Source organism: Dryas octopetala, chromosome 4 (assembly GCF_963921425.1).
Source record: "Dryas octopetala chromosome 4, drDryOcto1.1, whole genome shotgun sequence".
Taxonomy (NCBI): domain Eukaryota; kingdom Viridiplantae; phylum Streptophyta; class Magnoliopsida; order Rosales; family Rosaceae; genus Dryas; species Dryas octopetala.
In genome coordinates this window covers 343244-475929 of record NC_141369.1, presented here as the reverse complement: position 1 = coordinate 475929, position 132686 = coordinate 343244, and the positions used below count along the sequence as shown (strand labels likewise).

At 37.5% G+C, this 132686-nt stretch overlaps 6 protein-coding genes, 1 non-coding gene and 2 pseudogenes across 12 annotated transcripts; 8 read left to right on the top strand and 1 right to left on the bottom strand.

Annotated features, from left to right (window-relative positions):
- Positions 1 to 12528: 12528 nt before the first annotated feature.
- On the top strand, positions 12529 to 20960 carry LOC147285930 (O-fucosyltransferase family protein). 4 transcript variants are annotated; one of them, XM_086239683.1, is made up of 12 exons: positions 12529 to 12602; positions 13125 to 13404; positions 14341 to 14419; positions 14929 to 14996; positions 16028 to 16116; positions 16233 to 16410; positions 17016 to 17144; positions 17464 to 17600; positions 18893 to 19106; positions 19207 to 19391; positions 20027 to 20122; positions 20630 to 20960. In XM_086239683.1, the coding sequence occupies exons 2-12, from the start codon at positions 13198 to 13200 to the stop codon at positions 20760 to 20762; spliced, it is 1515 nt and encodes a 504-aa protein (XP_086095809.1). In that variant the 5' UTR covers positions 12529 to 12602; positions 13125 to 13197; the 3' UTR covers positions 20763 to 20960. The 4 variants fall into 4 exon arrangements, with proteins under 4 accessions (XP_086095809.1, XP_086095805.1, XP_086095806.1 ...); XM_086239679.1 differs by having other exon boundaries at positions 20627 to 20960; XM_086239680.1 differs by having other exon boundaries at positions 20024 to 20122.
- A 9536-nt stretch (positions 20961 to 30496) lies between these two features.
- Positions 30497 to 30601, bottom strand: LOC147285929 (small nucleolar RNA R71). Its single transcript, XR_015122152.1, has one exon. It is a non-coding gene; the product is annotated as a small nucleolar RNA R71 (small nucleolar RNA).
- Positions 30602 to 30806: 205 nt separating this feature from the next.
- Positions 30807 to 44276, top strand: LOC147285926 (uncharacterized; annotated as a pseudogene).
- LOC147285928 (uncharacterized) lies at positions 33780 to 35315 on the top strand (annotated as a pseudogene).
- Positions 35339 to 35936, top strand: LOC147285927 (uncharacterized). Its single transcript, XM_086242486.1, has one exon. It carries the CDS (start codon positions 35364 to 35366, stop codon positions 35934 to 35936), a length of 573 nt encoding a protein of 190 aa, XP_086098612.1. The 5' UTR covers positions 35339 to 35363.
- A 31405-nt stretch (positions 44277 to 75681) lies between the features above and the next one.
- On the top strand, positions 75682 to 104696 carry LOC147285925 (phosphatidylinositol 4-kinase beta 1-like). 3 transcript variants are annotated; one of them, XM_086239986.1, is made up of 16 exons: positions 75682 to 77679; positions 81581 to 81772; positions 82781 to 82829; positions 83849 to 83981; positions 84177 to 84645; positions 85438 to 85518; positions 85607 to 85726; positions 88335 to 88404; positions 91606 to 91703; positions 91791 to 91895; positions 100733 to 100786; positions 102093 to 102236; positions 102381 to 102434; positions 102539 to 102613; positions 103664 to 103747; positions 103842 to 104696. In XM_086239986.1, the coding sequence occupies exons 1-16, from the start codon at positions 76246 to 76248 to the stop codon at positions 103941 to 103943; spliced, it is 3264 nt and encodes a 1087-aa protein (XP_086096112.1). In that variant the 5' UTR covers positions 75682 to 76245; the 3' UTR covers positions 103944 to 104696. The 3 variants fall into 3 exon arrangements, 2 of the variants coding, with proteins under 2 accessions (XP_086096112.1, XP_086096113.1); XR_015121738.1 differs by lacking the exons at positions 100733 to 100786; positions 102093 to 102236; positions 102381 to 102434; ... (1 more) ...; positions 103664 to 103747; positions 103842 to 104696 and adding an exon at positions 89906 to 90031 and having other exon boundaries at positions 91791 to 91814; XM_086239987.1 differs by lacking the exons at positions 91606 to 91703; positions 91791 to 91895; positions 100733 to 100786; ... (3 more) ...; positions 103664 to 103747; positions 103842 to 104696 and adding an exon at positions 90351 to 90481.
- A 2289-nt stretch (positions 104697 to 106985) lies between these two features.
- Positions 106986 to 111879, top strand: LOC147285924 (PRLI-interacting factor). Its single transcript, XM_086242679.1, has 2 exons — positions 106986 to 107785; positions 110712 to 111879. The coding sequence occupies exons 1-2, from the start codon at positions 107087 to 107089 to the stop codon at positions 111645 to 111647; spliced, it is 1635 nt and encodes a 544-aa protein (XP_086098805.1). The 5' UTR covers positions 106986 to 107086; the 3' UTR covers positions 111648 to 111879.
- Positions 111880 to 113669: 1790 nt separating this feature from the next.
- On the top strand, positions 113670 to 117596 carry LOC147285923 (callose synthase 5-like). Its single transcript, XM_086239250.1, has 10 exons — positions 113670 to 113853; positions 113969 to 114069; positions 116036 to 116157; positions 116248 to 116335; positions 116420 to 116530; positions 116622 to 116750; positions 116839 to 116931; positions 117019 to 117057; positions 117218 to 117309; positions 117443 to 117596. The coding sequence occupies exons 1-10, from the start codon at positions 113670 to 113672 to the stop codon at positions 117594 to 117596; spliced, it is 1113 nt and encodes a 370-aa protein (XP_086095376.1).
- A 649-nt stretch (positions 117597 to 118245) lies between these two features.
- Positions 118246 to 129650, top strand: CALS5 (callose synthase 5). Its single transcript, XM_086239655.1, has 30 exons — positions 118246 to 118387; positions 118499 to 118613; positions 118808 to 119142; positions 119735 to 119787; positions 119912 to 119972; positions 120075 to 120156; positions 120237 to 120286; positions 120413 to 120499; positions 121065 to 121190; positions 121272 to 121367; positions 121462 to 121545; positions 121618 to 121778; positions 122336 to 122459; positions 122550 to 122644; positions 122765 to 122882; positions 123010 to 123161; positions 123648 to 123757; positions 123852 to 123977; positions 124055 to 124123; positions 124462 to 124651; positions 124745 to 124856; positions 124938 to 125057; positions 125145 to 125260; positions 125360 to 125443; positions 125920 to 126032; positions 126169 to 126398; positions 127258 to 128055; positions 128571 to 128621; positions 128716 to 128901; positions 129151 to 129650. Exons 2-30 carry the CDS (start codon positions 118502 to 118504, stop codon positions 129379 to 129381), a joined length of 4272 nt encoding a protein of 1423 aa, XP_086095781.1. The 5' UTR covers positions 118246 to 118387; positions 118499 to 118501; the 3' UTR covers positions 129382 to 129650.
- Positions 129651 to 132686: the final 3036 nt, after the last annotated feature.

Here is a 132686-nt window from a genome sequence, read left to right as displayed (position 1 = left end):
GGTGGTATGTCCTTTCTCCCCATTGTTGGCTGGCTGTAGGAATGGCAACGGGGCGGGTTTGCCAATACCATACCCGCCCTGCCGGGTAATCAGGGGTATTCGGGGCCCCTATTATTTTTTTAAAAAATAATTTTTTTTATTAATAACATACCAAACTAACATAAATATATAATATAATAGATGAAATATATTAAAATTCATCATATTATATTACAATAACATTAAATCATACAGTGAATACTATTAAATTTTAAAGACATGCAACAAAAATTAAGATAATAAATTAAAATATAATTATATATGTTGATGCCCAAAAATGGTAGAGCAGTCAACGTCGAGTCGAACCACGTAGGCCCGTTGACCCACCACTGAGCGGATGACACGTCGAAGTGGGGCAGGAACGGGTAGCTGGTCCGACTGGTGAGTAATGAGAGAGAATGATATCCAAAGCACCCTGCGCAAGTACACAAAAGTGAGCGGGAAGGGCACCGGTGTGGTGCCGGCCAAAGCTCCTCCGACGCTCAAGTCAGTGTTCAGAGAGATCTGAGAGCAGAGTGAGTGAATAGTATAATATTGATTTCAGTTGTCCTTTTGTGACAAGAAGGTACCTCTTTTATAGTACCTTTGGAAGAGTGTCAACCAATCCGGTGACGACACGTGTCCTTTGTGGTGATTTGCACTGTACGAGCGCCACGTGTCACCGGTCTCGAGGATCCGAGTGAGTTGACACGGGTCGGGGGCCCGGGAGGCTTGAGCTTGGGAGGCCGGAGCCTAAGAGGCCGGGGCCCAGGGGGCCGGAGCCTATGAGGCCGGAGCCTAGAAGGTCGTGGCCTAGGAGGCCGGAGCCTAGTAGATCATGGGCTAGGAGCCCAGGAAGGGCTTAGTCTTTTGGGTCTAGGCCCAAACAGCATGGTGTTAGGCCTTGTGTGACTTGTCGTTATGCCCAGACGATTAATCATACGAACAGAAGTCCCCCAAGTTTCCGAGCAAAAGATACTTCTTGGTTGGGAACTTTGTACACAAAAAGAGTCCGAGCAGAACGACAAGTAACCACACACTTGTTCCTGCTTAAGCTACTATCTAGAAGTCCCCCAAGTTCCTGAGCAAGAAAAGCTGTACTGTAGGAAAGCTTGGGGGTTACATATGGAAGATCCTTTTTTTTTTTTTTTTTTTTTTTGAATTTCTGATCACCCTGTATTCCGAGCAGTAGACGCTTCGTGTAATCCCAGTGAATCTCGTCCGATTTTAATGGTGGGATGTCGCCCTTCGTAAATGAAAATCTTGAATTAAATGGTAGAGCCCAAATATAAAGATTCCGCACCCACATCTTCCCTTCTCCTTTTTTTTTTTTTTTTTTTTTTTTTTGTTGTCTTTTGGATTTTTGTGACCATTGGAGGAGAGAGAGAGCTGACCCCCCCCCCCCCTTTTTTTTTTTTTTTTTGTGCGTGACTATCTTGGAGAGAGAAGGAGGGCAGCCTTGTTTTTCTTTAAAGAACGCAATATAGAGCTCCCCCCCCCCTTTTTGTTATTGATAACTGAATATAGGGGCTGCCCCTTTTTTTTTTTTTTTTTTTAAACAGGAGAGAGACCAAATATCAAGCTCGGCTGTGTTTGGGAACAGCGATGAAGCAAAGGGGCTCGGGTCGGGGGGAGAGCTGCTCGGGTCGGCGACGCGGAGCAGAGGTGGCCGGACTTGCGCGGGGCGGGTAGCGCTGATCGGGTCGGAAGAGAAGAGGCGAGCTCGGGCGAGTGTTGGGCTCGGGTGGGTTGTTCGTTGCGCGGGTTGCTTGGTTCTGTGCCGAGGTCGCAGGGGCGGGCCGGAGCAGGAGGAGGCTCGGGTCGCGCAGGTCTTGGGTGCTCGGGTCGCGCGGGGGTTGTGCGCAGGGGGTCTTCTCGTCGGGCTCGGGTCGGATAAAGGAGAGCACGAATCGTGCTCGGGTCGGCGCCGTGGTGTGCGCCTGGGTTCCTGCTCGGGACGGAGGAGGATAGAGCTCGGGGCGGAGGAGGATAGAGCTCGGCGTGAGTGCTCGGCTTGGATCTGCAGGGCTCGGGTCGGAACGCGGGCTGGAGGCGTGCAGCTGAGGCGCTGCTCGGGTCGGAGGCGAAGCCCGGAATTTTTGTCGCGGAGGCGTTGTGCAGGGGAGGCTCGGGCCGGATTTTGTTGGCAGCGCGGGCCTGCTCGAGGTGGTCGTGGGTCTGCTCGGAAGTCACGCTGCGGGGGGGGGGTGCTGCTGCTCAGCTCGGGCCGAGGCTGTGAGGGGGCTCGGCGCTTCACGCCTGTGCGTGATTTTTTCAGTGGGCTCGGGCTCGGGGTAGGCGAAGTGCTCTGCTCGCCTTGTCGTGCGTGGGAGGGGCCAGAGGGGGCTGCTCGGCTCAGAGCAGTGGGCTGCTCGGCTCGGAGCACTTGGTGCAGCGCCGTGGGCTCGGGTTGGGTCAATTTTCACACTTTGAGGTAATTCAAATAAGAATTTTTCCACCCACTTGATATATTGATTTTTCCTTTGAAAATTGAGAACTTTGGGAAGTTGTGGTCGTCCAGCCTGAGGCGGACCTTGGAATTCTGTTTGGGAAGTTTGTGGATAATGTGAGTAGAGGCAGGGGGAGGGGCAGGTGGGTATGAACCTTGCCGAGCACTGGGTAGGCCACACGCCTACATTTTGGACTTTGTAATTTATTGGGTATTGTTGTGTTTTTTTGCCAGGTACATAGGAAACAAGATTAGTGGGTCGGAACCCGTCTGAGCTGTTGAAGCCGCGGAAGACTGGTAAGGCATGGGTTGTCATGGCTCTTCCCCTTGAATTGATTTTTTGAATATTGGCTTTGATAAATGGTTGGTGGCTGAGCATGTGAAAAGTGATAGGGTGAATATTGTAAATTTGGGGGTGGAAGAGCACATATGAGGGGTGGGAAACCAGTAGCGATCTTGATATGTCCCTGGTGTTGTCTTGGTATTCCGAGTACTTCCCATCTTGATTTTTGGTTGTTTTTTTTTTTTTGATGGGCAGGTGTGCGGGGCGGAAGCCTGGGCTCGGGCCGGGGCTGGTGGTGCACTGGGCGGAAGCTCGGAGAGAGCTGGCGTCAGGGACGCGGAAACCTGGGTGGGTGCGCGGCGAGGAAGCCTGAGTGGGTGCGCGGGGCGGAAGCCTGGGCTCGGGCCGGGGCTGGCGGTGCACGGGGCGAAAGCTCGGAGGAAGCTGGTGTCAGCAGCGCGGAAGCCTGGGTGGGTGCGCGGCGCGGAAGCCTGGGTGGTGAGCAGGGCGGAAGCCTGGGCTCGAGCCGGGGCAGGAAGCCTAATCAATGCATTGCAGGCCGAGCTACTGCAGGCCAGGAAGGAGGCAGACCAGGCTAGGCAAGAGTTGGAGCAGTGCGAGGAGGAGCTGAGCCAAGCCAAGCAGGTGGTCTATTAGGGGCTGGCAGTAATGATGGACATGCCAACGTTCCAGAGGGAGGTGCCCAGGGGCGAAGAGCCCGAGGATTGAGCATCCACAGGTGGGGAGCATGACATGGGAGAGGATCCCAAATAAATGTTTGAAGCAAACATGGCCCGGGGGCAGGGGTGGGCGGACCATCGCCCTATTTTTGTTTGAGTTATATGGCGGGTCGGATGTAGCCCGTACCAAATTACAAACTATTTTGATTATTAAGTTTGTTCTTTATGATATTTGGATGAGTTGGAGGGTGTCCAACCCGTTTATGGGGTAGGATGCCCTTCCCTTTAATACATGGTATGGTGGGATTTTCTCGAATGCATGGTACTTAGTTTCCCTTGAATGCATGATACTGATTTTCCCTTGAATGCATGGTACTGTGGTTCCCTTGAATGCATTTGCCATAGCCGCGCCCTGAATGCATGGTACTTAGCTTCCCTTGAATGCATGGGGCGGATATGGGTAGGGGCGGATGCCGGATGGCCCGGGGGCCCATACAGACAATTAACACTTTGAATGAAAATGAAGAAAAATGTGTCCGTGGTAGGACTCTCATTTATGAAAGCGATAACATAGATGAAATTGAAAAAAGTCCCCGGGGGGTACAACATGTGTCTACTTGTAAAAGTAGCGGAGGTGCTCGGCGCGCCAAGGGCGGCCGAGTTCCTTGCCGGTTGTGGCGCGGAGCCTGTATGTGCCTGGGCGGACGACCTCAATGGTTTTGTAGGGCGTCTGGGGTAGGGCAGGTGTTGGAGACACAAACAGCCATAGAGGGCTTGACCTCTTTTTTCTTCTTGACTGAAGTTATATAGCAGGACCTGGCTGACACTTGATTGCCTTTGACTACCCCCGTTCCACATGGGGTCGGGAACTTGATCAAAAGTAAGTGAGTGGAGATCATAACCCTCAATGGGTTAAGGGCCGGTCGTCCCAGGATGACGTTGTAAGCTGTGGGGCAGTCGACCACCAAAAACTGAGTAGTTGTGGTAGCGGACGAAGGATACCTTCCAAGGGTGAGTGGAAGGTAGATCCCACCAAGAGGGGTGACCATGTCGCCCGAAAAGCTGAGCAAAGGAGCGACCGACCGGTCAAGCCTCTCCTGGTCGATTCCAAGAGCGGTGAAGGCTGGAGCGAAGAGGATGTTGACGGAGCTACCACAGTCGACAAGGATCCGAGCCACATCAAAATTAGCTATGGTGGCTTCGATGACCAAGGGGTCATCGTGTGGGAAGATCAAATCACGTTCCTCTTCCTCAGCAAAGGAAATGGGCGACCACCCGAGCTTAGGAGTCTTTCTACTACGGTGGAAGTCTACAGCCATAACGCCGGAGCATGGTTGAGCACTTCGGGCGTATTCCTTCCTAGCTCTGTTGGAGTTGCCAGCGAGGGTCGGGCCCCCACAGATGGTATTGACCCGCCCCCGGCGTTGTCCGTCGGTTTTGGCCTTCTCGGTGGCCTCCTTGTCTATGAAACCATCCAACTTTCCTTCCTGTACCAAAGTTTCTATTGCCTCCTTAAAAGCTCTGCATGCTTCGGTGTCATGGCCATGGTCGTCATGGTAAAGGCAAAAGAAATTCTTGTTAGCCCGGTATCGTGTTTGTGGTGGGCGGGGTGGGAGCTTAGGAAGCATGTCCTTGATCTGGAGATACAACTCTGTATAAGTAACAGTGAGAATTGTATAGACTTTGAACCTGGAGGCATAGGATGTCTGATAGGTTTCCTCCCTTCGTTGTCCTCCACCTCTACCATCACCAAATTGTTTATTGGTGAACTTATTGAACTTTTTCCCGGACCCCCCATGCTGGTTACCCGAGTAGGGCTTGGGCTGGGGTGGCACTATGATGGCCTGGTCGGTACTTGGGCGATCCATGGTAGGTGGCTTCTTCCCATATGTTTTGAATTCAGCCGTGGCATAGGCAATGGCCTCATGCATGAGTTCCTTGTAGGTGTGCGGATTGCGGCGGTTGATTTCAAACAGGAAGTCCCCCTCTAGGAGACCACCCTTGAAAGCAGCGAAGGCTACCTTCTCATCACAATCGCGACACCGAGATCGTTCTAGCTGAAATCGAGTGATGTATTCCCGGAGGGATTCCCTGCTGCCCTGGCGGACCCGCGTCAGGTCATCCGTGGTGTAAATTCTATCGGTTTGGATGATATACTGGCCCAGGAAGAGCTCTCGAAGCTCGCTGAAACAATCAACTGAGCCTGGAGGGAGTTGGTAGAACCAGTCCCTTGCACTGCCAGAGAGGGTAGAAGGGAAGATTCGACACTTCGTAATGTCATCAGCACCCTTAGATTCCAGAGCGGATCGGAAACTCATGAGGTGGTCATATGGGTCTTCCTTCCCTGTGTATGGAGTGATTTTGGGAGGTCGGACGTCGCCAACCGGAGGAGTAGATAGGATGCGAGCTGTGAAAGGTCCAGGCAGCTCCCTTGTTTCTAAAGATGGGTGCCCACCCCGACTTCCTCCTTCCACTCTTTTCAGGCGCTCACTGATGTCCATGAGAAGTTGCTGGAGCTGGTCTGGTGGAAGAGAGCCGCTGTTACCGGAGTCAGCGACTTGTTCACTTACGTAAGTGTTACCTTCTGAGCGGCGCCCAGCCGAGAGGACCTGCTCTTCTCCCCGTCGTCGCTTGGGACGGGGAGCCTGTTCCTCTTCCAAGTCTCGGGGGCGCGGGTTGGATCGCCCCTGCTCCTCCTCCAAATCTCGGGGACGCGGGTTGGATTCGCCCCGGTTCGTCCGCTGCTCTTCTCGCCGAGAGCGGTTGTCGTCGAGCAGATGACGACAGTCCCGGTAAATGTGGAACTCCTCAGAGCGGGTAGGATGCTCGCCAGATCGAGCCCGGCTGACCGGGTGGATAAGTCTCTTTTGGAAACCTGGGGGTGGGCGGCTACCTTCCCCCGCGTCCAGCTGACGCGAAACATTTTGGTCCCCTCGGGGGGGGGTTATTCCTCTCACCACTCCGGAGAGTGGTGTGTTCGTCCCTGTCATGGGGGTTCCTCCTCTCACCACTCCGGGGGGTGGTATGTTCTTCCCTGTCGCGGAGGAGTCGCTCATACAGCTGTGTTGCACCTTTTTGGAGGTCGAGCTGTTCCTGGGTTCGTTGGAGCTGAGCCTCCAATTGCTGGATGTACTCCTCCTGATCAGATTCGGCAGTCTTCTTGCCTCGCTTGTCAACCAGCGGGGTGTTGTCGACTTGGTCGAGGATAGGACCTCCGTCAGACATTGTGAGGGTCGGTAGCTCGGAAGCTAGGGAGCTCGGAAGCTCGGGAGCTCGGAAGCTCGGAAGGTTATTGCACCTCAACTGAGGGTAGAGAATTCAATGGGGAAAAGTTATAACTTTCCCACAGACGGCGCCAAACTGTTGATGCCCAAAAATGGTAGAGCAGTCAACGTCGAGTCGAACCACGTAGGCCCGTTGACCCACCACTGAGCGGATGACACGTCGAAGTGGGGCAGGAACGGGTAGCTGGTCCGACTGGTGAGTAATGAGAGAGAATGATATCCAAAGCACCCTGCGCAAGTACACAAAAGTGAGCGGGAAGGGCACCGGTGTGGTGCCGGCCAAAGCTCCTCCGACGCTCAAGTCAGTGTTCAGAGAGATCTGAGAGCAGAGTGAGTGAATAGTATAATATTGATTTCAGTTGTCCTTTTGTGACAAGAAGGTACCTCTTTTATAGTACCTTTGGAAGAGTGTCAACCAATCCGGTGACGACACGTGTCCTTTGTGGTGATTTGCACTGTACGAGCGCCACGTGTCACCGGTCTCGAGGATCCGAGTGAGTTGACACGGGTCGGGGGCCCGGGAGGCTTGAGCTTGGGAGGCCGGAGCCTAAGAGGCCGGGGCCCAGGGGGCCGGAGCCTATGAGGCCGGAGCCTAGAAGGTCGTGGCCTAGGAGGCCGGAGCCTAGTAGATCATGGGCTAGGAGCCCAGGAAGGGCTTAGTCTTTTGGGTCTAGGCCCAAACAGCATGGTGTTAGGCCTTGTGTGACTTGTCGTTATGCCCAGACGATTAATCATACGAACAATATAATATAATATTTTTATTAAACGGGTATACGGGGCAGGGCGGGGACGGTATTACCATACTCGCTTAATCGGGGCGGATCCCCACTGAGATTTTCGGGGGCGGGGAATTTTGCCATCCCTAGCTGGCTAGGTCGGAGCAACTCCAAAGGCAAAATTATGGGGTTCAGAAGCTTCCCAGGAATTGATATCCTCCCAGATGGCAGCATGCTTCGGTGCCACAGCCTTAGCATAACTTCTGAAATGCTCAAAGCCCTTCTCGAAGCATTCCTCTTTCTCTGCCATGGTAACATGACGATGGTTGGAAAGGGCCAGTTCCAGGTCATCCTTCAACAGATTGAATCAAGCACGAAGGACCCTGAACTTGCTCATCCACGACATGCATCGGGTGCGAAGGCAAGTGGTGGTATGGCGAGCCTCATAGGGTTGCCTTTGGGTTTCCAAATGATCTCCTTGTAGACGATTCACCATGTTCGTCTAGTTTCTCAAACAATGGAGGAAAGATTTGAGAGTGGCTACATTTTCCGCAGCCAGCCATCCGAGGAAATCCTCCTCATTCGAATCGAACTCGCCAACCCTTTGAGTGGGAGGAAGAGCTTCTGGCCGAGGAAGAACGTCACCTCCTGAAAAGGATGGGAAGGAAGAAATACTATTGGAAGGGAGGAAGCCATTAGCAGGGCCTACCATTTCTCTCTTGCAGTAAGTTTAAAACTTCAAATAATTCGATACTGTAAAATGTGCTTAAGAAATTAAATGGTTTATTTATAAAGGAGAAGGCGCAGGTATATCGAAGAATGAACAGGTGCAATAAATGGAACCACTCCCCCTCTCGCTGAACGTGCAGAGTGAGGAGTCTTTTTCTCTTCCAAAAAGATACGTTTGTTACAATTATCTCCTTTTTGACGGTTGAGATGTCTAATTAACTACCTTTGGAATATGAAGGTTCATAAACTAATTCCCTAGAGGAAGATGAAAGTCCAAATAAGAGGCTGAAGCCATTGGCCTAAATTCAAATGAACTTCGATTTTAAAGTCAGATGGTGCGCCCACTTTGATGGGGCTCGAGAGCCAAATTGTGTTTTAACAACGAAACACAAAAATAAAGATTCAATTGTGCACAAAGAAAATCGAAAGGAAGTTACCAATTTCCTTAAAACAGCATGAAGTTACAAATTTCCTCAAAACAGAGGCAACTTATAAGTTTCCTTAGAACAACTTAAAGTTTTAATTACAAAACAAAATGAAATTTCATTTCATTTTTTAAAAAGAGAGTTACGCCTAAAAACCAACTACTTAGGCCCCTCATCATCCTTATCAAGGACAATGTCATCAAAGCCCCCAAGGTCAGGAAACATTTCCTTGACCTTCTCCTTGCAGTCAGCAAAATCTTCTAAAAAGCAGGTATTTATGAGAACAACAAACTCGAGGGTTCCCTTTTCATAAGAATCAGCCAACTTCAATTGCAGCTGAGAGATCTCTTCTTGAGCCTTTATCAAAGTGGCATCTTTTTCTTCAGCACGAGCTCTAAGTACAAACAGTTGGGAAGTGCTCTCCTCCGGTTCTGACTTTAACTTTGCATTTTGAGATGAATTTTCGACTAAATTTCTTTCCAAACCCTCAAGGGAAATCTGTTTTTTCTCTAGAAGTAATTTAAAACTTGACAGCTCAGAATTGCACTTCTCCAAAGAAGAATTCATAGCAGATAAATCACCCTTTAGGCTTTGGATTGACCCCTGATGCTGCTGGTTTTCAGAAACTAAAGTTGCTTGAATTTGTTGCAGCTCGGCCCAAGAAGCTTGCAAAGCATGATCAACACTCTCCTTGACTTGGGAAATACATGCTTTCATCGATGCTTTGCCTAGTAGAGACTAGGAAGAAAAAAATGGATTTCAATTATTTCGTACAAGCAAGATGCCAAAATCATGATAAGTACTAGTGATGCAGATCTGTTTTACCTGGGTCAAGGCAGTAATTCCCATAATACAGGTTTCTTCGACAAAAAGTTACTTGATCGATTTCTCCAGGGAAGTCATGGGCACTACTTGACCCTCCAGAAGTCGATGCAAAGTTGACCCAAGGTCAGTGGGAGAATCAGCAATCTTCTTAGGACCAACGTTCTTTGAAGCAGAGGATTGGGGTAACAAAAGATTGGGCAATTTTGAAACTTCACCCCCCGACAAAGATTCTTTAACCCTTGAAGTCGCCTCTGCAGACAGCTTGTTCTTCTTTGGAAGGTTCTTTAATTTCTTCAGAGGAATTTGAAGAGATAAGTCCTCATCTAGATCCCTCATTCTTTCTATCATAGAAGCAAGGACCATAACCTTTTTCCTAACACCTAAAAAGGGATGGGGCTAATCTCTTTTTCCTTCAACTTCTTAACTTTAAGAAGTTTGGTCGCAGTAATCTTAACAGATGGACCTTGGTCTTTTTCAGGAGGTGTTGGGTTCTCACCACCCATTTCAGTACCAATATCAGCAATGATACTGGGACCAGTACGGGCAATCACTATTCTTAAGTCATCTTGAACAATGACACTTTCCTTTAAACCCAAAAGGAGGGTAACCTTAACTTTGTTTTGGATAGAATGGGACAAGCTCTTTTAGCTTCTAAGATTCCTTCAAAGTCCCACCTTCGCGGGATGAGAAAATCTTCAGGCTTGTTCTTCCTAAATTCCCACTCACCACTAATATGGACGAAGTACTCCTTCCAATCATGGTTCAAGAAAGGGTTATCAATGATTGTTGACTGACCCTTCATCAGGCTCAAATACCAAAAACTTCCTGCCACTTTCTCTGTAGGGACAAGGGTATAGCAATACATAATATCCCTAAGTGTGACATCGGGACCATTTCTATGGTCAAAGCCTCTCGAGTGGTAAAGATTCCACCGGGTTAAGATTTAAAAGATCGTCCTATATGTGTTTGGAACAACTTGGGTAGGGGGAAGCTCGAAATAGCTCAAAAATTCATAATTAAAGGATGTAGGGGCATCTTAAACTAAATTCAAAAGGTTGGAGATGAAAACATACCACACCATCATAATAATACAGGCATTTGGCCTTGAGACTTGGAATGTTGAACTTAATGTTGTAAGGTCGATGAACGCATTCGAGCATTATACAGTCCTCTTCCTTGTTATGACTACAGATGTTTTCTGCAACAGTTTGGGGATATCTTTGAGGGCGAATTCGGTCTGCAACGACCAGGACTTCTACCTCACTTTCAAATGGAGGGTTTTAATAGAACATCATCAGGGATCTCCGAAGTACTCATGGTAAAAGATTGAAGATGGTAAGAGTGAAAGTTAGGGATTTGAGATTCTCTGTTCTTCTACTCGAAGTAAGTAAAGAAGATATTTTACTTTTTCCTATGAGTTCAAAACAACTTAAAAGGAAAAACGGGGATAACTGATGGGCCTATTATTTGGACCTTATTTCTAGTATTTATTTTTGAAATTTTAAAAGCCCAAAACCTTTCAATAAAGGCTCAATTAATAAAGCCTAGTTCGAAATTAAAGACAGTTATTTAAAGTTAAAGTCAAGAGAAACTGCCTCGGCAGTTATCCGGAGAACCAACTTCGTAAATCCATGAATTAACTTCCTAAAGAGCAAGGATATAAGGGCAACAAGATCAACATATTGAGATATGAATCGAATGACAAACATCTTGAAAACTTTAAGATCATAAATGACTGACTTAAGTATCGGAAATCCATTGGAGAGAAATCTCCATCTGGATCATTAGAGCTTTGGTTTCATTTCGTAAGAAAATAAGAATATTTATTCCAAGTCATAAAGAATTCGAGGAGCTCTGCTAACGTGTGCATAATAGAATTCGAGGCTCATCACGACCCAAACTCAATTCAACTAGGATCAAATACAATGTTATTTTTGAGAGAGTTACCTGAGATAGAGGTCTCTTAGAAATTAGGTGACAAGGCAAAAATTTGGGTTCATGGTAGGTTTCGTCAAGAATTCTTCATAGCCCCTTTCATGTGGTCTAAAGGATTTCCTTTAGGTTGGTGGCGACAATTAATTTGATTTTGAAGATAACAATCCGTACAAATATATTCTTCAAAGCTCAAAATCTGAAAGGAAACAATGAAACATAAAAGTTAAACTCCTAAATAATCTTCCTCTAAAAAAAATTCCCAAATCCACATATTATTTTAATTTTCAAAATTCCCAAACCCTAGAAGACAATTTCATAATTTGAGAGAGGAAAAAGAGAGAATTTTTGTTTACCTACTCGTGTGTGGCCTCTAAGTTGCATCTATGGAGTATGCATGATAAAAGATTTGAGAGATGGTGGTGAGAAAGGGGTTGGCGTAAGCTCCATAATGAAGAGAGAATGAGCCACATCACAGTACTTAAAGCGCTGAGACAATGCAGAAGAGATAAACGGCGCACTGGATCTTGAAAATATCTATTGAAGTTGTTTTTTTAAGAAAGTGAATTAATGTTTGTTTGAGTATAATGCCATTAAAGACGTTTAAAATATTAAAATATTATTTTATTATATAGAATATAGGACATAAACTAACTGACTCTCCTAACAATTAATTCATATGGACGGTTAAATTGATGCATGTCCTAATATGTAAGCATATTTGGTTTCTAGACACATAATTGAAAAATAGTCTTTTTGGTCATGACTCATGCGTCCTCTATTAGATAATTTGTAGTAGTGACAACCATCTTGCTTTGGTAGGAATGACAAAAACACCCTGCGGAGACCCGATCCAATTAAAACATAAATGAGGATGCTAAACGAGACAGGTTTGGATTCAGAAATTTATGCGGGGACCCATGTCGGGGGTGGGGCGGAGTGAGTATGGTATTGGTTTCCTTGACCCCGAACCCGCCCCAATTATATATATTTGTATTATTTTAATTGTTAATATTAAATATATTATTTTATATTAATTAATTACATTAAAATTTGTGAAATACCTTACATTTATTGAACCAAAAAAAAAAAAAGGATTTACATTTATTGACCTCTGATCTCGACAGATATAGAAGAAGCCTAACTCAGCAAGCAGAACTCCTCTCCTCCCCTGAACTTCGCCACCAGCCACCTCCCACCGCCCACCGCCTCATCCTTCTCTTGTCATCTTCGACGTCGGCGTCGCCGCCTACAAACTTAGGTAAGTCTCCTTCTCCTCCTCTCTCTGACTCAAACTCTCTCTTTCTTCTTTTTCTGTGTTTTCCGTTCTTTCTTCCTATGAATCCTATCACTTTCTCTTTTTCCCCTTCTGTCTTCCTATTAGTTTTAGTAAATGAACAAAAGGTATAAAAGAAATATTATTTTCATTAGATTTATCATTTACATGAACAAAAGGTATAAAATTAATGTTTGGCGTATTAGATTTAGATTTTGGTCCTTTAACTAGGTATATATTTGTAGGTAATATATACATTAATTTTCATTAGTAGTTTTTCAACTTCAAGTTGAATCAAGTAAACTCCACCTAATTAAGACAAACAGTTTACCTGCAAAATTAAGGACAAAAGTTAGTAACATGTCATCACATCAAATAGTAATATTAGCCATATATTAATAGGCATAGGAGCCATATGTTAATCATATATAGAGGTCCATATAGAGGTCAATATCTATATTATGTGAAATTAGTTTGATATATCCTTGTTATTCTTTCTTTTTCCAGAACAAAAGTGATGTTGCACGTGCATATGCATGCGTGACTGTGTGAGCAAGGAAGAGATCTGGAGCTAAAAGAGATGGTGATGCACAGAAGCTCTTCCCACTACCGACCCTCTTTAACCGTTAGATTTCTCTCAAGAAGACCATCTCCCTTTGCCATTGCAGTTCACATAATCCTTATATTTGCATTTTTCATCTTCATATTCATCTTCTGCACAAGGCATGCCCTGGATGATGTGCAGAAACAACCAACTTTTTACCATAAAGAATCTCAGTCTGAGCAGGTATGCTGTTTTTCATCGTCTCGGTTCTTTTCTTTGGGTGGTGTTTTTGTTGGTGGCCATTTAATTCTTTGTTCAGCAAATGATGATTTTTCGCTTTGATTTTGCATTTTTTTTTTATTAGGGCTTGTGCTCTTGATGTTGTAATCCTTGTAGACTGATATTGTTAGAATTTTGGAAGTGGGTCATTGTTTTATATGCTGGTTGGGTCCGTAGTAACGAGAATTGTTTTATATGGAAAAAAGTTTTCCTCAACTAAATTTTTTCTTCTTTAATTTCGACAGAAAACCTTAATTGAATTTTAGCAACTACTAGCGTAACAAACAAATAATTGGTTCATCCTTTTGGGTAAACCCTTGCAAAGCATGGATATGTGAGAGTGGTATTTGTGATTTACTGGCGTTTATGGCAGCCAAGATCTGTTGGCCCGATTTGTGTTTTAAACTAGTATGCTTATGCATTTTGTAGGTAAATTGAATATGTTCCATTTCATTTGGCTGTGTCGATATGTCAACAACTCTAATGTTAATGGGTGAATCTTAGCTGAAGTTATTTGGAAATGACTACAAATTTACATGGTCCAGAAACTCTTATAGGCACACATATACAAGAATATACATAGACGTCAATAAGAACAGGTTCTGTTTTGCATCAATGAGGCATGGACATCATTAAAGCAATATGCTAAACCAATTTAAGTGCTGCTCTGGGATTTGGAAATCCTTGTATTATTTTTTTCCTTCACTGACTTGTATGTTAGTATTTTCTCACAACCTAATCTGTTTTGTTATTCAAAAATATGGGGGCAATTCCTTTTTATTTATTTTTTTGTGCTTTCCCTTCTTTTTCTGCGCGACCCAGAAACTGTGTTATATAGAAATCTTTCATTGTGAAGTGGTTATGTGCTAATAAATCAGGCTTTTTGGCCCAATTTTGCAGATGCCAGATGCAGAACTCTGGGATTCTCTTTTTAGCTATGGTTTACATCCATGTGTCAAGCCGACTTCTAGATATAAAGGTTAGAACCATATATATTTTTGGTATATGTTATGATTGGTGCTCTGAGATATGGCTCATTTCCCATTGACAAATGTTGGGAAAAATTCAATCCAACTTTGTGTGGTTTTGGAGTGTTATTTTTGTGTATTCTATTAGAGCATCCATTTTCTCCCCTCCTATGTCATTCTTTATTTGGTGCCCTGTCCTAATCGTCATCGTAACTTCCTCCCCCCGACCCCCCAAACTTATTGATTAGAGTGACCTAGTTTGCTAGTTTAGTAATGCAGTAATTTATTTCTAGGTTAATTAATCCTAAGTGGCAATTAATCTCTGATTCTTGCTCGCGCACACACACACACACGCTCGCGCACACACACACGCTCGCGCACACACACACACACATGCATGCACCATGTGCATTTAAGTGTGCATCAATTGAGTCTTGTATTTTCCCTTACACTCATAGGCTAACCGATCAATTGAGTCTTTCTTTCTTTATCTTATTTAAATACCATATTACAATTTCAGCTCCCATAGGGTGGGACCACTACATGACTGTGAAAAGTAATGGAGGACTAAATCAGATGCGCACTGGTGTAAGTTATTGAGATCCATATGTTTCTACTATTTTTGTTTGAGTTCTGGATTTCATACTTGTCTCTACTCTCATGCAGAATCATGTTTCAATGAACTTTAGCATATGTGCGCGAGCACACACACGTATTGTTCATAACATACAAATTTTAGGTTTGATTTTCGATGCATTTGACAGACCATGTCCTTGTATCAGAGGACATTTCCAAACTTTAGGTGAAACTAAAAAACTCAAATTATCGAAGGGTAAAGAAGTATCTGTTCATTTAAACTACATGTGTTAGCATTTGGAAAACAAATATTTTTTTTTTCTAAAGTATTATTATTTTTTTTATAAAAAAACCACTAGCATTGTAAAAGGAAAGCGAACATTCAAGTATAACTCACTGTGACAGTTATCAATTTAGGTATATGCTTTTATTTTCAAACATTTTTTTATAAAGAAAAGATTTTTTCAATTACTTTTTCATCATTTCTTTTCATTTCAACTGGTAGCTCCTATATTATCCATGGTAAGATTATAAAAATTAATTTGTTTATTGAAATACTATGTAAGCTACAGCCAAACACTGACCAGAAGTCTGCTGGATTTTTAAGATGCATAGCGGAAGAAAAAATTAGATAAATAGACTCACATTGAGGAGTAACACAAACACTATTCCATCCGTTACCTCCTAGGCCAGTACTAAAGGATATACCATGAATACCAATAGACACTCATGAATCTAACCAAAGCCTCTCATACATTTCACCCATGTGTACATTAACTTTATTTCTAAAATTGTTTTTTTTTTTTCAACCAAGTTTTGCTTTGTGGAACCGAAAAATTAATTTCTTTGTTAGATTTTTTTCTTGCGTGTTACTGCTTCTGAGTTCTGAGCCTCTCTCTCTCTCTCTCTCTCTCTCTCCCTCTCCCTCTCTCCCTCTGACTCCCTCTCTTCTGCGACAATGGGTTTCTGTTTGTACTAAATTTTTTGTTTTCTTCAGTCTAATACTTTTTGGGTGAAGTTCAGTAATGAGACTATTTTCGTAGATTGCGGACATGGTGGCTGTGGCACACATTATGAATGCCACCTTGGTCATCCCTCAATTGGATAAACGTTCATTCTGGCATGACTCAAGGTCGTCTTTACTGCTCTTTCCTTCTCAACAGTTTGTAGAGCTTTAGTTTCTTATTTTAACATATTAGTATTTTATTTCTTTTGGCTAAACCTACTTATTATGAACCCAATGCACAGTACATTTTCAGATATATTTGATGAACTTCATTTCATTGAAACTTTACGCGGAGATGTCAAGATTGTCAAGGAGCTCCCTCAAGAATTGGAAAATGTTCCTCGGGCCAGGAAGCATTTCACTTCCTGGTCTGGCACCAATTACTATGAAGAGATGAGACATCTATGGAAGGACTATCGGGTAACTGATGTTATGGTGCTTAGCATCCTGGTTTAAATAGAAGACTGTGGTTCTAGATTAATCACCATCCTAGACCTTAGCTTTGTATGACTGATGTTATATAGTTGTCTATTAAACCCCTAAAAATATGATTTTTATCATTTTTATATTTGCAATATATTATTAATATGAGCATATGCGACCAAATGGGTAAAGAAAAAAGACACTCAAGAAGGAATTTCATGCTAAAACAATAATAAGATAGAAATTTGTAATAGCTTTACAAACATAATGCGATCTGATGCATTTGACTCAGTAAGTCCAGCTTTAGGTAAAGGCCATAAACTAAATGTTAAATACAATCAATTAAATATAATGTAAGACAAAGTTGACTTTTTGACTTGGTCTTTGCAAAGCAGTTCTGACTTTCATAAAGTCTTCAATAGCTTGCTAAAGGGTTTATTTCATTGTAGTCTATGTCACTGGGCATTCTAATGTTAATTGAATATATTAGAAATGAAATTGATACCTGTATGAATTCTGATTTTAAGTTCTTGGATGTTGTTCAATAATGTAAATATTTCAACTTTCAACTCTATGATTGCTTATTGATTTAATTGCTGCAGGTGATTCATGTTGCAAAATCAGATTCTCGACTTGCAAACAATGATCTTCCTCTTGATATCCAGAGGTTGAGATGCCGTGCTTTATATCACGCACTCCACTTCTCTCCCCCAATTGAGAGCTTAGGAAAGGTTTGAAATTTGAATTGCTTCCTCTTTTGTATCATTCCCTGCCAATTTAATCCAGGTTTGACTGTTGAATTTTTAAGCTGTTGAGTAACAAGCTTAAGGGTGAGATGTCATATTTTGGAACAGTGCAATTATAATGTGGCTATCAGAATTCTTATTGCATAGGAATTGCAAGCCTTAAAATGTATACCAGATATCCAACAGAAAGCAATGGATATCATCCAATATATATGTTTTCTTTTAGTATTAGTGCATTTAAGAGGTCTCCTATGGGGCTTCCTGTTATATTAGGTTCTGAGCATGCATGACGGTGACACCGCAGAAGCTGGTGGAGCGGCTTAGAGCACGTGGGGGAAGATATATTGCTCTTCATTTGAGATATGAGAAAGACATGCTGTCTTTTACTGGTTGTTCTTTTGGTTTGAGTCATGTGGAATCTGAGGAGCTAAGAATAATGAGGTAATAAACGTTTTACACTTGCATGTATGTTCATGTGTGATTGAGAGACTAACTAACCCTCTAAAGTCTACATGGTGAAGTTTGGAGGGAAGCCTTGTGTCAATTCTAGGTCCCATAATGGCAAGTCTTGATTCACTTGTACGTTTTATATCTTATCAGAATGTCATCAAAATATTGGAATATATTTATTAATACATTCATTTTATTTCTCAGAAAATACATTTTTTAAGGAAAATATTTTTGCTGTAAAATTTTCTACAGAAAGTCTTTTGGTAAAGATTAAGTTTGGTTCTTGATTGTGCTTGGGTTGAAGCCTCAAATTAACAAAAGAGCTGGAAAATATTTACTGCCCGTTTTTCTTAAAAAACATTTCCTGCTGAAAACAAGTAAATCCTTGTGTGTCATGGAAAGGTTTTGATAAAAAGAAATTTTCCTTATGAAACAAGTAAATCCTCAAGTCAAATTGATTTCAAGAACTGATTTTTTGGTCAAAACAAACAGATCCTAAATGACTGAATCTATCTGAAAACATTAAAGTTTTTGAACTTTGGGGATGTAGGGTGTAGACATTATCAATATGGTTTAATGTTATTGTTAACTTAGTGGTTAGAACCATTTACCCAGCCTTTGCAATTACAGAATTACCCTTTACTGGTTAGAACCATTTACCCAGCCTCTGCAATTACCCTTTAGTTGGCATTGCTTCATCGGCTCTTCTCCAGCAGTCCTTTGTCGGCAGTTCATGATTTGCAGTTGAGAGAATAAAGTTAGAAATTGGAGTTGTCGGTGTTGTGTTATTTAGGAATGTGTGCCATTGTGTGGGTTTTACCTTATGTGCTTTGTCCTATTAGCTTTAAGTATGTGGTTCAACTAAAGCAACGTGGTATCCTACTAACAAATAACTAAATTTTTTATACTCCATCTATTATTTTATATATGTATATACTTATATATGCTATTATATAATTATATAGGTTTATATATTTTTAATTATAATAATTCATGTCCAAAAGGCTTACGCCTCAACCCCTCAATGCTTACATCTCGCCTTGCAGGACACAAAATGCCTCGCTTCTATGCCTTTCTTTTTAAAACATTGTTGTCAAGAGAAACTCCATAGCTGTGATAGTTGATAGGATTTCCATCCTGGGGTTCTGTGACTTGGTCCAATTCCTCAATTTTTTTTTTCCTGAAGAGAAACATTAGGAAACATATCTTTCTGGTGATAATTTTCTGCATATCATTGTTGTCATTTTGTAGGTCTACTTAACTTTTTCTTATGCCATTTCTAGGGAGAACACAAATCACTGGAAAGTTAAAAAGATAAACTCAACCGAGCAGAGACTAGGAGGCTTTTGTCCACTAACTCCAAAGGAGATCGGTATATTTCTTCAAGCTCTTGGTTATCCACCATCAACATCAATATATATTGCAGCTGGGGAAATCTATGGTGGTAATGCTCACCTTTTGGAGCTCACATCCCGTTTTCCAAATATAGTTTTCAAGGTTTGTCAATTATTTTGTAGTTTATTGTTTATTGATAAAGTAGTTTGATGCCAGCAAGTTCTACGTAAGGTGCAATGAACTGTTCTTGGATGGATGACAGGAAACACTTGCGACCCAGGAGGAACTCAGAGCCTTTACTAATCATGCATCTCAAACTGCTGCTCTTGATTATATTATCTCTATTGAAAGTGATGTGTTCGTTCCATCATATTCTGGTAACATGGCAAGAGCTGTTGAGGGGCACCGCAGATTCTTAGGTCACCGCAAGACGATCACTCCGGACAGGTAAATCATTAAACAAATGAACACGTCTTTCCCATTTCTTGCTTCCTCTAGTATGTGAATCCCATGCGAAATATTGGTATGAGATCCAAATCCAATATGAAAGTACTTCAAGCCTCAATTTTCTACTTTGCTTTTCAGGATGTGTGTGCAACATGCCTTTTTTTTGGTGAAATTTGGAGATCCCTAGATTATCATAAAGAGTACTTTAGTCAAATCAGATCATTTTCTTATTCAGACCATTAATACACTAATTTTGCATTGAGAGTTTTGTTTGTGTGGAGAATTTCTTGGACATGGCTTTGTTTCTTTAGAAATTCTTTGGAGGAAACTGATCTTTGATTGAAATCTTGAGACAATGATGTTTTCTTCTTTGGCTTTTTTTTTTTTTTCTTAAGTTTGTTTTTTCTCTTACTCTTACTGACAAGCACTATAATTGGTTCAATTGAGTCTGTTTCCTTATATTGTCAGCTTTGTGTCGGTCTTTATGATATAGTTAATGATGTTGCTTTTTACTACTTAATCAAGTATGATGGGAATTGTAGTCTCTGATGCCTTTGCTGCATTATGTCTCTCTTTCTTTGTGTAATTCTCTATTCTCTAGGAAGATTATCATTTCCTATATTCTTTATTAGCAGGAAAAGACTTGTTGAAGTTTTTGATATGCTGGAAGATGGACAACTAATAGAAGCATCTTCATTGTCATATCTTGTGCAGCAGATGCACAAAAATAGGTAATTTTACTGCAAACTATTTGTTATTTATTTAAGGGAATAGAAAAAAGAAAGAGTTTTAAGAATTAACAGGCCCATTGGAAAACCCATTGTATGGTGCATTCTTGATTGGTATCAGCAAAAATTTAGTGCACGCAAATAGGGAGCTTAGGCTAGACAGAATCATTCAACTGCAAAAAGTAATAACATTTGATGCAACACAAAATAAAATTAAAAACAGAACAGAAAAGAAACTTATACCTAATATTTATGAGATATTTCCTTTTTGTTTGTTTGTTTGTTTTTTTTTTTTTTGCATTTAATCATTTTTATTAGCTTTCTTGTTCTGAAGACTTGAGTAAAGATAACCATATAATAATGTTGAATATGTTCTCTCACCTGCATGTGCATGTTCAGGACGCACACCATGTTCACATGATAAAGAACATATTCTCCCAATAATTATAAATTGTCTAAATAACCTTATTTAAATAAGTTCTTAAGGAACAAGATATTCCACATTAGCAGGAAAGGAGCTCCAAGGAAAAGAAGAGGTTCACTGCCAGAAGTTAAAGGTCGAGCACGATTCAGAACTGAAGAATCCTTCTATGAAAATCCATACCCTGAGTGTATATGTACTTCAAAAAAGCACTTCGGTTGATTTAAATATACAATATTTTCATGTAGATACAATGCAGAATATTCAATTTTGTTTTTGGTCTAAAAATGGTACAATAGTAGTTTTTGTGCGGAGTTATATGCAAAATCTTGTTGAGTCAAACTGAGCCTATGGGAAAGAGGTGTGTCTCCCAAGGACAAGTTCCAGGTATATATCATGGTTGATACTTGACCAAGCCTACTTGATATTCTCTTGTGTGCACAGTCAAGGTTGTTTGCTGAATGTTCGGATGAAGAAGCTTCATTATCATCTAATTAATAGAACTTGTTTTGTTTGAGAATGATTTTCTCTCGCAGGCTAAAGTCGGTGCATTAATACTTTCACCATGGACAAAAGATATCATATATTTTATTGGGAAAGATCGGCAACCCTTTTTTTTTTTTTTTTTAATTTACACAGTATTATATATCTTTTGGATAAAACAGGCAGCCTCCCCCACCAGGTGTAGTGAAATTGGATACAGATGGTGCGTGTGACAGTGTAAGACGTGGGCATGTCTATTGCAATTGGTGGTAAGATGCTCGTCTTCAGTGGCGACTGAGCTGCTCTTATTGTAGGTTAAGATAGGCTCTGGATACTGGCTTTAGGCATGTTCAATTGGAGTGCAACGCTCTCAATGTGGTTTCAGCAGTTAACATAGTTTAGGAGAATTTTGGTTTTGATGGTGCCTTGGTTGAGGAAGGTAAATCGTTACAGACTTTGATGTTTTTCTTTTCCATTATTAGCCTAAGAGTTGTAATAAGGTGTCCCAGAGGTTGGAGGGACTCGCAAGATAAATGTATTTGTTTCTTTTGTGTTGACTGATATATAGTCCGGTAGGATTGCCAAAAAATAATCAAAGATTCTTTTTCTTTTTGGCCAGGGAAAAAAAATCAAAGATTCAAACAAACAGGAGTGGGGATTTTGGGGTAGTGCGTGCTACCAAAATTGCCCTTTGACATTATTTTCAAATCTTTTTAATGTAAATTAAAGCTCTGAGTTTTTATTATCCCATAAGTGTAATGTCACACCCAGAACCCCGATATGCGACAGAGGCATCTTTCTTGAGTATCCCGAGAGATCAATACCAACAAACCAGCGTTAATCTCCCAAGACGCTCAGGAAAAGTTGAACCTTTTTAATTAAAATCATCATATTAGATCAGAGTACTCATTACATAACATGATATTTTAAAGAAATACATTGATATATAAAAAAACCAACCCGTTGAGGTGAAATAGTTAAATCAACACTCCAGAAAGAAAGAGAATTATTAAAGTATAAGCAAAACTCATATCAGTTTACAAAATGAGTAAAACAAAATATCATTGTTCAAAATAGGTTTCCAATGAAAAACACCCATGTGAAAGCAAGAATCGCTGCAAAGCAATAGACATGATTGTTGGACTCAATTTATATATATATATTCTATATCCTTAAAATCATATATTTTTGTCTATGTTTTTTAGCATTTTTAGTGTTTTACTTCTTATTTTTATAATTTAGTTAATTAGTGGGTTTTATTAGTTTTTGTCATATTCCTTAGAATTTAGTAGATTGCATTTATTTTATTTAGACTAGATTTAAATTTAAGAATTTTATGTGTTTTATTTGTGTTTTGTAGGTTTGTAATTAAAAAAAAGCCCAAAAATAGCATAAAAGAGTTTAGAAGAATGAAGCCCAAAAGAAGAATGAGATAAATGTTTCAGCCCAGACCGAGAGAAAGGAAAGAAAGAAAAGAAAGAAAAAGAAGCCCACTTGCGCAAGCCCAGCCCGCCTCCTGAAAATCGAACGGTCATTGAGCCAGGGAGAAGCCCAGCTGTTGGCCTTCCACGGTGCGACACGTGGCGCAGCTGTAGTTTTTCTCTCACTTCCGCAACCCATGTGAGCCATCGAGCCGAAGCCAAGCGCCAAGCCGCATGCAGCTTCCTCTTTTTTCTCTCACTTCCGCAACCCACGTGAGTCACCAAGCCGCAAGCCAAGCTCCAAGCCACCAGCCACCTCTCTTTCATTTCCACCTCTTTTCTCTCTTGATTAATCTTTCCTCCACTCAATCAATGGTTGACACGGAGCAGATTTCCAGGCTGTTCCCAGCCTTGCTCCAGCCTTCCATTCCGTGTCTATCCTTTCATTTTGTCACACTTTCTCTTGTTGACACATGTCCAAACCTTCAAATATTTTGTTCACTCACTACCCTAGTCTTTGCCTATTTAAAGGAGCCTTCAGCTCTTCTTTTACATTTTTTTTCTTTACATTTTAATTTTCTAGTATTCTCCTAGGATTTCTCTTTCAAGCCTTTTGGCTATGATGTATGAGAGAGAATAGAAATGTAATTTTCTTGCATTTTTATTTAATGAAACTTTAATTCATGTCTCTCTTCTCTCTTCTCTCTTCTTCTAATCTTTTATTTACTTTATGTCTTTTATTTTATGTAGTTCTTTACTTTATGGTTAGTAGTGTTATTTATTTTCTTATTCTTTAAATTACATGCTTGTTTATTTCTTCTTTATTTTTATTTAAGTTCTAAGCTCATGGATGGTCACAAACCCTTTACAAAGGTAAGGGGGAAGCACCACCATGAATATTATCAAGTGAGGCTCTTATGTTAATTTTTCTCTTGTTTAGATCCTACAAGCTCTAGATCTTGATATTAAAATGAGAAAGAGACCATCTTTCACCCATAATGTCATATATTATGGGTAGTTAGATCCTCTTTCCACATTTTATCTTTATGGTTAGTCTTGTAAACACAAACCTTTTTGAACTCTAGTTGTTCCTTAGTTTTTAGTTCACTTGAGTTGCTTAAAGTTTGTATTTTCTAAGCAAAATCAAAGTCTACCATATAAATCTTCAATTTTTGTGCTCAAATCATATTTATCTTTGTAAGAGGGCATCAAGTGACTCTTGGGTGCCCTCCTTTTTGGGAAAATTTTAAAAAATCTCACTTGATGTGTTCATAGTGGTGTGGAACCCTAACCTTGGTTCTTATACCATTGTTTAACTTCCAAAACAAAAAAGTTGTTATTTTCATCTCTAGATTTAATATTTAAATTCTTGCCCCTTTTATTTACTTTTTTCTTCTTTCATCTACTTTATTTGCTTTATATTTTAGTTGCATTTACTTTTAAGTTACCTCACAAACCAACAAAATTTTCAAACTAGGTTAGTTTTAAATTAACTTAAGTTTAAGTTTAATGTATCGTTTTGCATCACTCCTTGAGGTTCAACCTCGTTAGTATACTACATGGCTCGTATATTTGCGAGTAAATAAAATTTTACAACAAGTTTTTGGCACCGTTGCTGGAGAATGTTTTGATGCACTAGGTTAAGCTTTTTGTTAGTTTAAATCTTCTACTAGTTTTCATTTATTTTGCTTTTCTAAACAAAAAGAGAAAAAAAAATTAAAAAATTCAAATTTTCCTTTAATTAGTATTTTCTTTAGTTTCCTTGTTCTTTTTCCCACTTTTATAAGTGCCGAAAAAAAAAAATAATAAAAAAATTTTTCCTTTACACTTTCTTGCATCTCTTCTCTTGTAGGCCGAAATTTTCGTTTTTTTGAGGTGCCGAAATTTTATTCCATATCCGTTATTTTTCGTAATTATTTCAGCGAAATTTCGAACACACAACACTCACATTTTTGTAAAATTTCGCTGTGACTCCAGTCCCATTTACTATTTTCTCATATCTCTCTCTTTTCTCTCTGTAATTTCAGTGGGCTTCGGCGGTGGCAAGGGGCGATGGCAGGGGGAGAGAGATGAGGTTGGGGACGGGAGAGAGAGAGATATGAGAGTGAAGACTTTAACATAGTAGGCTCCAAATTCAATGAGATTCTTGGCGAGTGAGACTTGAGAATGAGAAATTGAGAATCACTTTTAGCAATATACTCATATCTTACACTCAAAATCAAAACTTATCTTCTGAAACTTTCTCTTTTACCAATGACCCCTATTAAAATAATAAAGTTAAAAAATAAAATGAAAAATAACCAAACCTCATTTGCCCCTGACACAATCTTAGACCTAGACAATGTTTTATTGCACTCTCCTAAAACAGTCCTTGGATTTATTGCACACTGCGGCACTGCCATGCCAAAAAAGAATTAAGTAGCTTTTAAATTTTGTATCGTTTGGTTTTTTAATTAGTAAAACATTTGATTCATCAAAATAAACAATCCAATATCAGAAAAAAGGTATATATATTTCGGGAAATGAATTTGGCTTAAATTTTGTGCCTTAAGTTAGTGTCTCATCTCATGAGACAAATTTAAATAATACAGATTATTATTTATTACCAAATCACATTATTACTTGTTAAATAATTTTTAGTTAAATACCTATTTACCTTTAGAATACACTTCCAAATGGAAAATATTTGAGTCTTCAATTTTGACTTTTGAGACTCTCGTGTTCTTAATTTTGATATGGCCCAATAATTAACAAAGTAAAGAAGTCACAGGATGAAAAAGGAATGAAAGAAAAGAAAAAAGAAAAGAAAAAAAAAGAAAAAAAAGAAAAAAGGGATTTGGGGCCTTTGGGCAATTAAAAAGAAAAAGAAAAAGTTTGGGATTTGGTTTGGCTCTTTTAGGGTTTCATTTAGTTGTTTTTAAATTCTAAACCCTAATACATCTTATTGAATACTTATTTAATTCATGATTTAACATTGTAATATAAATAAATTTGAAGTGTTATTTATATAATTATTAATTAGTGACCTATTTTTTAAATAGTATTTGCCTCTACCACACATTATATTCACCTTATATTACATGAAATCTACTATATAATTTAGTTTTTTCAATGTTTTTTATTAATATAGTAGATAATATGTTAAATAAACATATGGTCAAGTTTTATTCAAAATTTTCGTATTTTGATAGCAATTTTCATCGTTTTTATCTAATTTTATCGAAATCGAAATTTTAATCGAAATTTCCTTGAAAATTTCTGTTGAAATTTCCATCGAAAATTTCCTCGAAACCAAAATTTTACTCCTTGCTTGTAGGTGAAACGCCCCGAACCTCGGGCCCATGAAAATACTGAACATCAAACTGTTAAATCTATTTTCTCTTACTTTTGAGCCATGCACAACAACATAAGTAAATATAATTCTGTCAAAAACATTTTTAATAAATCTCTCTGGGTCCCACCGCCTCGTCTTCTTCTCACTGCTTCCTCAGCCTGTGCAACCTGCAAAACACAAATCCTACACCACATCCATGGTATACGAGGTTATACGACAAACCTGGTAAGCACACTAGAGATCGTATAAGTGAAGTGACATAGTAATTGTCCTCAATAATTTTCTCAATCCCCAAACTCAAAAAAATAATCCACAAAATATTCATAATTACTTAATTACAAAACATTCCACCACTAATCATCCAAGCATCAAGATAATCAAAAACTCCTCAATGCACATCAAATCTCATCAATAATAATAATAAAACATTCTGCCATTCAAATGCCTAAACGTCAACTATTAACCTCAATCTCAAATCGTTCACTTCCTAACTCATAACCTCAATGCATAATTCATTCATCAATGTCCATCCTCAAGATTCAAGCCTACACTTCACCAAGTCCTAGCCAAACCAAATCCTAGCAAACAAATGCACACAAGCACACAAAGCAACGAAATAGACTATCTAATTTCACTCACATCGCTCTTTGAAATCCTCCAGCCTTCAAACTACTTTCAAAATCTCTTCCTTCAGATCCATTTTTCAATCCCCTCAAAATTGTAAATCGACCTCTGAAGAACAATTTATACTCCACAACCAAAACCTCACTCCACAAACTGTAAATCGCTCGCCACTTCCCATGCAGAGCGAATCGATGCACGGGCAGGCAGGTATGCTCGCCACTTCTAGTGCAGAGCGAATCTATACACGAGCAGGCAGGAATGCTCGCCACTTCTCGTGCAGAGCGAATCAATGCACGAGCAGGCAGGATGCTCGCCACATCTCGTGCAGAGCGAATCAATGCACGAGCAGGCAGGATGCTCGCCACATCTCGTGCAGAGCGTATCAATGCACGAGCAGGCAGGATGCTCGCCACATCTCGTGCAGAGAGAATCGATGCACGAGCAGGCAGGTATTCTCACACAACCTCAATCACAACATCCTCAAAACTATCTTTGTTTCACAATGTATAAATGCCCCTTGTATTTCTCCTCAAATTCATCTCTACAAATGCATCACCATCAACACTTGCTGTCAGAAAATTTATTTCTTAAACATTTACTCTCCACCCACAAAACCATTCGACATGAGAAGTCAACCACTTAATTATTACTCAAAGTTTATTCCGAGCTATGCCGAATCCCTTCCGAAATTGATTCTTGCTCATGACTCCTCACTTGTTTACCACTCAAACCATACCAACACTTCCTCACTAATTAATTTGATCGTTTTGCATAATAACTGCCTAATCATCAATTCCTTGATCCTCGAAAATAGACGTTTCTCATCTAATCAGTAATTAATCCCCAGGGCAACCCTATAATTCCCAATTTATTTCTTAGCCTCAAATCCTCGTAAATTCCTTCTCATGATCTAAATCCTATACTTAGCCTTCTTTAACAAAAAGCAACAAATTAAACAAGACAGACAATTCATCTACGGTACTCAACAGAATAACCAAATAAGTTTCACTCACAATTTAACTACGTAAAAGACCGAAATATCCTTCACGATGCCATTGCTCAGATACCAAATCCGGCAGCATAACGGCATCGTGAATGAGATTTCCCGGGCCCATGTACCTGTTAAGACCAGACAACCAACTTAAATATATACATAATTGACAATTGGTCGTTTAATCGTCCAAAACGGGCGGCCGCCACCGCACACGGTGGCTGCCCGGCTTATACAACACAGAAATTTCACAGAAACTCACTAAACAATCTCCAAGGATCTCCTAGAAGTTCAAAGTGGGCAAAAAGAGACAAACAGCCACTGTCCCGCCGTCACAAGTGGCGGAGGCAGTGGTGGCTGCGGCGGCACAATCTAAGAAAATGGTTTTTCAACTAAAAATCAACCCAAATTTAACCTAGGACCTTCAATTGGATGAAAAACAACTCAGAAATCATTCAAGTAGGCTCAATTCAAGGCAAACCCGAAATGGGTACAAGCCCTAAAGTTCCAAATTTTTAGATTCTCAAAATTGGCACGCGGTAACAAGGGGAAAAGAAGGCCCATACCTCGAGGATCATTTTTGACAACTGGACCGACGGCCAAATCTCGCCGGAAATGGCCGAAATCGGCGGCGGAAGCTGGCGGCCGACTTGGCTTCCCAAGCTCATTGTTCCGTCGTGGAGCATCATCGGAGCAGGAGGACACCACGGCTGAACTCGCCGTGGTGAGGCGAACAAGACCCAGTGGGTCCGGCCACCCAAATCTCGCCGGAACGGTCAGATCGACGGCGAGGCTCAAATCGGGTCTAGGCTGGTTTCGGGTTTTCGGGGCTTTTCTGGGTTGGACGGAGGCCAGGGGTAGAGAGAGGAGAGGGCGGCGATGCTGGTGGGCCGAAAACCTAGCCCATCCGCCACCGGACGCGCCGCCACGCGCCGGTGGTAGATCGGCGAGAGTGAGAGAGGGAGAGACACGCGGGAGAGGGAGAGGATCGGGTAGAGAGGAGAGAGAATGTCCAGAAATTTCTGGATTTTGGGTATTTAAAACCCACTCCTACAAAATTACAAAATTGCCCTTTCCTTCAAATGCTCGTATCTTTCAAATCGTAGCTCCGATTGACGCGTGCCGCGTGTCTACGAACTCGTGGACTCGAGTCCTTTCCAACGTGCCCAAAGTCAAAAACGAAAGTCCATTATTTTTAAAAGTCAACTTTGGGTCGGGTCGTTACAGTAGGTGCCAAGAAAAGAAAGAAGAAAAAAATATATATATATTTATAGTTTACCATTTTTAGTTCATTATTTATTTTAGTGGTTTTCTTTATTTTGTGCTTGAGATAGTTATAATTTATTGCTTTTATATAGCATATTTCTAGTTCCTCTTTCATTATAGCTTCCATAACTAGTATTTAGCATCATCTTTTATTTCCTTACCATTAGTTTTGTCTACTTTGCCATCTAAAAAAAAAAAATTATATATATATATTAGCATATTTATTTCTTTGTTGTTTTTAGGTTGTTGCATCTAGTTTCAATTGTTGAATTTTTCTTCTTGTTTTTATTATAAAAAAAAAATCATATATTTTTGTCATTTAGTATAATTTGTTTAGATCTTATTTATTGTTGTCTTGTGCATCTTATTCATTGCAACATTAGATAAGGTAATTTATATTTCCTCTTATTTCATCTCTCCTTTCCTATTTCCATCTCTTGTTTATTTTTATTTTAGTTTTATTTTTCTTTCTCCTTTTGTTGTAGTTTTAGTATTTATTATAGTATTTTTTTTTTAGTGTTTGCATTGGGGAGAAGTTTGCAAATGTGTGGTCATCAAGAATGGGGAATTGCTAGCAAAAGTTTAGTTGCCTTCTTCTAGTGTGTTGTGGCCAATGTCACCACACTAGTGGTATACTCTAAACTTTTTCTTTTTAAAGCTTTCTTGAGTGGTGTTTGCCTTACTTGTGCAATTTCAATTTCCATATATCTTTTGCCTTGTTGGTTGTTGCATTTTGTTTTCATTAGCATTCTTGCAATAATCAACTAGTAAGGGCATTCACCCCCAACAAGATAAGGATTGGATTTAATCACCAAGTCCTTGCCCACATAGGCTAACCATCTCTTGCTTTTGTTAATCCCAAACTCAATTTAATTAAAATCAAGTAGACATTGGCCAAAGGGTTCACGAAGCTCATAGGACCCTCTTGGAAGGAGCCAATTAGTGGATACTCCAATGAGTGTTTTTGAAAGTACAATGTCTAGAAAGGTTCTTTAAGGTTGCAATCATCTTGATGCTTAAAGGAGACTGGTTTTTAAGAGAGACCATCTGTGACTCCTCCACCCTCTCTGGAACCGGCCTGGTTGTATTTTTGGGAACCTTATACCGGTACGCCACTAATTTGCTTTGAAAGAGAGGAGGACTTTGCCTAGTGCTTAATCAAGATTAGGATTGTCTAAAAGACACCTCCCAATGCTAAATCAAACATAATTAAATTGATTGTTTGGATTAACTCTTTGTTTTCTTTGTTTGTTAGTTAGTTTGTCCATATTTTCGTCTAAAAATGGTAGTTAATTAAAAAAATAAAAATAAAAATTTTGAAAAAGTTTTTGAAAAATTCTTTTCTTGAAGCTGTCTAGTGTATGCTTGGTCGCCGTTCATTGAATCACGATTTAGCACATTTTGACCTTGAAATTGAGAGAACACTTAGACATTTAAGAAAAAGAATTGAACCGATAATTGAAATGGGTGAAAACATTGAAATTCGTCCGTGAAGAGAGTATTTTGCTCTCGTCATCATTGACACCCCTTCTTGCATAGTTTTACCCCACACTATCACAACCCATTTTGAGATTAAACTCCACATCATTCAATTGTTGCCCTCCTACCACGGATTGGATCGAGAGGACCCGTACACACATGTTAAAGAATTCATTGAAATTTGCTCAACCTCTAGATACCAAAATTTTCCCATGAGTCTGTGCGTCTCCGTTTATTCCCATTTTCGGTTAAGGACAAAGTGAAAGCTTGGTTGAACTCCCAACCCCCCGGTTCCATCACTTCATGGGATCAACTTGTTAAAAAATTTTATCCAAAATTTTCCCAATGTCGAACTTATGCGCTTAGGACAGACATTTCAGAGTTTAGACAAAAAGACGATGGGCAGTTTTATGAGTTGGGAGCGATTCAAGGATTTAATTTTGAGATGTCCTCACCATGGTTTCGAGACGTGGCGTTTAGTGCAATACTTTTACAACGGTTTAACTCAAATAAATCGAAATATGGTAGAGTCCATGAATGAGGGTGCGTTTTTAAATCTTGGGGAAGAGCAAGCTTATGATTTCTTTAAAAAATTGTCTGAAAATTCTCAACAATGAGATTTTTCCAACCCACATGATAGAAAAGCCAAAGAACCAAAGCATGGGGGGATGTATAAAGTGAGAGGCGATGTAGATTTAGGGTCTAAGATTGAAAGCCTAACGAGAAAGGTGGAGGCATTGGTCTTGAGTCAAACCATGAGTGCCGTTAATCATGTCCAAAATGAGTTTTGTTCTCATTGTGCTAGCCCGATGCATAATGTCCAAGCGTGTCCTTCTTTGTATACTTTTTCCGAGAGTAATGTTGAGCATGCAAATGCCCTTAACAATTTTAGGAAGCCGTTTGTGAACCAATTTTCCGAGACCTACAATCTTAATTGGAAGAATCATCCAAATCTTTCTTGGAGACAAGGCCAACCCCAAACACATTTAGGAGGAAATTCAATGCCAAAGAATTCATTCCGCCATCCTAATCCCTCATATTCCCATGTTTCCCATGTTCCTCATCTCACTCTACAAAGTGTTGCTCTACAACAAAATCCATCATCACCTTTAGAGGACACACTCCAAAAGTTCATGCAATTGACCGGTCAAGCCTTTGTTGAGGTTAAAGCTTCACCCACCAAAATACACAAGCCATTGTGAAGCTAGAACATCAAATTGGTCAATTAGCTAACATTGTGGGAGAGAGAGAGAACGGAAAATTTCCTGGTCAACCCATTCCTAATCCAAAGGGTCAATTTCATGTTAATGGATCTAGTTCATTCAATACTCATGAGCATTTCAAGTTCATCACAACCCTTAAGTCGGGTAGGCAATTGATAATAAGGTTCAAATGCCCAATTTGAAAAAAGAAAATGATGAAAATGATGAAAATGAAAAAAATGAAACAAATGGATTAGGTGGTCTAGAGCCTAATGTTGATCACATTGTCAAGTCAAAGAAAAAAGAGTCTTTAATTGTTGATCATTCTCCAACTCTTGTCCCCAAAGCCCTATTTCCTCATAGGTTGGCTAAGACAAAGAAAAATGCACAATTTAATGACATCCTAGAAGTATTCAAGCAAGTCCATATCAATATCTCATTCTTAGATGCCATCAAACAAGTGCCTTCTTATGCCAAATTCTTAAAAGACCTTTGCACCATAAAAAAGAGAACCAACGTTCCAAAGCAAGCCTTTATCACCGAACAAGTTAGTTCAATTATCGAGCATCGAATTCCGGTTAAGTACAAAGATCCTAGTTGTCCTACCATTGCATGCACGATAAGAACTCATCATATAGGAATAGCATTATTAGATTTAGAAGCAAGCGTGAACCTTTTACCATACTCCGTTTATGTGCAACTTGGCTTAGGAGAGATGAAACCAACTTTGGTGACTCTCTCTTTAGCGGATAGGTCGGTAACAATTCCTAGGGGAGTGGTAGAGGATGTCTTGGTCAAAGTGAAAGAGTTTTATTTTCGCGTGCATTTCATTGCTAGACACTCAACCCGTGACCAATTGATATATTCATAAAATGCATAATTATTATACCACTTTTACCTTTTATTTTGTAATGTTTTTGTGTGAAATTGGTTGTTTGATGTGTTTTGTGAGTTGATTTAGGAAATACAACCCAAGAACGAAATTGAAGGAAAATGATGGAATTTTGGAGCTTTAAAATGTCAAAGAGGAGAAAAAAGCAAAAAGGGATATTTTTGGAGTAGAAATTACTGTGCAAATCAGTCAACTTCACGGAATAAACTGCATCTCCTCGGAATAAACTAGATGTCGTGCCTTATACCGTTGGAAAGATACGGATGTTAGCTTTCCGATGAATTTTACATTTCGTGATTTGCATTTTTCTAGGAGAAGTTATGGCTATTTTAGTAAAGGCAGTTCAGGCAAAAGATTTTGTGCGAAAATGCAAAGTAATTCTTTTTAGATTTCTTTCTTGGAGCCCAATTGATGCTATGTGTATTTGGGAAGTATCTAGAGGGATCCAGGTTTATTTTTTAAGGTCTAAATCCTATTTTTGTTGGATTTTGGATGCCAAATCATCAATGACAACTCATCATAAGAATAATCCAAATCCAACAAGGAAAGTCTTTACCAAATAAAAAAAGGATTTGTTTCTTATTTAAAGGGAGGAGATCGATCATCATCTAAGGGGGAGAACTTACAATTGAAAGAGGAGAGAATTCTTAGCAACGTTGCAGCTAGGGGTTTTCATCGTTTTCTGGATTTAATCAAGATCATTGTCCGAGTTTACTCTATGACAAAACTCAATCTCTTTGTTTTTGTAGTTATTGTTATGGATAGCTAAACTTCTTTACTAGGGCTAGGATGTAGCCTGATTATGAATATTCAATTTCAATGGTTGTATTATTTTCTCTTTATTATTCCATGTTGAGTTTATGTTACTGTTCTTAATGCTTTGAATGTCTGGCCAACATTTAATTGATATGATGACTAAATTGAGACCTAATAAGTGATATTTTGTGTTGCTTCTGGTAATATAAACCATGATTTGAATGAGTGATGTAGCAGGACTAACATGAATCATGCAATTTCTCCAAGGTTTTCCCATTAACTCAATGGGTTTCTGGTTTTCTAAATTTGTTGCTCTAATAAAGAATGAGTTGTTAATCGGAAATACTTTTGGTTGAGCCTTAGTAAGGGATATCAAATAACTTAGGGAAATCCAGTTGTCAATATGGATAGTAATTAGGGATTAATATGCTAAAGGAATTGGGTAGGATTAATCAGGTGAATCTGATGCTCTAGTGTTCATAATCTTGATCGTTCTTTGTGTCTGTTTGTTTATTTGCTTAGTTTTAGTAATTTGGTTTATTAAAGTTAAACAATTGGTTGATCAAATAGAGTGTAACTTAATTATTTGGTAATTAGTATATTAAATAATCTCCATCGGAACGATATCTTACTTATCACTATTATTACTTGGAATGATTTTGTATGCTTGTAAATATTTTATCAAGTTTTTGGCGCCGTTGCCGGGGATTATTTTTTAATTTACTAATATCAAAATAAATTAACAGTGATTCTAATTTGAATTTGAATTTTTTATTTTTTTTTAAGGTTGCATGAGTTCTGGGAGACGATCACTTAATTACGAATTGATTCCAATTGATCCGAAAATCGAGCGTTCGTTTCTCACAAATCGCCGTGTAACCTCCGCACCCGCTCTCATTGTTCCTACTGCTGCTTTCGTTCCAAATTCACCTGCACTAATGGCTGAAGAGGAAAAGAGTTTGAAGGAGTACGCTACTCCTACGCCCAATCCATCACCCATTCGACGCCCCACAATTGCGGCTAATAATTTTGAGATTAAGTCTGCAATCATCACCATGATCCAAAACACGATGCAATTTGGTGGACTCTCCCATGAGGATCCAAACTGACATCTCAAAAATTTCTCAGAGATTTGTGATACATTTCGGTATAATGGGGTGACTGAAGAAGCTGTTCGCTTGAGGCTCTTTCCATTTACACTGAGGGATCAAGCTAAAGATTGGCTAGCGAGTCAACCGTCAAATTCCATCACTACTTGGGATGATTTAGTTGGTAAATTCTTGGCTAAATTCTTTCCCCCTGCTAAATTGCAAGATTTCGCCAAGAGATCCTATCCTTTGTTCAATTTGACAAGGAAACTCTATCTGAGGCATAGGAAAGATACAAAGAATTGCTGAGAAAGTGCCCACACTATGAATTGCCTAATTGGATGCAAGTTCATACTTTCTACAATGGTTTGAGCAACAACAATAGAACATTGGTGGATACAGCATCTGGAGGAGCATTAATGGTGAAACTGCCATTTGAAGCATTGTAGCTCTTAGAAACCATGGCATCCAACAGTTTCCAATGGCCACGAGAAAGATTAAATCCAAAATCTGCAGGAGTTTTGGAAATTGATTCTGCATCTCTGCTAGCCACACAAATTTCTAACTTAACTAAACAACTTTCAGTTTTAGGTTTTAATGCTGTGAACACAAATAATAATGTTGTTTGTGAATCTTGTGTAGGTCCCCATCATGCTTCGGCATGTACTCCTCAGGACCAAGCCGCCTTTGCAGAACAGGTCAATCAAGTTGGAAATTTCAATCAACAGAGGAATAACCCATATTCTAGCACATACAACCCATCATGGAGGAACCACCCGAATTTTTCCTGGAGCAACAACCAGAATGTACAAACGCCTCCACCTGGGTTCCAAAATCAAGAAAAGAAAACAAATTTGGAGGAAGCTCTTGCTCAATTGACTACGGTGTCAACTCAATTCATGGTGGAGACAAGGACTACCCTTCAAAACCAGCAGGCATCCATTAGAACTTTGGAGGTTCAAATAGGACATATTGCCCATGCCATAAGTGGGAGAGCCGTAGGAGTGTTGCCTAGTCAAACCGTAGTTAATCCGAAGGACCAAGAGCAAGCTAAGGCGATCACTCTAAGGAGAGGCAAATTGGTAAAAACAGCTACTGATTTGGAGCAAAATATGCTAGAAAAATCTGTAGAAAACATCTCGCAAGAGCCATCGTTCGCCGCCGCAGAAGCTGCTGGAAAATCTCCATATGCTGCCACTGTTTCAACTCCTGATTCTAAGCTGCCCGCACCTGTTGTGAGGCCGTTCGTGTCTCCCATTCCTTTTCCTCAGCGTTTGAAAAAGCAAAATGACGATGACAAGTTTGCAAAATTTTTGTCGTTGTTTAAAAAGTTGTAACATACCTTTTGCAGATGCTCTGGAACAAATGCCCAGCTATGCCAAGTTCCTAAAGGATTTTCTATCAAAGAAGAGAAAATTTGCAGAGCATGAGAAGATCCAAATGAACGAACAATGCAGTGCCATTCTCCAAAGGAAGCTTCCACCAAAGCTTAAAGATAGAGGGAGTTTTAAAATGCCTTGCATAATTGGTTCTAATTTATTTGAAAAATGCTTATGTGATTTGGGATCCAGTATCAATTTAATACCTCTATCTGTAGCTAAAAGTATTGGTTTCGGTGAAATTAAACCAACTACGGTTTCTTTGCAGATGGCAGACAGGTCTATTGTATACCCTGAAGGAATTGTTGAAGATGTGTTGGTCAAAGTTAATAATCTGATTTTTCTAGCAGATTTCTTGGTTTTGGATATGGATGAGGATCATGACACTCAGCTGATATTGGGCAGGCCATTTCTGATGACTTCAAGAACTTTGATTGATGTGGCTGAAGGACTTTTAACTGTGAGAATTGGGGATGAGTAAGCTACTTTCAAAGTCTTTGATTCTATAAAATATTCAAGTGATGAAGAGGACTGTTTTCGCATTGATCTAATTGAGCAGTTGGTTTCAGAAAAGTTTAGGAAGGAGAATTCGAATGATTCCCTAGAGGCTTCCATAATTCATGCCGCCACTACCAAAGATGACAATCCGAAAATTGCTGAATGTATTCAGTATTTGGAGGCCTCTAAGTCGTACCATACTGGAAAAGGACATCAATTCGAGTCGTTGGGAACTGCACCATCGAAACCACTCCCAAGCAAGATTTCTGCACCTACTTTAACTCTTAAACCCCTTCCGTCCCACTTGAGGTATTCTTATTTGAGAAATTATTATTTGAGCATCAACGTCGTCTAAATTCGAATATGAAAGAAGTTGTTCGAGCAGAGGTTTTAAAATTATTAGATGCATGGATAATTTATCCAATTTCTGATAGAAGCTGGGTTAGTCCAACTCAAGTTGTATCAAAGAAAGGAGGCATGACAGTGGTAAAGAATGAGAGGAATTAGTTCCTACAAGAACTGTGACTGGATGGCACGTGTGCATTGATTATAGGAAACTAAATTTGGCAACTCGAAAAGATCACTTCCCTCTACCCTTCATTGATCAAATGTTGGAAAGATTAGCTGGGCATGCTTTTTATTGCTTTTTGGATGGATATTCTGGGTATAATCAAATTTCAATTGTACCTGAGGATCAAGAAAAGACTACCTTCACATGTCCATTCAGGACCTTCGCATACAGGCGTATGCCCTTTGGATTGTGCAATGCACTTGCTACTTTCCAAAGGTGCATGATGAGCATTTTTTCCGACATGGTGGAGCGATTTATTGAAGTGTTTATAGACGATTTTTCTGTATTTGGCTCTTCCTTTAACACTTGCTTGGATAACTTGGCATTAGTTTTGGAAAGATGTGAAGAAACGAATTTGGTGTTAAATTGGGAGAAGTGTCACTTCATGGTTAAAGAAGGAATCGTTTTGGGTCATAAGATTTCTGCAAGAGGAATAGAAGTCGACAAAGCAAAGATCGAGATCATATCAAAGTTGCCGCCACCCACCTGTGTGAAGGGAGTCCGTAGTTTCTTGGGTCACGCAGGTTTTTATCGTCGATTCATTCAGGATTTTTCCAAAATCACCAAGCCATTATGTAACCTACTCCTCAAGGACGCTAATTTTCTCTTTGATAAAAACTGTTTGGAGGCGTTCGAGTTACTCAAGGAGAAACTTACTAGTGCGCCTATCATGGTTGTTCCAGATTGAGATTTGCCTTTTGAAATCATGTGTGACGCCATCGATTATGCTGTTAGGGCTGTTTTGAGTCAAAGAAAAGGTAAGTCACTCCATGTCATTTACTATGCTAGCCGTACTTTGAATGATGCTCAATTGAATTATGATATTACGGAAAAGGAATTGCTTGCTGTAGTCTTTGCCTTGGACAAATTTCGTTCATATTTGCTTGGGTCCAAGATCATTGTATTCACAGACCACTCTGCTCTCAAGTATCTACTCTCAAAAAAGGATGCAAAGCCAAGATTGATTAGATGGGTTTTGTTGCTACAAGAATTCGATTTGGAGGTTCTAGATAAAAAGGGCACAGAAAACGTGGTTGCAGACCATTTCTCGCGGCTGGTCCAAGATGAAACAGCTTATGCCCTCCTCATTATGGATGATTTTCTCGATGAGCAACTTTTTTCCATTCATTCTACACCAGTCCCATGGTATGCTGACTATGTGAACTATTTGGTTAGCGATATTATCCCTCCTGACATGAGTTTTTTCTAAGAAAAAGAAGTTCTTCTCTTTAGTTAAGCACTTTTACTGGGACGAACCTTATTTATGGAAGCATTGCCCCGACCAAACAATAAGGAGATGTGTACTCGATGAAGAGATGGTAAATATATTGAAGCATTGTCATATGCTAGCTTGTGGAGGCCATTTTGGAGCTACCAAAACAGCAGCAAAGGTGTTACAATGTGGTTTATGGTGGCCGACTCTCTTTAAGGATGCACATTCATTCGTCTCTGCATGTAATCGTTGTCAACGTACTGGTAACATCTCGAGTAGAAACCAAATGCCATTGAATAACATCAGTGAGGTAGAATTATTTGATGTTTGGGGAATCGATTTCATGGAACCATTTTCGTCATCTTATGGGCACCAGTACATCTTAGTGGCTGTGGATTATGTTTCAAAATGGGTGGAGGCTATTGCACTTCCCACTAATGACGCCAAGGTGGTAACCAATTTTCTTTGGAAGCATATTTTCACTCGTTTTGGTACACCACGTGCCATTATAAGTGATGGAAGTACGTATTTCTGTAATCGTCTATTCCATTCTCTCTTGGCTAAATATGGAATTTCCCACAAAATTTCTACTCCTTATCACCCACAAACTAGTGGGCAAGTAGAGGTTTCCAATAGTGAAATCAAAAGAATTTTAGAAAAGACAGTGAATATTTCCAGGAAAGATTAGAGCCTGAAGCTAGATGATGCATTGTGGATTTATAGAATAGCATTTAAGACTCCAATAGGCATGTCCCCATACAGACTTGTGTTCGGAAAGACATGTCATTTACCTGTGGAATTGGAGCATAGGGCATATTGGGCGGTTAAGCATTTAAATTATGACATGCACTACAAGAAAATACCCCATTAAATATCAGTGGAAAACCGATGTCTATTAAGTTTTCGACTGATAAGGGCAGACGTGATATCTATGTACCCTATTTTAGATATCAGTTTTCCATTGATATCTATAACAAAGAAGACATCCTATTTCTTGAATTTCTGATATAATTAATAAACAATATATATGGATTTTTAAAATAACTGATATCTAAAAGAACGGATTACGATATATAATATACTTTAAATATCAATTTCGTTTTATTTTTCGATATTGTAAACTCATCAAAAACTATATTTGGTAGGTTGTTACATCGGTTTTTTTATTAAACCGATATGTAAGATTTATAACACATCATATTTTTAACTAAATCCGATATAAATGTACACATTAGATATCGGTTTTATTTGTTATTTCGATGTATATACATGTATAAATATCAAATTTAAAAGATTAAAGATATCAGTGTTTAACTGATATTGTAAATATTTTTGAATTAAAAAAAAAACTAATATGAAATGGGTAGGGATAACCCTAATCCATATATAACCCCATAAGCAACTTTAAAAATCTGCACAAAAGTAATCATCCAAGTTCAATTCTTCCATTCATATAAATTCCAACATCCAAAAATAATCAATAAGTTCACAAAAATATTAGAATGGCAGTGCAATGATGCTTATATTCTGCCTATACAAAAGATTGAAATGTCAACTAGTATCTTCATATCCACAAAATGCTCAAAACATGTACCAGATTTATACCAACATGCATGTCAGTCTAAATATTATTGAGGGTAACAAACTTTCCCTATTCAACTCGAATTTCATCAAATTTTTCTTATGTGTAACCGCCCCGCTTGTACTTCGAGCTACTCCACTGAAAACATTATAAAAAAGTGCATTAATATTTACATATTGGCAGCCAACACATGCAAAAGCTCAAACCTATACTCAAATCAGATCTGTTATCCAAATTATCACTCATGCATGTAAATTTCACCAAATCAAAACCAACAAAACCTGTCGAATGCTACAAACTAGCTCCATAGTACCAAATCATTCAAACATAGCTTCAATCCATAAGATTTTTGATTTAAAACACTCTTGAACATGTCTAGTACTTGTTCCATAAGTATCAGGTCAAAAGCACTACTCAAAATCACAATGGTGCAACCAAACTCGTAATAATGCACTGTGTAGTAAAACTGTCATTTTCTAGCAAAACAGAATCAGTTTTAGAAAATCATAGAAAATATATCTCAAATCGGATTTCAGTGATTCAGAGCTTGAAATTATTGTTGAGATGTCAGTTTAAATGGTCCAAAAACCAAATTCAAAAGCATTGTCAAACAGTTCAGAATTTCAGAAATGTGACACAATGTCAAAACTGTGCAATGTAGGCAGATTGTGTAGTTTCCATGAAAATCAAAGCCTTTCTGTCAAAAAGCTTGGCCTTTTCACACAACAACACACAATTACAACCAAATAAGAGCATAATACAAGCTAGGGTTAGGATTCCTTACCTCCAAGCTCTCGGTTTACAAATATTGAAATGGCAGCAACACTTGGTCTAAATATAATCATATGCTACTACAACATTAGGATGCAAAAATCTTTTACTAAATGAACAAATTACAATTAAACAAGTAATTTGTTGTTAAAAAAATAAATAAACAATATATTACTAAAGCTTGGCTGATGGTACAAGTCACTGCAATCACCTTAGCTAAGGTCACACTGCAATCACCCTAGCCAACAACAGAGTACCTGTGCCCAAGCAACAAACAAAAATTAAACATAAGACAACTTTAAGTACTTTAAAAAAAAAAAAAAAAAAAAACATCAGTGAAAATCATGCAACCTAAGACAACTGACACCAACAAACCATATAACCAACAAAAAGAAATACATATAGCTAGAAGACAAAAGTTGTAAAACTTTGGAAAAACCTTGAGAGTCTAGACTGTGCAATTTACTTGGTCACGTATGTAGACAACCCTACTTAGACAATCATCAAGATACAACTAAGTTAAGAAACATACCAAAAAAACAAAATTTTAAATACACAGTCATAAAAATTGGACCTCCAAAGACAGATTTTTTTACCTACAAAAACAGAAGACTTGTTCAATGGAAACCAAAATATAAGAATGGAAGACTTGTCTCATCCCCAGTTTTAAATTCATAAATTTAGATAGTAAAAAATAAAAAGAACCACTCTTGAGAATTGATAATAGGTACTTGCAAACCTACATACCATTTGAACGACATAGCAACAAGTTAAAGAAAGAACTCAAAAAAGATATAGGGAAGGAAATTAATGATGTAAGACTTACCTTGTTTGCTGCATGCCTTGTTTCCAAGACCAATCATGTTAGTAAGAATAACTGCTCCTCTATTAAGCTCTTTGTAGTAGCTAGTGCATGTCATAACTTAGCTAAATCAAATTGCAAAACAACATATAACGTATGTATGTAAACAATGCAATTAGATATTAAAAGAACATTATTATATATATATGCTAATTATCAGTCATGTATGTCATTCAGTACGAAGTTGTGGGGTTAAAGGGTGAGTTAAAGTGTTAAACTAACCATATGCCCAAGCCCCTTTTTGCTCCAACTACATTGTCATCCTCTTGGAGGACATCCACAAGAGGCACTTTAAAATCTCTCCCCTTGTGTTGATAGCAAGCACCAACTTCTTCATCCTGCACCACCAAAACCTTCAATAACTAACTAAAAGTTTCATAATAATGTAATTCCCTCGTATCAAATTTAAAGAACTGTAATACTCAACTGCTAAGAGTTGAAAATCATAGCCTTGTATGCTTGCAAATATTTTATTGCTTGTGATCAAATTTCGGTAATTTTAGGACGTCCATTCCTTGCCACCACAAATGCCCAAATTAATTGTAGGAATGGAGTCATGAATTTGTCGTTTGGGAACTTAACTATGAATCTTAATATTTTTAACATAAGTCATCAACCACAAGAGGGTGAGGATAGCATTTGTGAGGTTAATTTAATCGAACAAATAATGGTAGACTCTTTCCTTAGGGATAATGTTGAGGACCCACTAGAAGCATGCATAGCCCACTTTGGTTGTGACTTTGATTTTAATGAAGCCATAGAAGAAGTCAATGCACTTTTGGACTTCACACCTATCATGAACACCACCAATTGGAAACCAAGGGTAGAACCTCTTCCTCTTTCCAAAAATCCTCCACTTACTTCCACTGTTGAGCCACCCAAGTTAGATCTCAAACCATTACCTGATAACCTCAAGTATGTGTTTTTAGGATCTTCCGATACCTTGCCCGTGATCATAGCCTCCGATTTAAATGATGAGCAAGAATGCAAGCTTGTGGAAATTTTGAGGGAACATAAGGGAGCCATATGTTGGTTGATTGCTGACATCAAAGGCATTTCTCCATCCATTGTCATGCATAGGATCCATTTAGAGGATAACACTAAGACTTCATGTGAGCGCCAAAGACGTTTAAATCCTGCCATGAAGGAAGTAGTGAGGAGTGAGGTTTTGAATTGTTAGATGTTGGTGTCATTTACCACATTTTTTATAATCATTGGGTGAGCCCTGTCCAAGTTGTTCCAAAGAAATCTAGCATCACCGTTGTGAACAATGATGACAATGAATTGATTCTTACACGAGTGCAAATCGGTTGGCGTGTGTGCATAGATTATAGGAAATTGAATGCCGTCACTAGGAAAGACCACTTCTCTCTTCCTTTCATTGACCAAATGCTTGAGAGGTTAGCCGGTCATGCCTATTATTGCTTCCTTGATGGTTATTCTGGGTATAACCAAATTCTCATTGCACCCGAGGACCAAGAAAAGACCACCTTCACTTGCCCATTTGGTACTTTCGCTTACCGTCGCATGCCTTTTGGGTTATGTAATGCACCCGCCACCTTTCAAAGGTGCATGATTTCTATTTTCTCCGACATGGTAGAGCGGTTCCTTGAGGTTTTTATGGATGATTTTTCCGTCTTTGGGTCTTATTTTAATGAATGTTTGCATCATCTTTCATTGGTTTTAATTCGATAGAAGGAGAAAAATCTTGTTTTAAATTGGAAAAAATGCCACTTCATGGTCAAAAAGGGTATTGTATTAGGACATATCATTTCTTATAAGGAAATTGAGGTTGATAAAGCAAAAGTTGATCTAATTTCTAATCTTCCACCTCCAAGTACTGTTAAGGAAATTAGATCTTTCTTAGGACACGCCGGTTTTTATCAAAGATTCATCAAAGATTTTAGCAAAATTTCACGTCCATTGTGCAATTTACTTGCCAAGGATTCCTCATTTGTCTTTGATGATGATTGTATCTGTGCCTTTGATACACTTAAGTCATTGTTGACCTCTGCTCCCATCCTTAGACCTCCTGTGTGGAGTGAACCCTTTGAGATTATGTGTGATGCATCCGATTACGCCATAAGTGCCGTTTTGGGACAACGAGTTGGTAGGTTGCCCCATGTCATTTGCTATGCAAGCAAAACCCTCACTGATGCCCAACTCAACTATTCCACCACTGAAAAAGTACTTTTGGCGGTTGTCTTTGCGTTAGACAAGTTTAGGTCTTACCTTTTAGGCACTAAGGTTATTGTTTATTCCAATCATACAGCTTTAAAATACCTTTTGTCTAAAAAAGATGCTAAACCCAGCCTAATCCATTGGATCCTTTTGCTCCAAGAATTTGACATTGAAATTCGTGACAAAAAGGAATCGAAAATGTGGTTGCCGATCATCTTTCTAGATTGATAGTTGAGTCATGTGAGGAGTCTATTCCCATCACTGAGACATTTCTTGATGAACAACTTATGTTTGTTTCTCAAACACCATGATATGCGGATATTGTGAATTTCCTTGTCACTAATGAGATGCCTTCCCATTGGACCAAGCAAGATAGATCTAAGTTTCTAGCTAGGGTCAAGCATTATTTTTGGGATGATCCTTACTTGTAGAAATATTGCCCTGATCAAATCATTATGAGATGTGTCCCAAATAGTGAGCAATCCAATATCATTTCTTTTTTCCATGACCATACGTGTGGAAGGCCACTTTAGTGCTAAGAAAACTGTCGCCAAGATCCTTCAATGTGGTTTCTATTGACATTCCATTTTCCGTGATGCCCATGTGTATTGCCAATCTTATGAGAGATGCCAAAAGTTAGGGAGTCTCACTAAGAGAAACATGATGCCTTTAAACCCAATCCTTATTGTAGAAATCTTCGATGTTTGGGGCATTGATTTTATGGAACCTTTTTCTAATTCTTTTGGCAATTTGTACATACTTGTGGGTATGGATTATATGTCCAAGTGGGTAGAGGAAATTGAATGTAAAACCAATGACCATAGGGTAGTGCTTCGTTTCTTGAAGGAAAACATTTTCAGTCGATTTGGGACCCCATGCGCTATCATTAATGATGGTGGGAAGCATTTATGTAATAAGTCATTTGAACATTTAATGAAAAATTATGGCGTCACTTATCGAGTTGCCATCCTTTACCATCCCCAAATAAGTGGTCAAGTTGAGATTTCTAATAGGGAGATTAAACATATCTTGGAGAAAACCGTTAACCCGTCCTAAAAAGATTGGTCTTTGCGACTCATTGATGCGTTGTGGGCTTACCGAACCGCTTTTAAAACCCCTATTGGAATGTCTCCTTATCACTAGTTTTTGGGAAAGCATGTCATCTACTTGTTGAATTGGAACATAGAGTATTTTGGGCCATAAAACAATTTAATTTTGCTATAGACAAAGCAGGAACCCATAGGAAGCTCCAGTTAAATCAGCTTGAGGAACTAAGCAAGGATGCATATGATTGTGCTAAAACTTACAAGAACCGTATGAAGGTGTTCTACGATAAACACATTTTGAGGAAAACTTTTTCACTTAATCAAAAAGTCCTTTTGTATAATTCTCATTTGCATCTTTTTCCTAGAAAATTGAAGTCTTGTTGGACTGGTCCTTTCCTTGTTCGCATTATTTTTCCTCATTGGGCGGTTGAAGTTGAAAATCCTAAAAATGGTGATGTGTTTAAAATCAATGGTCAACGATTGAAACCATTTCTTGAGTTCCAAAATTCTGAAGTTGAAGAGGTCTTACTTTGTGATCCGTTTTATCATGATTGATGTTCTTTGTTTAGTTAATTAATTTAGAATTTTTTTTTCTTTTTTTTTCTTTTCTTTTTCTTTCTTTTAATGTGTATATTCTTTTCATATCTTTGAGAATTATCAATCCTTATTTGTTGAGCTTCATTGTTGGTAATTTCAAAAACATGAGAGTATCCTCTTTCAGGTAATTTCTTTTCACCATCTTCTTTCTTATTTCTTGTCATTGTCATGTTTTTCTTTTCCAATCATTGAGGACAATGTTTGATTTAGATTTTGGAGTAGAGTTTTGAAATTTTACTTGAATTTTCTAGTACTTTTCCAGTTAAAAAAAAAAGTTTTAGTTTTGTTTTTATGTTGATTGCTTCACCATGATGAGATTGATTTTCTTGCATTCAATGCTTAGCTTTAGGAAATACATGATTCTCTACTTTAATATTTTTGCATGGAAAATATGAATATCTCTCATTAGATTTCCTATTATTTTCGTGATAGAATCATTTTTTTTTTTCTGAACTTGAAATATATTTGCACTTAAGCCAATAATTGCATTTTGAAATTGAAGAGTGAAATTTGAAATGAATTACCTAAGGAAAAATAATGGAGACTTGACCCTAGTGAGCTTAGAGCCATTCTATTTTTGTGAGTGTTATACATTTATCTCTAAATTTTTATTGGCTCCACATTATGTCGTTGATGATCTCATTATTCTTTTTTGTTTGGTCAAATTACTTGAAAATGACATTGAATTTTGAATCATGGCACTTGAAGTTCCTTTAGTTCAATTGAAGTATCATAATCATTTCTCAACCTAGGAAATGATTTTAGGCCATTTTTTATTAAGTTTGAGCCTTTCTTGCTATCATTTTTCATTAAATAAAACTTTACCACTAGTATTCCTTTTGAGCCTTAATTTTTAGTCTTTTTCGTTTGTTAAATACTATCACCCATTTTCTGAGAATTGTTAGAAAAAGTAAAAATTGGCATTATGTCATTAGTATCTCTCTTGATGTTATTATTTTCTTCAATAAAAAGAAATGTAAAAAAAAAAAGGAAAAATGAGAGAAAATGAAATGTTTTAGTATCATTTTATTTTCAAATAATTTTTCTCAGAAGTCTCTTACATTTTCCACCTTAGTCTTACATTACAAGCCAATAAAAGTCCTATTTGATCTTAAAAAGAGTTTGGTTAGAATGTGGAGAGAGAATGAGTAGGAATTTAAATGCTTGATTCAAACATTTTCATGTATTTGATTTCCTTTCATAAGATCTTGTCTTTCTTTATGTTTTTGTTCTTCATGCTACTTATATGTAAGTTATCTTTGAAAATTGTTCACATTTACTCATACTCACATATAACTTGAGAGAAAATAAATCAACCCATCTCCGAATGCATTATTTGTGAGTGATTTATCTTGTGAGATGTGAAGTCAAAGCAAAATTTCCAAAGGTGATTCAATTTTCATTTCACCTTGAGATTGAATTTTGCATTCTTTGTTGGCTTTGTGCATTTACATTTTGAGTTTATAGTATTTAAAGATGATTTTACCACTTTGAATAATATTTAATCTTTTGTTCATATTCTTGAAAGCATGTTTAAGTGTTAGGGTAGTTAAATTTTGTTTCCGAAGTTTATGCATTTGAATGATAGAATTTCTCTAAGAAAATTTGAAGTAATCAATTTTTTTTTTTTATCTTAATTTTGCTCGAGTACTAACAAAATGTAAGTTTGGGGGTATTTGTTGGGCTCAATTTCTATATATTCTATATCCTTAAAAATCATACATTTTTGTCTATATTTTTTAGCATTTTTAGTGTTTTACTTCTTATTTTTATAATTTAGTTAATTAGTGGGTTTTATTAGTTTTGGTCATATTCCTTAGAATTTAGTAGGTTGGTATTTTATTTAGACTAGATTTAAATTTAAGAATTTTATGTGTTTTATTTGTGTTTTGTAGGTTTGTAATTTTAAAAAAGCCCAAAAATAGCATAAAAGAGTTTAGAAGAATGAAGCCCAAAAGAAGAATGAGATAAATGTTTTAGCCCAGCCCAAGAGAAAGGAAAGAAAGAAGAAGAAGCCCACTTGTGCAAGCCCAGCCCGGCTCCTGAAAGTCGAACGGTCACTGAGCCAGGGAGAAGCCCAGCCCGCTTCCTCTATTTCCTTTTGCCCAGCAACCATTTGTTTGATTAATCAAACATTTGGCCTTCCACGGTGCGACACGTGGCGCAATTGTAGTCTTTCTCTCACTTCTGCAACCCACGTGAGCCACCGAGCCGCAAGCCAAGCGCCAAGCCGCCAGCAGCTTCCTCCTCTTTCTCTCACTTCTGCAACCCACATGAGCCACTGAGCCGCAAGCCAAGCTCCAAGCCGCCAGCTGCCTCTCTTTCATTTCCGCCGATCTTCTCTCTTGATTAATCTTCCCTCCACTCAATCAATGGTTGACACGTAGCAGATTTCTAGGCGGTTCCCAGCCTTGCTCCAGCCTTCCATTCCATGTCTATCCTTTCATTTTGTCACTCTCTCTCTTGTTGACACATGTCCAAACCTTCAAATATTTTGTTCACTCACTACCCTAGTCTTTGCCTATTTAAAGGAGTCTTTAGCTCTTCCTTTACATCTTTTTCTATACATTTTAATTTTTTGCCTCTTTCCAGTATTCTCTTAGGATTTCTCTTTCAAGCCTTTTGGTTATGATGTATGAAAGAGAATAAGAATGTAATTTTCTTGCATTTTTATATAATGAAACTTTAATATATGTCTCTCTTCTCCAAATCTTTTATTTACTTTATGTCTTTTATTTTATGTAGTTCTTTACTTTATGGTTAGTAGTGTTATTTATTTTCTTGTTCTTTAAATTACATGCTTGTTTATTTCTTCTTTATTTTTATCTAAGTTCTAAGTTCATGAGTGGTCACTAAACCCCCTTACCAAGGTAAGGGGGAAGCACCACCATAAATATTATCAAGTAAGGCTTTTATGTTAATTTTTCCTTTGTTTAGATCCTAAAAGCTCTAGATCGATCTTGATATTAAAATTAGAAAGAGACCATCTTTCATCCATAATGTCATATATTATGGGTAGTTAGATCCTCTTTCCACATTTTAGTTTTATGGTTAATCTTTTAAACACAAACCTTTTTGAACTCTAATTGTTCCTTAGTTTTTGGTTCACTTGAATTGCTTAAAGTTTGAATTTTTAAAGAAAAATCAAGGTTTACCGTACAAATCTTCTATTTTTGTGCTCAAATCATATTTCTTTTTGTAAGAAGGTATCAAGTGATGACAGGACCCCCCCGGATTTTACCTTAAAACTCGGAGAGGTCCTGTGGGAATCCAAAATCAAGGAAAATCCTACCGAAAATTTGGCAGAACCTCCCCTGAAAATGGATTAACCCAAAATTTTCAAAACCTGTTAAAGCACTTCTAAAACATGAACCACCTCTACCACAACCAAAAAGGGTCTCAAACCCAACAATTTCACAGAGAAACCAACTTAAAATTTAAGAGTGGTTATTTGAGCCACTATTCTACTACAAGGAAATTTCTACAAAAATTAAATGGCGCCTACAAGGTTCGAGTAAGAAGATGGATGTAAATGCCTCGACGTAATTGGCTCGACCTCCACCAAAGCTACTACCTGGGGGGGGGGACAATTTAAGACAAAACAAGGTAAATCGTGAGATAAACTCAGTGAGTGGACAGGTTTATGGAAACGAAAACAAGACAAATCTTCCTGTTCATAAAATCCTTCAAAAACACATTTAGCTCTAAAACCTCACATCACTCTTTGAAATCCCCCAGCTTTCAAAATACTTTTAAAATCTCTTCTTTCAAATCCATTTTAAATCACCTCGAACTGTAAATCAAACTTTGAAAAACAATTAATACTCTCAAGCTGTAAAACTGTTAAAATATCTGAAACAATACGCAATGTCTTACTGAAACTGTCATTTAAAACATTTACTGGTGTAATATAATTCTTTAAAATACCTCACAACTGAAAACTCACGCCACACTAGTACCCGGGGAAACTACTGGTCATACACTGCCGAGTCATCTCTAGGCAAGTGCAGAGCAAATCTATACCTGCTGTGATGCTGGTCATACACCGCCGACTAGGCAAGTGCAGCGCAAATGCTGGTCGTACACCGCCAACTAGGCAAGTGCAGAGCGAGTGCTGGTCACACACCGCCGAGTCATCTCTAGGCGAGTGAAGGGCAAATCTATACCTGCTGAAGGGGGTACTAATATAGCGGTTTAAAACTGCTCATTTAACTTCATAAAACTCAAATCAAATCCATGTCAAACGATACTTAAACCATTGAAATTTACCACATATGTTCATAAGGAAAATGTCTAACTCTCAAATCAATATTTCTAATTCAAAACTCATGATAACCAAATAATAAAATCATAATTTAAGAAAACACTTCCAAATCAAAGATCCAATTCAACTTCTATTATCTCTCAAACAAATTCAATAACCAAATGAATAAATCATGAATTTAGAAAAGTATTTGCAAAATAAAGTCCACTCACAGAGATAGCCCTAGCTTCGATCCTCCGCTGGATCGTCACGAGTCATGGTCGTCTCGCCTATAGAATAAACAATCAACGAAATACAATTAGTTCCGACTCAAGACACTTAAACGTAGATGTGTGCTTAACTTAACATCACGCCCGACACTCGTTCTAACTCGACGGTTTACGACGTTCAAAATTAAACTTGCAAACAACTTCGGCTTCTCCAATCACACTCACGTAGCCATGCTCAACAACCCACTCCACAAATGCCCAAAATAGTCCTTAATTCACGAATGGAAGTGGGGGTTCGGAATTACTGTGGGTGCTACCCAAGGTGGCTGCCCCAACTCCAAATTCAACCAAGAAATGCCTAATTCCTCAAACCCACTCAATCCTTCAACCTTAAACCACAATTGGGGTTCCTAGGAATAGAATTTATTATTCAAAACAACAAAAATAACCCTCTAGTCCGATAATTAAAGAACAACCCGAAATGGCTCCAAAAATCCAGAAATTTCAAATTCCCATATACTCGAAATTAATCAACATCAGTTTAGGAAAATGAAAGCCCAAAGGAAGAGGAAGAAATCTCACCAACAATAGAGATGAAAGGGGCTGGGATTTGCCCGGAATCCAGCGAGGTAGAGGCAGCGGAAATTTGGCGTTTCTGGATGATTTTCTTGTGCGCGTGGTGGCAGGTCGGTGATGGTGGCAGCTTGGAACTGTTGACCGGCTAGTGGGGTTCACGTCGATGGGTTGTGGTGGCCGGCGAAGGCCAGTGGTGGTGGCTGGGTTGGTCGCGCACAGAGAAAAAAGGGAGAGAGAAAATGAAGAGAGAGAGAGTAGGCTTGGGGGGAGTGGTCGGCGCCTGGGGGTCACGTCGGTGAGGCCGGCGAGGCCAATGGTGGTCGACGACAGGCTAGGTGGTGATGGTGGTCGGTTGGTGCAGGGGTGGCTGCGGGGGAGGAGAAAAACAGGGAGAGAGAAATAAAAAGGGGAGAGAGAATGTTCTAGAGAGAGAGAGAGATCCCTAAAAGAAATCTGATTTTGAAATTTTTAAAACCCAATTTGTCAATTTTACAAAATTGCCCTTCACTTCACATGTCCGTATCTTTCAAACCGTAACTCGGATCGACGCGTGCTACGTGTCTATGAAATTGTGGGCTCGAGACCTATCTAATGGACCCAAAGTCAAAATCAAAAGCTCATTTATTTTAAAAGTCAACTTTGGGTCAAGCTCCAAATTAAAACAAAAATAAATCAAAATTTAAATCAAAACCCTTTTTATTTTCTAAATAAATCTCAAAATCTTTAAAATACAATTCAATCATCCTTTATAAACCTCTTAAAACCATAGTTAAATAAAAATTTAAATTTATAGTGAAAATTTGGGTCGGGTCGTTACAACCTTCCCCCCTTACAAAAATTTCGTCCTCGAAATTTAGTAGAAATCTTTAATTTAAGTGAATTGTAGTTGCAAACTTCTTATCGCCCATTCAAATTTCTGATTCGTGATATAAATATATAATTTACGTACAAGACTAAACTTGATCCTTTGACTCAAAAAAAATTTTTGGACAGAAATCCAAATTGTAGTAAAACCTATAAACCAAAACTCTTTTCAACAATCACAAGTTAAAAATATGCATGAATTTTGGCATTTCCTTTCGTTCGAGAAAACCAAGGATATTTAAACTAAGGAGATCACTCAACAACGAACCTAAATAAATTAAGTAAGCCTCAAAAATAAAAACTTGAAAATGCGATAAGACCATTACGAAGTAAATTAATTTAAAACCTTTAAATCATTTGAAAACCACTCTAACCTACAAATCAAGAAAGTTTATCTCTTATCGACAATCAAAACAAGAATACGTGACACGCAAGAGTGTGTGTGTGTCCCAAAGTCTATCAAAAATATTGCATTATGCCCAAAGATGGATAACGTACCCATGATGACATCCGGTGAAGCCAAAGCATCCTGCTGCGTCATGGCGAAGACTCTGTCCTAGGTCCTAGGGCGTCCTGGTTGGCCCTTCTGCTGTCCTCCACCTCTACTGATATGGCTAGACTGGGCTCCACTATTAGACGTAGCACCCGCAGTCTGTACTGCTCTTTACCCCTGACTCTAGGCCCCAGAAGTCTATCCTAGAGGGAGGGCTAAACCTGAAACTCCACTATCCCTCTGGTGTAAGTTCGGACAATCCTTCATGAAATGCCCTGCTTGTCCACAATGAAAACAACCCGTGCTTCCTCTTCGACACACCCCATCATGGTATTTTTCACAAAGATTACATCGTGGACGATTTGTCCTAAGGGTTCGACTACCCTGGGACCCACTGAACTCTCCTGAATTTCTCGTCGAACTTCTCACAGACTGATGACTAGAGCTCTGTCGATGCCCAAATCCTCTACTACCATCTGATTCACGTATGAAACCTCTGAATCCACCACTCCCTGAAGAGCTGGATCTGAAGCTGCTCCTCTTGGATGGTCCCTGACTAGGGCCACCCATTGTAGCACTCTGATAAGGGCGACGTCTCTCATCGCCGATGCTGCTCCGTTTAGCTAAAGATCTCTCAACCCTCATGGCAGCATCTCTCAGTGAAGGGAAGGTGGAGTGGTTAGCCGCAGTAACCGCCGTGCGAATGGAGTCTCTCAAACCCTCCTCAAATCTAGAGCATCGATCTGCTTCGTCTGCCACAAATGCTGGGCAAAACCTGGAAAGCTCAGTAAACTTTCTCTCATACCCTGCTACTGACATAGATCCATGTCTAAGCCTCAGGAACTCAGCCCTCTTCTCATCACAATATCCCCGCGGATAGTACTTCTCATAAAAGACTCTCCTAAATCTGTCCCAAGTGATGTTGTCTGCCGTGAGTCCCAAACGCTCGAAGTCCCACCAATGATAAGCATCACCCACTAGTAGGAAAGTAGCCAAGACCAATTTTCGGTCATCGGGGCATCCCATAACCTCAAAGATCTTTTCAAGTTGTGTTATCCACTCATTGGCTTCACTAGGGTCAGTAGTGCCCGGAAAATTTGAGGCCCCAAGTCTACGGGCACGCTCAATACTGTATTCGCCGTCAGGAAAGGCTCTAGTACGCATAGCAATAGTAACCGCTTCGACTAATCTATTAATTGACTACTCAAAACCTTCTTCTGTCTCATATGTACCTTCAGCGACTCTACGGTGCGTCCCCGGCTGTCGGCCACGTCGAAGAGGCATAATACCTATATGAAAACCAAACTCTTATCAATAATGGGGATGCACATTTAGTGCAGAATTGAGGAATCTAAAACCTAATGCCCTTATACTAAGTTGACAAGACCGCCCCCAGATTTCACCTTGAAACTCGGAGAGGTCCTGTGGGAATCCAAAATCAAGGAAAATTCTACCGAAAATTCGGCAGAACCTCCCCTGAAAATGGACTAACCCAAAATTTTCAAAACCTGTTAAAGCACTTCTAAAACAGCAACCACCTCTACCACAACCAAAAAGGGTCTCAGACCCAACAATTTCACAAAGAAACCAACTTAAAATTTAAGAGTGGTTATCAGAGCCACTATTCTATTACAAGGAAATTTCTACAAAAATTAAATGGCGCCTATAGGGTTCGAGTAAGAAGATGGATGTAAATGTCTCGACGTAATTAGCTCGACCTCCACCAAAGCTACTACCTGGGGGGACAATTTAAGACAAAACAAGGTAAATCGTGAGATAAACTCAGTGAGTGGACATGTTTATGGAAACGAAAACAAGACAAATCTTCATGTTCATAAAACCCTTCAAAAACACATTTAGCTCTAAAACCTCACATCATTCTTTGAAATCCCCCAGCTTTCAAAATACTTTTAAAATCTCTTCTTTCAAATCCATTTTAAATCACCTCGAAATGTAAATCAAACTTTGAAAAAAAATTAATACTCTCAAGCTGTAAAACTGTTAAAATATCTGAAACAATACGCAATGCCTTACTGAAACTGTCATTTAAAACATTTACTGGTGTAATATAATTCTTTAAAATACCCCACAACTGAAAACTCACGCCACACTAGTACCCGGGGAAACTGCTGGTCATATACTGCCGAGTCATCTCTAGGCAAGTGCAGAGCAAATCTATACTTGCTGTGATGCTGGTCATACATGGCTGGGTTGGTCGCGCACAAAGAAAAAGGGGAGAGAGAAAATGAAGAGAGAGAGAGAGTAGGCTTGGGGGGAGTGGTCGGCGCCTGGGGGTCACGTCGGTGAGGCCAGCGAGGCCAGTGGTGGTCGACGTCAGGCTAGGTGGTGATGGTGGTCGGTTGGTGCAGGGGTGGCTGCGGGGGAGGAGAAAAACAGGGAGAGAGAGAGTGCGGGGAGAGAGAAATAAAAAGGGGAGAGAGAATGTTCTAGAGAGAGAGAGAGATCCCTAAAAAAAATCTGATTTTGAAATTTTTAAAACCCAATTTGTCAATTTTACAAAATTGCCCTTCACTTCACATGTCTGTATCTTTCAAACCGTAACTCAGATCGACGCGTGCTTCGTGTCTATGAAATCGTGGGCTCGAGACCTATCTAACGGACCCAAAGTCAAAATCAAAAGCCCATTTATTTTAAAAGTCAACTTTGGGTCAAGCTCCAAATTAAAACAAAAATAAATAAAAATTTAAATCAAAACCCTTTTTATTTTCTAAATAAATCTCAAAATCTTTAAAATACAATTCAATCATCCTTTATAAACCTCTTAAAACCATAGTTAAATAAAAATTTAAATTTCTAGTGGATATTTGGGTCGGGTCGTTACAAGTGACTCTTGGGTGCCCTCCTTTTTGGGAAAATTACTAAAAATCTCACTTGATGTGTTCATAGTGGTGTGAAACCCTAGCCTTGGTTCTTATACCATTGTTTAACTTTCAAAACCAAAAAGTTGTTATTTTCCTCTCTAGATTTAAAATTTAAATTTTTGCCTCTTTTATTAACTTTATTCTCCTTGTATCTACTTTATTTGCTTTATATTTTAGTTGCATTTACTTTTAAGTTGCCTCACAAACCAACAAAATTTCCAAATTAGGTTAGTTTTAAATTAACTTGAGTTTAAGCTTAGTGTATCGTTTTGCATCATTCCTTGAGGTTCGACCTTGTTAGTATACTACATGGCTCCTATATTTGCGAGTAAATAAAATTTTACAACAATGACAACAGAGACCTTGAGACACTCGACAAGAGAATTTAAGCTGCCCACCCCTCAATCAAGATCTGCTCCAAGAGGCAAATTTACATAAGCAATAGAGAAGAAACAAAACAAAGAAAGTAGGGGATAAGCATCACATACGATCATAGATTCCCTAAGGGGACCCTGCTAGGTTTGAAAACCTTTAAAAACATTTCCCTGTGAAAGATTGATTTCCAAAATCCCAAAACATTTCCACAAAATCGATTTAACACCTCAACTGTAGTAGTATATGGTAAACATGCATAAAAACTCATAAATAATAATAATAATAATAATAATAATAATAATAATAATAATAGTAATCCAGATGGTCGATACACATTAGGTACAATTATAATATCAACTGCAAAAGACAGCTACCATAGCGAGAGTGCCCTGGTAAATAGAGATAGGAACTCGCAATTGAAAAACGTTATCAACTGTCACCGGATCAGTTATGAGCTTTGACTTCACACAAATATACGTCATACGTGATAACTTAGCTAAGCACCCCATAACGTAAATGATCAATTCTTCTAGAAGGTTTAGGAACTTGAACCCAAGGTCACCGACGAGGCTACCCTTACTCTCAGATCGAACACAATAAGCATAATAGCATATTTTATAAAAGTTTAAAAACTACACATACACACACAGAGTCCATAGTCAGGAATGTAGGATAAATCCTTATACCTGGAATCCAATGTTCTTCAAGTATTCTCTTCCACAAGCCTTCCACGTTCGCGCATGTTCTTATCCTCTGTAACTAGACAATACAGCAACCTTAACCTCGTAACAACTCGGCAACTGGGTAACTAGGTAATCCGATAGAAACAAAATCGACAAAAGAAAACAAATTCTAAGTTAGGGACGATTATCAATGGGGGAAGACGGTATGACTTTTCCTTTAGTCACACGTCGCTAGTTTCTAGTCCTAAGTGAACTAAAGTCTACTCTTTATTGTTTATTTAAGGGTTCACAAGTTTCAAGTTTTATCTTAATTTCAAACCAATTGACTATTTGTTTTTGCTCAAAGTAAATTAGATTAATCCAACTTAATCTCTACAATTGAAACTTGCTAATCGTAGCATGCTAATAACATTTAATTAAACAAATAAGTCTCCAAAAATAAGGCTAGACATGCTTAATTAATAAATAAATCTTACTTAATTAATCTAAGCATGCATCCTAAAATTAAAGCCTAAAAAAATAAATAAATAAATAAAGCAGAAATAATAAAATATTTACCCAGTTGTAGACCTCCAAAGCTAAACTCCACTTCTAGGGACTCTTCCTTGCACTCCCAAAACTTTAAACTATACGAAGTTTATTCCCTTTTGGTATGTCTTTTCTTAGAGAGACTCTCAAAGAACCATGAAGTGAATAACTCTAACTTCACTTGGTGGTGCAAGTGAAAATGAGGAATAAGGGTCTCTATTTATAGGCACTAGAGAGTTGGAAGAAGTTGTAAGTCTCCAATATAAGACAAATTGTACTAAAATGCACAAAGGAGGCTTAAAATCCAAAGTGGGTCAAGAATTAATACCCATCGAACAACCTGTTTACACTCACAAAATATTCGCGGGTCAACCCACATGCAAACACGCGAGTCAGCTTGACTCGGTGCACAGTGACCGGCTTCCCCTCACGGATCAACAGCCCAGATCGAGTTCATTTAATGAACTCGTGCGGTCCATATTAAAACACGAGTCCGGCTCCAGTGTGACGCGCGTAGGATGGCTCCCGTGAGCTCGCCCACGCAGTGCTAGCTGACGCCTTGTCAACGCTCCGTCGCACGCGCTGGGCCAGCTGTAGCGCGCCATGTGGCGTGCTGTCGACCCAGTCAGCGTCTCTTTTAATTTTCTTTCTTTTCCTATTTTTTCTATTTTCTCAAAACTTCATAAATTCACCAAAAATAGCTCGGGACTCTAAATAATTCCCTAAAATTTCCTACGGACTTGTAGTAATTAATCTTAATTTCCTGTAACCTCAAAACAACAAATTGTTCTCCAGAAAAATTATGAAAAATTCAACTTCAAAGAATTTAATTCTAAAAACTTAATTCCAACTTGATAATCACCAAAATCACACTCAACAGTACTAGAGCTCAACTCTAAACCTCTAATGGTACAAGTTAGTTACTCAAAAGACAAAGAAAACTTCATTTTCTTTAAGAAATCTTAAACTTCTAAATACAAAAGAAATTCGAAAACACGTATCGACATACGATAGGATTGAAAAATACAGGGTGTTACATGTGATGTCTCGAAAAATTTTCTGGATATAATTTGAGGTTATTTGAAAATTTATAGAATTTTCTCTAATTATTGGGAATTTTTTGAAAATTATTAGAAATTACTCTCATGTGTTTTCGAGATCTACTAGTCAAAAGTGGGACCATAGTTGAAAAGTACTTGTCGATAAGAATCCAAGGAGACTTAGAATGTGTCGATTGGAGTTTGAGAGAAAAAGTTATAATTTTTCAAAGTTGGATGAACATTATTTTGATTTTTCGGGAATAAATTTTGAGGAGTTGGAAATTTTTAAAAAATTGTGGAAGTCAAAATATTATTTTGAAGTCCTAGATAATAGTACTCAGTAAGACATTATTGGTGAATTTTTTAAGTTTGAGAAATTAGAAAAAATAGGATTCGCTGTCGTGGCAACTGATTGGGCTTTCAAGCGCCACGTGGCGCAAGGTGGTTCGCCCAGCATGCAAATGCAGGGCCTATGCGGCACTGACGCACGTCAGCAAATTGCAGCCGTCATTTCACGCTGATGGACACGCGGCGTCCATCTAGTTGCAGGTAGACGAGCTTATGGTAAACTGGATTGCACTTGATCGGTAACGATTTAATTGTGACTGTTTTGCATCATTAATCACGAACGCATCTTGGTTGTCCACTTGATAACCAGAAGAAAAAACAAAATGGCTAGCGCCAACCTAATTGGCCTAGTCGAGTCAGCCCACCTGTTTTCTATTTGAAAACAAATCCTCCCACAAGTTCCCACCAACCTAATTCAAATTTTAACTACTTTTGCCTCTCTCTTTTTTTGTTGATTTTTGCTTCTAGAAGCCTTTTTTTTTAATCATAACTCTCCATTTTATTTAAGGCTTATTTGCACCAATACTCCTTAAAAATATGATTTTTTCAATTTGCCTCTTAAAACTTAAAATTTATCACTTTACCACCCGAACTTCACAATTTGTTGCAAAATACCATATTCTGTCATGTTTGTTTGTTCAACCGTTAACATTGCTTATGTGGTGCCTACATGTTCAATAACTAGGACTAACAACCCACCATATGGACAAAAAATTATTATAAAATTGTAATATGTGAAAAAAATTTAAAATAAAATTATAAAATTGAATTAAGAAAAAAAAAATCAACCACCCTTCTTCCTTCTTCACTGTCAGCGTCAGCGTCCCCTACCACCGCCGACCACTTCTCTTCATTTCTCTCTCTTCCCTTCTCCTTCTCTCTCTTTATTTCTCCATCTCCTCCTTTCGTCTTTCTCTCTCTGATTCAACATAATAAGATATGCGTTTTGAGGGAAACTTTGAGAAAGGAAAACTATACCAATCTCCGGACCAACCAAGTTGCTCTAATCATGATAAATCAAATTCAAATAGAATAAAAATTTAATTTCTTTCTCACCAAAGCATGCAATTAAAAAAGAGAGAAATAGTATATTAATGGTTAAGCACCCAAATGAGATCTAATAAAGGGGGAGGAAGAGAGGGAGAGAGAGGGGAGGCAGGGCTCGTCAGCCAGTGAGGATGGTGCATAGGAAAAACACACAAAACCAATTTTTTAAATTACCAAGTTAATTAATTATGCAGCAGATTAAAATCAATCAAACTTAAATGAGCAAACAATCAAACAACCACACAAAGAACACAGAGATTTGTTGAAGCGAAAAACCCTCAACTGGGAAAAACCGCAAGATCTAATCCAGAGATAAAAAAAAAAAAACCACCATGATATCTAAAAAGTTACAACCAGTGACTCGATCCAAACCTAATCTAGACTCATTCTAGAAAGATAAATTGACCTCTCGCCAATTATTGCTCTTCAATCACAAGAATTGTATGGAGACCTTCTTACCAACACCCTGAAGACAAGAGCTCATGAACCCGGCTTCGATCTTGATGCTCGAGTTCAACCGATGATGGCGAATGAATGAATGAAGATGATAGCTTGAGTAGATTCACAAGGAACAATCTATTCAAACTATATATGTTTATGCACGATGAATTATCCTATATGATTAGTGTTTATGCAACAAGGATGTTCATATAATTAAGGGCAAACTACAATTTAGTATCTCAAGTGTGCCTCAAATTGCAAGTTAATTGCAAGTTGGTACTCCCAGTTCAATTTTCAACGATCTCATACCTTATATATATCTTCATTTTTTTTGCAATTACATACCTCCGTTAAATCCTTTGTCCAAAACTCTGTTAAATGATGACATGGCGATGACGAAGTGCACACGTGGGGCATAAGTGGAATTAAAAATAGCCACATGCCAAATAAATAATAAAATATTTTTAAATAAAAATATATTATAAAAAAAAAACATTTTTTTCTTCTTCTTCTATTTATTGTCTGCAACTCTCGCCTCCTCTTTTTTTCTATTTTTTTCTTCCTTTTTTTTTTCCTTTGTTCTTCTTGATCCTTTTTTTTTCTTTCTTCTCCTTCTTCGTGTCTACAACTCATAATTTCCTCCTTGTTTTTTTTTTTTTGCAACTCTCCCATCAACAACACCAACCCCACCTCCTCCTCTGCAGATTACCCCTACCCCACCCCTACCTATTCTGCAAATTACCCCAACTCTCTCATTGATGAGTGTGCATTTTGCATCACTTTATGATACTAATTCCTTAACCCAGAGTGTTAGAACTCGATATTTTGTGTTTGTTATCTTGTTTTTGTCTTTTTAGGTCAAATGAAGCATAAATAGGAAAAAGAAGCAAATTAAGCCGTTTTGGGACATTTTCTGGTCAAACTAGGAAAATGGGCCAATTCCTGTTCCAGGAAAAGAGCTGAAATCCTAGTCAAATGAGAATTCCTACTCACAAGAAGAAACATCAAGCCCAGAACCATTATTGTCGAGCCAGAAATGAGAAATCCTAATTGGAGCAAGAATTCTTGGTTGAACTAGGAAACCTAACTCTACTAGGGAAATGAGTCTTAATGAGACTAGGAGACTCCAGGGGCAATATGGTCATTACGAGAAGTCAAAATGGACAAGGAATCTTTCATCTATAAGAAATCCTAGTTGGACTAGGAAAGGTTGGTCAAAGTCAACTCTATCAAGTCAAGGTTCCAGAAGCTTCTAGAAGGTGGTGGACATCCATGGAAACAAATGGAGGAAAGAAATGAATTCGAATCTAAGGGGAAATGAGGGGCGAAATTGGAAGTCAAACTCAATGGTCAAGGGTCAACTATGACATGTCATCAAGTCAAATGGGTCATGGGCCTATGGAGTGCCGAAATCATGAGGTGGCAACCATGCATGCATGCGCCAACCCTAGCAGCCCAAGAAGCTCATCACGCCAAGACCATGTGGCAGCCCATGCGCACATGTGTGACTGAAACCCTAGGGCCATGCATGAGTCACTTAAGCCCAAGAAGCCAAGCTCATGCCGCACACCCTAGGTTTCCTAACCCTAGCTTACTACACACCTTCATAAGCCTTGCCACACAAGGATTTCTCCCTCACCTCTATATATACATCATATTCTCTCATAATTTAGGGTTCCCATATTTTTACACTTTCAGAATTTCAGAGAAAGAGAGAGAGGCCGAAAGCTAGAGAGAGAGGCCGATTGGCGTGGAAGCTAGAGAGAGAAGGAGTCCAGCCTTGTGCCGCAAGCCCTAGCTCACCTTGTCGTGGGTTCCTCCAGCTTGCTAGGTGTCTCCTTCGTCTCTTCTTCTTGCCGCAGCCACCCTAGTGATGTTTCCTTTGGTTTTCAATTTTCTTTTCGTCAAGAATTCCTATTTTCTTTTAGTTGTTTCTGATTTGATTATAATTATGGATTGTGATTTTATTTATGTATTTCAGATTTCCTTTCATATGTTAATATGTAGTTTATTATTCTATCTTGCATGTTAGTTGTAGGCTGATTATTAGATATGTCATGCTTTAACAAATCGTTTATCTGTCTCTTAATGAATTAATTTGATGTTTGCATGTATCAAATTCTCATTATCTAATTGAATCCGTCACTATTTGTTTGCATCCTTTGACTGACCACCTTAGGATAATTGCATCTAGTTTATTTGTTAGGTTTAGTTGTGAAATAGTCAAAGACACTAAATCATAAGTAACAAGGGAATAAGGGATTATTCTTGGTAGTGGTTTCGTAGGACCTCTACAAGGAAATAGTCAAAGCTTGTATGTTGTGTGTGTTTGACGTTCTCATAAATCTTAATTGACTCTTGCATGGATAACAATTGCCTTAAGTCCGCTTAAGGAACATGTAAGTTAACTGGTTAGGGGAGGCCTAAGAAGCTCTTAATTTATGTCTTAGGAGAACAATTGCGAGAAAGTAATTAGCCAAACCTTTTTAGTAGTCAAACTTTGATATATTGTGTTTGAGTTGATTTGTCATTAGCCTTGGATGGTTAGAGTATGCATATCTGATTTGATGGCTGAATACTTAACATTGCAAGATAGGATAATGGGTGTGTGCGTGTGGTGTGGTGTGCATGAGTTCCATCCTTCCCAAAACCCCCATGTTTAGTTATTCTATTGATTAATTGAATTGATTTGTTGTGTATTAACCATTCCCTGTGGATCGACCTCGTGCTTGCATGCTTTGCTACTGATACGATTCGTGCACTTGCGAGTATACTTATAATGAGATATGATTTTATTTTGTTCTAAGAAAATAATCAACACCTATCAACTCTTTCCTCCTTTTTTTTTTTTTCTTTTTTCCACCTATTCTGAAGATTACCCCAGCCCTACCGGCCTCCTCCTCTTCATCCTCCTACTTCTTCTTCTTAAACAATCCAATAAAAAAAACATCATTGTAAACCCCCAAAATAAATTAAAAAACACACCCAAAAAACAAATTAATTTCACATTGCAATCGATAATGTTGGGATCCAATATTCTCAAAATTTGCAAATAAAATTTCAAATTTATAAAAATAAAATCAATTCACAAAATCCAAATTTGAAAAAACAAACAAAACCAATGTAAAAATAGTGTATCAATGGGTTTTTACTAGGGCTAAGAGAGGCACAGAGAGAGAAGAAAAAAACCCTCTGCATATTGCCTCCCACCTCCATCGTTGCTTGCCATCATGACGTAGCTAGACACGCGACAACACCAAAACCATCGAATTCGAAGCCGATCGATCTACAAACCCATGGCCCGATCTTCAAAACCCATGGATCGATCTTCAAAACCCAAGCGACATAGCAGATCTTCAAAACCCCAATGACGCCGATCTTCGTGTTATAGTTTTTGTCGCTGAGAGATGAGAAAGATATATGGAGAAAAAAGAGAGAGAAAAGGGCAATTATAGGTGGAAGAAGAAAGGAAAGAAGATAAAAGAAAGGAAAGAAAAAGAAGAAGAAAGGGGGAGAGGGGTTATGCGATCTGGGTTTGCTTTGATTTTGATTATTTTGCAAGTTTTTTCTTATTTCCTTGGTTAGTTTTTTGTTTTTTAATTTTAATTTTATTTATTACTTTTAATTTTTTTGTAGTTTTGTAATTTTATTTATTACTTTTAACTAAGGAATAAAATTTCGTTTTTTAGAGGTATGAAAATTTTAGCAGGTATTCGTCAAGATTTCGAGAAGATTTCACCGAAATTTGCCGAAATTTCGCTTCCTTAATTGCACAAACCCAGCAATTTTTCCTTTCTCACCGCTTCTCTCTCTGTCTTCTCCTTCTTTGTCCAAAGTCCAAGCCCAGCAAATTAAACTGTAAAGCCAGTTCAAACCCAGCCAACGGGGAGGGAGGGAGAAGAGATCGGGGAGGAGAGAAGGATCTCAAAGCCCAGCAAATTAAAATGTAAAAATAATTCAAACCCAACCAACGGGAGGGAGGGAGAAGAGATCGGGGATGAGATGAGAAAGTGTAACGACCCGACCCAAATTTTCACTAGAAATTTAAATTTTTATTTAACTATGTTTTTAAGAGATTTTTTTTTAGATGTGAAATTGTATTTTAAAGATTTTGAGATTTATTTGGAAAATAAAAAGAGTTTTGATTTAAAGTTTTGATTTATTTAATTTTGTTTTAATTTAAGCTTGACCAAAAGTTGACTTTTAAAAAGAATGGGAATTCGATTTTGACTTCGGGTCTGTTAGATAGGTTTCGATTCCACGATTTCATAGACACGTAGCACGCGTCATTTCGAGTTACGGTTTGAAAGATACGGACACGTGAAGTGAGGGGCAATTTTGTAAATTTGTATAAGTGGGTTTTTAAAATACCCAAAATCAGAAATTTTTTTCTGATTTCTCTCTCTCTCCAGAAAATTCTACACTCTTCTCTCTCCCCCTTTATCTCTCTCTCTTTCCCCCCCCCCCGCACCCTCTCACTTCTCCCTCTCTCCCCGAGCTCACTCACCTCCCCCTCTCTTCTCTCACCGGCGCGGCCAGCTCCGGCGACCAGAGGCCGACGACCAGCAACCCCACTGACCCAGTTTTCTCTCTCCCCCTTCTCGGCGCGCGACACCACCAGGCCGGACCGTCCTCTCCGGCGAGTTTCCCGACCAGCCCAGGCCACCGGCGAGCCTTCCCGACGCCGACCACCTCTCCCGACCATTCCTCCAGCCAGCCAGCCCCCCTGCACGCTGGTTTTGCTCGAAAAAGTCACACAGACCCGCCGGCCTTTCCCTCCATTTTTAGTCGGATTTTCATCGCAATCAACTCGAATTTAGGTGGGTTTTCTTCCCTTCTTAGTAGGCTCTCATTCTCTTGTGGCTTGATTGTCTGAATTTGAGAAATTGTTGAAGATTGAATTTGGGAAATTTATGTCAATTCGGAATTTCTGTGGGTTTTGGATTGGGGGGGCTATTGTGATGTTGTTTTGGATAAATTTTGTCTCTAGGAAATCCAATGGCTGTGTAGGATTGAAATTTGGAGGAAATTGGGAGAAATTTGTGAAGTCTAGTTTTGGTACATTAGTGGCTGCCACTTTAAGCGGCGAAAGCGGCGGTTCTGATTAACCAGCCGCCAATTTCTTTTGATACTTGAATTTAAAACTCTTTTGGAGTTGGTTATTAATTGTGTTTAGATGGAAATTTTCCGGAGTTTACGAAACCCCAATTTGGATTGATATTGGATACGTTTTCTATATTGAAAACGATTCCCGAGTGAACCTAGGTCAAGGCATAACACACGTAAGGTTTATTTGGGTATTAATGGATTAAATGTTTGGATACTTTTCTGATATCGAACTTACTCTCAGACGGTGTGCTCGATTGAGGTGGGCTATGTAGATTTATTCTCGAGATTTAAAATTTGATTTTAGAAGTGTGGTTGATGCGGGTGTGAGCCGGGAAGTTTCGAGATGGTTAGGAATAGGTTAGAGAGCGTATAGTTTTGAGGAAGATGATTTATAACCATTACTCGAGCGTGAGTTTAGCGAGACTAATTTCATATTTTATCGTTGTGTTATAGGCGATACGATCGGGGTTCGCGACGATCCGGCGGAGGATCGACATTAGATTTTCTCACTGTGAGTGGACTTTATTTTGCAAATGCTTTTTTTTAAATTCATGATTTATTTATGTGGTTATTGAATTTGTTTGAGAGATATTAGAGGTTGAATTGGATCTGTGATTTGGAAGTGTTTTCTTAAATTATGATTTTATTATTTGGTTATCATGAGTCTTGAATTGGAAATATTGATTTGAGTTACGAATTTTATGAAGATAAATGAGCAGTTTAAAACCGTCATATTAGTACCCCCTACAGCAGGTAAATATTGCTCTGCACTAGCCTAGAGATGACTCGGCGGTGTATGACCAGCACAGGTGTATAATTGCTCTGCACTTGCCTAGAGATGACTCGGCGGTGTATGACCAGCACAGGTACATAATTGCTCTGCACTCGCCTAGAGATGACTCGGCGGTGTATGACCAGTACAGGTGTATAATTGCTCTGCACTTGCCTAGAGATGACTCGGCGGTGTATGACCAGCACAGGTGTATAATTGCTCTGCACTCGCCTAGAGATGACTCGGCGGTGTATGACCAGCACAGGTGTATATTTGCTCTGCACTTGCCTAGAGGTGACTCGGCAGTGTATGACCAGCAGTTTTCCGGGTACTAGTGTGGCGTGAGTTTTCAGTTGTGAAGTGTTTTGAGAAAATATATTTCACCAGTAAACGTTTTAAACGACAGTTTCATTAAGGCATTTTATTTTATTTCAGGTATTTTAATAATTTTACAGCTTGAGAGTATTAATTTTTTTTCATGAGTTTTATAACATTTTTAAGACTTGTGAAATTGTTTTAAAACTGGGGGATTTCAAAGAGTAACGAGAGGTTTTAGAGTTAACGTGGTTTTTTTTTTAGGATTATCTGAAACAGAAATTTTACTTATGTTTCTCGTTAAACTGTCCACTCATTGAGTTCGTCTCACGGTTTGTTTGTTTTGTCTTAAATTGTCCCCCAGGTAGTAGATTTGGTGGAGGTCGAGCCAAACACGTCGAGGCAGTTGCAATCATCTCCTTAGTCGGACCCTGTAGGCGCCATTTAATTTTTGTAAAAATTCCATGTAATAGAATAGCAGCTCTGATAACCACCCTACAAATTTTAAGTTGGATTTCTGTGAGATTGTTGGGTCTGAGACCCTATTTGGTTGTGGTAGAGGTGGTTGCTGTATAGAAGTGCTTTTTAACAGGTTTGAATTTCTGGGTTAGTCTATTTTCAGGGGAGGTTCTGCCGAATTTTCGGTAGGATTTTCCTTGAATTTGGATTCCCGCAGGACCTCTCCGGGTTTCAGGGTGGAATTCGGGGGCGGTCCTGTCAGAAAGAGAGGGAGATCGGGGAAGGAGAGAGAAATGAGAGGGAAGAAGTCACGGAAGGAAAAAGAAGGAAAGAAAAAGAAAAGATAAAAGAAAAAAGAAAAGAAAAGAAAAGAAAAGAGAAAAAAAAAAAAAAAAAAAAAAAAAAAAAAAGGTTAAAGGTTAAAGGTTGATTGGAGTTTGGGGCATTTGGGCAATTTGAAAGAAAAAAAAGGTTTAGGGTTTCGTTTGGTTGTTTTTAAACCTTAAACTCTAATATATTTGATATTTCTATATAAAAAATAATTAAAAATACCTTAAATGACCTAAACCCTAATATCTTATACCATATCATAAACAATATAAAATATAGATTATAGAGTATATAGGGTTTAGTATATAGATTATAGAGTATAAAGAGTATTAGGGTATATAAAGTATAAAAAGTATTAGGGTATATAGAGTATATAGGATTTAGTGTATAGATTATATAGTATAAAGAATATACTAATTCCATTTATTCATTATACTAATTTTATTTAACAGTATTTGTCTCAAGCGCGCATTATATTCATCTTATATAACATGAAACATACTATATAATTACGTTTTTTCAATTATTTTTTATCAATGTAGTAGATAATATGCTAAATAAATATATAGTAAAGTTTCATTCAAAATTTCCGTATTTTGATAGCAATTTCTATTATTTCTATCTAATTTTTGTCGAAATTTCAAATTTCTCAAAATTTCCATCGAAATTTCTGCAAATCCAAAATTGTACTCCTTGTTTTTAACCAAATTTTTGTAATTTTTTATTATTTATTTGTTTATGTGGCATCATAAATCTATATGTCTATTTTTAAGAACCCAACTTAACGCCATCAGTGCGCCACGTGTGCACTTCGTCATCGCCACGTCATCAATTAACAGAGTTTTGGACGGAAGATCAAACAGAGGTATGTAATTGCTAAAGAAATGAAAATGGAGTATGAGATCGTTGAAAATTGAACTGAGAGTACCAACTTGCAATTCGAGGCAAACTTGAAGTACAAAATTGCAATTTGCCCTATAATTAAAGCTCACACTAAACCCTAGAATGCACAATCTCTCAAAAGTTTATAATGTATAAGCAAATAAAACTTATTATAAAACAAGCTATTTATAAGAATCAAAACCTTAATAACCTAAGAAACAAGTCACAAACCATATAGGAAAAGATTAGCATTGAATTAGGACTTTAAAAGCTTTAAAAACTAGGATTAGAAACTTTAGAAAACATTTAAAAATGTGTAAGATCGATCCTATACGGATCAGGAGAAAGCAACGTCTCAGTAGGATCGATCATACCTCTCGTATGATCGATCCTATAGAAGCTTCACAGGAGAGACCTTACTGGAGGATCGATCCTCCAAACCAGAGGAATGATCCTCTGGAACAAAACTTTCAAAAGCACGCGTATAGGATTGATCCTCCCAAGGGTAGGATATATCGATCCTCTGGGACCAAAACACATTTTTCAATTTTTTCAAACATCTTTTTCACACCCGAAGACATTTAAACACATTTAAATGAATATGAATATATTTCTAATCACCTAGAATGCATGTATGGTCTCTAAGTCACATTACCTTAATCCTAAGAGAAATTGAAAATAGAGACCTTTAGGAACTGCTTCGGATATGAGACTTAAGAATCAACCTTTGCTTCAAACCAACTATCATGTCCAAACTTAACTTACTTAAACATATATACTTAAGCTAAAGCTTACAAGTTGATGATTTTTGTCTTTAGGAAATTTTCAATTACAAAGTTTACACTTACATTTAGTTCCTTGTTGAGTCATGTCATAAAAGTCTTCGTTGAAGCCTGCCATTTTCTTTCAACTCTGTCAACAAGATGCCACCCATATGCGTCAACTGTAATGTTAATAATGTCTGTAACAATGACAATATTCAGTTTGATCCACAACAAAAGGTAGAGTTTATGCATACTTATTTCGCGAATCAAGTCGGACGACAGCTTATGCCGAAAGAAAAAGAGGAGAAACGCCACCAAAGCTATTTCTTAGATAAGTGGATCCGGCACAACTTCACCCACCGCCGGATTATCCGAAAAATAGCAAGGAACCGCCGCGAGTTCAAAGCCCTCGATCTGCCGTCTACAGTGGTCAACTGGGTGAAGGAAAGGCTGAACTTGAGGAGAGGAAGAAGATGGATGTTGTGGAGGATCGCGATACTGCCGAAGCACAGAGATTGCCGACGGTCACCGTCGGCTTTCTCTCCTTTGAATCGCCACCTACAGCGGTTGGTTGGGGAAGGGAATCACACCAACACGTTCAGAATGATGAGAGGAAGAGGACCGAGGTGGTCCAGCTTCACGACACTGCCTGGAAAGGTAAATCGCCCCCGTGACAACCGATCAGTTTATGCTGCGATTTGGGTTGTTTAATCGGGTTTTTGGGTGAGTGGAAGGTAGAGGGAGGAAGAGGAGAAAAAGACGAAGTTGACACCATCGAGATCGCCATCAATGGCCATCGGATGACGGTGCACGCGCCGACGACAATGACACGACGAAGAGGGAGAAAAGAGAGAGGTGGTGGGGCTGGGTTTAGATTTTCTGAAAAATGAGGGGGTTTCTGAAATATTTTTCTATTTATACATCGAACCCAAATTTTTTGAAATTGCAACAAATGTCCCAAAGTACAATGGCCATAACTTTTAAACCGTAACTCTGATTCACGAACTGTTCGCGTATACTCACTCGTAGAGCCGATCACTACCCAACCATGCCAAAATCAAAGTAAAAATCCAAATATTTAAATTCGGTCAAAATCGGGTCAAACTTTAAAAGAATTTATAAAATAGACCAATTATTTGTAAAACAAATAATCATATAAAATTCCCGGAAAAAGTTTGAAATAAAACAACAATAATGTGAAAAATATCTAAAATACTTTTATCCTCAAACAAATTCCCAAAATCTTAAAATAAAATCTCAAATAAAATTTAAGAAATTTACATGGTCTCACACTTTGCGTGGGTCCCAAGTGCGATCATGGGCTGGTACTGAGTCATGTCAAGAGCAACTCACCTCTCGGGGAATCCCCCTGGAATAGGCCTCTGAGGTCCCTATTGTTAGAAATCATAGCTAGGGATTGATCATAAAAACGATTATTATAGAAAACGCAGCGAAAAGAATAAATAAAAATTTTCCTTATCAAACCCAATTTTTTTTATTATGAAATTCAAATAACGAACAATAATAAAAATATACCTTCTTTTGTTCATCGACAGAGCTATTCTTGTCCATGGTGGCTTCTTCTACTCTTTTGATTCACCAAAGCACCACAAGTGTCATGCCCCAATTCGGGATTAAGAGTTAATCTCGGATTAAGGTGTGAATCACACTCTAATTATAGAATCAACTTCTATAACCCGAATGTGATAATGGAAAATAAAATAAATTGGGATAAACTTCATACTATTATTGTACCACAAACTGGATTCAAGCTTAATATACAAAATAAGTCGTACTTCGAACTGTACATTACATCATTCTCAGTTTCAAAATCATTACCAACTCCAACTTGGTTCACGTCTACTCACAATAACTACTCCCAGTCGGTTTCGCACTAACTCCCTCACTATAGTACCTGCAAAGTCTATGAGGGGGTGAGCTCAAACCAACGGCTCAGTAGGGACATTCAACTTTATTATACAAAATTAATTATACTGAAGCTCATTAAAATATACAACATGGAGCAGATAATATATTATATAATAATCTTATTAATGCATGAATGTTGTACTGCACTTCCTCGATTTAAGTCTCATAATATGGATAAAGAGTTCATCCATATAATAGAACAAACAGGCTTGCACGTCCTATACTATGCATTTTACTTATGTGGCCCCAAGTGCTCTATTATATGAATTAACACTCGATGCATATTGAAATATAAATTGCAATGCACATCTTCACTTTAATCCACAATTAAAGTGCAAGATATCATAACTTCGACCGCAATGAAGGCCCCAATGCGCCTTGGGATTTAGATCGTTTTATCCGTACGCAACGGAAGGGGCTTCACTCCCCACGCACACTATAAAATTTAAATAACATAATTTTAATCATCAATTCCTTCCCACCACTGTAACTTCAATTCTCAATAAATGCTTTACATTCAAATAAATGCATGTAATTATATATAATAATTAACTAACTCATATCATGCTCAAATAATTTAGATAATTCATATAAGTCACGTATTAGCACATATATCGCATTTTTCAACAAAGATTCAATACAATCAAATTTGCAGTCAAAGGTTCCCCAGATCCCCTTATCGGAATTTTAGAGCTTAGCTTGATCCCACATGTGATTAATCTAAAATCCTTTAGCTAGAGTTGTTAAAGGTCAAACTTAGCGAGAAACCGATAACACAGGTTTTAGTCATAACAATTGAAATAACCGAAATGACCTTGGACAACAACACGCTCAGATTCCCAATCTGGCAGCCTAACGGCATCGGAAATAGAATTCCCGAGTCAGGTACCTATTAAGACCAGACAACCAACAATTTGAATTCAGATTTCACAAACTGACCGTTAAACAGCCGAAACGAACGGCCAACCACCACATATGGTGGCTGCCCGGCCACAAACAACACAAAACACCACCAAAACTCACCGATTGGACTTATAAAGGTTCCTGAGATTTCAATTGGGCAGAAACGGAACAAATAACCATCAACCCGCCACCACAAGTGGCCGAGACAGCTGTGGCAGCGGCGGTATGACCTGGAAAACACCCAAATTCAACTCCAATTAATCCTAATTGCACAAAGAAACCTTCAACTACACAAAACAACTTAAATTCAAGTCCAATTTAAGAAATTCGAAATATGCATAAACCCTAAAATCGAATTTCCAATTTCCCAAAATTGGACGACCAAACCTTAGGGGAAAAATAACCCATAAGTAGAGGATCATTTTTCACAACTGGGTCGACGACCAATTATCGTCGGAAACAGTCGTCGATTCGTCGTCGTGTGAACTCCGATGGACAATCAAAAGGTACCATCGTGACGGTTCGACGAGAGGATAAATTCTGGGCCGCGAAACCGCCGGAAATGTCGCGTCACCGCCGGACTGGGTCTCGAGTTTGGGGGAGTTTCTGGGCTGAACGAAGGCCAGGGGAAGGAAGAGGGAGGGACGGCGAGGTTATCTGGGCCGATCCTGTCGCCAGCCACGGCCGGACACGCCGCCATGCGCCGATGGTAGACGCGGCGAAGGTGAGGGGGCGAGAGAGACATAGATGAGAGGAGAGAGTGAGAACATCGGGGGGAGAAAGAGAAATGAGGAGAGAGAAAGAGAAATGAGATATAAATTCTGGTTTTTTGTTTTAAAACTCTTCCACACGAAATTACAAAAATGCCCCTAAGTTCACACGTTCGTAACTCTTAATCCGTAACTTCAATTTACGCGTGCTTCGTGTCTACGCTCTCATGGGCTCGAGACCTATTTAAGGAATTCAAATTCAAAACCAAAAGCCCACTAATTTTAAAAGTCAACTTTCGAGTCAAGCCCAAATTAAAACAAATTAAAAATTTACCCAAAACCTTTTATTTCTCAAATCAATTTCCAAAATCTTTAAAATAACTTCTCAAAATAAAATTTGGAAAATACGGGGTCTGACAAAAAGTGTTGTGCCTCTAAGAAATAGTCCACAAAGAAGTGATCAAGTAAGATAGATGAGAGAGATGATCGGGAGTGCTAGCTTCCTTCAACTCTCTTTTCTCTCTATAGTGGCTGACTGCCCTATGTTGGTTCTCTCTATGTTTTCTGCTCCTTCACAAACACATAACAAGTGAAAGAACAACTCTCAAAGTCTGAACCTTACGTGGACTCTCACTTATTTTAACTGATGATAAATAACCTTTTATTTATACTGTTAGTAGGAAACTAATTTTTCCTAAAATTCATAAGGGTGGCCGGCCATGTAGGTAGGAGTTGGTGGTTTGGATATTTGTATTTATTTTACATTTTATCCAAAATAGATTATCAAGTCAAACTTGGTTGATCAGACTTAGGTTGATGGTTTTATCCAAACTATTTACTAAGTCAAATATCCATAATATATATATATATATATACATATATATATTTATAATTAATATATTCATAATATAAATATCTCATATTTATTATTATGGGCTTTGCTTGAATCCAACTCACTTGGGCTTTGGGCATTGTTTATGTCCGACCCAAATATCAATTATAACTATAAGCCCAAATCCAATTTGAACTTTAATTAATTATTCCCAATAATTAATTTTCAACCCAATAATTAATTACTCTCGCTAATTAATTTCAGTTTCCATCTACCATTCTATTGCTTGGTCATCAACCTTATATAGAGTGTGATCTATTAGGTTCTAATTCTTCTGGCAGTGAAATTTATCGTTTTTCATTAGAAACATTTCTAAAATAAGAATAATTAATAAATGGTATTTATTAATTAATTCTTTATTCCACAAGTCATGAGTGACGCCTAGTAGAATATCATGACAACCCAGAACAATCAAAAAGTTGGTGAACCTATTTAATTATTATCGGATCGTAATATATCCTTCTGTCATACAATAACCCGAACATAAACAATAGGGCATGGATAACTCTTTGTCAATCCCCTGTAAATGTTCTTATGTCTAGACATCTTCTAACATATGTTGTCCAATCTATATAATTTGAGAATACTCATTTCTCAATTTATAATGCAATGCTCTAGCCAGAGTCTCCAAGATAACTATCATAGAATGTCACATAGGTTATTCGTCTTCTTTACGGAAGGTGACAAATTCCTTGTTGTACGATTATAATCCTTCGTATATGAATCACTAGACCCAATCCATACGCACTCCAAGTCCCCTTAGTCGAGTATAGGTACATTGTATAGTCAAAGTCTAGCCACGCATGCACAAGGTGACCCATAGTGTCTTAGTCAAAGAATTCTTTATGACGTTATAATTAAAGATTTTTGTTTGACATGTCGTAAAACTTCATACAAGAAATACTTTTAACGGTCACGTTTAGTGAACTTAATCCTCGATTAAGCACCCACTTGTTTATCATAGTGTCAACCTATATAAATGATTTGAGACTCATCATCCACCCAAAAGGTGCTGATATAAAATCACATGTGTCCGATGTATGATCCGTTAGTCAGGAACATCTTCAGGAAATAAGAACTAAAGAGTAAAGGTCTCACTTATTCTAATCACAAGAATACCCTCTCTTTATCTTAATATGCATAGACATTTTATGTATTGGTTCAGTATATCACATACACTGATATATGATACATAAAATAGACTTTGCCCTTTTGTATATTTATTTAATTAATTCCTAAAATTTCAATTATAAATTGGCTTTTAAGGCATACATCTAACACCCATAACAAAGCCCTAAGCCCGAATCCTTGGGCCTAGGGCTTTTATTGGCCCCGAGGCTATCCTTAGCCTCGCACTTTTCAAGGATCGAGGTCCACTTTAGCCTCGTATCTCTATAGTATCAAGCTATCACTTAGGCTCATACCCATGAGTGCCCAACCCATGATCTTCCACAGGCTATCACCCGTGTCCAAACCAAGGCTAACCTAGCCTTGCCTCTCTTGGTCACCAAGCCTCCCCGACCTTGGCCCATTAGTCGCCAAGCTCACAGTTGGGCCTTAGTCCTTTGGGTTACGAGTCCACGTTTGGCCTCACCTCATCCACTAGACCTTTCGGGCTTATGGATATATATGTTTCTAGTCTTTTGGGCCTTTCTTAGCCTATGTCCATGCAAACCATGACTTGAGTGTCATCCAAGTCTCGTCGTTTCCATTTCTACGACTCATAATCCCTGCTAAGTCAAAATGAGTATCAATACCATCAAAATTAAGTGTAATATGAGAATTACATATTGAGAACAAATCATGTGAGGGTGGGTATAGCCTTGTGTTGTAACATCTTATATTATTAAATAAAATAAAGTGTTTTATAGAAAAAGGTGAGAGTCGGTGGAGTAAAAATTAGGATTTGGTTAGGTCTAGGGTTTGATCCTGATGTAGCGCGTAGTGGGTAGGTGCAAAGGATTCTCAAAACCCGACATTCCTCTAATATGATCATTCTCAAGAATGAGAATAGTAAGAGAAAAGGGTTTCTATTGCCTTGTTGATTCTTAAGAATACCAAGAGAATAGGAAAATATTGAGAAAATATTCTCAACTTTTATTAATAATAAAAAAAACTAAAACTATTACAATCAAGAGCTTGGAACATTTCATCTTCTTCTTCATCTTCTGGTTCTATGTTCTGCACCATCTTTCTTTCTTGATTCGGGTCATTGTCACCCATTCTTCTTTTCAATCTCTTGGAAGCTCTGAAATTAAATTGACTGCAATGAAGAGGGGGATTAAAGATAAAGATTAAAGTCTGAGTTGGGGTATTGTTTGAGAGAATGCCGATGTCTGCGTGGAGAGCATCAACGGGGGAGAGAAATTAATTGCTACTGTTTGGTAATAACAATTATTGTTATTATAAGATAATAACTATTTAAATTGCAAAAATACTTTATTAATTGCCACTATTCCACAGTTGCAATCATTGCCGGCGGCATGGTCGGACAATGCCACAGTAGCAATTGTTTAGTTTTCAAAAAAAAAAAAATCATGGAAAAAAACATAACATGGACTTATTTGTACAAAGTGTGGACTTTATTTGTACGAAGTGAACTTATTTATCATTTCAACTTTTTAGATGAGTTTTTTTTTTTTTTGGTACAAAGAGCTCTAAAATGGATTTTTTTAGTAATTTACCTTTTTTTTTTAATAATTATTTTAGTTTTCTTTTTTATAATTATTTTTTAGCTGAAATGACGATTTTAGCGTTAAACATTGGTCACATGCTTTGCACGTGACCAATTTTTAACGGAATTATGACATACTTGACGAAAATCCTTGATTGAAACAAATCGTTAATAATAATTCTTAATTGAATTAAAGTGAAAACGAGATCCTCAATTGAAACTAGGGGTATAGTTGGAGTCATTTTGCTAAAATTTTCCCTTAATAAAATTGCCCTTGAAATTATGGGGCTCGACTTAAGTAGTGTTATTTTGTATTTGCATTACATGTTTTTTTTAATTGTTTTTTCTTGGTATGAATATGCATTTTGAAGGATAAGGCTCATTACGTCCTCCCTGACTAGGTATATATTTTGTTGTTTATTAATAAAATTCACTCTTGTTGTCGAGTTTTGTTTAATAGTAAATAATAGAAGTGCTTTAACAGGTTGTGTAAATTTGAGAAATGTCATAAAAACAATTAAGATAATCTTGTACTATACCCTACAAATAAAAACATGTCATTTAATAATACCCTTACAAGTTAGATAGGTTACATCACGTGACGATATATTGGTTATACCTAATAATTTTTCTAAGTTTTGGATCTCGGGTTTCAAGTTTTCAAGTTTAGGTTCATATCATGATACAAATAAGTATTGAAAAAAAATAATGTGTTCAAGAAAATCAACCAAACAAGTATTATAATTTTTAAAATTTATAAACTTTTTCAAATCTCATATCGAACATGTTTTCAGATTTTTAAGATTCAAATTTTCAGAAAAAATCCTAATTTATTGAATTTATTTATTTTTAAATAGAATACCAAATGAGCCTTAATGATTTACCATTTACGCTAAGGACATTTATCAAAATCGCAATTTCGATAATGCCAGCGCATAATCGGAACCGTTTACTTTTTAAATCACCTATTATAAATCATTTTTGCAAAAAATCAACTCAATCAGAAATTGTTTAGTTATATAACTATTGTCGATTAAATAAAAAAATTTAACAATTTGGTCAAAAAATCACTCTTTAATCAGAAATTATTGATTTTGTCTACTTAATTGATAATAGTTATATAATCAAATAATTTCTGATTAATTTAATTTTTTACAGAGATAATCTTTAATAAGTTATCTAAAAAATGAATGATTTCGATTATACACTAAAATTGTTTAAATCAAAATTTAATCAAAATTTAGAAGGTGGGAGTGACCTAAGTACTGTCTGCAATAGGCCATGCCAACAAATGAATGCGCACCTAAGCCCTAGCCCCTAACTAAATATTTAATATTCATTATTTTCGGCAATAATAATAGTAATAAATTAATAATAATAATAATAATATTGTTAATTACCTCAGCTTCTTCTCTCTCTAACACCAAGGACAACGTCGACGACTATTACCACCACCAGCATCGCCAGTAAAACGACGTCGTGGTTCCGAGAAACTAAAGAAGATCCTCCATCACCTTCGTCTTCGTCTTCGCGTGTGTATGTATGTACATGTATAGATTCATTCCGTATGTTTCATAATTAAGGACAATTTGATCTCTCATTTTCTTTTATAGAATCCTATTCCTAACTTTCTCGCATTTTCTCGAGAAAATACCCGATTCACTCTGCAACCCCCTTCCCTCTTCACTCTTCATTTTCTCGAGGAACAGAAAGAAAGTCTTCTCTCTGGTTGGGATTAGGGTTTCCGGTCGTGAACAGCGATGTCGAGGGCTTCCCAATGAGCATTTTGGGATTGGATTAATAAGGAACTGAAACTTCATTTTATGCTCAAATTAGGGTTTTCGATGAAGGTTTTAGGGATATCTAGGGTTCTGAGGTTGATGATTCGGTTGTGATTATACTGAGTTTGGATTGCGAGAAAATTAGGGTTTCTCCGGTTTCGTTCCAGAGGTGGCTGGGGTTGATAATGGTAGAGTGAGAATGGTGAGGATTCTGGGACTGACTCGCGGAGAGACGGATGAGTTACCTCGAGAGATCACCTCGCGGACCAACCGGCCTAGTGACTCGGGTGAGAATGGGTGGCTCATTCGCTTCTTTGACTCGGCATTTTTCTGCGAGTGGATCGCTGTTAGCTACCTGTACAAGCATGATCACTCGGGGGTACGTGACTACCTCTGTAATCGAATGTACACTCTTCCCTTAGCGGGTATCGAGAGCTACTTGTTTCAGATATGTTACATGTCAGTGCACAAGCCCAGCCCCTCGTTGGATAAGTTTGTGATTGATATGTGCTCTAAGTCGCTTAAGATAGCTCTGAAGGTGCATTGGTTTTTATTGGCGGAGCTCGAAGACTCTGATGATAATGAAGGGATAAGTAGGATTCAAGAGAAATGTCAGATTGCGGCCACTTTGATGGGTGAGTGGCCGCCTTTGGTTCGTCCTCAAAGTGAGTCAACCAGCCCCGGGAGCAAGAATCAGGTCTTGAATAGAATCTTGTCATCAAAACAGAAGTTGTTGTCTCTGACGTCTTCTCCGCCTGCCCAGAGGTCTTTTTCTTTCTCACCTTCATCGGGAAACAATCCGCAAGAGGATGGTAGTCAGTTATCTCCCGATGAGAACAAAATTTTTAAGAAGTTCATTCCGGGTCCAAAGGTTCGAGATGCATTGCTCTTTAGGAAGTCAGCGGACAAAGATGACGATGAATCTGAAAAAGATGGGTTCTTTAAGAGGCTTTTAAGGGACAGTAGAGGTGATGATGAGACGGGTTCAAAGATTAGAGATTCTTTGCTATTTAGGAAGTCATCAGAGAAGTATGATGATGATGCAGAAAAGGATGGGTTCTTTAAGAGGCTATTAAGGGATAGTAGAGGGGATGATGAGGAAATGACATCAAGCTCAGAGGGATTTTTTAAGAGATTGTTTCGTGATAGTAAGAGTGATTCCGAGGATAAATCAGTTTCTAAATCGCTTGAAGATGAAGAAAAAGAAGGGTTCTTTCGGAAGTTTTTCAAAGATAAATTTGAGGACAAAAAGGATCGGATTGATAGGAATGAAGATGAGGATATGGCATTCTCTGAAGAAAAATGTTCTAGATCAGCTGAAGATGATGAAAAAGAGGGGTTCTTCCGAAAATTCTTTAGGGATAAGTTTGAGGACAAGAAAGATGGGAATGATAAAACTGAGGAAGGGAGTGCCAATGGAGAGGAAGAAGAGCCTTCTGACTTTTCATTGTTCCGAAGATTGTTCCGCGTGCACCCTGAAGATGCTAAAAGTAATGCTGCTAATGAAAGCATCAATGGTGGTGGCCAGTCAGAAAGTAGTCCAGGGACTGAGAATTTTTTCCGCAAATTGTTTAAAGATCGTGACCGTTCAGTTGAAGACTCAGAGCTATTTGGTTCAAAGAAACACAAAGAGGTAAGTTTACATCTAGTTATCTATCTGTTGCTTCGCTGGTACTGGAATTATGGCCTTAACTCTGCAGTGCTTTCTCTTTTCCCAATGATGTAATGAAATTTGTTTAATTAAATTATCAATGAGGTTATAGATGTCTCTGTTCAGTTTTAATAGATTTTGTGTATAATGAGTTAAATATTTGATAATTAACCCTTTTCTTATATAAACTGTGAGACATTTGCTCAACTAGCATATTGCTGAATTACACTCATAATATCTTCTTTTATGTGTTAATTGGTGTATGTAATCCCGCATGATCTAGTAAAAAATCTGTTAAATCTAGTCTGTGCCTTTTAACTTATAGTAATTCATTCTCTGGAAAGTTACTAAACATTGGAATACAAGTTCCAATCAGCTGGAAATGTAGTTCTAAAAGGCCACACAAATGCTGTGTTCGAGTGTATAAGTTGATAGTTTGAGGGCATGGCTACTTGTAGTTGAACACAATTGGTGTTCTTTACATATTGGGTATGGATAAAAAAGTAAGTATGAAAAAGTAGGCTGAGATGGCAGATTGAAATACAAAATCCTTACGAGTGATGAAGTTTGGAAACACTGATTTGTGGGGTCCCTACTCTGGCTTTAATATATATGCTCATATGTGGTGTAGCTTTGATATGTACATATGTGCAAATACACAGATTTTCTTAGTCTATTCTTTTTCTTATCATTGATTTCTTCAAAATTGTGGCTTAAGGTCTTAATATAATCCTGTGTGGGATGATAATGAACTAAATTCATTGAATATATCTTGCTATCGTAACAAGATCTGCAAAGCTTTCTACTAATTTCATCACTTATTAGCCCTTCTCAATATAGTTATCTGTTCCAAGGTAATAAAGTTCAGACCTTAATCCCAATCTTTGCTATGAATTTCTGTCATGAACCACTTGATTGTTGTTGGGAGACATGCGTTTATGTAGATAAAGATACTAGGTGTAGAGGGTTGCAGGTTATGTGGCTGTAGGGACTGAAGTTATGTTGGTATTCTTCTGTTATATAACCTCACAATAACATATACATGTATCCTTTTGAAAAAAATATATATATACATGTATCAAAAAAAGAGTGATGACTATCTTATCTCAAGGGTGGATCAAGTGGGTGGTAGATTTTTTTTCTTACTCCGAAGTAGAATGGTAAAAATACAGAGGTAAAAAGGCAATTTCAGATGAGAGATGAAAATAATATAGGATAAAAATGTAGCATAGAACGGGAGTGGGTGCATGATTCCAAAAAGTAGATGGTGGGACTAGACAGTGAAAATTATTGTTTCAAAGATGAGATGGAAAGGAAAGTGATCTTGGAAGAGGGTAATATTATGTTGAATATGGTGGGTGATTGTGTTAGATAAGGAGCAGAGAGGATGATGGAGCATAGGAATGGAAAGGACTCTTAAAGTGACATTCTTGTGAAATGATAATATTCAAATGCCTTAATGTGGATTCCTTGTCACATTTGTTATTTTTTAAAAAATATAATTTTCAAATGACATGGAAAATGACTGAACCTAGGAATAAAAATAGGGCTTGAATGATTCAGATTTGTGGGAGAGGAAGCTTAGGAAGTTTGTTTGACTTAAAGCTTTTTGATGATCTCCATATTGCATTCAAGTTTAAATTTACTTTCTAAGAAATTCATAGAATTTGATATTTTCTATTTCCAAAAATGTTTTTATAGGTATAATCTTAGTTTGTCTTTTTTTTTTTAAACCAAAAAATAAAATCTTTGTTTGTCTTTTGACAATTTGGTGTAGCTGATATTGCACCAACTCGACTCTATGAATCAATAGCAGCAATGTTGTCGAAATCCAAAAAATGTTCAATTAACTGGACATTGCTAAGCTGGATCTCTGTGGCATCTGTCATTCATGGTAGAACTCTAGAAGCCACCTTGTTGCTATCATTAACTAAAGCTTTTGTGTAGCAACTTCCATTGTTGACTTGGTGACTCCCACCAAAGCCACTTGTCTAGCAATGTCCAGTTCATGGATTGGAGAGGATTTTTTAATTTTTAATTTTGGATAAGAAACATACTTTCTTAAATAAAACTAATGGAGTACATATAGACAATCCATGTGTATTGATTTTTTTTTTTTTTTTTTGAGAAGAATCCATGCATATTGGTTAAGGAGTACTTTAATTAAAGGCCTTGAGAAGATGTATCCCAAGGCCCTGATACTAATTTGGTAGGTATATTGATTTACTTATGAACATGACAATACATGCACATGTACAGTTAAAAATAATTATACAAACTTTTATCTTGTCCTTGGGGATTTTAAAGCCAATTTTGCTTTTCTTTACTTAGCATTAAGCAGATAGAGACTATATAGCTTTCAAGCTAAAATTTCAGAGTTCTTGGCACATTGTCATTACTTCCCTTTCCCCCACTTTTAAGCATCATTTGAATTGAGATAAACATGTCTGTTTAAGCGTGGTTAAGTTCAATAAGGTTAATAATAATATGTTGGTATTTGGCCTTCTGGATGACACATGTTTATTATTTATTTTTTAATTGTAATCATTGAAGCTGATTATGCTGTTGTGATAAGTTGATTTGGTCGTGATTTAATGGGCAGGGTTACTTGGTGGTACAGTGATACCTTTTACCTTCCCTTTTCTTATGGCTTGCTATATCTTTTTTCCTAACTCAACACAACAAACTAAACAAAGCATTAATTCTAAATAGCTGTTGGCCGCATGTTCTTCCCCTTCTGCCTCCTACGCTGCATGGAACCATTAAGTATAAAGCATTGATTTTAACATGCTTACCGAAATAGAAGGCACACATGGTATATACCTAAAAACTATGTTAGATTCTAAAGATCTCCCATTTATGAAACGATAAAAAAGAAAAAGCTTTTCAAAGTTATGATAGAACAGGAACAACAACCAATACATTGTCATTGGGACACAAGCACTAGAGATTTTCTCTTTACGCACCTTTTTATTTTACTAGCATGTTTTTTCATAAAACTGTTCGGTGTAGTGGAGTACTACCAAGGAAACTTTGTGTAGAAATGATAAACTTATTTCCCTTTATTAAATAAAATTTAAATAATTTATATTGATTTGTGCCCCCACTTTCTTTGAACAATTGCATCTAAATTTTGAATGTATTAAATCATGCATATGGATATAATGAATGGACCGTAGAGATGTTCAAATCTGAAGTTCGACAGGGGTAGGGGTCATTTGGATTTTTTTCTAGAGTTTGACTGGTTGGAAGAAAAGTTGTGACCCCAACTTCATTAGTGGGAGAGCTATAGCTGTTAATTCAACATTTTTATTTTATTTTTAAATTCTGATATTTTGGTGGTGCATCAACATAATCATAACTCTAATCCTACCAACATAGCATGGCATGGTTTGAGCTCTTAGTCTCCTAGACTACACTCATTTGCAAGATGAAGAGATTATAGGCTATAGAGGAATAGAAGAATATTTGAGGGGGTGAGAGGGGAGGATTTGGACAACCTGAGGGAGAGGGCTTTGTTTTTGGGCATTATTATGGGCTTCAGCTTCTTCAAAGTTTAGGGATATCTCTTTTTCTGCTTTACTTAAAGATTAGGATGTGGCTTTTTATTAGTTCTATTGTTCTCTGTAATTACTGATTTTGATATGTATCAGTTATTTTTTCGTAAGTGGATATCTTATCCACTGTATTGTATCATTCTTTTTTCTTTCAATAAAAGTTTGTTTCCTATATATAGAAAAGAAGAGATTATAGGCTATAGTTCATCTATTGTATTTTCACTGGTTGAAGTTATTTTTGAAGAGCTTTATACCTTATTATAATGCACTTATTAAAAAAATATTGTAATTCACTAAACTTACTCACCGTTCTTTTGATTTGACAGAAACGTCCTGGCTCGCCAAAACAACAAAATGAAAAGTCGAGTGCAAAACCGCCACTTCCAAATAATACAGCATCCCAATACCGTAAAGGGGCTTATCATGAGTCGTTGGACTTTGTGCAGTCACTATGTGAGACGTCATATGGTTTAGTGGATATATTTCCAATTGAAGATCGCAAAAGTGCTCTTCGTGAGGTTTATGCTTATCTTAGTTAGGCTTACTCTACACACACACATACATACATATAAGGGGCTGGACAATTGACACCAGTATAAAAGTAGCAAGTTTACAGTTTAATAACTTATTTGTAGGGTTTCTTTTTTCATCAATTCTACCATTGATTATGCGCTATTCATGCACCCCATGTGTATATAATTTTAAGTCATCCTGATATCTCTGACCATTTCATCTAGATTGTATTGGAACTAGTATTTTCCTTACACGTTTTGTACTAGAAGTAGAAATTCATGATGCAATGGTTATGTCATATCAGCTTGAAATTTGATAAACATATTGTGCATCGTTAAGGCAGTAAATCTAGCTTTTTGATTGACAAAAAAGAACTGTTATAAAAAGTTATTAAGCGGTCTCAAACTTGCTAGTTTTACACTGATGTCAGTTTAGCATGCCCGTATGTATTTATGTCTGTATACAGACATAGATACAATTATTTATGTTTATAATTTTTAGTGAGATTAAATATCAAAATTTACTACTTGATAAATCTTGTATAATAGATCATATTCACAAGAATTCATTAAAAAATAAGCACTATAATGTATGATTTAATCAAGTTTTGATGAATGGTTTTAAACTTATTAGTAATTATGAGAAAACTAAGGCTCAGCTTGTCTAGATGGTGGACCTCTTGTCTGTGGCTGGACTCCATTTTGTAGACTTTTTTCCTCAAAAAGCGTAGCCTTATACTTTTTATTAATAAAATCTTTGTTTCTTCTGAAAAAAGTCATTTTCTTATTATAGATTTTAAATTCTAATCAACATATGTTTGATGATAAGTCTTTACCGTCAATCTTAATGCTAAAAAACTGAAATTTTAAATTGAACCTAACACCTAATACAATGATTTTTTTTTATTTTGCCCAAAACCTAGTACAAGGAACATAACTGAAGTATTTTGCATATATTAAATATATATGCACAAATATTTTTCTGACATGTGTTTCTTATTCTTGTTTTTGTAGTCACTTGCAGAAATCAATGTGCACATTGCTGAGGCTCAAACTAGTGGAGGTATTTCTTTAGTCAATATTCATTTTAGGTATTTGTGTTTGTCTAACTTTATAAACTGAAGATAATGCTTTTAGGGCTTTCAGGGCTCTTTCTGTTATGTTTACCAAACTATGCTTCGGGAATTTATTTTCAAAAAAGATATGCTTTGGAAATTGAGAAGATTTAAAAAAATTTAGGTTCTAAAATGTGACAAAATTTTTGTCAGCTTCTGTGCACTCGATTTTTGATCCCTTTGGAAACTTTAATGTATATCTACATAATAGAAGAGAGGTTCTCGATAATATGAGTTTTAAGATATTGGAAGTGGTTTGCGGAATGGCATATTTGGAAGGAAATTTTTTGGTATATTGAGATATATTTTGGTATTTGTATTTGTAAATGTGTTCTGTATATTAGTTTGCAGAATGCGGCAATGCATGCTTTATCTGAGAATTATGCGGTATATACTAGCTCTTGTTGAGTCATTTGTTCTTTTATTTCTTTCCTTTTTTTATCCTAAAATTAGGACTTCCAGAGTGAGTCCGGATCTATTTTCTCTTCCTTTATCTTATTATTGTCCTACATCAGGGGTTTTGCATGGTTTGTTCTGTTAGTTTAGATTATTGTGGAGTACTTGTCCACTGAGCTTTGTAATGTTTTTTAGTAATAAAATTTGTTTCTTATAAAAAATAAAAAAACGTAGAAAGGAGTTACTAACAAGGTCAAGGTTGCATATTTTCCCCCTTTAAGAATAGGTCAAAGCCTGAAGGTTCAAATTTCTTATTGAACCTTGCTAATTAAGATTTGGCCCCTTATAAACTAAATCTTAGATTTCTTGTAGTCTTCTCAAGGTTTGAAATTTGATAACACGGATAGTGGATAAAATAAATGGAGGGAATTTGTCACATACTGTTCTGAATTGTATTTTACCCTTTTAGTTAGTGACACTCTGCAGTTTTCTAGTTTATAACTTTATGTTATTGCTTATATTAACATTTAACTCCATACTTTTAATTGGATATTGCTGATTATTTTTGTAGGGGTTTGCTTTCCAATGGGAAAGGGGATGTATCGCGTGGTCTATATACCTGAAGACGAAGCTGTTCTTTTGAATTCTAGGGAAAAGGCACCATACCTCATCTGTGTTGAAGTCTTGAAAAGTGAAATTCCAAGGTGTGCTTGCTGTTGCCTAACTTATGTGTTTGATTATGACCTAGTTTTACCCTTTTTGAAACAAGTTTCATTGTCATGCAATTGAAACAAGTTTCATTGTCATGCAATTGAAACAAGTTTCATTGTGAATTGTTTGAAACTGAGGCTTATTTCATTTCGTTTGTTTTTATTACTTTTTGTGAAAACCTGTTTTAGCAATCCGAAGGACACATCTGGTTCTCAAAAGCTTTCTCGAGGAGGAATTCCTTTAGCAAATGGAGATGCACTTCTGCCTAGACCACCTCCCTGGGCATATCCTTTGTGGACTGTCCAGGAGGTCTATCGTAATAGTAATGATAGGATGTCGAGTTCTACTGCTCAAGCAATTGACCAGGCAATGTCTCATATGTCAGAAGCAAAAGTAAAATTTGTTTCTGTGAAAATATCTGTGGAGAAGCAATTGCATAGCCAGACAGAGAAAGCAGAGAATATATCAAATAGCTGTCAAGGTAGAGAGGCTGTAAATCGTGCATCCAAAGCAGCACAAGGGAGTGATTTGGAGTGGGTGAGGGTGGTGCTTACAGCAGATCCTGGTGTTAGAATGGAAGACATTCAGGATCCAGGACCACATCGACGGAAGGAACATCGTCGTGTTCCAAGTACAGTGGCTATAGAGGAAGTAAAGGTGGGCTTTATTTGATCGTAGGTACTAATTGATGTTAATTTGGCATGTATTGTTTTCTGAATGAAAATAAGTTATTTGTTCTTGTTGCTTTACATATCAGAATATTTTGGTGTCCTTGATTTCATCTTGAATTCCCATGATCTTGAAACTTGTCTTGGCGATATTTGTTTTAGTTTCTTCATTCCTCGTTAACAATAGGTTGATAACAATACACACACACACACAGAGTTGGGTAACATAATATGCTAGGCTGTTTCAACATTACCATTTCGTTGCCATTAGATCATATATGGATTATTGAGATGCATTGAGATGAATCTTGCCCATGGTGTATTTCACCATCTATATTTGATCTATCAGATGAGAAACTTGTCCTTATTTAAGGATTTTATTAGACAATAACTCCTAGAAACTTAATTCTCAGAATGAATCATTTAAAAAAAAAAAGATGATGGAAAGATTGGGTCCTTTTTCTTTTCCAACTTTTGAGACAAATCTCATTCCCCTCCATCCTGCATGCTTCATGCATCATAAATTGACATTGCAGTTGCATGAAAGTTCTATTACTTGCAATCAGTTATATGCTAGTCCCAATCTAGATGCTTATATATGAGAATCTGTGCACTAATTAATATGGTATTGAAGCACCAAGTTAAACGAAGGACATATTGATGCTTTCTGAAGTAGTTTCTTTATTTTCATATATTTTTATGGCGATTAGATGTTTCTATGTTATTGTTAAATTTATATTCTAATTTTCTCTCTTTGTTCATAACATTTAACTTTCTGCAGGCTGCTGCAGCGAAAGGAGAAGCGCCTCCTGGACTCCCTCTGAAAGGGGCTGGTCAGGATTCATCAGATGCACAGCCAACGGTGAAAATTCGTGAAAATTGAAATTGTGTTAGTAATCTCATGGAGATGCTGAATTCTATTTTCTGACAACATTGACATTTTTCAACAGGCTAATGGCGGTACTCCCAAGGCCAGTGATGCCTTGTCTGGTGAACTTTGGGAGGTAAAGAAGGAGAGAATACGCAAAGCTTCAGTTTATGGAAAATTATCTGGTTGGGACTTGCGCTCTGTAAGTTCTACAGACCTTCTCTCTCTCTCTCTCTCTCTCTCTCTCTCTCTCTCTCTCTCTCTCTCTCTCTCTCTCTCTCGTTTATTTTGAATCCCACAGAACCACCTGGAACTTATTTTGTCCTACTTTACTACCCATAAGTAACTTCGGTGTCCCATTTTACCCTTTTCCGTCAATTCCGTCAGCCAATCCATCAAAATTGGTGACGTGGAAAGGGCATTTTTGTCTTTTTCGTCTAATTTTGTCCACTTTGACAAAATAATTAATTGAAAATTTAATATTTACAAAATTTTAATTCAATTAAAAAAATTGAAACAAAACAAAACCCCAAAAGCAGTCCCTTGTTCCTCCTCCTCCCCGCCTGACCCCACCCCACCCCACCACCCTTCCCTCTGCAGCTTCAGCTACCACTTTCTCAGAGGCACCAACCCCTGCTACCTCTTCTAATTTGACTGCTATATTTCTCACTGATCCTCCAAAGATAAATAAAAATAAATAAAAAATAAAAAGCAGAAGAAACCAAGGTGCCCCAATTTCTTCATTCCCAGGTCTCGGATCGAGGCTCTCAAGTTTCAATTGACAAGTGACTCTAAAACTATTGACCATAAGATTTAAAGTGTTTGAATTTATTAATTAAACAAGCATAGACCTTATAACACTTCCAAACGATGACTTGACCAACACCACCATCTTCCACCTACCTTGCTTTCTCAATCACCCAATGCCTTTACTGGCAGTGATGTTAATAAGAATAGTGAACAGAGCCTGAGGCGGCTCACGTGCCAGATGAAGCTTCGACCTCAGCAACCAGGACCTTGATTTCTACTTCCCTGAGAAATCTCAGCACCCGGCGGCGACCAAAACTCACGGTCGCCGCCGGGTGCTGCTGAGTCCAACCACGGAAGGACAAGCGGTGTACATAAAATCCAAGTTTTTTTATTTTTTATTTTGGTCAAAATCCAAGTTTTTTTTATTGAACCCATATATAAGCCATGCTTGTGGGCCCTCAGCATGATTCGCGGCACCCCACTGTCCACATGCCTGAGTTATGGTCCAAATGGATGAAAGTGAATGAAAAGACGAAAGTATCCCTGCCACGTCATCAGTTTGACGGATTAGATGACGGAATGGACGGAAAAGGGTAAAGTGGGATGCGGGAGTTATTTAGGGTTGGTAAAGTAGGACAAATTAAGTTTCAGGTGGTAATGTGAGATTCGAATTAAAATTTGGGTGGTAAAACATATATTAAGCCTTATATGCTGTTTATATGCTTTCAAGCACCATGAACAAGGATTAATCGTGTTTTTGGTAGTAGATGCCTGATATATGCAAGCATGTGCATAATAGAAAAAAGATGCTCATATGAGATTCCTTCCGGCTGATCATGCATTTCTAGCTTAGTCTCATCAAGATAGTGTAATGGCAAATTTTTCATCTAGGGAACTAGATTTCTGGTAGGGTTGAGGAAAATTGTAAACTCAATGACTATGCCAGCCTTGTTTTCACTTGAGTGGGACTACTTTGAAATATGATTTTCAAAAACTAGATTCTCCTTAAATTTATCATCCCTTTGATGATGAAACTGGTTTGAACAAATTATTCGTTAGTTTTGGATATTTAGTGGCGTGTTGTTCTTGTTTGATACAAGAAATTTGATTTGAAAGCGATTTATATGGGATTTAAAAGTTCTAGTGCTGTTGTAGATGATTTGAAAATAAAAATTAGGTGCATACGATTATAAAATTGAAGATTTAAACAATCTGAATAGAATTGCACTGTTCAGCCATTGGCCTGGTTGCATCAAGTGGCGTTCCGGAAAGGTTTAAGCTTGAGTGGAGCTTGGCTAACCTTGGTATAATTTTTAGCGAGGGAGAGAGATCAAATTACTATCCTATTTGTAAGGTGGGAATGTAGGGTTGAAATGGGAATGGGGAAGTCATTTATTTTAAATATTTTGGCCTGATTCAACTAAAAGGAATGGTTATAAGACTCTAGATTAAATATTTTGGGTTGCTTGGGTTTGTTGGACAACTACACCAAAAGTTAAACTATTAGGGAAGGAGCCTACAATGTTTCTCAAGCTAACACCTTCCCTCACTTGCAACCTCCTCCTGCACGTGCAGAGACAGACAGAGAAACATATAGTTGCAGCCCCACTCTACGCCTTTTAAATTTGGGGTACAAGGATGAGTGGTTTTGAACCCAGGACATTTTGGAACTACAGCTTTATACCTGTGTACCACGTTAAACAACTATTGGACCCCAAAAACTTAAGCTGTTAGAGGATGACACAAAAATGTATGCCAAGCTAACATGGTCACCCTTTGAATGGGTGGAAAGGTTAATTGTGGTTGTCTTTTGGTCATTTGTCATTCCTTTTCATTACTGCTTGAGGTGTTTTATGTTTTAGCTATGTTGCACGGCACTCTAGGGGTCTGCCAATCTTGTCCCCTCTTGTTTCTTTTCATTTTACATAGAAATTTGGCTTGGCTTGGTTTTTGCTATATATTCTGTGACATTCTCTCAGTTTTGTAATTGTATGTTCTGGACTTCTAGGTACCATATTGCATTTAGCTTGAGAGGAATAATTTGCTTTGTATTTGTGTAGGTTATTGTGAAGAGTGGTGATGATTGTAGACAGGAGCATCTTGCTGTGCAGCTTATTTCTCACTTTTATGGTAGGTGTCCTTTTTCTAATTATTTTGGTTTTGTTTGTGGAATTTAGTTCTCTCTCCTCGTTCCAACTTATGACGAATTCCTTAGAACCTTTCCTGTTTTTAATCCTTCCCTCTCCCTCTCCCTCTCCCTCACTTACTGGTCAATCTTTTGTTTGATTAGGTCAGATAAGATGCTTTCTTAACACCTATTAAAAAAAGAGATGCATTGGGGAAACATTGAACTGCATACTGTTTTCAATGTGCCTGGATAAAATGCCCTTTAGAGGGTTCTCTTTTTTGCTTCTGTTTCACTATGACTAGTTGATGATAGAGCTGTTTCTTGTTTCAAGTTTTAAAGTTGTTTTCTGAGAATCCGTCGAAACCCACTTCAAGAAAGCTAATCGGCACTTCTAGGCGAAGAAAACAGACCTTGAAAAACAGGTGCAAAATTGTTGACTATGTCTCAATATATAAAAAACACATCAGGTGATTTTTTCAAATCCCCAATTGAATAGGATTTGCATGAGAAAGCTCCTGACAACTCCAACATCCGTATTCTTCTGTCTGATTTAGAAGCAATCAACAATACATTCTCTAAGACAGCCAACAATCCTGTTAACTCCCCTACTTCCTGATCATTTAGATTCCTTCGAAACCCAAAATCCCCTACATTCTCCTTTGACGTTTTACTGTTATTAGTTGTAGACTCATGATTAGTGAACTCCTTGTCCTCTTCTTTGTAACTTTCACCTATATTTAATGAAAGTTTGTTTCTTATCAAAAAATGAAAAATAAACAACATGCATCATCTCTATGCAAAGCAAAACTACATCTAAGGTATTTACTCAATGAAGCTTTCCACAATCCAGTTTTAACATAATAGCAGAGAAGGAAAACCCCTCAAAATCTGCAGCTACTGATGCTTACAGAAACGACCAAAAGCTAATTCTTCCCCAATGTTCCTCCAGTCCACCCCATTATATTCTTCAAAGATCTTATGCCGTTCCATCCAAATAACCATACAACCCCGCTGAGTTCATGCTTTTTTATTCCTACCCGGAATCTTGTGCTTCTCACAAAGCAAAGCATATGATGCAGGACAAGAGAAAAGGGCTGCTGTCTTGCTACTTTATTAGGGCAAAAATCTAGAATAGACAGAACTTCAAACAACAAACAGTAGAGAAAAGAGAGATTTAAGCTATAGAATCAAAGCTTTAACGTAGATAGATGAGTTCTAGGGTTTAGGAACCCAAAAGAAACTCTAAAATCTGAATTGTCAGAACAATATAATGCATAAACTGTCAATTACAACCTAAGCCTTAAGCTTATATAGGGAAACATAAACCTTAGATGACTAGGAAAGCATAAACCTTAACTAACTAGGAAAACATAAAACGTAGCTAACTAGGAAAGCATAACGGCATATCCTTATTGATTAAGATCTAATAATCAAGAAACTAGACTCCTAATCAAACTAGGAAATGAACATTGGAAAGTTACTAAATTTTGGAAACCCTAGCAGATGCTCCTGCGTCAGCATACCATGGGAATCCTCCTACTCCAAAGCAACTGGGCATTGCAAGAAAGCATGGTTAACACTTTCCTCTCCTTTCTTGCACAAAATACACCAATGCGGGAAAAAACATACGTAAGGCCTCCTCTTTTTCACAAGTCTTCATAATAGCGTACAACATTATTGTTGGGCCCAAAGTCCTACAATAATGACATTCTTTGTCAGTATGCGTGAGGTGTGCTATTTGTAAAATTTATCTTGTCTGTTTTTAATCTATTTCCCACAACGTTTTATCATCCTAACATCTTTTCACTTTGAATGCCAATGTATATTTATATTATGTTGATTCTGTTCTCCTAGTACATCTTTAGTACTATATTTTACCCTAGTGGAAGATGGAGTATTTAGTAAATATTCTAAGATTGACATTTTTTTTTTAATTTCGTTTGTTCAGTGTCAGTTCAGATTTCATGGCTCCTCAACTGCATTAGAATGAATGATTTAGCCCCTTATCAGATGTTCCAGGCTGTTTTATCTTCACTTGGGGACCGACCATCCCATTTTTTTTGAATATTTAACCCTCTGCTTGCCACTCGGTGCTGCAGAAAATCCTCTTAGGTTTATGTTGTGTAATCCAAGGATAAACATATAGTTGTTTCTGCGATTATGAAAAGGGAGGGGGAAGTTTTTCCTTCCAAGTATGTTGCTGAAATATCCTGACATAAGTGAAATTTTTGCGAATTTGATATTGGTGGAAAACAGTAGCAAAAGCAGGATATTTTTAACAATTATTGCCAATTTTATGCAATGTGGAAAGAAGACAGAGAGAATGGAGGAAAATAGTTTACAGTGGCTCTGGGTGGAAAAAATTTGTGGTGAAGAATGGCTTTAGATTAAACTAGAGGAAATGGTGGTTTTTTACCTGTTTCGTGGGAAAGGATTTAAAGAAGGAAAATAAGTAGAGAGGCTGGGAGAACCAAAGCATAACCTCTGTTTCTGCGGAATCGCCAATCAACACCATTGTATGCCTGCAATTGGGTGGATTTAGCAGGGTAAATGTCTGCAAAATACCGAGAGTTGCCCCTTTGTTTTGACTGGGTTTGAAACAACAAAAGGGTGCTCCACTATCAATTAGGTATGGGCCAGGGTTGGGTGTTTTAAATTTAGTTGCTTACCAAAAGGTTTTGGGCTGGGCTTAAGACACAAATCACAGTCCAATTTCACATAAAAACCCCAAACCCAAGTTATTTTCTTTTATAACACTGTAAATGGAAGCCAATGACCATTTGGTCTGGTGGTGGTACTCAGTCTCCCCTTTGTGGGAGGAGGTCTTGAGTTCAAATCTCATGGATGACAGTTGTTGATTAATAAAAATGGAAGAAGATGCTAAAAAAGAAATGCTAACCGTTGGAGTGGGGTCCAAATAGGTAGTTTTTGAATCCAAACAACTATAATGGCTGGCTAAGCTCCAACCTTGTTATAGATACACAATTTTATCAAATTTATTAGTTTAATTGGTGTGCTAATGAGTGATTTAACATTTCCAATGTTTCATTCAAAATATCCATGTTTTTAAGCATATATTTTTGTTGAACCAATGTCGAGTGATTTATCCAAATCATTTCCTTGTCACATTTTGTTTCACAGTTGAACACTATAACACTCATCAAAACTAGTTGAAGGCTATAATCTTTGAATTGTGATTGCAGATATATTCCAAGAAGCTGGTCTTCCCCTCTGGTTGCGCCCTTATGAAGTCTTAGTTACTTCCTCTTACACAGCTCTCATTGAAACAATTCCAGACACGGTAATTCTGTACACTTGTGCTCTTTAAGTGAATTGATAATTTCAAGACTTCACTACCTCTTTAATAATGTAGTTTGTTGTTTTGTAGGCTTCACTTCATTCTATCAAAAGTAGATATCCCAACATCACGAGCTTGCGAGACTTCTTTGTTGCTAAGTATCAAGACAATTCCCCAACTTTTAAACTTGCCCAGGTAATCTGCACCTCCATAAAGCAGGTGTCGTTCACAATTTGTTGTTATTAGCTCAGCTTTATCCTCATTATGCTTCATTGTAATTGATTGCATGAGGGGAATGGGAAAGTAGTAAGACTATACTTTTTTTTTATGAGAAATAGAAACCTTTCATCAAACAAATGACAGAGTACAAACAGTGGACAAGGAATCCACTGAAATTCACAAAGAAAACCACAACAACTAGGGGTGCTCAACTAAATTACATTAGCTACAATACAACAGCCCCTTACCAGTAAAACCTCAGCTACATCCACTATAACACTGCTGCTCCCCAATCTGGAAATATAACAGAAAAATAAGACTCCCTAAAATCTGAAAAAACAGATGCCCATAAAGACGCCAGAAAATGAACTCTTTCCCATAACTGATTCAACTCTCCCCCCCCCCCCCCTTAGCATCTTCAAAGACCCTTCTATTCCTTTCCATCCAAATAACCCAGAAAATTGCTATCATAGCACATCTACCTAAACCACACCCCTTTTCTTGCCTCCAAAAAATTTAATCTTCTCACATAAAAGAGTATTGCAGGAAGCAGGAGTAACCCAGCTTAACTGCCCCTCCTTGAACCATTGGGCCCATAAAAAAGAAGGCACTGGAAATTGAAGAAACAAGTGGTTAATACTCTCAGCCTCATTCCTGCACATAATACAGGGGGGGAATAGAGAAGAGGAAGGACGCCTCCTGTGAACCATATCACAAGTATTAATCTTCCCATGAACAATAATCCAAACTAACACACAATAATCCTTTGGGGGTATCTTGGCTTCCTAAATTACAAGAGAAGGTGAGAATAAAGAAAGGGATGGGTTGTCCAAGCAATGCTTTGAAAAAGACTTGCACGAAAACAACCCCAAAGACTCTAACCTCTAAATCCTCCTATCTAGTTTGTGTGAATCAAGCATAACACATTCTAGGCTGGACAACAAAGCTACCTTCGATATTATTGGTTGCCCTATTTCCTTTTTTCTTTTTTTCTTTTTTTTCTTTTTTCAAGGTGTTGGTTGAGTCGAACTTAGTAAGACTATGGATGCTCTTGATGGAAATGGGAACTTCCAAAAATTGCCTATAATCAATCTTCTGTCTTTTTCTGAATATTATGGTTATTTTGTCGCAAGTCTAAGAAGTAAAGAAGTGATAGTATGTATAGGAGAAAAAGATACCAAGGGCAGGGAGAGAAGATCTTCAATCAATTAAGCATAGTCAGTACCTTGTTCATCAACAAAGGAAACCATAGATGCCAATTGTCCTGATTCGAGTTTTTTTGTATCTTTGGAAAACATTGTAGGATCAAATTCCTCGCTGAAGCATATTTATGAAAATAAGAAATGAGATTCACAGTGAGTTATCCTCTTTTAAGTTTTTAATAGAAGTATCAATTTTACTAAAGAAGAAGAAATTACAAGAACTGGATGGACAAGAAGTCCATAAGGAACACAACAGAAACCAAACAAATCCCTCCCAAACGTAAAACAGATGTAAACCTAACAACAACATGATTCAACATATAAGACCAATCCAGGTAAAACAAACTAGAGGGGACATCCTTAAAATGTGTAGACAATGAGGCCCAAATGAAAGCATCAGTTTCATATTGAATGATACATTCCTTTTATATCTATAATTTTTTCATATTTCATCATGAGGTCAAATCATATTGGTTGAAACTGTGGTTGCTCTTGTAATTTCATTTGATCAATTGTCTGGCTTACAGCACGTATATATCTGTTTGAGGCCCTATCTGCCGTATCTGCCTTAACTGAAGCCATGATATCTTTCTGAAGTTTCTGTTATATACAAGCGTTTACCCTGCCCCTTCTAGAAACCTATGTAGTTAGTTTTTGATAAGGCTTTTACAGCTTATGGCATATGCATAATCGTTTATTTGATTAGATTTATTACTACATAATAAGTTGGTTTTGAAGCTCTCTTTTCATATGTAAGTTGTGGATAATTCCATGCTGATAGGAGGTGTTAGTCTTGACAGAAATGAGTTGTGGACACCCTGATGTAGCCAAAACTTTGAAAAAGTTTTTCATTTTGGTTTGTTTATATTAAGCAAAACTTGTATGTAGGTGTTGTCAGTTATATACAGGGAGTAAAATTTCGTTTTTTAAGGGTATAGAAATTTTAACACCAAACTAAAAAAATTTCGTCCTAATTTCGACAATTTTGCCGAAAGTTTCGAAAATTTCCCGAAATTCTTGAAATTTCAGCGAAATTTTCGGCTCGAGGAGGCGGAGACCAGAGGGAAAGAGGGGAGGAAGAGGCGAGCTGGCCTCGTCGCCAACCGTCGCCGGAGGCAACAAATCGAAGAGAGATCAGAGGGTGATTGGGGAGGGAGGAGAGACAAGAGAGGGAAGAGATCTTGGAGAGAGAAGAGATCGGGGAGGGAGATGAGGAAGAGAGGGAGACCGGGGAAGGAGGAAAAGAAGGAGAAAGGAGGAAGAGAAGGAGGGAGGAGGAAGAGGGAGGAGAGAGGGTGTCTGGACGTGGGTCTGGTGGCTGGGCAGTGGGAAAGATGAAAGAGAAGGAAAGAAGCAATCACGGGAAGAAAGAAAGAAAGGAAGGAAAGAAAAGAAAAAGAAAAGAAAAAAAAAAAAAAAAAAAAAAGAGGAAAAAAAAAAGTTTAGGGTTGGTTGGGGTTTGGGGTCAATTGAGAATTATAATTAGGCTGAATGAATAATCTTCATTATACTGTGTATATTTATACAGGATACAAATACCAAAGATGGTAAGTCAACTATACAATTAAAACTGCTAACTTATTGCTAATTGACAACTAATTACAGCTAATACACGCTAACTCTCCCCCTCAAGTTGGTGCATAAATATCGCACATGCCCAACTTGGATAGCGATGTATGGAAAGAACCACTAGTCACGGCATGAGTCATCATATCAGCCAGCTGATCCGCACTCCTAATATAAGGAACCTCAATCACACCAGAATCTAAATTATCCTTGATGTAGTTTCTGTCAAGCTCAATGTGCTTGGTTCGATCATGCTGCACCGGATTATTAGCAATTTCAATAGCCGCTGTGTTATCACAAAAGAGCACCATCGGTTTTTGGGGACCATACCCGAGTTCATCCAAGAGAATTTTGAGCCAAGCAAGCTCAGTAGTCGCATGATGAAGGGCACGGTATTCCGCTTCTGCACTAGATAAAGATACCACCTTCTGTTTCTTACTCCTCCAAGTTACCAAGTTGCCCCCAACAAATGACACATACCCAGAAGTAGACTTTCTATCCAATTTGGATCCAGCAAAGTCAGAATCAGTATATCCCACAATATCTAGGTGACCATGCCTGGAGAACATAACACCTTTACCTGGAGAGGATTTCAGATAAGCCAAAACACGATTCACTGCATCCATATGTCTATCACTCGGATTATGCATAAATTGACTCACAACACTAACTGCATATGATATGTCAGGTCTAGTATGAGCTAGATAGATCAACTTCCCTACTAACCTCTGATACCTCTCCTTGTTCGTTGGAACCTGATGAGCGTAAACAGCTAGACCATGGTTCACCTCAATAGGAGTATCCACAGGTTCGCAGGCAGAGTTACCAGTTTCGGCCAAGAGATCTAACACATACTTCCGTTGAGAGAGAAAAATTCCTTGCTTGGACCGAGATACTTCAATGCCCAAGAAGTATTTTAGAACTCCCAAGTCTTTCATTTCAAACTCCCTGGCCAGATAGCTCCGAAGCTTCTCTATCTCACGTATGTCACTGCCTGTAACAATCATATCATCAACATAAACAATAAGCAAGGTAATGTTATCACCATCCCTTTTATAGAACAGAGTGTGATCTGCCAAAGCTTGCCTAAAGCCATACTTTCTCATTGAGTAGCTAAACCTGCCAAACCAAGCCCTCGGCGACTGCTTCAATCCATACAACGCCTTCTTCAGCTTGCATACTTTACCTCCTTTTGGTGTAAATCCTGGAGGAGGATCCATATACACCTCCTCTACCAGATCACCATGAAGAAATGCATTCTTCACATCAAACTGTCGTAGCGGCCAGTCCAGATTAACTGCAAGAGAGAGTATGACCCTAACAGTGTTCATCTTGGCTACAGGGGCAAAGGTCTCTTGATAGTCAATCCCATAAGTCTGGGTGTAACCCTTGGCTACTAGTCTAGCCTTGTACCTGTCCACTGTCCCATCTGACTTATACTTCACCGTAAATACCCACTTACACCCTACTGTCTTCTTTTCTCGAGGTAACTCGACCATCTCCCAAGTAGAGTTCTTCTAGAGAGCCTCCATCTCCTCTACCATAGCATTCTTCCACTTGGGGTCTCCAAGGGCTTCCTGAAAATGACTAGGAACAGACACAGAAGACAACTGAAGGGCAAAAGCTAGATGAGATTTAGACAACCGATGATATGAGATGAAATCAGACATTGGATAAATGACATTAGAAGATGACTTGGAAAAACCAAACCTATCAGGTTCTTTACGATCACGAAGAGGATATTTCCTACCCTGACCACCGACTTGTAAATTCAAGTCAGCAGAATCTGAAGCTACAGTGGTAGGATCCAAATAAGAAGAATCTGAAACTATAGGATTAGAGTCCAAATCATTATCAAAGGTTATAGGAGAAGAGACATGTACCTCAGAATTAATCTTGGAAGAGTCATTCGATGGCATGGTAGTATCATCAAGAGAAGTACTGGAATCAGAAGGAGGCACGGCAGTAGCATCTTTGTTCCTTCTTGTATAGTGTTTTTGGAACAACTGTGCTGGCCTTTCACCCCTACCTTCTTCAGGTTCGGATTCAGTCTCCATAAGATTTGGGGTATTAGAAATCTCCCCCTCACCCAAAGTAGCTGAATCCTCCCCCTTACCTGAAATCCACAATCTTTTTTCTGCCAACCATAATTGTTCCTCTTCCTTACTATTAATCTCCCCCGGAAGAGGAATCAAAGACACATCCCCAGAAAAATAAGACACTCGTTCACAGAATTGAACGTCCATAGATACATAGTATTTGCCCGTAGGGGGATGAAAACACTTATATCCCTTTTGGGAATTAGAGTATCCAAGAAAGACACACCGAATAGCACGTGGATCAAGCTTATCCCTATGAAGAGAATGAACATGAACATAACACACACAACCAAAAATCTTAGGACAAAGATTAAGGGTAGAAGGAATAGAGTGGAACCGTGATAACATCCTCAAAGGAGTTTGGTAGTCAATGATACGGGCAGGCATTCGATTGATAAGAAAAACAGCAGTCATGACAGCATCTGCCCAGAAACGTTTAGGAACATGCATAGTAAAACATAAGGCCCTAGCTACCTCTAGGAGATGCCGGTTCTTACGTTCTGCTATACCGTTCTGTTGTGGTGTGTAGGCACACGTTGTCTGGTGAAGGATGCCATGGAGTTTGAAGAAATCAGCAAGAGACTGATTCACAAATTCACGACCATTATCAGAATGAAAAACCTGAACCTGAGTATGAAACTGTGTGACAATCATTTTGTAAAATTGAGGAATAACATGGATAACGTCACTCTTAGACTTTAGCAAATACACCCAGCTTACCCTAGTGCAGTCATCAATAAATGAAACAAAGTATTTATGACCCGAAGCAGACGGGGTAGAAAAAGGACCCCAAACATCAGTATAAACACAAGAAAAAGGTTTCGAACTTTTATTGGAACTGAGTTTGAAAGGAACACGATGATTTTTAGCATAAATGCATTGTTCACATCTTAAGCTAGAAATAGAAACATTGCAAAACAACTTAGGAAATAAACGTTCTAAGTAGGCAAATGAAGAATGACCTAAACGACAATGCCATAAAAGAATTTTTTCCCTATCAGACCTCTCTCTCTCTACGTGAAAGCCGCGACTAGATTCGGATTGCAATGCCGTGGCCCCCTCCAAGTAGTACAGACCTCCTCTCTCCTTACCAATGCCAATCGTCGTCTTCGTGAGATTGTCCTGAAACACACAATGAGTAGAATGAAAGGTTACAGAACAGTTGAGACGCTTGGTAATCTGGCTAATAGAAAGAAGGTTATTAGAGAGAGTAGGTGCAAGTAAGACAGAAGACATGGAGAACGTGGGAGAAAGTGAGACATTCCCGGCCCCTGTAACTGGCATGGGAGTCCCATCAGCAACCTGAACAGACTTAACAGGTGGAGATATTAGAGAATCAAACAAGGAAGAATTACTAGTCATATGATCAGTAGCCCCTGAATCAATAACCCAAGTGTTATTAGCAGAAGAAATGAAGGCTAAACCAAAATTACCTCCTTGAGAAGACACTCGTGAGACATGAGAAGCAGAAGAAAGAGATGTGTCAGCAAGGGCAGCCTGAGAAGATTTCTTGTTCTTCCTCTCAGCTTGCTTCAGCTTATACCACTCCGGGTAGCCATGCTTCTTCCAGCAAACGTCGACGGTATGTCTGGTACCATTGCAGTGAGTGCAGCGACGAGTAAGAGGGTCAGATGGACCATAAGTAGGAGCAGGAGGTGAGGCTGACCGAAGGCTACCCTTCTGGACTACCAGGGCTGATGCCTCAGAAGAAACTTCAGTTCCCATTGTAACCCGTCGTTGTGCTTCACGACGAACCAGTGAGTATGTCTCTTCCAGGCTGGGCAAAGGAGAAGTCGCCAAAACCCGACTGCTAACTTGATCCAAACTGTGATCAAGACCTGCAAGGAACATATAAACTCTATCTTCGGCGATGCGCTTCCTTTGCTTTTCAATATCAGCCGTACACTCCATGTCATTAGGCCTCCGATAATCTAACTCTATAAAAATGGAGTTCATCTCATTGTAGTATTCTGTGAGAGTCCGACCATCTTGACGTAGCTGAAAAGTTTTCTTCATCAGTTCATAAACTTGAGAAGAATCAGAGACATCCAAATAACTCCTCTTAACAGCATCCCAAACCTCCTTTGATGTTCCACACTGAACAAAATGAGACATAAGGTTAGGTGTCATGGAATTAATAAGCCATGATTTTACCATAGCATCCTCAGCTTCCCATTCATCATAGGCCGAATCATCAACAGCAGGCGCAACTTTCCTTCCAGTAATATAGCCTTTCTTTTTTCTACCTGCAATATGCATCTCTAGAATTTTTGACCAAACACGATAATTTGTACCATCCAATTTCATATGGATTTGAGAGGAATTATCCTGAATGGTCACAGCAGTTGGCATCTTGCTGTCAGGAGTCATTTTTCCGTCAGACATATCAGATATGCTTAATTCTGTTAACCAGAAGGGTGAAAAACAGAAGTTATAAAAGTCACTGATTTAAAAAACAGAAATCACAAAACCAGCCACGCAGAAACAACTTCTGGACCCTGTGCAATCTGGGTTCTGTTATAAGCAGAGAACAGAAACCACTTGTTGGAACAAAGGATCGGCGTCAGAAAGAATCGTGGAAGGATCGGCGGCGCTGCAGGCAGGAAGGATCGACGGCGCTGCAAGCAGGAAGGAACGACGGCGCTGCAAGCAGAAGGGATCGACGGCGTTCCTGGATGGCGGCGGCGTCGTTATCTGGGCAGCGTCGTCGTCGTCTGGGCGGCGTCGTCGTCAGCTGGTCGTCGTCTTCTGGGCAGCAGCGTCGCCAACTTCTGGGTGGCGTCGGCGTCAGCTGGTCGTCGTCTTCTGGGCAGCAGCGTCGCCAACTTCTGGGTGGCGTCGGCGTCTGCTGGTTGTCGTCGTCTTCTGGGCAGATGAATGTAGGTACAGAAAATACTAGTATTTGTATTTTCTAAGTATTTTGTAGAATTTAGGGTTTGCTTTCAGCAAGAATAGAGATTAGGCAGCGGAAGAAAAATCTTTAGCCATCAGCTCTGATACCAAATTGAGAATTATAATTAGGCTGAATGAATAATCTTCATTATACTGTGTATATTTATACAGGATACAAATACCAAAGATGGTAAGTCAACTATACAATTAAAACTGCTAACTTATTGCTAATTGACAACTAATTACAGCTAATACACGCTAACTGGGTCTTTGTGCAATTAGAAAGAAAAAAAAAAGTTTGGGATTTCTTTTAGTTGTTTTTAAATTCTAAACCCTAATACATTTCTATAAAAAAATAATTAAAAATACCTTAAAGAGTCTAAATCCTAATATCTTATACCATATCCTAAAGAATATATAGTATACATTATAGAGTATATAAGATTTAGTGTATAGATTATAGAGTATATAGGATTTAGTATATAGAGTATATAGGATTTAATGTATAAATTATAGAATATAAATAATATACTAATTTTATTTAATAGTATTTGTCTCCAACGCGCATTATATTCATGTTATATCACATGAAACTTACTATATAATTTAGTTTCTTCAATATTTTTTATCAATGTAGTAGATAATATGTTAAATAAACATATGGTAAAGTTTCATTCAAAATTTTCGTATTTTGATAGCAATTTCCGTCTAATTTCTGTCGAAATTTAAAAATCTTCGAAATTTCCTCAAAATCCGAAATTTTATTCCTTGGTTATATATGCAATTGTATTTTGTGGAGATGTTTTGGTTGGGTTCTTTAAGTTAGTTATGAGAATTGGGATTCTGGTACTCAAATTTCAATATTCTCCATTGAGGTGCACCATTATCACTTATATGTGTAATTTTTTTCTTTTTATCCAAAAATTAGAACTGCTCTGAGTCAATGATATCGTGCCTCCTTGTTGCATTCAATTAGATAATTTTATTGGAATCTTGTGTGCTTACTTAATAAAGAGGCTTGGATTAAACTTCTTCTTTCCCTTTTTTGCTGCAGAGAAATTTTGTTGAAAGTATGGCTGGATATTCCCTAGTGTGCTACCTTCTGCAGGTATGGTATCCTCACCCCCCCCCCCCCCTCCCTCCCTCTCTCTCTCTCTCTCTCTCTCTCTCTCTCTCTCTCTCTCTCTCTCTCTCTCTCTCTCTCTCTCTCTCTCTCTCTCTCTCTCTCTCTCTCATCTTGATGAATTGGAAAGCTTCTATTAGTTAACTTCTTTCTGATGTGGAGTAGTTTCAGTTTCTGTGTAGTTTTGTTTTATGGGTTCTTGTGGTAGTGGTTTCTTTTTTCCAGTTCTAGAGTCCTGTTTTTGTAGGTTGAGGGTATCCACTTATGATTGTACTCTTTTCCTTTTCTAATATAATTTTCTCGTTTCCTTGAAAGAAAAAAAAAAAAAAACTCTGTAAACACAAACATGTGAATTGATAATACTGACATGGAGTTGCGCAGAGTAGCAACCCCAAATCTCTCTCTCTCTCCTCTCTCTCTCTCCTCTCTCCTCTCTCCTCTGTAAACACAAACATATAAATATGATAATACTGACATGGAGTTGCGCAGAGGGGCAACCCAAAACGGAATTGAGCTTCAAGGCATATGTTAATTTCAGAAATGCCTTTTTGTATTTCTGTGTGATATCATATGTATATCACCTTGTGTTTACATGTGACTGGTTAGTCAACTTGTACATGTTGAGATTTAATTTTTTGGAGGAATTTGGAATTGGTAAAAAACTATTCGTGTTAGTTGTTTGTTAACTTTTATTTCACATGTGGCAAACTCATTTATGTGACTGGTACAAGGAGATACAGTTTCTTTTGATAAAAATGCAATTAACAAATGACGTGGCTTTCTGAAAATTTCTTGATATTGGTCTGTCCAAGGAAGTATTCCTCAAACTTTATGTACTTTCCCTCTTCTTGCAACAAAATCTTCTACTTCCTAAAATTTAACCAATATTAATATGCATGACTGTAATAGTGTGGGATTTGTAATTATGTACATGAGAGAGAGAGAGAGGGAGAGAGGACCGCAATGGATAGAGGAGGATTTATTCATAATATAAGCAAACCAAATCCTATTTCTATGGGATCAAACATGATGTAGATGAGAGAGAGAGAGAGAGAGTCTGTGGGTGTGCACTATACGTTAACCTTGGCATCTGCCATATGATATACATGTGAAAGTGTCACATGTCCATTGACATTGAAAAACCTACTATATAATTGGCATTCGTTCTCATTTCAAAAGCATGTGCTAGGGGAGTGTTTAGTTTCTCATGTATCTTCTATTCTTTTAGTTTCCCTTGTTTAGTCATTGGAAGGTCTTGGAATTGTTTTTCACCAATGTGTTTGTTGTTTAGATAAAGGACAGGCACAATGGAAACCTCTTAATGGACGAAGAAGGTCATATTATACATATTGACTTTGGCTTCATGCTCTCCAATTCACCTGGGGGTGTAAATTTTGAGAGTGCTCCATTCAAATTAACACGTGAACTTCTTGAGGTAAGAGATGTAGGCTTGCATTGTTTAATTTCGCCTGCCATATTTTGTGCAACAATCTTCCATGCTGCTTGTTATTTGCATTTTCAGTGTGTACCAATTTTGCTTTTAATTGTGGAAGTGAGTGGAATGTTCTGATTATGCTAGGTCATGGACTCTGATGCTGAGGGAGTTCCAAGCGAGTTCTTCGATTATTTTAAAGTAACAATAAGACACTCTTATGCCGTTTTTTTTTTTCCTGTACTTCTATGTCTTTAGATGGCTTGTTCATATTCCCTGGGGTAAAACTCTCTTGTGGTCTTCAGGTTTTGTGCATTCAAGGCTTCCTTACATGTCGGAAGCATGCAGAGCGCATTATTCTTCTTGTTGAGATGTTGCAGGTAACTCCAACTTTATCTTTCAATGGCCTCATCATTTTTTATTATTTACTCTTTTTGAATGTCATGTTACAGTGCATTTTTGTGGCACAGGGATTCCTGTTGTAATGACTGACTAGGATCTGTAAGGATCTTGTAGTTTTAGATGGTTACCAAGCCTTCTTGGGCATAATGTTCGGGAGCTATTTTTGTTTCTTACAGTGCAGTGACAATTATGTTAATTCCCTAACTATATTTTGATCATTTCTTTTGTACTCCAGAATTTTCATTGAACTGCAGAGTAAATTGGAATTCCATCCGGGTTTCTTTTGTACAGTTTGATGTGCATTAAAAGAATTTGTTATTTCGTTTTTTTTTTCCCCCAAAAACACTATTTTCCTTGTTGGGTTTTCAAATCTTTCATTGGCCCAAAACAATTTTTCTGTCCACCCTTCAATAAAATGGTATACTTTTCCGTTTCATATGAATAGTATCAATGTCATATTTCCATAGTCTCCTCAAGATCATATGGCACTCATCCATATTGACCAGCATGATTATTTTGTCTTGGAGGATCATATGCTCCTTCCATTTCCTTGAATAGAACCTCTACATAGTCTTCATCATCGTTGTGATCTTCACCAAATACTTGACATCCATGGTGCATATTCAGTGGGGTTGTGGTTTTGTATATGTTTTTTTTTTTTTTAAGGTGTTTCCTAGCTCTTGTAGTATTTATGTTGTACTTTTGTGGACTCCTTGTCCACCTCTTTGTTCTTTTTCACCTGTTTAATGAAAGTTTTGTTTCTCATAAAAACAAAAAGAATGACTGACCAAGGGTACAAGCCACCTTTATATAGCTGTAAAAGAGTAAGCCCATGAGTCTTATTAAATGTGGCTCTTGGTTAAGAGAGAGTGAGAGAGAGAGAGAGAGAGAGCTTCATTGTCCACTGAATGTACTGTTTCTGTTTTTATTTCTATTCTATAAAATGTTTCTCATTAAAAAAAACACTCAAAAATGTGTGTGCATGATTGGCTGACTCAAGCTACTGTTTTAAAATGTTTTTGGACCAGGACTCTGGTTTTCCATGCTTTAAAGGTGGTCCACGGACGATACAGAACCTAAGGAAACGATTTCACCTGAGTTTAACGGAAGAGGTTTGACTTTGTTTTCTAGTTTTGTACTTAAATTATGCAATGTTTCATTGTTATGGCTGTAACAATGTTCTTCGATATTTATTCTTTTTATCAGCAATGTGTATCCCTGGTGCTTTCCCTGATCAGCAGCAGCTTGGATGCATGGCGGACGCGGCAGTATGATTATTATCAGAGAGTTTTGAATGGAATATTGTGAAGTTCATTCTTGATGATCACATGGTCTTATTTGACAAAGTCAACTGAGTGTTGATAAAAAGTGCACATGCGAGTTGGCTGTGGCTTCTGAGTTTTTCTCGGAGGTGTAAAGGATTGTTTATAGTGGTTTTGGCCTGCTTTTCTGGGTGTGAGGAATTTGTAATTGTATCGGCAAAACTACCTATTCAACATCTAGAAGGCTAAATTTAATTCAGCAGGGTATTTTTCATTTTTCCCTTGTTTCATGTAATATGGGACTCTGCTGGCTGGTGGGAATTCACTTATTCTGGAGGAGACAGTGCGGTCCTCCTACCCGTCATCGGACTACCCTCACTGTACAGATTGATTGCAATTGAGGACAGATCAGAAATCCATTATCTATCGAAGCCATATTTTCTGGGTGTAATGTCATTGTAACACACTTTACACTGGTTAGTGATCTGAAGGAGCCGACGTCATTGATTTTGTAAATCTTCCATTTCCAATTGAAGTTGATGTAATCTTCAAGTCAAAGCGCGGGAAGGCTCCAATCTTCGAGAGGTGGTCTTTGTTCCAGTCTGGTCTCAATTGGATGCATATTGGCATCAATATGCCAAGAGTCTGATTTTTTCCATGTACTTGTATCAGAAAGCTGTCAGCAAAATTCTTGAAAATCTGTGTGATTGTATCATGTGTAATTGATCGCATTTTATACAGTGAAATCTGTGGATTGAAATTTCATCATATATGGAGTTTTCGTGGCATTGATTTTTTACTCCAGTTTGTGTATCATTCTAGGCTCATCGTTGTATGTCGTGTAATTTTATTTTATTTTTTTGGTCGAAAATATGTCGTGTAAGTTTGTAACAGCTCATTGCATGTAGTGTAAGTTTGTAGTGGTTTTGAATGGTGTTCTGCAGTGTGATCCGTGATGTCTCGTTGATTGACTACAGGCTAATTATATTATCTGGGCAAAAAATTTAGTAATGCTCCGTTAACTGTAGACTACCAAATTTTACTCTGTCCACTGAAAAAATTAAATAAATAAATTGGTTTTCGGCCCGTTAACATGAGTAATCCTCTTTTTGAGGGTTAATTTGTCAATTCACTTCCCCATCTTCTATTTTCTCTTTGTTTCTTCTTTTTTGTCTTTTTATTTGGCCAATTACAATAAATTAATAAATTTTTTTAAAGTTATATATTAATCAATGTACTTTTTCATAATTTTATTATAGTTATCATTGACCAAAATGAAAAAATATAAAGACTTAATTTCACTTTTGGTCTTGTAGTTTGAATTAGGTTTTACTTTAGTATCTTTAGTTTTAATTGTTATGATTTCGGTCGTGTAGTTTACAAATCATTGCAATTTTAAGAACGCGTTAACATTTTTGTCAATTAATTTGTTAAATTAGTCATTTAATCAATAATGGTATGTAAAATACATTATCAAAATCGAAATGGTTTGTAAAGTACATGATCAAAAGCACAACAAATTTGACGATTTAATAAACGAAAATGCTAAGATGTCATTGAATTGCAACAATTTATAAACTACATGACCAAAATCATAACAATTGAAACTATATGAACCAAATTGGAACTTAGCTTAAACTACATAGACCAAAAGTGAACTTTAGCTAAAGATAAATTACAATAGATTAATAAACATATATTATTATGCATATTTAGATTTGTATTAGGTTTGTGTTTGATTACTATGTAGTAAAACGACTTAGGGTTTAATTTTCGAGTTTTGGACTCTCGAAACCTAAATCATAAACCATAAGCTCCATACCCTAATTATAAACCCTAAACTCTATTTCTAAACCCTAAAACTCATTTATATACCATAAATCTCATTTCTATACCCTAAATCAAATTAAGGGCAACGTCATAATTTTATGCTCAAAAGTAATGAAAAAAACAGAATGAGCAAATTGATATTTTCCGATACATTAAAATATATGACATTAGTAAGTGGATTGGGCTTAGTAACTAAAGTGAGATTAAATTTCAAAACTCATTCACCTTTATGAGAAAAAAAAAATTCACATTGACCATTATGTAATATTGAAATATTTTATTAAGGACTCTGACTTTTAATTTGAAAAATTAAGGACTTTGACTTTTTTCAATTTTGCTAATTAAGGTTATTTCATTAATTTACACATTTTTCATCCAAATTTTCGTTTTCATAGCACTATGTGCCAATCACGTGAAGTCTTTTTTGAGGGCAAAATGGTCCCTTCTATTTAGATCTTACCTTTTTTCCCTCATGCACCCTTTCTCCCTCTAAATTTTGGTTGATCACTCCCTTCATAAACGGTGCTATGAATGGAAAATGTGTAAATTGACGGAATAAACTCAATTAGCAAAACTGAAAAAAGTCAAAATCTTTAATCTAATTTGTGAAGCAAACTGATACAAGTGTAATAGTCTGGAGAGCAAAATGACATTAATCCATAGTAAAAAGCATGAAGAAATTTAGGCATCCATCCCAAAACCAATTGGCAATGAGAAAAGTAACATAAACCCTTATAAGTCACTATGCAAGGTTATAATTTTCCAATGTAGGATAACACTCTACATTCTCACACGCCCCCGCACGTGTGGTGTCACTTAAACCAAACACGTGGACAACTCATATTGAGTGACGTGAAATACGTGTGGCTACTCAGCCAAACACACGTGGGCGAACATGCTCTAATACCATAAAAAAATTTAGGCGTCCAAAACCAATTTGTGTAAAGAACAATGTAAAGACAATTGTGGATTAATGAAAAAATAATAAATATATTAATAAATAAATAAAGAGTGAATCAAATACTTCCGAAGAAATTGCAGTCATCAAGGATCAATCTCAATTAATGGGTTGAGATTATCCGAAAAGTAATTACTTAAAATTTCTTCTTGTTTTTTTATTTTGTTAAGACTTAAGACTTGAAATTTCTTCGTTAACAAACTAACATACCGAACAAAACTCCAAAAGTTCGCACGATTACCAAGAAAATAAGTATAAGGCTGAAGGCCCCAAAGCAGCAATCAGCAAAGCTAACAAAAAACAAACCAACCGTCACTCACAAAAAGCATCTTCTACGCAAACAGTGCCACCCTTGGCCTTACGGCAACTCGTGAGCTGACTCAGTCCTGAAACTCACTCTCATGGATGATTCCTCTCGCAAAAAACTCAGCTCTCGCCGTCGATCATGGTGTTGCTCACTCACAGTCCCACCTTCAAGCCCCGAAGCCCTCACAAACCCTCACTCCAAACCCCTTCGCTTTCACAACAAGTCCGATACTTTCTCCAAACCCACCTCCAACTCCATCCCAAACTCGCCCCAGAGCTCCAAATCCGGGTTGAGCTTCGTGGGTCGGATAGACCCTCGTCGGATCTTGTCCCCCGGCCGAGTCTCCCCAATTGATTCGAGTCCACTTCCCGATTCGATCCAAGAACTCGGACCCAACCCATCTCCAGCCGTCGATTCCAAGACCCAGATGAGATCCGAGAGTTTTCGGGCCCCGAGCGAGAGGTTCCGAGTCAAACCGGAGAGTGTGTCTGGTTGTGAGAGCAATGTGTTCGACGTGAGGTTGAATTTGAGAGGTAAAAAAGGTGGGGGTTTGGTTCTGGAGCTGAACTCGGAGGTTTTGAGCGCGAATTCGGAAGTATTCGCGGGTTTAATCACCGAGTACAGAAAGGGCGTGGCGGGGAGTGGATCTTGTGGGTCGAAAATGTGTAGAATAGAGGTGCCAGAAGTTGAGAATTTGGCGGTTTTTAGAGAAGCCATTGAGCTTATGTTTGAGGACCAAATCACCAACCGCCTCTTCAGGATGGGAGTGTATAGGGTTATTGATGTGCTTGAGGTCAGTGCTCGCTTTCCTTTCGCTTCTTTTTTTCTCTCTTTTTCTTCTTATAGTTTTTGGTGTTATGTCAGTTTCTAAATTTGGGTGTTAGTGGAATTGCCAATTTGGTAAGGACTAGTATCATCTTTTTTTCTTCTCTTTCCTTTTATGGATGGGTTTGAAATTCTTAGCTTTGTCTATGAGCCTCTTGTAATCTTTTGAGTTTTGAGTGAGTTAGATTGTGAGGAATTAATTAGGACTTAGGAGGAGACCATAATAATAGTGTCAGAAATTAATTTATGCTTTATGTTCCTACATATGGCTTAAGCTAGCTTTTTGTTGGAATTAAGGTTCTTGCAGTTTATGTGAGGAAGTTAAATAAAAATAAGACGAATGCACAAATTGGATGGTTTTAAAACGACTAATTATTTTTTACCCCTTTAATTGAAATATCTATATACAAAAATGTAGTAAAACTTGTAGTACACCAGGCATTCTCCTTTACATTGTCTTGGTGTTGATGGCAAGATGCTGATAGTGGCTCTTTTTCTTAAAATCTCATTGTCTTGGATTTCGGAAATAACACATTATATTTAGGTGAAATTTAGAGTTGGATTTGTGACCCCAAATCTCAAATTACTTTTCCACATCAAATTTAAAATTTCCTTGTTTAGTTGTTTATGAAGCCAAATATGGAAATCAAAATATGCTGTTCCTTAAATCCCGAGTTTTGTCTAAATACCAAGTGTAATTTCTCCATCCAAACACACCCTTAATATTCACATATGAATCTGATGATTGTCTAAGGAAACACAACTCAAGTATTCCTTTGTTTGGTTGCAGAATAGAGTCATCTTTTTACTGTTTTGGTAATAAGTTAATAGCGTAGCAGTAAATCCTGTGTTAGGGTATAGCCTAATTGGTACTTGGTAGCCACACATCTCCTAGAAGAGTAGGTTCCAAGTCCGAATTTCTCTCCCCCAAAATTTGTAAGTTTGTAACTGCTAAAGAAAAAAAAAAAAACCAGAAAAAGAAAATAAAGAAAAAATGAGGGTGTTGTTTAAGTTTCTGCTCAAAATTTTTATTATTCTTTTGCTTCTTCCAAGTTTTCTCTAAAACAAGCAATGCAGGTAAAAAGGATAGAAAAGAAATAACAGGCACATCTACAATAATGTATTTGGTAATTAAAGACACAGAATTCTAAAGCTACCTAAGACTACGTGGTCATTTAATCCCAAAGGACCAAAGACTAACAGAAATGAGATATACCATGACATATATTGTGTGGAGCAACCATTAAGAAAGCTACTAAGTATGCAGTTATCCGCAACAGAAAGCACATACTGTAATTATGGTAGCATTACTTCTCTGTACCAATCTTAGGTTTGAATGAATAACCATCACCTGTCATCTAATTTTCTTTTAGCTAGGGTTATTTGGATCTGGCGTAGAAAAATAGAGTTGTCATGAAATGCATATATATTTCCAAGTAAATTACTCCATCTATTAGTACCATAAAAAAACTCCATCTATGCATCCATTCCAAATGGTGATGATAGATGATCCGTGTTGCCTGCTAGTTTTAGTATGGTAATTTATATTTTTCCCACAAAGGGGAGACTGGGTGCCACTAAACCAAATGGTCATTGGCATAAACTTGCCAAACTTAATTTCACATAGCACGTATTTCTCTTAGTACATAGATCTGTTGAGATTGGCTTCATTGATGAGCATGTCATGTCGTTTTCAACTGGTTATTCCCATGCCGTTTCTAGATGACTTTAATTGGAAATCGACTGAAGTATAAGTGGTTTAAATTTTATTTGGGGAAACATGATGCTTTGGTTCTGTTCTGAGTTATTTATTTGAGAACTGTTTTTTTGTTACATTGTACAATTACATGTTATCATTATAAGATTTAGTTTGTTAAAAACATGCAATAAAAGTTTAGGGCCTGTTTGGTATTCTATTTAAAAACTATTTTTTGTTTTCAAAAACAAAAAAGCAAGTTTTAGTCAAGAAAACGTGTTTGGTAGACCATTTTTAAAAACAGTTTTTAGAAAAAAAATTCAAAAACATGCCTCTTTTTAAAAATGATAAAACATCGTTTTTCTCATTTTTTTTTACACTTCCTTTTTTCTTAGATGTCATCATTTTTTAAATTTAAAAATTGTTTTCAAATTTCATACCAAACACGTTTTCAAATTTTAAAAATTGATTTTGAAAACTCACATTTAAAAAAAAAATCTTAATTTTTGAAAAAAAAATTTGAGTAGGATACCAAACGGGCCCTTAACTTTGCATCTTTTGCTTACACTTTCAATTCATGCTCTACATATCTGATTACCATTCATCTTTTCATTTAGTGATGATTTGATTTGTCTACGGAACCAGCATTCTGAGGGAAAAATTGTTCCCCTCCTAAAAAAATGACATAATAAGTTAGCTCTCTCTATGATTTGAGTTTTTCTTTTCCCAAACATAGATTGTCAGTGCATACCTTTCATATCTCAAACTTGTTACATGCTAAGTGAAATGATACACTCACATGACATGTACACTTGATGTTGCACATTAGCTGAAATGAAAATGCACTAATAGATATACCTATTGACCACCGGCCCTTGTGGTGTAGTGGTACATCCTTCGTTTTGAAAGGGATGTCTTATGTTTGACTCTTATCCTAATGGAGCAGTTACTTGAACCCTCCAATGGGGGGTAGAGAGGGATAGGAAAGGAGGAAGGATGCTCCCAAAGTATATGAGTTGAAGAGTGGTTTACAGAATAAATATATTTACTCATTAAAGTATATGAGTTCTGGGGAGCTTTATGATATTTCCCATAATAAAATATCCATTCAAGTTTTTTGAAGCTTCATGGTGTATGGAGTATGTTATTTTTATTAGTACACGCTTGTCTTTAATGGGGGCTTTTCTATTTTTACTAGGTATCAGCAGGCATCATGTTCACTAAGGGTGTCTTGTCCTGTTTAAAATACCTTGAGGCTGTTCCTTGGACTGAGGAAGAGGAGGAGAAACTTAGGGGCCTTTTTACAAGGTTTAAGTTTGATGATGCAACAACTAGAGACATCTTGGCCAGACTTTACTTGATTGACTCTGTAGATTCTGAACAAAATTTAGCCAGACAACTTGTTTGGTCTATCACAACTTGTACAGATGTCAATGCAAGGAATGAGCTAAAGTTGTTAGTCAAGGGTCTCCTGTGTAGAAGTTCAGTCTATGAGAAGGACCATCATGACCTCAATAAGGAGGATATCTATGCTGTGTGCTGGTCATGTCTGGGTTCACTAGTTAGCCTCTTTGAGGAGGCCGCTGACAACGTTTCTCATGAGAGACCAGTGAAGGAGACTGGTAAGCCTATGATTGAACGCATCTCAAGGCAGGTTGATAATATCAACTGGCTTCTAGACATCCTGCTTGATCGGCAAATGGCTGAGGAGTTTGTGGATATATGGACCAATCAGGGTGAACTGCTTAAAATGCATGGCCATACATCTCCAATGGTCAGGTATGAGCTGAGCCGAGTTTCAGCAATTTTATTCATTGCAATGGGGACCAGAAAACTGCATTGCCGGTCAGAGTCAAGATCAGGGATTCTCCAGGCATGGTTTGGTCCAATGCTCTTGGACTTTGGTTGGCTGCAGAGATGTCGAAAGGGGCTTGACATGAAGGGTCTGGAGGAAGCTATGGGTCAGACACTCCTTACACTACCCTTGACGCAGCAGTATATGCTGTTTATGGAATGGTTTCGATATTTCTCCAAACACAGCAGTGACTGTCCTAATCTCAGCAAAGCCTTTCAGATTTGGTGGCGTCGATCATTCCTAAGAGGCTCAGAAACTTATGCTATTGAATCCAGGTAACTGGCAGAACATGTCAATTTCTACTCGCCACAGTAGTGTAGGTGAAAAGATTATGAAACTTCTGGAAATGAATAATGTAGATCAGCAGTGTAGATTTGTTGTAACAGCTGTTAGAGCATGTAATGTCATCATAATTTCAGATTTTAGTTTTTCTTCCAAATGTCTTGTCCAATAACCGTGTTTAAAGCCTCTAAGATTGGCTCCATTACAAAGCCTAAACCAATATATGCAACAAGTAGCAAGGCAACATAGCAGCTATAAAGCCTTAAAGAATGAAAAATTAAGAACAAGTTTTTAAATAAAACTTGGGGTATTTTCTTTCTTTGAATCCTATCTGTCTAGGATCATCATACTGTCACAATTGGGAAGGGAAATCACTCAAGGGTGGCACGCACTCAACCAGACACAGAGGGGCCTTCTTCGATCACTATGTATATGCAGCTTCAAAGAAATATAGAACACAAGCTGCAACCCTTTGAACTCTCTAATCTCAACTTCTTTCAAACTTTTTGGGCCACAGAACAGCTCTAAATTGCATGCAAACTCTCTAGAGTTTACATTAAACATTAGGCAGCAATCATTAGTCACTATTTCTAAGAAAAATTATTAAAATGCCAAACTTCTTATTTAAATAGAACAAACATTAAATTTACCAAGCTTTGTTTTGTTTTTCTTTTGGGCCCGAGGTCTCCATTTCATCAAAAAGAAAAAAGAAAAAAAAATAGGGACATGCATCCTATTAGTACTCCTCATGTAACCGCTTGCACTCTAACATAGGCTCATAGAATTAGGATCAAGTGCAAGAAGTTGGAATAGAGTGTCTGTGTAACAGTGAAAGTAGACATTGTAAGGTACATAGTAGATCATGGATTAAAAAAGTGATAGTGAAAAATTGGTAAATTTCTTTATTTTTTATTTCCTTCCGGTAACCTTTTGTCATTGGCTTGATAAGATATCAAGTCAAATTAGGCATTTATTAAATTAAACAAATACAGAGTGCAAATAACGAAAGTGTGTAGTAACACACGGACGTTGCTTATTACGTTGATAAAAGGATATTTATACCAATTACTATTTTTTCTGTTCCCCAATTTTTTTACATTTTGTTCTCACATTGAGTTATATATACAATCTCTTTAATACAATAATTAATGTGGTGTGCATATAATATGCCAAATATATTATTAGGAAGAACAAGGTGATGATTCGTAGCATTTTCCTGTATAAGAATATCAATCATCCTCGTGTTGATCAATAAAAATATTAACTATGATTAATACGTGAGATTTCTGTTTCTATTAAATAAAATTGGTTTGACATTTTTGTAGGTGAGGTAATAAAAGGAGTTATAGTAGATGTTCATGTACCATATTTTAAGCACACGTGTATATTACATCACTGGGCAGAGAAAAACGGACCTCCAATCACCCCAACACGGAGAAGCGTTCAAAAACCCACAAATAACCAATAATCAATTTTTTTTTTTGTTTTTTTTTGTTTTTATAAAAAGCAGAAAATTAAGGGGTACGTACAGCGGTACAGGTAGCATCCGAAAACAGTGTCCGTCCACGCCCTTTCTTTTCTTTCTTCTTCTTCTTCTTACAACCGTAACTGAATTGCGATGGTCGATCACTTTCTTGGCGCCACGTGTCATTGTCCAACTGTACAGCGTACGCAGGGTCACCTACTCTTTCTCTCTCTGTCAACGTGTCAACGAACGGTCGGTTTAATTTCCACACACTAACGAACACTCTGTTTGTTAAAACAAGAAATTGTTCACGTACATGCATTTCTCTATCAGCTTCATTGGTTTGTTTCATCCATCCATCGCTTTATATACACACCATGCATATGCCTATGTATCTGTTTGGTTAGAGCTAGCTAGCTAGCTAGGGCTCGATCGATCTTCTGCTACTTTCATTTTCCTGCATGCAAAGTTTCTCGGCAACCAAACACCTACTTTCATTTTCCTGCATTCTTGTTTGCCAACCAAGCTAGATTCAAAGATCGATCCATCGATCGATGTCGGCTCTGGAACCTGGCCCACAGGGGCTGACGAGAAAGCCTTCGAGAAGCGCTGCAACCACCACCTTCTCTACGGAGGTCTTCGACAATGAGGTCGTCCCCTCCGCCGTCGCCTCCATTTCTCCGATCCTCCGCCTCGCCAACGAGATTGAAACCGAGCGCCCTCGCGTCGCCTATCTCTGTACGTCATCGCCGCCTATCTCATCTCCCTAGCTTCCTTAATTAATTAATTCTTGTTAATTATAATTAATTAATCCAATAATTCCCTTCCTTCATTCCTTGTACCCCTACGTAAGGTCGGTTCTATGCCTTTGAGAAGGCGCACCGATTGGATTTGAACTCTACCGGCCGTGGTGTGAGGCAGTTCAAGACCTCGCTCCTCCAACGACTCGAGAGGGTAATTAATTTCACATTTTCTTTAGTTTTTTGCTTATTTCTATTCATCTTTCTCGTTTTGGATTATGATTCATTGATATTATTATTGATTCATGACCTGTGGATTGATTATTGGACAATGAGAGAGTGTGTGTTTTACTGTTTTGTGTTGAAACGTGAAAGGTGGTGAAAGAGAGTGGTAATCCAATGCGCTCAAGCTCACGTGACCCTGCTTGGGCGCGGTTGACATGTATGCGATTAATTAGTTATGTATGTGATTAATTAGTTAGGATATAGTACTTAAACACCATTAGATTTAACTCGTCAAAAAAAAAAACACCATTAGTTTTAGACTAAAACTTTATGTGTTTTTAATTTTTGATTACACTCGCTCGTTTAAAACCGGGTGCATAGGATTGAAAACACTACAAATGTACGTACCAATCTAATTGTACCCAAGTCAGGACTGTGAATTTCACCTCCACCTTTTCCAGACACGACTCTGAATTTGTACCAAATGTACCCAAGTTGTCGTTATTGAAGAGAAGAAGCTACTCCACCATTTTATGAATTTTGGGTTCATTTGTTGGTAAATTAAAATTTGTTGGGAAATTTTGGGTGATAATATTTTGGGGTTGGGGATGTATTTGTGTAGCCTTTAATGAGTTTTGGAGTCAGTATTTAAGTTTTGGGATAGTATTTATGTTTGTAAATTGTCTTTTTGTTTCTTGGTAATGCATGGAGATTTCTGGTAATTGGATTGGAATTTTGTTACTGTTAGTGTCTTGGTACATCAAATTGGTGCAAGCTTAGCTATTGGGTTCATATGGTGTACTCCAGTGGTTACATATGTGGGGTGGGTTTAGGGTTGCTATCTTGCATGCGCGCTGTTTGTTAGAATGCCTGTGTGAATTCTATATGAACAATAGTTGTTGTTTCATTTGGTTATTGCTTCTGTGAATGGTGGCATACCTACATTTTATGGGTACAAGCTAGGTTAGTGATTTGTGTACAAGGTTGGCTATTGGGTAGAAGTTGCTTCTCTCCCTGTGTGTAATGCTTGGTTTTTGTACATGCCCCTGCCCTATCCTATTGACGTTCAAAATGTGCAGGTGAAAATGTAGTTACAATTACATCAGTCCCATGTCCATAACCGTTAGCCCCCCTACCTTCAATTTTGGCCTTAATGATGATTGTCCAGATACCTATCCACATAAAAATTCCCGTTCACAACAGTAATGGGCAAATAAGGAAATGCATACATAGTTTCTTTTATAAAAAAAAAGACATGTAAAGGGCAGTACTTGGGTACTTAGAAATGAGTCAAGTTTGTCCTCACAACCAATCACATGAGTCGATAATAGAGTCCAGCATGAGAGAGAAGGTGATGAGCCTCGTCATGTATTCATGTGATTGTGATTGGTTGTAAGAACAAACTTGATACTCATTTATGAGTACCAATTATTTTCCACGTGTAAATAGGATAAGCGTCATTTGATGATGGGAGAGAAGTCAAAGTAGTGCAATCAAAATTTGAAAAGACATAGGGTTTAATCAAAATCTTAGGGTGACGAAGGAGTAAACTCTAATTTTCTAATTAATTGGGTCCGAGGATTTGCTATCTCCCAAAATCTATCCTACGGTCCTACCCACGACTACGAGAAAAAAAATACCATTTTTGTTGAAACAACTCTCTACTCACTTTCAATCTGGTAGTAATATTTTAATTTATCAAAAATATAGTGAAAAATAGTTTAATCTGGTAGATTACTAGATTCGTGTATACACACAGCCCGCCCCAATCAGCGCAATAGCGAGTGGTTTTCCGAGATAGGTGGGTTGAAAACAAATGGGGGCGTTGGATGTGAAGAGTTTTCTTTTTCATCTTGAATGCATACTTTGTTGTTTCCTATGGCATTGGAATTGAATGAATCTGATGTGGGATTTCCATTAAGAAGCTGTTTTGATGTAAAATCTATGTGAGTCAGGACAATGCACCAAGTACTGCTGCTCGGGTTAAAAAGACAGATGCCAGAGAGATTGAGAGCTTCTATCAGCAATATTATGAACATTATGTTAGAGCTCTTGACCAGGGGGAGCAGGCAGATAGGTATGTATGAACAAATAGCATTTCCTCTAATTTTTTCGTTCAATTTCGTGTGTTAAATTGTAATTACTTTTTATTCTCAATTGTCAACAGAGCCCAACTGGGCAAAGCCTACCAGACCGCCGGAGTACTTTTTGAAGTACTTTGCGCAGTTAACAAAAGTGAGAAAGTTGCTCCTGAGGTAATTATTATAAATCAGAAATTTCAATTACATTTATGTCCTGAATTCACCATTCACTGCATATATCATCTTTGGTAATTTCAGATTGTTGCGGCTGCTAGAGATGTCCAAGAGAAGACGGAAATTTACGCACCTTATAACATTCTTCCTCTGGATTCTGCTGGTGCTACACAGGCTATCATGCAGCAGGAAGAGGTACTTGTTCGTCTCACTGTTAATGTACTTTGGCATCTTATATTCTTGTTCCTTGGTGCCTGGTTTGGCATCTCATTGAAATTTGTTACAGGTAAAGGCTGCTGTGGCTGCACTGTGGAACACTCGTGGATTGAACTGGCCTACTGCATTCGAGCAACAAAGACAGAAAGCTGGTGATCTGGACCTCCTTGATTGGCTAAGGGCTATGTTTGGGTTCCAGGCATGTATAGAAATGAGAGATTTTAATGGCTAAGACTCACTGTACCTTGAAGAAATGATTAACGGATTGGTCTATTTTGTGGCTACAGAGAGATAGTGTCAGGAACCAGAGGGAGAATATGATAATACTACTTGCGAATACTCATTCAAGGCTTCATCCCAAACCTGAACCTTTTACCAAGGCATGTATCGTTATCTCCCTTTAAATTTTCACTGTGGCAGTTTTAACTTCATCTGATCTGTTGATAATGACATCATTAAATTTGTAGGCTGATGTGGCACATCTTGTGCTCATGCCTGTGCACATGGTCCAGTAGATAACTTGAATTTCTTTCTGCTAAATTTCCTGCTAATTTGAATGTTGAAATCATTTTCTCTATTGTGTTCAGAGCACAGTTTTTATGAATAATTTCCCCTTTTCTTGCTTTTCAACTCCTGGTCTTAAATTAACTCATCTGTTTTATGCAGCTTGATGATCGAGCTGTTGATGCAGTTATGAGCAAACTTTTCAAGAACTACAAAAAGTGGTGTAAATTTTTGGGACGAAAACATAGTTTAAGGTTAGATATAAACAGTAATTGATTTTTATTTGTGTGTGTTGCAAATTCTTTTTGGTTGATGCTTAAATTTTTGGATCTTATGCTTGATTTGCAATATGTTTTGCTGAAATAAAAACAATCTTGTTCCATGTAGGCTCCCTCAAGGTCAGCAAGAAATACAGCAGAGGAAGATACTGTACATGGGTTTATATCTTCTCGTTTGGGGCGAAGCAGCCAATGCTCGCTTTATGCCAGAATGTCTATGCTATATTTTTCATAATGTAATGTTTATGGGATTTGCTTGTTGATTTACATATTTTCTAGACTTCGTATGGAAATCATATGTTGACATTTTACATTAAATAAATGACGCCTACTATACATTCAGATGGCGTATGAGCTCCACGGTCTGTTGGCTGGAAATGTCAGCATTGTTACTGGGGAAAATATAAAACCTTCATATGGTGGAGATGATGAGGCTTTCTTGAGGAAGGTTATAACCCCCATATACCGTGTAATTGAAAAGGTACATGTCTCAGAAGCATGTGCATTGTCATCAAGTTTCAGGTCTTCCGTGTCTTTATGTTCTATATATGAGGATGTTTCTTATGATTTTATAGGAAGCCGCAAAGAGCAAGAATGGAAAAGCTCCCCACATAGCTTGGTGTAACTATGATGATCTCAATGAATATTTCTGGTTTGTGTTAATTGATATCATATTTTGAGTAAAAGACTTGGATTTCATTCTTACATAGGGTGTCTTCATTTATTTAAATAATTAAGACCATTCAGATCTAACTTTGCTATTTTCAGGTCATCGGATTGCTTCTCTCTTGGTTGGCCCATGCGTGATGATGGTGATTTTTTTAAATCAACGCGTGACATGGCACAGGTACTCTTACATTCTGAGCCATTTCCACCAATTTTCCTATGTTAGCTCCCTGGTTCTTGCATGATAGAAATCTCGTTTCAGGGAAGAAAGGGTTCTAGAAGAAAATCCGGAAGCACAGGAAAGTCATATTTTATTGAAACTCGGACATTTTGGCACATTTTTCGAAGTTTTGATCGACTTTGGACCTTTTATATTCTGGCTCTACAGGTATTTATTTACAATAAATGGAAATTCTAAAATAACAATATAGCATTATATGTCCCCCTGTTCACTATGACTGCCTGTATCAAATAATATATTATTGGAACCGAAAAACAGGCTATGTTCATTGCTGCATGGAAAGAGATTTCACTGACGGATATTTTCCAAATGGATGTCTTAAGAGACCTATCAAGTATTTTCATTACAGCAGCGTTTCTTCGTGTCCTTCAAAGTATGATATTCTTCGTGCCCTTCAAAGTATTGTAGAAATCTATGATACATCAATTTGTTTGGATGTCATATTTATTTGTTTTTCCTATTTGAAAACTCTTGTAAGTGTTTTTGTTCTTCAATCTCAGATGGGAAATAGAAACATGTATGCAGGTCAGATTTATATCAATTTGTTCTCATATCTATTTGTTGTAGGTATTTTGGATCTTGTTTTGAACTTTCCGGGATATCATAGGTGGAGGTTCACTGATGTGCTGAGAAATGTTCTCAAGATAATTGTTAGTCTTGCATGGGCAGTTATTCTTCCACTCTTTTATCTGCATTCCTTCAAGGTTGCCCCTAAACAGTTTAAAGATGTGCTGTCATTCCTCAAAAAGGTGAACGGTGTTCCTCCTTTATATATCATGGCTGTCGCAGTATATTTGCTTCCAAATTTACTGGCAGCAATTTTGTTCTTGTTCCCGATGCTCCGGCGTTGGATCGAAAACTCAGACTGGCATATCATTAGGTTCCTCTTGTGGTGGTCACAGGTATTTATGTTGCCCTTATCATTTTTTTTTTTTCTCAAATCTCTTTCATATATTCCACTTGGGCGTGCGCTAATGGGTGGGAGTCTGGTATGGCGTAATCTTTTGATTGATGTTGGTTAATTGCTAGACCAAACCCAATGCATGAGACTAAAAGTTCAAAGTGGAATATAAAATCCTTGTTTCCTAGTCATCTGTTACTAGATTATTAATTCTAGTATGATACCAATTGTTTGGAGTTCAAATAAGTTTTTCCTGGTAAAGGCTTTACATATAATCTGTTAAAACTCAAACATACTTAGAGAATTTACTTGCTTGGTGCAAACTATCGGATGCATTAAATTAGGTTTCCCTTAATTTTGGTATTAATTACTCGGTATAGATTTATTTGCTTTCTTAACATTATTTTCACATATATTTTTATTTGATTATTCTTTTATGTGAAAAAAAAACCTCTTGCATCAAAGTCAGAGCACTTTCTTTGCTTTTCTTTTAGTCCAAAATAACTCTTTATTTTCATCTTGCATAAAAATTTAATCATTACTTTAATTGTTTCTAAGCTGTAAAAAATGGGTTTAATTTTATTTTTCTGCAGCCAAGAATCTACGTCGGGAGGGGAATGCATGAAAGTCAATTTGCCCTTATAAAGTGAGTTTTATGAGGACTACACACCATATATCATTCCAACTACCATGTGATTTGATCATTGTTTCTTTGGGGGTTGATTCTTTGAAATTTATGTTATTGTTCTTATTTCCTATGCAATTTGCAGGTATACTATTTTTTGGGTGCTGCTTTTGGGTTGCAAGTTTACAGTTAGCTATCTTGTCCAGGTGATTCGCTTTTTATAATTGTTATTCCTTTTATTATATTTTAATGATTTAGATATGATCAATAATTGTATTCTTAATTTACTCTGTCTGTCTTATTTCCAGATAAAACCTTTGGTGCAGCCAACAAAAGACATCATGAAAATTCGCCGCATCAATTATGAATGGCATGAATTTTTCCCAAATGGTACTCATTTTCTATTGCTTCCATTTTTTTCATGATTTACAACTTGCGGGTTTATGCTGAATTATCTGTTATCGATGCAGCTGAGAACAACTATGGAGCAGTTGTGTCACTCTGGGCACCAATAGTGTTGGTCTGTATTACTATAACTTTCCCATGTTTGAATTAATACTTCGTTAGTGTTCTCAGTTTTCAGTATGTAAAATTCTTACATTTCCTTTAATAAACCATCTCATACTATTTTACAAATTCAATTCAGGTTTATTTTCTGGACAGTCAAATATGGTATGCTGTCTTTCAAACTATGTATGGTGGTATTGTTGGGGCCTTTGATCGCCTAGGAGAGGTAATTCATATGATCTCTCTCTCTCCCCTTCCCTCCCCATCTTTTTTCCCTCTTCCAAAATTATTTGTAACTCTTGTCTCATATTATGCATTCGTGAAATAATACATCCGTTACGATAAATTTGTCTGACAATTATTTGTTACTGAGCACGATACCTTGGCCAAAACTGGATAAATTGAGCACCATGCTAGCATACTTTATATTTGGGTTGTGGGCCTTGAGAATTGAACGAAATTTATTAAAAAATGCAATATGATCTGTTGTATTGTTTCCATATCAATTTTTGAGAGAGTTGTTCCAGAGCAGTTTGATGGATCATATTCTAAAGCAAATAAATATCACATCTATCTGGGTAAATATATGTTGCTCAAGCCAATCAAGTAGTCTACATTGTCGTAGCCTATGTTATCAGGTTGATTATCTCAGTCTTTGTTACAGACATGCTTCAATTTGGAAACTTTTACAAACATCGAGAACATGATTATCATTGTGGTGTATTCTAATTGAACAGTCAAGTCTTTGGTATGTCTCATATTGATATTCATATATTTTCGTTTCCTTACAGATTCGAACTCTGGGCATGCTCAGATCACGATTCCAGTCTCTACCTGGTGCATTTAACACATATCTAGTGCCTTCGGATAAGTCAACGAAAAGGGGATTCTCTTTCTCAAAGAGTTTTGTGGAGGTTGTTTAATATTTTTACAGTTTTTATATTTAAGTACAAACTGAAATGAGCAAATCTATAAGCATTCATGATTCATGCCTGTAGGTTACAGCAAACAGGAGAAGTGAAGCTGCAAAGTTTGCTCAATTGTGGAATGAAGTGATATGTAGCTTTCGTGAGGAAGATATCATAAGTGACAGGAAATGCTCCCCAACATAGTTATATTGCTTATTTGTTTAACCTCCTTTTTATTCATCATGAGGTAAAAACTAAACAGGGTTTCCTTTACTTCAGGGAAATGGATTTGCTGCTGGTTCCCTATTCGTCAGATCCTAGCCTGAAGATAATTCAGTGGCCACCATTTCTGCTTGCTAGCAAAGTCAGCATAATCCCTTTCAAAACCCATGTTTTTGTTTCTTGGTTTTATTGTTGACTTTGTCTACCTTTACAGATCCCGATAGCATTAGATATGGCAGCTCAATTTAGATCCAAGGACTCTGATCTCTGGAAGAGGATATGCGCGGATGATTATATGAAATGTGCTGTGATTGAATGCTATGAATCGTTCAAACATATCCTTAGGACTCTGGTTGTTGGAGAAAATGAGAAAAGGTTGTCATTGCCACATGATTTTTCATTATTAAATATATATGTTCAATTACTATGGTTTCTATGATACCCAATGAATGGATAAAAATTGATGTCCAGACCCTATAATTCATGCCAACAGTTATTTAGAGCCTTTAGTTTTCACTAAATCTTCACAGCTTCCAATCCTTTGGGCCACAACCCCCCCCCCCCCCCCCCCCCCCCGATAATAGTTTCTTGGTTAAGTTGGTGACGAAGTCCTATATAATTACTGTTTTTATTTGGCTCCAGTTTTGACATCTCTTTCCTTTTTTTAGTTACATGGTCTTGAATTCTTTGTGTCTGGGTTACTATATCAAAACTCTTTGTTATGGTTGACTTTCCTAACAGTGATTCACTTTGTGATTCTTGAACCTTATAAATATTGGTTCATATTACATAATGTAAGATATCACTTGAAGGAAACTGTTCATTCTGTTTATTTTTTTTCTTGTTAAGTCATTGTGAATTATTCAGAAACAGTAGTGAATTTTATCTTACCTTGATCAATGCTTAAGATTCTATTTTGTTATGATTGACAGGGTAATTGGCATCATCATCAAAGAAATAGAAAGTACCATTTCAAAGAATACATTTCTTGTAAATTTTAGAATGGGTCCTTTACCCACTTTTTGCAAGAAATTTGTAGAGCTGGTGGAGATCTTGGTGAGCCATTTACAAAAGATCACTTAAATCCCGTATGTGCACTTCTGACATTATGTTAATAGAAACTTACCACTTTCTTTCATGTTGCAGAAAGATGGTGATTCATCCAAGCAACATTTAGTGGTGTTGTTGCTGTTAGATATGTTGGAAGTAGTCACTCGTGATATGATGGTGAATGAGATCCGGTTGGTGAATTTTAATTCATTCTTTTTGGAGTAAAATATTTAAGTTTTGTAGTTGGATAATCCTAATGGTTCCCCTATAAATCTTAGAAATGCTTGCATTTTCTCATGATATAATTATAGAGAGTTGGTTGAAGTTGGTCATAGTAACAAGGACTCTGGAAGGCAACTTTTTTCTGGTACTGATGAAAAACCTGCAATACTGTTCCCTCCTGTAGTTACACCACAGTGGGAAGAACAGGTACTTATATTTATAACAGCATAAAATAATTGAATTGTCATCTATTTTATCAGAATAGTTCTATAGTAGTTAATCGAATAGATTTTTATGAAAGATGGCACATTCTTATGGCTGATTATAATTTTAGATAAGACGCCTCTATATGCTGTTGACCGTTAAGGAATCTGCCATTGACGTACCAACAAACCTTGAAGCACGTAGAAGGATTGCATTTTTTACAAATTCCCTGTTCATGAACATGCCACGTGCTCCCCGAGTCCGTAAAATGCTTTCATTCAGGTTTGTGTATAGTTCTCATATATAAGATTGGGATGTTTCTGAGTTCCATTAGGTCAATTCTTCCTTAGAACCAGTTGTTGGGTGTTATTTTGGTTTTGAAAATTTCATGTGCTCACTTAAATTTCAATCATTAGATTTGGAAGATGTTTGAAGGTACACCCTTAAAATACTGCAACATTACACAGCATCAAGAAAAATATTTATATACAAAAATGACCATAGATCCCAATACATTATTTATTTTGTCTTTCTAATCTTTAATCATTGGCTGAAATTGTTTTTTTGTTCCATGTTCAATTTGAAACTCATAGTAATTTTTTATCATTTAAGACTATGAAACTTCTTTCTGACCAAAAATAAAAAAAAGACAATGAAACTTCTTGGGTTTTTCAACAGGCCAATGTCCTGCATAAAAGGTCAAGCTTTTGAGCTTTCACATGTGTTCTCCATCATAATCTTTATATTAATTTTTCTTGCCATTGGCAGCATCTTTACTCCATACTATAGTGAAGAGACTGTGTATTCCAAAGCTGACCTTGAGATGGAAAATGAAGATGGTGTATCAATCATATATTACTTGCAGAAGATTTTCCCAGGTTAGTAAACTGTAATACTATCTTTAACGTGCTTGAGTCTTTTGAAGTTTTAAAATATGTGAATGATTTAGTGACCCTCTTGTGACTTTGTTAGATGAATGGAATAACTTCATGGAGCGGCTTAATTGTAAAAAGAATAGCGAAATATGGGAAAATGAAGAAAACATTTTGCAGCTTCGTCATTGGGTATCCTTACGAGGACAAACTCTTTGCAGGACAGGTATTTGATGCAAGATAATCTTCTTCATTTCATCTCTGAAGTTCTAACATTGCTACTAATTTGTCTTGGTGTTGCAGTTAGAGGAATGATGTATTACCGACGAGCTCTGAAGCTTCAGGCTTTTCTTGACATGGCTGATGAAACCGGTAAGACCAAGACCATGGTATCTTTTTCTCCCATAATGTTCAACTTTGCATTTTAAAAATTTTGAGGTAACTAAAATCTAGTGCCCTTATGCCTAAGATCTCTGCCTTATGTATGCCGATACTAGATGGCTACAAAGCCATCTTATATGCCATCTTATTTTTCTTGGGGCATTTGCTGTTTTCTCTTTCTCTGCTCATGTATGCATTTTTATTGTACATTATCTTTTTCCTTTTCATTTCTTTTCTTCATTCCTTTCATGGTATGCAGTCGAATTCCAGTGAAGTAGTTATTTTGGAGGTCAATGTCGCGGTGTCTGATTATTTTTAATTATAAGCAGAGATACTAAATGGCTACAAAGCCATCACGGTTCCATCAGACGAAGAAAGGAAAAGCCAGAGATCCCTTTATGCTCGATTAGAAGCAGTGGCTGACTTGAAATTCACTTATGTGGCTACCTGCCAAAACTATGGCAACCAAAAACGAAGTGGAGATCGTCGTGCAACGGACATCCTGAATCTTATGGTTAAGTATGTTCTCTATCTGATAAGTCAATATTTTGCAAATTGATTCATTGTCGGGCTCATTTTTCTGCAAGAAACTTATCCCTTATTCTCTTACAGTAATCCCTCCCTTCGGGTTGCATATATTGATGAAGTTGAAGTGAACGAAGGTGGAAAGGTGCAAAAGGTTTACTATTCTGTGTTGGTCAAAGCTGTTGATAATCTTGACCAGGTAATCTTTTGAACTCTTAACAGAACCACCATGTTGCTTGACTGTACCTAAAAAATTCATAATTTTGGTAATTCTCCAAAGGAAATATATCGTATAAAATTGCCGGGTTCAGCAAAGATTGGCGAAGGGAAGCCTGAAAACCAGAACCATGCTATAGTTTTTACTCGAGGAGAAGCTCTTCAGGCCATTGACATGAACCAGGTAAATCTTTAGAAGTCAGAAATCATGATAAGTTATCTTTAGATTTTCAAGCCAACTGAGATGTTTAACTTTGCCAATTTCTGGTAGGACAATTACTTGGAAGAAGCTCTCAAAATGCGTAACCTTCTTGAAGAATTTAATGAGGACCATGGAGTGCGTCCACCTTCAATTTTAGGTGTTCGTGAGCATATCTTTACTGGAAGGTCGGTTAAATTTGGTTTATTCAGAGCTATAGATTGTTTTTCTACATTAATATTCTGTACTCCTAATAAATCTGATATCTTCTTACATGTGAACTGCAGTGTTTCTTCATTGGCTTGGTTTATGTCAAATCAAGAAATGAGCTTTGTGACCATAGGGCAAAGAGTTCTTGCAAGACCTTTGAAGTATGTTTTCTCTCTCATATTTAACCTCTTTAAGTAATTCAAGGAAATTATTTAGAAAGATCTAAATAATTTTAATAATAGAGCATTACTGTTTGTCAAAAAGAATTGTTCAGATGAGACGTTATTAACAAATAAATGTTGCCATATTTTGATATAACTAACAGATGGTGATCTGATTATGTAACATTTTTAGTTATTACTTATTATATAGGCCTTCATGGTATATAACGAAATTTATATGGTTTTCATTCAGTGAACTAACCTCCCTCATGTTACCCTTCTTTTCCCCCATTCTTCTTCTCTTTTCCATGTTCAGGTCACCTTTTTCTTTTTTCTTTGACCGTGCTGAATATATGGGAAGCAGTTCTAGATAGAATGAGAACTAATGTCTCTCGTTGTTGTGGAATGAAAATTGTTTGACATAAAGTTGATTCTATAAGGTTTTTAATTAGGTACTTTAAAATATATTTTTTTAGGGTTCGGTTCCACTATGGACATCCTGATGTTTTTGATAGAATCTTCCACATTACTCGTGGTGGCATGAGCAAGGCTTCACGTGGCATCAATCTGAGCGAGGACATCTTTGCTGGTAGCATTCTTGAATACACATGCAATCACGCACGCACACGCACACGCTCACACATACACATACACATACACACACATCTGCCATGTGGGATACAAACAATTTAGTTTTCTTCTTGATATGAGTTTTTGATTTGTAGGTTTTAACTCAACTCTAAGGCGAGGGAATGTAACACACCATGAGTATATCCAAGTTGGGAAGGGTAGAGATGTTGGCCTCAATCAAATCTCCCTCTTTGAAGCTAAAGTTGCTTGTGGTAATGGAGAGCAGACACTTAGCAGGGATATTTATCGATTAGGGCACCGCTTTGACTTCTTTCGGATGCTGTCCTTTTATTTTACGACCGTAGGATTTTATGTCAGCGCAATGGTAATTCTTATTTCAAATTTTTACCTTCTCTTTTCTGTTTTTAGTTTAAGAATATTACTTTAGTTATATAATTCTTTTTGTTTTTTGTGCTATTTCTTTACTGAAATCATTCTCCACTATGTTTTAAAATAATTTTAACAAACTGCAAGTCTGGTTGTCATGTCTGACATTAAGTTGATTCATTCAAATTGATGAACCACATCAAATAAATTATCATGAACTTCTCATACTTCTTAGAATAGACCTTTAAGTGTTAGCAAATGTTGGTAATTACTATTACTATTATTGTTATTATTGATATTATTACCATTATTGTTTTTATTATTTATTATTTTTATTATTAGGGATATGACATGGTTTTGGGAGCCCATGTGCATTTTTAATTGCATGTCCTTGCCTTGCTCTATCTTTGACAACAGGCCACTTTTCTAAAGTCTTCTAATGCCAAAAATTTATTCCCACCGTCTATCGTCCCATTTGAAGAATACAACTAATTAGTATACATATCATGGAGTATTCGATATTATAGATGCCTACACAACATACTTAGTAGGCAGTTAAACTGGACAGATTCGTTGTTGGTGGCAGTCTGGTTGAGATGTACTTGATAAAGCAATATGGAAATTATTTCCCTTTTGTCAAAATGTTATGCTTTGCAGTCAGAGATATATGCTTTATGAAAATATGAAAATATGGAAAACTCACTCAACCATCAGATTTCCAATCTAAACTATTTTAGTATTAATCAAATATGAAAAACACAATTTTTACTGTAATGGGGCAACTAAGCATTCAGAGTCCAATTCCCTTCGGTCAGTTTTGCATTTTCTTGCTAATATGAGTTTTTCTGGTTGTGTAGTTTGTTGTCATTACGGTCTATGCTTTCCTATACGGCAGACTTTACTTAGCATTGAGTGGATTGGAGAAGACAATTATGACCTCTGCTGCCGTCAAGGGAAATAAAGCTCTACAAACAGCCATGGGTTCACAATCTATTGTCCAATTAGGTCTTTTGACTTCCTTGCCCATGATTATGGAAATTGGACTAGAAAGAGGGTTCAGAACTGCATTAGGTGACATGATAATTATGCAGCTGCAGCTAGCAAGTGTTTTCTTCACCTTCAATCTTGGTACAAAGGTTCATTATTATGGGCGAACAGTCCTTCATGGCGGGGCTAAATACAGAGCAACTGGCCGTGGCTTTGTTGTCCGGCATGAAAAGTTTGCCGAGAACTACAGGATGTACTCAAGGAGTCACTTTACGAAAGGCCTGGAGCTTATGGTACTGCTTGTAGCATATCAGATATATGGCAGAGCAGCAACCGGCACGCTAGCTTATATCTTCATCACATTCTCCATGTGGTTCTTAGTGGTTTCTTGGTTGTTTGCTCCCTTCCTCTTTAACCCTTCGGGATTTGAATGGCAAAAGATAGTGGAAGATTGGGATGATTGGACAAAATGGATAACTAGCCGTGGTGGTATTGGTGTGCCAGCAATTAAGAGCTGGGAGTCCTGGTGGGATGAGGAACAGGAGCACCTGCAGCACACTGGGTTTTTGGGACGATTTTGGGAGATTGTTCTTTCTCTGCGCTTCTTCCTCTTCCAATATGGAATTGTGTACCACCTAAATGTGGCCGGCAGCGATAAAAGCCTCATTGTAAGTATATTATTACAGGCCTTATTTACTTCCATATTTGCTTCCTTTTCTCTCTGAGATGCAAGAAACCCCAAAATCTTTTAAGTTTACCATCCATTCAGAACTCCTTTCCATCTGATGCCATATCGTTTGTTCTTAACTGAAATCTAGAAATCTTCCTTGTAACTATTGGAAGTGTCAATAGAACTGAGTTGGGCCAAGACATTGCTGCAATTGATGCATAATGGTTTATGAAAGGAAAGCATCTGATTGTGGTGCGTACAGGGCTAATTATACAAGCATCAGTCCTTTTTCATGAGGAGATCATAATGCTGGGATAAAGATGATTGTACTATTTGGAAAAAAGAGTTCAAAATACTATATGGCGTAGATGAATTAAAATTACAAATATTGCATAAATATGTCTTAGAAGATCTTTGGGTGGGGGATTCGATGATTCAAATATGAAAATTATGCAATTGCAGAAACTTTTGTGTAGCCTCCTTTATTTAGTATTTTAAATTTTATAATTCCAGGTGTATGGTCTGTCATGGCTGGTCATTGTTGCTGTGATGATCATCCTAAAGGTTAGCGTTCAAACTTCAAGTACTTTCTGAGTGCAGGTGCTGTTTTTGTGGCTTTAAAATTTATTCCACTGACTGGTGAACCTCTGAATTGCAGGTTGTGTCCTTGGGTAGAAAAAGGTTCAGTGCAGATTTCCAGCTAATGTTCAGACTTCTCAAGTTGTTCCTGTTTATTGGGTTTGTAGTCACTATTGCGATGCTTTTTAGTTTCCTTAGTCTCACTATTAGTGACATCTTTGCAAGCTTGTTGGCCTTCCTGCCTACTGGATGGGCGATACTGCTGGTACATGCCTCGTATCTGAAACCTCCTTTGTTTTTTGTACAATATTTATGCTTTCTCTTCTCATAGTTATTAGTTTATTTTACTTTCTAAATCAATGCATACAACCAATAAAAATTTAATTTGATAAACCATGACCGTTTTGTTTGTGTTGGGAGAACAAACCAACCTACAATGAAGAACAATTCAGTGTTGTCAACTTTTATGACATTTTCTGGGTATGCTAAGTTAAGTATGGTGTTCCATGAGCAGATATCACAGGCATGCAGGCCATTGGTGAAGGCCCTCGGAATGTGGGGGTCTGTCAAAGCCCTAGCAAGAGGGTACGAGTACATCATGGGGGTGGTTATCTTTGCACCAGTGGCTGTTCTGGCATGGTTCCCATTTGTCTCAGAGTTCCAGACCAGGCTGTTATTCAACCAAGCTTTCAGTAGAGGGCTTCAGATCCAACGTATTCTTTCTGGTGGGAAGAAGCACAAATAAACTCATTCTAACCATTACAGAATTTATCTATATACTATACACTAGATGAAACCGATCGATGGTTGGAAAGGGGAGGAGAGACTTTTAGTCATCAAACAATCAATGTACAATACAGCATGAACAATTTTGATGTTGTAGCATGCGTGTCTGCATTGTTCTCAACCAATGGAATCCATATATAAAAGGATGTGTATATCATATGAAACTAGCCTCAATGCATGTGTTATTGCGCAAGCAAGAGGCTATTTCTAGGGAAATTCTATACATACCCAACATTCTTATTTTACCCAACAAAATTTTTAATCATATAAACGGACAATTATGTCCCATGATGAAATGACCATTGAGGACAAATGCAACTTAAAAAAAAAAAACTTTGTTTCGTTCTATACCCAACATCATATCTTCATCTTCAACTTCTTCTATAACCAAATTACAATCCTAACCAAAGTTTTGACCTCATATCATCCAATCAAGTGTTTTAACCCGAATGGAGGGTCAAATCATTATTTTCGAGGCTCCAAATGAGGTATGTGTGTCAATTTTTTGCATTGTTTTGTGGGTATTAAAAGCTTGAGCAAATTTAGATTCGCGCAGTGTTCGGTGGACCAGTGTCGAACATTTGCATTATGTTCGGCAAGTGCCTGCTGAACATTTGCATTTTATTCGGCAGACACCTGCTGAACATTTGCATTATATTCGGCAGGTGTCCACCGACTAATGATAGGATGTTCGGCAGGTGCCCACCGAATAGTGCAAAAATGTCTAAAATTATCACACAACCATTGTTCGGTGGGCACCTGCCGAACATCCTATCATTATTCGGTGGGCACCTGCCGAATAAAATGCAAATGTTCGGCATTGGTCCACCAAACACTGGGCAAACCTAGATTCGTTCATGGCGTTCAGAACACAAAAAAGTTTGCAGACAACCCTCGTTTGAAGGCTCTCAAACGACAATTTGACTCTTTATTCGTCAAAATAACCTTGATTGGATGATATGAGGACAAAAATTAGTTTAGGGTTTGAAGTTTAGTTATGAGAGTGAGGTTGAAGGTAAGTATGAGAGGGAGGGATGTTGGGTATTATTAATAAGGGTATGATAGTGATTTGGGTTGGGTAAAATGAGAAAATATTAATTTCAAAAAAGTGATGGTTGGGTAAATTGAGAAGTTGGGTAAAATAAGAAGATTTTTGGGTATGTATAGAATTTTGTGCATGTATTGACATTAGAAATTGTTGCTTATAGTTTCCTGCATCTCCACGGCTTTTGTGCATCTTACATTCTTACTAATTAACTCCTTAATTGTTATATTATTTGTGCTGTTCTCAAGTGAACAAATCTTTTATTAAAAAAAAAAAAAGGCATAATTGCACTAATAGCTCACTTACTTTTTTCAAAATCTCAATGTGGTCCGCAAGCTAAATTTTGTTGTAATTTGGTCCACAAAATGTCTGACGTGTTCCAGTTTAGTCTATACCGTTAAATCATGTTGGATGCCTGTTTATTTTGTCCACGTGCCATGCATATAGGCTTGCTTTGAGGGAGGAAATTGTTTGTTCACGTCACCTAAATAAACAGAAATCCAAAATAATGACGATTTGGACTAAACTGGGACACATCAGACATTTTGTGGATCAAATTGCAACAAAATTGTTTAAGGTCTTTTGAGAAAAATAAATGGAATATTGGTTCAAACTCTTTTCCCATCATTACATATGAGTATCTTGACGAGCGCTTTGCTTGCGTATCTGGCCTTTTTTACTGTATATTGAGTCATTGAACCTTGATATTTTATAACATTCCACTCTCCCCACGATTTAAGAAAGTGGATTTTATTTTAATTTTTATTGGTTTCATTTTATAACTATACCCTTATTTATTTGATTGTTTTTATGTGACTATTCCATTTAATAGAGGACATTTTAAGCAATATTATTTTTTGTGAAGCCTGTAACACAAAACTCTCATTCTGATTTTATAATAGTATAAATAGTATGAGATTAAGATTAAGATCTTACTTTTAAGTTGAGCAAACGGTTTTCCATCATTACATATGCATTCATGGGCTTCATCCTTTCCGATCAATATTCATTACAATTAATCTAAAACTCTAGCTAGCTGCTCACAACATGTACTCACTTGAACACCAATTGCAACTACAAGGATATATCACAACGAGATTATAATTGAATATGTTCACCGACATTCTGATAATTCTGGGTAGTCATGATATGCTGCTAGGTGTCACTCGTGATTTGTGAAATAAAGAATTAATTAATAATTACGATTTATCAATAATTCTTATTTTATAAGTGTTTCTAATATTAAAAGATGTTAAATTTCACTGCCAGAAGAATTAGAACCTAAGAGGTCACACTTTATATAAGAATGATGACCAAGAAATAGAACGGTAAATGAAAGATATAATTAATTAAAGAGATTAATTGATTATTGTGTTGTAATTAATTATTGAGAATAATTAATTAGAACTTCAAATTGGATTTGGGCTTGGTTTTATAATTAATATTTGGATCTGACATATGCAAAGCCCAAGCAAGTTGGATTTTATGCAAAGCCCAAAATCATAAAAATAGATATTTATATTTTGGAAATAGTAATTACAAATGTATAAATATATGTATGTATATAGATATAGATATATACAAGAATGCTCTAAAACTAACTGGTTAGTAAGTTAATACAAAGCTAACCATCATGTTGGACACACCGCACAATGTAATCTCAAAATCCGAACCGTCTATTTTTTAGGCTCTACTTTAAAGATCATTCTTGTAAAAAATCTCCAAAATCAGAAATCATTTAGTCATTTGATTATAACAACAACTATTTATATGCTTTTATCGAAAACACTGATCGTCTATTTATTTGATCTCAATTAGATGACTAAATGATTTCCGATTTAGTTGATTTTTTGTAATGATGATCTTTGAAGTATGACCTAAATAATTGACGGTTTGGATTATGAGATTAGTTATGTGGTGGTCCCAAAAGTATGGTTAGCTTCGTATTAACTTGCTAACCAGTTAGTTTTAGAGCACTCATCTAGATATATATATATATATTATATGGATTATTGAGATATTGACTTGGTAAATTAGTTTTGGATAAAACTAATAACCAAAGTATGATCAATCAAGTTTGACTTGGTATTTTATTTAGGATAATTGAGAAATAAAATGAAATATCCCAACAACTCAATCCCACCCAATATGGCCGGCCAACTATATACTATAAATAAGTGTTATTTATCCTCAGTAAGTATGTGAGAGAGTCCACCTAA

Bases quoted from the DNA above. Each gene is read 5' to 3' on its own strand.
- LOC147285925 (XM_086239986.1), top strand. From the start codon at position 76,246: ATGGTGAGGATTCTGGGACTGACTCGCGGAGAGACGGATGAGTTACCT. The intron at 102,237-102,380 runs GTAAGAGATGTA...TGATTATGCTAG, and splicing joins TAACACGTGAACTTCTTGAG to GTCATGGACTCTGATGCTGA. The intron at 103,748-103,841 runs GTTTGACTTTGT...TCTTTTTATCAG, and splicing joins ACCTGAGTTTAACGGAAGAG to CAATGTGTATCCCTGGTGCT.
- LOC147285927 (XM_086242486.1), top strand. From the start codon at position 35,364: ATGACGATGACAAGTTTGCAAAATTTTTGTCGTTGTTTAAAAAGTTGT.
- LOC147285923 (XM_086239250.1), top strand. From the start codon at position 113,670: ATGTCGGCTCTGGAACCTGGCCCACAGGGGCTGACGAGAAAGCCTTCG. The intron at 113,854-113,968 runs GTACGTCATCGC...CCCCTACGTAAG, and splicing joins CCCTCGCGTCGCCTATCTCT to GTCGGTTCTATGCCTTTGAG. The intron at 116,751-116,838 runs GCATGTATAGAA...TTGTGGCTACAG, and splicing joins GGGCTATGTTTGGGTTCCAG to AGAGATAGTGTCAGGAACCA.
- LOC147285930 (XM_086239678.1), top strand. From the start codon at position 13,198: ATGGTGATGCACAGAAGCTCTTCCCACTACCGACCCTCTTTAACCGTT. The intron at 16,117-16,232 runs GTCGTCTTTACT...CCCAATGCACAG, and splicing joins TCATTCTGGCATGACTCAAG to TACATTTTCAGATATATTTG. The intron at 16,411-17,015 runs GTAACTGATGTT...TAATTGCTGCAG, and splicing joins ATCTATGGAAGGACTATCGG to GTGATTCATGTTGCAAAATC.
- LOC147285924 (XM_086242679.1), top strand. From the start codon at position 107,087: ATGGATGATTCCTCTCGCAAAAAACTCAGCTCTCGCCGTCGATCATGG. The intron at 107,786-110,711 runs GTCAGTGCTCGC...TATTTTTACTAG, and splicing joins GGGTTATTGATGTGCTTGAG to GTATCAGCAGGCATCATGTT.
- CALS5 (XM_086239655.1), top strand. From the start codon at position 118,502: ATGTTCATTGCTGCATGGAAAGAGATTTCACTGACGGATATTTTCCAA. The intron at 122,460-122,549 runs GTGAGCCATTTA...TTCATGTTGCAG, and splicing joins TAGAGCTGGTGGAGATCTTG to AAAGATGGTGATTCATCCAA. The intron at 128,622-128,715 runs GTTAGCGTTCAA...TCTGAATTGCAG, and splicing joins CTGTGATGATCATCCTAAAG to GTTGTGTCCTTGGGTAGAAA.